General features: G+C 44.9%; 4 protein-coding genes and 1 long non-coding RNA gene across 9 annotated transcripts in view; 3 read left to right on the top strand and 2 right to left on the bottom strand.

The window, feature by feature from the left end:
* Positions 1-5,374: 5,374 nt before the first annotated feature.
* On the top strand, positions 5,375-7,608 carry CAMP (cathelicidin antimicrobial peptide). Its single transcript, XM_034996847.1, has 4 exons — positions 5,375-5,629; positions 6,276-6,383; positions 6,521-6,592; positions 7,410-7,608. The coding sequence occupies exons 1-4, from the start codon at positions 5,432-5,434 to the stop codon at positions 7,545-7,547; spliced, it is 516 nt and encodes a 171-aa protein (XP_034852738.1). The 5' UTR covers positions 5,375-5,431; the 3' UTR covers positions 7,548-7,608.
* A 25,230-nt stretch (positions 7,609-32,838) lies between these two features.
* On the bottom strand, positions 32,839-39,182 carry NME6 (NME/NM23 nucleoside diphosphate kinase 6). 5 transcript variants are annotated; one of them, XM_034998633.1, is made up of 6 exons: positions 39,101-39,182; positions 37,208-37,304; positions 35,155-35,257; positions 34,172-34,211; positions 33,595-33,755; positions 32,839-33,318 (listed from the first exon to the last, which is right to left on the bottom strand). In XM_034998633.1, exons 2-6 carry the CDS (start codon positions 37,295-37,297, stop codon positions 33,152-33,154), a joined length of 561 nt encoding a protein of 186 aa, XP_034854524.1. In that variant the 5' UTR covers positions 37,298-37,304; positions 39,101-39,182; the 3' UTR covers positions 32,839-33,151. The 5 variants fall into 5 exon arrangements, with proteins under 5 accessions (XP_034854524.1, XP_034854521.1, XP_034854522.1 ...); XM_034998630.1 differs by lacking the exon at positions 39,101-39,182 and adding an exon at positions 38,766-39,046; XM_034998631.1 differs by lacking the exon at positions 39,101-39,182 and adding an exon at positions 38,822-39,046.
* On the top strand, positions 39,134-60,903 carry LOC118006048. The gene is made up of 2 exons (XR_004677926.1): positions 39,134-39,431; positions 60,710-60,903. It is a non-coding gene; the product is annotated as an uncharacterized LOC118006048 (long non-coding RNA).
* A 3,137-nt stretch (positions 60,904-64,040) lies between these two features.
* On the bottom strand, positions 64,041-67,080 carry SPINK8 (serine peptidase inhibitor Kazal type 8 (putative)). Its single transcript, XM_034997533.1, has 3 exons — positions 66,963-67,080; positions 64,949-64,995; positions 64,041-64,166 (listed from the first exon to the last, which is right to left on the bottom strand). The coding sequence occupies exons 1-3, from the start codon at positions 67,027-67,029 to the stop codon at positions 64,041-64,043; spliced, it is 240 nt and encodes a 79-aa protein (XP_034853424.1). The 5' UTR covers positions 67,030-67,080.
* A 21,821-nt stretch (positions 67,081-88,901) lies between these two features.
* The window catches only part of FBXW12 (F-box and WD repeat domain containing 12), a 20,923-nt gene continuing 8,036 nt past the window's right edge, over positions 88,902-101,788 (top strand). Inside the window, exons 1-7 of the mRNA XM_034997532.1 lie at positions 88,902-90,998; positions 91,648-91,766; positions 97,047-97,256; positions 97,838-97,996; positions 99,193-99,403; positions 99,864-100,042; positions 100,115-100,248. Coding sequence (XP_034853423.1) covers positions 90,944-90,998; positions 91,648-91,766; positions 97,047-97,256; positions 97,838-97,996; positions 99,193-99,403; positions 99,864-100,042; positions 100,115-100,248 — 1,067 coding nt within the window. The 5' untranslated portion in view covers positions 88,902-90,943. The remainder of the gene's footprint in view (positions 90,999-91,647; positions 91,767-97,046; positions 97,257-97,837; positions 97,997-99,192; positions 99,404-99,863; positions 100,043-100,114; positions 100,249-101,788) is intronic.

Below are 101,788 nucleotides of genomic sequence, written 5' to 3'. Positions count from 1 at the left end.
ACCTGAGGTAGGAAAAAGGGTTGGAATCTTAGGCTGGGATACCTGACATACCAGTATGTATACTTTGGGCCCCAGTATGTATACTTTGGGCCATTGGCAATTAGGGAGGGCATCTGGGGGAGGTGTGATTTGGGTTGAACTTGAGAGATGGGTATGCCTTGGGGTGAACCTGGGACACCCAGGAGGGGCAGAGGAGACGCCGTAGCAACGTTTACAGGCAGAAGCCAGTGTGGTGTTCCAAAGTTTAAGACCTCTGTACGCAGGTGGGAGGAACAGGAAATGAGGAAGGTGGACAGGTTGGCAGATGATGGACAACCTTGAATGCCCGGCTAGAGGGCTAAACCTGGCCCCGGTGGTCCATAAGGAGTCAATTAGAGGGCTCCTGGGTGGCTCAGTCAGTTAAGCATCTGACTCTTGATTTCGGCTCAGGTCATGATTTTGGGGTCTTTTTTTTTTTTTTTAAGATTATTTATTTATTTATTTGACAGAGAGAGACAGTGAGAGAGGGAACACAAGCAGGCGGAGTGGCAGAGGGAGAAGCAGGCTTCCCGCTGATCAGGGAGCCTGATGCGGGGCTTGATCCCAGGACTCCGGGATCATGACCTGAGCCGAAGGCAGACACTTAACGACTGAGCCACCCAGGCGCCCCAAAGATTTTATTTATTTATTTGACAGAGAGAGACATAGCGAGAGCAGGAACACAAGCAGGGGGAGTGGGAGAGGGAGAAGCAGGCTTCCCGCAGAGCAGGGAGCCCGATGTGGGACTCGATCCCAGGACCCTGGGATCATGACCTGAGCCAAAGGCAGACGCTTAACGACTGAGCCACCCAGGCGCCCATGATCTTGGGGTCTTGGGATTGGGGCCCTCAACGGCCCCTGGTACTGAGTCTACTCCCAAATCTCTTTCTCCCTCTCCTTCTGCCCCTCCCCCAACTTGCGTGTTTTCTCTCTCTCTCTCTCTCAAAATAAATAAAATCTTAAGAAAAAAGAGTCAATTAGAACTACTTGTAATAACCAGGGGTGCCTGGGTGGCTCAGGTCGTTAAGCATCTGCCTTCGGCTCAGGTCATGATCCCAGGGTCCTGGGATCGAGCCCCGCATCGGGCTCCCGGCTCCGCGGGAAGCCTGCTTCTCCCACTCCCACTCCCCCTGCTTGTGTTCCCTCTTTCACTGTGTCTCTCTCCGTCAAATAAATAAATAAAACCTTAAAAAAAAAAAGAATTACTTGTAATAACCAAAAAGTAGAAACACCTCAAATGTCCATCCATTGATATGTGGGTAAACAAAATGGAATGGAATACAATGGAATATGATTTGGCTCTAGAAATGAAGTACCAATACATGCCGCATCATGGATAAACCTTGAAAACATTATGTTAAATGAAAGAAGCCAAACTGTTTATATGAAATGTTCAGAATAGGAAAATTCATAGAGACAGAAAGTAAATTAGTGGTTGCCTAGGGCTGGGGGTGCAGCTTGGTGGGGGGAATGGGGAGTGGCTGCTAACAGGGTTTTCTTTTCTTTTTCTTAAGATTTATTTATTTATTTTAGGGAGGGAGACAGAGAGAGCATGCAAGCGAGCAGGGGGAGGGGCAGAGGGAGAGGGAGAGAGAATCTCAAGCAGACTCGCTGCTGAGTGCAGAGCCTGAGATAGGGCTCAATCTCAGGACCCTGAGACCATGACCTGAGCAGAAATCAAGAGTCGGATGCTTAACCGACTGAACCACCCAGGTGCCCCTCCAAGCGGGTTCTTTTGGGGATGATGAAAATGTTCTAAAATTGACTGTGGTGCTGGTTGCACAACTCTGTGAATATACTAAAAATCATCAACTTTACACTTTAAATGGGTGAACTGTGTGGCATGTCAGTCATATCTCAGTAAAACTATTACAACAAAAAAGAGTTGATTTGGGAGCAGGCACCTGCTTCCCAATCCCTACAGCCACAGGTGCATGCTGCCCGGCCCGCATGAGAGAGGGGAAGACGGTGGTCACGGACCAGTCCTGACTTCAGTCACATCACTCTGGGGGCTCCCTGGTTGCAGGGGGGCTGGAAGGGAAGGCTGAAAGAGGGAGGTTCATCAGGCGGCTGGCTTCTCTTCTGCTGCACCGGCCCCAGCCACCTGGAGGCACAGAAATGTTGGAGCTGCACAGGGTTTATGGATCACTGACAAGGGGAGAGTCTGGGAATGGGGAATGGAGCTGGGCAAGGTCACCAGGCAAGCAGGAGGGGCTGCCCAGGTCAGGAAGCTGAAGGTCTCATCGTCCTCATTGGCGGCAAATGTGGAGATGGGAAATCTGATTTTGCAATGGGCCCCTGGCCCAGGGTGGGTATTCTTGCACAGTACAGGGTGTGATTGCCCACAGCTGCCTTGGCCTTTCTCAGGAAGAATATGCTTTGGTTTGACACTTCCTGCGCCCGCTCTCCACCTTGCAACCACCACCAGGGGAAGACAGATGGGCCCTAGAAGCTGAAATCCGGGCAATATCTGGGTTTCCCCCTTCTGGCTGAACAGAGCTTCCTGGGACACCATGTCCCAGGCCCCTCTTGGGAATCACTCCAGGAAACAAAGGCGTATTTGCTAGAAATTACCCATCACCACCCCCATGATGTGCAACTTTTCTTTTGACAGATGTTTTCTAAACCTGGCTCTGGACCCGCTAGCTGCTGGATCCCTCTGAAGGCAGAGCCCAGTGCTGGGTCCTGAGAGGTGTCCAAAGATGAAATGGGTTCTGTCCCCTAGGGAACCTGTGGGATGAAGGGAATGCAGAGTCTTGCCCTCGGGAGCCTCTGTCTGTGGGACAAACTTGTCACATTTGGGAAGCCCTGGGGGGAAGCTAGACAGAAGGGGTGGCTTGGGGAGTCCAGGTCTGAGGGGGCAGCTCAGGCCTTCATGACTCTTGCCTAAGGAGATAGGTAGCCCTACCCCGGGGACCAGCCTGAGACTAAAGGTAAGGTTGGAGAGCTGCCTCCCATCCTGGTGCTGGGTGTGGGGTGCATTGTAGAGGATGCCAACTGGGGGTGACACTGGGCCAGACCTCCTGGAGAGGCTGACTCCAAGGAGAAATGTAACAGGGGCCTGGGGCAGTGGGTGGCGGTGTTGGCAAGGAGGGCACAGCTCCCAAACCTGCGTGTGGGCATGCATCTGTTGAGGAACAGTTGAGCTCGAGTAATTGCAGAGCAAGGAGACTTGACCCTGGCCTCACTCACAAAAATGCCCTGGGAGTGCAAGACTTGACAGGACACATGCACTTTCGCACTCATGGTCACATGTGTCCCTGTGCAGACACTGCAGGCCATGTAATCCCCATCCTAAAGATGAGGAGAACCCAATTGAGGCCCAGGAAAACAAAGCAACTTGCTCCAAGTCACACAGCTAGGAAAGGATGGTGCTCAGGACCCCCCATTCTGGCAGTACAGTCCTGCAGGGGAGACAAAGGTGCTAAGTGGGAATTGCGGAGTCTGGGCAGAACTGCTATAAAAGGCCCCAATGTGAAGCCCTGCTTGACCAAGAGGCCACTGGGGCAACAGCTGGCCTGCGAAACTAGGTTGCACAGCAGCCCATTCCTCCTTCCTTTTCCCAAGGCTGAATGCGCAACCAGTGGCATGCATCCAGTCTGCCACCTTCCGAGGTTCCCCACCCGAGCCCCCAAGAGCCCTATGGGCCACTGGAGTCAGGAGCTACCCCAGGCCTCGCGGCCTCATGGCCATGCAACAGAAGAGTTGGGACTGGCATTTGCCTCATGGCCTCTGAACGTCTCTGTCACGTTGGCTGATCATTTCTCCCAGTGGTGCTCTCTTCACCCCCAAGAAACAGCCACCCCAGCTTGGTGTCTCAACCAGAGCATTGGACAGAGAGTCATTTGGGGTCAATTCAGAGGAGACTTTCTGGAGGAAGTAAAGAGGAGCAAAGAGGAGGAGGTTGCTGTGTCTGGTTGGAGGTCGGGGACGTCTTCACAAGGTGGAAGGGCATGCCAAGCAGAGGGATCAGGTGCAGAGGTCGAGAAAGAGAAGGCGTCTCAGAGGAGTCTGAGCAGTTGGAGTATATGGGGCATCCTGGTGCCTGGGGTGTGCAGGACTGCGGGTGAGGGCAATGGGGAGCAACAAGACTCCAGGTTCTGATACCAGCCCAGGAGGCGTGTGGGCTCCTAAAGGCAGGGGTTTGAAAGAGTCCCTGGAATATTGCTGTGGATGGTAGATTGTGGTCTGGGGAGAGCCTGGAACCTAGAGAAAGTGGAGTCTGGAGATTATGGTCACACTTCAGAGGAGAGAAGATGATGGTAGAAACCAGGACAGGGGCCATGGGGGAGGTCAGAAGGGAGTGTCCCCAGGAAGAAGGAGCAGGTAGGGCACTCCCCAAGGTTTCATCTCAGGGTTCATGCAATGGCACTGAGCAAAACAGCAGGCCAGGTGACCTGGCAGGGACAAGCAGGGGTATTCATGGGAGTCTTAAACTTAGAGATACAGACCAGGTCTGTCTCTGATAACTGGTGTCCCGAGAGGGGGTGTCCCCAGGGGCCTGCGAGGACTGGGAAGAGAAGCAGCCCCCCACATTAAGAGAAGGGTCCCTGGAGGAGACTGAGAAGGAGTACCAGGGAGGTGAGTGGAAAACCAGGAGACTGGCGTCAGGGGACAATGGAGTAGCAGTCTTCGGTGCGTACGCAGGTAAAGCCAAGCCTTGGGAGAGACCACTGCCTCCAGCGAGGGCTGGCCAGCCTGCAGTGGCCTTGAGTGTGAGAGAGAGTCAAGAAGGGGGTCAATGAAGGTAGATGACCCTTCCTCAGGCTCAAGTGGGGAGGAGCCAAGGCAATGGGCCACATCTGGTGGTAGCTGGGGCCATTTTTAGACTGAGAAAGGCAGTGGAGAAGAACCCAGGAAAGGGGGACAGCCAGAGCTGAGCCCCTGAACTGGCTGAGGGCTGGGTCCAGAGAACAATATGGTGTGGCCTTGAAGGTCTCCCTTAGGACTGACTGGGTGGGTCAGGCTCTAGATGAGCGGTGGTTACTGTTATTCATTCATCAAACATTAGCTGCGTGCCTACTGGGTGCAAGGCAGTGCCTAGGCTGGAGATGGAGTGGTGAATACACTATGTTACCGTGATTCCTGAGGAGGTCATCTGGGGAGAAGGGTGTTGGACGGTTGCCTGTCTCCCTTTTTCTCCAGGAGGACTCAACTCTCTTGAGAAACGCCGGCAATGACACTCCCCTGTGGGGCCCAGCAGAGGCCAACACATTGTCAGGGAGATGGAGAAACTATTTCTTTAGTTGCACATGAGGAGGACTTGCCCACTGCCCAGGGAGCCCCGTGAGGCAACAACAACAGGGGCTGAGGCAAGCCTCAGCCCACATCCTGGCAGGCAGGATGAAGACATGAGGCCCAGGCTGGCATAAAGGAGGGACCTGCAGGTTGGGAGGAGGCCGACTTGGGGACCATGGAGACCCAGAGGGACAGCCCCTCCCTGGGGCGGTGGTCACTGTTGCTACTGCTGCTGGGCCTGGTGATCACTCCGGCCACCTCCCGGACCCTTAGCTACAGGGAGGCTGTGCTCCATGCTGTGGATAGCTTAAACCAGCGGTCCTCGGAGGAGAATCTCTACCGTCTCCTGCAGCTGGACTCACAGCTTCAGGGAGTGAGTGGAAGAGGGGGGCAGTGGGGAGGGAGGCTCTGCTCCAGCCAGCCAGTCTTGGCCGTACTGTCCCTCCCTTTGTTCATGCTTTGCTCACGTCAGGAAGGCTTTTCTCCCTTTAAGTGCGGTCCCACCTCTTCCAGGAAACCTTCCCACAGCTGTGTGCCCCCCCCCCCCCCCAGCATGAATGCTTCTTGCCTTGGAATCTCTACTGGGTGAAGAAGTGCCACTCCCTTTCAGCCTTCTGGAAGTTCCAGGGATAAGAGTGGGATTACTGGCTCTGGGATGTGACTTCCCTGCCCAGGGAAGGGCTCTGCTCAGCCTTGAGATTCCAGTGGCAATTTCTTTGCCTCCAGGAGGCCCCTGCTTTCCTGTGGCCCCCTAAGGGGGAGGTGCTACTCATTAGAGCTTGTCTGAGGTCCGCTCATGCTCTCTCAGCTTGGTGAGGGCAGGAATGGGCTCTGTCCTCACCTCTGTGCCTTAGCTCAGAGCCAGTGCCAGGCACATAGCAGGGGCTGTTGAAAGGCTGCTCTCTTAGTTGGGAGGTTGGTGGGGGGCGCAGGGGTTGGGGGAGGGGTGGGCAGGAATACAGATTAGAGAAGGCAAGCATGAGCCTGAGTCTGGTCTTCCCACTTCCTCTCTTGACCAGGACGAGAACCCGAGCATCCCAAAGCCTGTGAGCTTCACCGTGAAGGAGACTGTGTGTCCCAAGACGACACAGCAGCCCCTGGAGCAGTGTGATTTCAAGGACAATGGGGTGAGGCTGGGGGTGCTGGCAGATGCCCCCCTGGGAGCTAAACAAGTGGCCTCCTGGGAATATTTCCAGCCACTGGGGTGAGGCTGGGAGGTTATGGCACAAGGATTCCAATTTGACCTGGAGCCTCCTCTTCTCAGCTGGTGAAACACTGTGATGGGACAGTCATCCTGGACTCAGACAGGGACTACTTTGACATCAGCTGTGATGAGGTGAGTGGCCCCTTCCGGGTTGCAGGGGTTGATGGGGTGGTGGTGCATAGAACATCCTATGGGCCAATTTTTTTTTTTAAAGATTTTATTTATTTATTTGACACATAGAGAGAGATAGCGCGCGCGTGCGCGCGAGAGAAAGAGCACAATCGGGGAGCAGCAGGCAGAGGGAGAAGCAGGCTTCCTGCATGAGCAGGGAGCCCGATGTGGGGCTCGATCCCAGGACTCTGGAATCATGACCTGAGCTGAAGGCAGCGGTTTAACCAACTGAGCCACCCAAGCACCCCATCCTATGGGCCAATTAATCACTGTGGCATCCAGGCAGAGAAAGCCCCTCCTACCCTGGGCTTCTCCCTCAACCTGAGCCTCAGGTCTCCAGGACTGTCTCTGCAATCCCTTAGAACAGCGGTTCTCAAAGTGTGGTCCTGAGAATCTGGGAATTTGTTAGAAATGCAAATTCTCAGGCCCCACTCAGACCTACAGAATCAGATTCTGCGGTGGGGCCCAGCAATTTGTACTTTAACAAACCCTCCAGGGGATTCTGACTCCTGTTGATACTTGAGAGCCCCTTTGAGTAATGAGCTTTCATCTGTGAGACCCTGGGAAGCCCCCTGCCATCTCTGGGCCAGTTTCTTCATCTGTTTGTGGGTGTAGGGATTCAATCAACCACACACTCTGAAGGTTATAGCCAGAGGATGAACTGGAGCCTCAAGGCTCTTGGGGTGGCCCAAGAAGAGGGGTGTCTGGGGGGGGGTCTGGTCTTGACCCTGGGTCCAGCCCAGCCCCCATAAAGAAACTGCTTCCTTCTGATGCACAGATCATGGGAGTCAAGAGATTTGGCCGGCTGCGTGGTCTCATCAGGAGAGGGCGGCGGAAGATTGGCAGAGGGATTGAGAGAATTGGCAGGCGAATCAAGGACATTTTAAAGAATCTTCGGCCCAGGGAAGTGTCCTAAGGGTCTGCTTTGCCCTGGCTCAGGCTTCTGGACCCTGAAAAATAAATTTTTGTGAAAGCAACTTCCTCCAAGCTTCAATTTTACTTATCTTGCCTCCTCCCACTTACCACAACCAAATCCTCAATTCTGGGAGGACTTGTGCGTGTGTGCATGAACACGCATCCATGTAAAACACAAAAGTGGGGACAGCTAGGCCATCCAGAAGGGCTTGGGGTGAGGCTGTAGGGCCAGGAGGGCCAGGATAGTGCCTCCATTCTCCGGGTTCTTCCCCATGCCCTTCAAATGCCTCCCACCATCCTCGTTGAACATCCAGTAGTGATTCAGGAGATCTACCCTGAGTGTAGTGGGAGTGGAGAGACTGCAGAGCTGTTCCTGCTCCTATGGAGGTGACAGCTGAGGGAGGGGCCAGGCATTTTGTGAAACACAGAGGCACAGTTCAGTCTCCTGGCTGGCTGGGTTCTAAGGTCAGTCTGCTGGTACAATTCCTATAAATTTCCAATTCCCCTTGAAAATCTTAATGAAAATCTTAACTCTGGGGGCACCTAGGTTGCTCAGTCGTTAAGCGTCTGCCTTCAGCTCCAGTCATGATCCCAGTGTCCTGGGATCGAGTCCCCTGTCCCGGCTCCCTGCTCAGCAGGAAGCCTGCTTCTCCCTCTGCCTGCCACTCCCCCTGCTTGTGTTCCCTCTCTCACTGTCTCTCTCTCTCTCTGTGTCAAATAAATAAATAAAAAATCTTAAAAGAAAAAAAAAAGAAAGAAAATCTTAACTTTGGAAAAGACTATCGCTCCTGGCATCTCCTCTGGCATTGGCAAACACTTTCTTTAGCTGGGTAGCAGATTTAAGTTGGGGGCTTGTGTTTAGGGATCAAATGGTACCAACATTCGGCACCATTAAAAGCAAGAATCTTGCTTGGCAGGCTGAAGAGCTCTGGCTAGGAGAGACATGGGTGTTTCAGACACTGTCAATGTCTTGCCCACTTGCCATTCAGTAGCTGACTAGAAGTACCTGTGGCTCTTTGCTAGGGGAGTTGGGCACTAGGGCACTCCAGGGAGCAGCCTCAACCAAAGACTGGTGGGAGTTGGTGGAAAAATATTTTCTCTTCCTTGCTCCTTGGATGTGTCCACTCCAAGATGGGTTACACATCACCCAGGTCCCCAGCTGGTTGTGCCCCTGTCGCCCACAGCGATGACCTGTTTATTAACACACCCTGTTCTGGCTTCTGTTCCTTCTCTGTCTCACTTCCTTGTGCTCCCACTGCTGCTTTCTCTCTTTGCCTGCCAAATAAACTCCTTCCCCTTGCGTCCTTGTCTTAGATCTGCTTCTGGGCCAACCGAAAATAAGACATAGTCATCCTGCTCTGAGAGCAACAGGAAGCAGGATATCACATAGCATTGCCTTTGTTATCTGTCATACTTGCTTCTTCCTGGTGAGCAGGTCACGCTAAGGTTTTCTGCTTCCAATGGCTCCCACCTTCCCAAGCGGGCCCATGTTGAGTGGGCTCCACTCGACCCTCCCTTCTGTGACAGCCACTGTTCATCAGTTACTGAGTTCCCATGCCCTGTTGTGGGCCATCGTTGTGATCACCCTGGAAATCAGAGTTAATTGTCTTAGTGAAGGGACATGGTCCTCTCTGATTACAGGGATCTGAAAAGGCTCTTGCTTTAGGAAATAGGTTTTCTCTCTTCCATCAAAGGTGTTCATCTTTGTGTGATTTATTTAGTTTTTAAATTTTTCTCAATATTTTATTTAAAAAGTAGCTAAGCAGGGGCACCTGGCTGGCTCAGTCGGTAGAGCATGTGACTCTTGATCTCGGGGTGGTTTGAGTTTGAGCACCACATTGGGCATTGAGCTCACTGAAAAAACAATAAAATAAAAAATTAAAAAGTAGTTAAGCATGCAGAACCATTGAAAGAATTGTACATGTACCCACCTATTAGAATCTATAATCAATATTTTACTTAGATTATTTTTGTAGTTGCTTTAGAGTCAATCATTTAACTGCTCCTTGGATGGTCTTTGCTCCTTGTGGCTGGTGGGGCAAAAGCATGGATTCGGGACCCATGCTTTTAGCCTGGTCCTTTTAGGGGAAGATGGCCCCCACAGATGTTTGGGATCAGAGGAACCGCCCCAAACAGACAAGATCAGAGCAGCTGGTGACATTGACCTGTATCAGTCACCGAGGCTGTGGGCTGCCGCCTCCAGAACGCGTAATAGGCACCCGAGAAATGGCAGTCCCTCTCTTCCCTTTAGGGCAGAGGTTTGGCTGATGGGGAACCTGTATTTTCTGGTGATTCCAAGGATGACTTTGGTGAGCCAAGACTGGAATGTCTTAAACACGAGGCAGAGGAAGCATATTGCCTAGCTGTGGTCTCGTGGTGAAAATCACTGGTAGGAACTCAGAGTTTGGGGCCACATTCACTGGAGCAGCCCCACGACACACAGCAGGTCAGGGCATTAACGGTGCCTCGTAACCAGCCAGATGCCGCCGGTGAGCAGAGATGAGTGGAGTTTGGCCTTGTCCGCATCTGCTCACCTAGTGCGGAATGTCACTGTGTCACTCCAAAGATGAACAGTATTTTCTACTTGTGAGCTCAGTGCCAGTTTTGGGATTTTTGTTTGTTTCTGTTTTTAAAGCTCTTGATTGCGGGCACCTGGGTGGCTCAGTCAGTTGAGCGTCTGACTCTTGATTTCAGCTCAGGTCATGATCTCAGGGTCATGAGATTGAGCCCTGTATCAGGCTCTGTGTTCAGCATGGAGCCTGCTTGAGTTTCTCTCCCTCTGCACCGCCCCCCCTGCACACTCACACACACACTCTCTCTCTCCAATAAATAAATAGTTCCTTAAAGCTTTTGATCGGTATAAGTATCTCTAAACAACTAAATAAATCAGTAGGGTGTCTCCATGGGTCTGTCTTTAGCCTTTTGTTGTTTTTAGACATACTGTTTGTCACCAGACTGACCCATAATATGAGCTTCGGCCTCAGAGCACATGGGTTCATGGCTTTTATGAGATGAGGATGGTTGAGTGTGCTCAGTGGGGCAGGAGGTGTTTTCCCCTCTTTCAATGTTGGAGCCAGTCAGCCTGATGGTTTTTCTGACCACCAATGGTCCTCCCTGTTCACAAAGGCCTTTGTGGCATTTGAAAGATACCAAGTGCCTGTTTCTAGTCTGGCCAGATCCTGTTTGTAAGGATGGGGATGTGTACATCAGCGTGGTTCTGAGGGGACTCTGTGCTCTGGTTCTGGGGCCCTGGTTCCTGCAGCTGGTTCTGGGGCCCTGGGGCTGGTCTGGCTGACCACCTCAGGAGCCTGGGGTACTGCATCTTTGGCCTGGGGCAAAAAACCGAGTTAGGGGAGCCTGTGGAATCCAGAAGAAAAACCTGAGGTGAAGAAGCAATCCAAACAAGCCATTAGTATGCAGGGAGTTGGGCCAAGAGGAGCATTCTGTGGGAGGTCCAGGGTGGGCTGGACAGCTGAACCAGAGGTGGTGGTTTCACAAGGAGCCAGAAGGAATTTCCTCAAGCTGAATCTGTAGCCCCGTGGGCTGCTTCCAGGGCTCCTGGAGCCTTGGTCAAGAGCAGGGAGGGGGCACTTAGAAGCCTCCAGCGAAGTTTAGCCACTGGGAATGTCTGCTCCTCTCCTTCCCTGCCTCTTCCTTAAGGAAGATAAAGGGTAACCTCCCCACGTCCCACATGGGGAAAAAACCAAACCAAAACAAAACAAAACAGGGAAAAAAGAAACCTCACACAAGGTAGGAAAAAGTCAAATAACTTCTCCAGGATAGACAGATTTTCTTAAATTGCCTGAAAAGAGTTTGGTGAGCTAAATATAGCACAGTCTCACCCAATCATGGCACGATCTTTATTGCATTACCCATTGCATGCTAGGGAATAGAAATTTCACATGACTTGTTGGATTCCCAAATCCGAATAAGGTGCAAATTGGCAAGCCTCAGCTACAATTGGTAGGACAGTTTTCTTGCCCATTGCCAAACTCCAGCTTCAGAGCCATCCTGGCTCTTGCTCGCCCTTCCTGTCTGCAAGTTTAGCCCCACCCCCTGCCCTGTCTGCACCCGGATGCTGCTCTTGTCACCCAAGGAGCACAGCGGAGCTCAGACCCATCAATACCTCCCCGACCCTGGGAGTGTTCCTGGTTGATGTTCCAGATCCAAAGTCCCAGGGATGCAGACAGGGAAGGGCTTTGGGAGGGTTGGGTGAGTGGCGGAGGTGGCTGGAGCGGCCGTGGTTATCCTTGTCCGCATAGGGTGAAGGAGGCTCCTGGGTAAGGCTGTCTCAGGCTGGAGCTGTGGGCACACTTTCTCCCGTAGACACGCTTAATCCATCCAGTCCCTAAGTTACATTATTCCATTACTTCTTGGGATAATAATTCTGTAGTATTTCCACAATAATGACGGCATAATGTCTGTAATTACAACCTGATTTTGAATCTGATCTCTTTACCTAATATATAGTCACATCAGAACACAAGAATATGCTGAGTTTTTTTGTTTGAACCAGGCTAGTTTGAAATACTCAGCTTTATCTACAAAGGAAATCCCAATTAAACTGCCTGAGGAGATATGATTTTTTAAGCCTCCTTCCCTGTATCCAAGAGGCAGTGTGTTGAGTGGACAGAGGACACCTCATTTACATTTCGATGATGGGGAAACTAAGACTCCAAAGTGAGCAATTGGTGGGGTTTGGATTTTCCCTCAGTTCTTTTGGATTGCAAATTCATTGTCTTCAACGGCCATATTATATTGCTTAATATGAGATAATCTGAGAGAATCAAAGGTCACTAAAAAACATGGAGAGCGTAAGGGAAAAATAAGTCCTTCACACTCCCTCCCCAACTTGTCTGGCTGCTCCGGGATCCAAGACCTGCAGGACCCTCTCCATCCCGCAGCAGGGTGCAGGTGCCTGCAGCCTCCCTCCTGAGGGCAGGTCAGAGCCTCCTCACAGCCGGGAGAAGGGGGGTCACGGCCCTGAGCATGTGGAGGTCATGGTCCTGATGAGGTGGGTCAGGGCTCTGGTCACCTGTGGTCATGGCACTGAGAAAGTGGCATTAAAATCTCTCCCATCCTATTGACTGATTGATTGAGATAGAAGTTTATTGAATACGCTGCAAGGGAGTGGTGGGCAGGACAGCAGAGGAGAGACTGCTAAAATCTCTCCCATCCCTAATATATCACAAAACTGATCCGACTGTGGTCAGAGCCATGATTTCCCTTTGCCCTCTCCTTCCCCCTTTCCCTTTTCCTTCCATAGTTTTTTAACAGGAAGAATGGAAATCACTTAGCCACCCCCTCAAATTATTCCATCCATCTAACTCACTGACTTATCTACACCTAATTTATAAAAGATGGCTAATGACATGCCACCTTGTCATACCCTGCATGAGGGGTAACAACCGCACGTATGTGGGGTCAATACCACCTGAAGCTGGGTTTCCACATGACATGGGGTCCCGGCCACAAAGACCTACGGTCCAGACCCCAGTGAAGTTGGGTCCTGGTTTGGAGAATAGGCCCTGAGCACTATAGGGGTGACTGCTCTGAGCAAGGCGGTGGTCACAGCGCCCGAGGACATGGGGTCAAGGCTCTGATCAAGTCGGGTCAGGAGCCTTAGCACAGGGGCTGCACGCCCTGATTTCGTGCATCACGGCCCCAGCATGTGGGGGTCACAGTCACTGTTAGTGGGGTCACAGTTCCCATCACTTGGGGCCAATGGCTCTGATCATGTGACGTCATGGTCCTGATTACATGAGGTCATGGCACTGTTCACACGCGGTGACGGCTCCCAGCACGTGGGATCACATCTAAGACCTGGAGGGGGTTACTGCCAGAGGAGCGTTCTGCTTCTGAACTACGCTTCCCGGCAGGCTGCTCGCCGCACAGTGACGCACTTCCTTTAGAATCCCCTCCTCCTTCTGACGCCGCAGGCGGCCCCGGGGATCTCTGCGCGGTTCTCCTTCGACTTGCCGCTGCCACTGTCACCGCTGCCGCCCCCGCCTCGCCCCCGCCTCGCCCCCGCCTCGCCCCCGCCTCGCCTTCCTGTCAGCCCAGGCGTGGGCTCTGCCCCGGGCTCGGCGGCTCACGGTGAGTCGGCCGGCCAGGTGGCCTTCGGTCTGGCGAAGGGACAGGGAGAGAGGAGGTGACCGCCTGCTTTCTGCCGCACTCGGACCTCGGGCGCCGAGCTGGTGTCCGCGGTATCCGAGGCCTCCGCCGGCCGTCAGGGTGTGCGGCGGTTGCGGCTGGGCGCTCCTGTGCACTGTCCATGGTGCTAACAGCCGCCGCCCGGAATCTCCGGCCCGCCTCCCTCCGGGGCACCGTCAGCGCTCTCTGCTCTCACAGCCACCGGCCGCAAGTGACTGTGGACCACCTGTTGTGGCGAGTGCTACTGAGGAACTACATTTTAAAATTTACCTTTTTTTTTTTTTTTTAAGATTTTTATTTATTTATTTGAGAGAGAGAGAGCATGAGAGGGGGAGGGTCAGAGGGAGAAGCAGACTCCCTGCCAAGCAGAGAGCCCGACGCGGGACTCGATCCCGGGACTCCAGGATCATGACCTGAGCCGAAGGCAGTCGCTTAGCCAACTGAGCCACCCAGGCGCCCTTAAAATTTACTTTTAATTAATTTGTAACTAAATACTGAAGAAGTCTAAAATATTTCCCCATCAAACACAAGTTTATGTATGTATGTATTTATTTATTTTTTAAAAGATTTTATTTATTTATTTGAGAGAGAATGAGAGAGAGAGCACATGAAAGGGGGGAGGGTCAGAGGGAGGAGCAGACTCCCCGCCGAGCAGGGAGCCCGATGCGGGACTCGATCCCGGGGACTCCAGGATCATGACCTGAGCCGAAGGCAGTCGCTCAACCAACTGAGCCACCCAGGCGCCCCAAGTTTATGTATTTAATTAAAAAATTTTAATTCCAGTATAGTTAACAGACAATATATTAGTTTCAGGTGTACAACACTTCCATACATCACCCAGTCCTCATCATGACGACTGCACTCCTTAATCCCCATCACCTATTTCACCCACCCCCCTACCCACCTCCCCTCTGGTAACCATCAGTTTATTCTCTATAGTTGAGTCTGTTTCTTGGTTTGTCTCTTTTTTCTCCCCTTTGATTGTTTTGTTTCTTAAATTTCACATATGAATGAAACCATATGTTATTTGTCTTTCTCTGACTGACATATTTTGCTTAGCATTATACTCTCTAGCTCTGTCCATGTCAGTGCAAATGGCAAGATTTCATTCTTTTTTATGGCTGAGTAATATTCCATTATATGTAAATACCACATCTTCTTTATCCATTCATCTATTGATGGACACCTGGGCTGCTTCCATAATTTGGCTATTGTAAATAATGCTGCTCTAAACATGGAGTGCATGTATCCCTTTGAATTAGTGTTTTTGTATTTTGGGGGTTAATATCTGGTAGCGTGATTACTGGATCATAGAGTAGTCCTATTTTTAACTTTTTGAAGAACCTCCATACTGTTTTCCACACTGCCTGCACCAGTCTGCATTCCCACCAAGAGTCCACAAGGGTTCCTATTTTTCTGTCACCTCGCCAACACTTGTTGTTTTTTGTGTTTTTTATTTTAGCCATTCTGACAGGTATGAGGTAGTTTTTCATTGTAGTTTTGATTTACATTTCCCTGATGATGAGTGATGTTGAGCATCTTTTCATGTGTCTGTTGGCCATCTGGTGTCTTCTTTGGAGAAATGTCTGTTTGTGTCTTCTGCCTCACAAGTTTATTTACTTATTTTTTTTGGTGAGATTACATTTTCCTTTAACCTTTGAAAATTTAAGGTCATTATTGAGATATGCTCTGTCAAGTATGCACCTGATTTAGAAGAGATGTTTGGAAAAAAAGAATATAAACTACTGATAACCTTTCAATATTGCTTATGTGTTGAAATGATAGTACTTTATTTTTAAAAGAGTTTTTTTTTTAATTTTAAAAAGATTTTATTTATTTGAGAGAGAGAGAGAGAGAGAGCACAAGCAGGGGGAAGGGCAGAGGGAGATGGAGAAGTAGACTCCCCACTGAGCAGGGAGCCCGATGTGGGGCTCGATCCCAGGACCCTGAGATCATGACCTGAGCTGAAGGCAGATGCTTAGCCAACTGAGCCACCCAGGTGCCCCTAAAGATTTTTTTTAATTTATTTTTTTTTGAGAGAGAGAGGGTGCACACACAAGTGAGCAGGGGGGAGGGGCAGAGAGAGGGAGAGAGAGTTTCTTCTTTTTAAAAGATTTTATTTATTTATTTGAAAGAGAGAGAGCAGGAGAGGGAGAGAGAGAGAGAGAGAGCATGAGCAGGGGGGAGGGGTAGATGGAGAGGGAGAAGCAGACTCCCTGCTCAGCAGGGAGTCCTACATGGGACTTGATCCCAGGACCCTGGGATCATACCTGAGCCAAAAAGGCAGACACTTAACCAACTGAGCCACCCAGGCATCCCTGAATTTGCTTTCAACTGGCCGATCTAATTTGGTCTTGTTTTTATCTTGTTTCATCTGATCTTATTCACTATGCTTACACATTTTGTTGATTCTGAGGACTGTGTTAAAATTGCCTTAAAATAACCTGATTCAGGGGACGCCTGGGTGGCTCAGTTGGTTAAGCGACTGCCTTCGGCTTAGGTCATGATCCTGGAGTCCCGGGATCGAGTCCCACATCGGGCTCCCTGCTCAGCAGGGGGTCTGCTTCTCCCTCTGCCCTCTTCCCTCTTGTGCTCTCAGTCTCTCAAATAAATAAATAAATAAATAAATAAATAAATCTAAAAAAAAAAAAACCTGATTCAAATTAATCTTTACACTGAAACTTTGGATCCTATTGGATCCATTTTAGGCTTTGAAATGTTTTGCTACTCTTGATTCATCCTTTCCTTCCTCTCCATATTTTTTTTTCTCTTATCACTGAATTTTTTAAAACAAATCCCATATAAAGTGACATACCACTCCTAAGTATATCACAGTGCAACTCTACTAAATAAGGACAGTTTGCTTTACATAACCACAGTATCATTATCATATCTCACAAAATTATCAGTAGTGCTTCCATATCATCTAACACTTAGTCCATGTTCATATTTACCTGAACATCTCAAAAAAGTCTTTTTGCAAACTTGAATCAGGATCCGGACAAGATCCACGCATTCCATTTTTTAAATGTCTCTTAAATCTGTATCAATTCTTCCCTCTCCTGATTTTTCCCCATGGGCCATGAATCTGTTTGTAATGCTCTGAATCTAGAATATAAATCTGCTTTAGATAACATTGTAAGGTAATTTTTGCACAGATTGTAAATCGAGGGAAAATACTTTCAAACTTTACCAAGAGGTGTTCACCAATAAGAAAAAAAAAATCACATCTCCAGTGGCAATGCTGGGTAGTGTTTGAGTCATGACCTCTACAGCACACGTGTGTCTATCACCAATAAAACAGACACATGTCTGTCATCAAAAGGTACATCCACATCTGTCTGCATTTGTAACTTCATGTCCACGATGATCTGCCTATAGCTGTGAGCATCTGATTGCTTTGTTATGTCTCTTAATGTAGTCCTGTCAAGAAATTCATATTGAAATGCATAATGTTTTATTATAAATTCCTTTTTAAAAATTCCTTTTGATATTTTGGATAGGGTATTACCTTATCTTAAAAATATTCTTTGTATGGGCACAACTTATTAAATATAAATTTCATTTCAGGACAGTAAATGAGATGTTAGAAAACAGATGATAAAAGGAAGCTTTGGCAGTGCCTGGCTGGCTCAGTTGGAGGAGCATGTGACTCTTGATCTCAGGGTTGTGAGTTCAAGCCCCACGTTGGGTGTAGAGATTACTTAAAAATAAAATCTTTTTAAAAAGGAGGGTTTGGTTGTGACGGTGTTGACAATCTCTTACCTGTCTTCTACTTCACCTTTTAGTTCTTTCTTAATTAACTCTGCTCCTACCACTCATTCATTCAAAAATATCTATTAACTCTTCAATGTTAGGCCCAGCTTCGGGTTCTTGGAATATACCAGTGATATGTCTGGGAGAAAGGTGTTCCAGACCTAGGAACCAGCCAGTGCAAGGCTTCAGGAGGGGTGATCAGCATGGGTCTGGTGGAGCAATGAAGGGTGGAGACTAGATGGAGTCAGAGAGGCAGCAGATCACCAGAGAATGTGGAACCTAGCAGGCCTTCTGAGGAGCTTGGCTTTTACTCAGAACATTATGGACTTTTAAAAAAAATGTTTTAAGTGAAGAATCCTATTTATTAGAAATGTAGAATAAAGGGCGCCTGGGTGGCTCAGACGGTTAAGCGTCTGCCTTCGGCTCAGGTCATGATCCCAGGGTCCTGGGATCCAGTCCCGCATCGGGCTCCCTGCTCCTGGGGAGCCTGCTTCTCCCTCTGCTTCTCTCTCTCTCTCTCTCTGTCTCTCATGAATAAATAAATAAAAAATCTTAAAAAAAAAAAAAGAAATGTAGAATAAAGATGGAAGAGGGGCACCTTGGTGGCTCAGTTGGTTGAGCATCTGACTCTTGATTTTGGCTCAGGTCATGATCTCAGAGTCACGAGACTGACCCCCTGCCTCAGGCTGTGTGCTCAGCTTGGAGTCAGCCTGAGATTTTTCTCTCCCTCCTTCTCCCCCCATCTCTCTCTAAGAGAAAAAAAAAAAAAAAGAAGAAGAAGGAAGAGAAAGCATCGGCTTTATTCACCACTCCCACCCCTTTCCTCTATTCCTGATCTCAGGGCAGAGCTCTCCAGGCTCCAGGAAATACTACCTTTTGAATGGGTGAAGGACCTGGTAGGATTGGGTTCAGTAGGTCCTCTGGAGCAGCATGACTTAGCTACCTCCATTTTGTCCTGAGTCAGGGCAGTTGGGCTGGGCGTTTGGAAATCTCTTGATCAGGATGTCTTGGTGGCAGCTTTGCAGCCCTAGACTGCCTCCAGATTTAGTTTATATGCCAAATTTGGTTAGCTTTTCCCCCAGAAGACTGCATCTGTGTCCAGGGCTTAATTCTCATTGGCTTCTTTTCTACAAAAACCTAGTCAAGGCAGCAAGAGTGTCATTTTTTGCTTAGAAGCTTTTTTTTCTCCCTTTAAGGACAGATTTAGTAGGATATAAGCCTTTGTATGCTAAGTAGTCAGTTATCTGTGGTTTGTTTAAGAGCACATCCTGAGACCTGTCTTGTCTTTTCTTAGTTTGTAACTGTGGATAAGTACTTAGCCCCTCTAAACCTCAGTTTCCCCATCTATGAAATGATAATAGCAGAATTAAATTTGATTTTCACGAAAAACATTGTATAGCAAAATGCTGGGCCATAGCAAATGCTATTTATTATGGCAAATACTAATGGTAAAAACAACTCTTACAATCCAAATGTCAGGTCATAAAGCAAAGACCACCAAAACTTACTAAAAAAAAAATTCTGAGTTTATTTAATTGTCAGATAAAGATATAAATTCCAGTAGAAAACCTTTTACTGAATAGTTCACAGAGAAATGTCAGGGATGTTTAAGGACTAGAAAGGCAGTTTTATGGCATTTGTGCTAATAAAAGATTAAAAAATTAGCATTCTGCCTGGGATGGAATGAATCTGGAAAGAGTCTTCAGTTAGGGCCAATAAAGGGTCTGGTCTCCCATGATTTCAAAAAGTTCATGGTTTGGGGCATCTGGGTGGCTCAGTTGTTGGGCGTCTGCCTTCAGCTCGGTTCATGGTCCCAGGGTCCTGGGATCGAGCCCCACATCGGGCTCCTTGCTCGGTGGAAGGCCTGCTTCTCCGTCTCCCACTCCCCCTGCTTGTGTTCCTGCTCTCACCATCTCTCTCTCTGTCAAATAAATAAATAAAATCTTAAACAAAAAAAGTTCATGGTTTATCATCTTTAGATGGTTAGAAACAATTGCGATCCGGTTTTGATTATTTCTTAGGTAAGTGCAGCCAAATGGTAAAATTTGTGTATGTGTTGATTTTTGGAAACAGAAGAGCATATCTTGGACTAATTCAGGAGGCCAAGAGCCAAGGTCACTTAAGTCAGTTGTGCCTGCCTGTCTTTTCTGCTGCTGAATCTCCACTGCCCGGTAGCATGGTGCATACTAGTCCTCTAACTAATATCTGTGAATGGATGGGGAAACTCAAACGTAGATTTCACATATGCTCTTTAACCACTGTTCCATACTACCTTCTACGTTGGAGGACATCCAGACTGAGTGACTCTTATGTCAACTATTCTTTCTTTCCGTAGGAAAAGTCACGAAGGACATTTCCATATAGGTCATAAAGATGGTTCTCTCTTGTTGGAAACAAATGGTTGTAGCTATTTGTGTCAGTGTAACTGACAGTGTAACAAATTAGAAGATAATTTTAGTATAATTACAGACACTTACAGAGCTGAAGATGCCCCTAATGCTTACTTGGAGGATTCCTTGTTAGGATAATATGTACAATATTAGGTAAATAATAGGTTTTGCTGTGGGTTTTTGGGTTCAAGTAAAAGATGTAATATGTAAAAATTGAGTACAGTGCATAATCTGAATCTAATCATGGAAAACATCAGGAATGCTCTCTATATATTCTGTATATATTCTAGACCATGATGAATGTTCTCTAAAAATAGGGGAAGGAAACTAAAGAAACATGATAACTAATTATAATACCTAATCCTAGACCGGATCCTGTACTGCAGGGAAAATGCTATAAAAGGATATTATTGGCTCAACTGACAAGATTGGAATATATATGGAAGTTAGATACGGGTATGATGTAAATGTCAAATCTACTGAAGTTAATAACTGTATTGTAGTTATGAACGAGAATACCCCACTTTTATGAGATATACATCAAAGTATTTAGGATTAAAGGACCATGATGTATGCAGTATACTCTCAAATGGTTCAGAGAAAAAATATACATACACATACCTGTACGCACACACACAAATATAACATACACATGTTAACAATAGGTAATTTGGGTAGAGGGTGCCCAGATGTTCTTTGTATTGTTCTTAATCTTGCAACTATTCTGTACATTTGAAACTATTTCCATATAAAAAGTTTAAAGACGTTGAATGGAAATGTAGGTCCTGTGAAGTTCATCTTGGGGAGACAGACATGAGTCATTGTGAATGATTAATGGATTAGATCTTAACCGTAAGACAAGGAAGAAGAGCCCTGTGAGCCTTTCCTATGACTACTCTGATTCAGAACTTCATTTCTTCCTTTCTTCGGCAGAATCAAAACTGGAAGTTCATCCCTGGCCCTCCTGCCTTCTGGCCTTTGGCAAGCAGCAATTTTTCAAAGTTAACTACTCAGTCATCCTCTATTCCAGATTTACATTCAGTAAATCCACTCCAACCAGGAGATTCTTGCCGAGAGGACCAGCAGCAGCAAGGCAACGGCAACTGCGTTCTGATAAAAACCACCAGGGGGCCAAAGCAGAAGATCAAGGAAGAGGAGGTTCTAAACCCTTGTCTGGGAGTACAAATGAGAGGGGGACTTCCAGGGTTTTCCCTAACTCACCCCAGGGACCATCAGTAAGCTCCCAGGCAGGCAACTGAGTATTGAAGGTCAAATTCAGTCCAGCCCATAGGACGAGCTCTGGGGTGTGCACACGGTTCCCGAGAGGGTAGAAACCTCAGGATTTGGAGCAGTTGAGTTTGGAGAGCGTGGACTAGATTTTAGCCAGAAGACAAACCTATTCAGACAAGTCAGTCACAGGGGAAACGTGTGTGTGGGGAGTGTGGGCGAGGCTTCGGCAGGAAGTCACATCTCATCAGACATGAGAGGACACACACAGGGGAAAAGCCTCAAAGCCTCATGTGTGTGGGGAGTGTGGGCAAGCTTTTAGCCACAAGATGGTCCTCAGCACACACCAGAGGACACACATGGGAGAGAAGCCTTACAAGTGCATGGCGTGTGCGTGAGACTTTAGCCCCAAGTCTACTCTCAGCACACATCAGAGGACACTTTCAGGGGAAAAGCCTTATGTGTGCAGGGAATATGGGTGAGGCTTTAGCGATAAGTCAGCCCTCATGAGACACTGGAGGACACACTCAGGAAAAAGGCTTAGGTGTGTGGAGAGCGAGGGTATGTGTTTAGCAACAAGTCAACCGTCAGCCACACCAGAGGACACACTCAGGGAGAAGCCTTGAATTGTAAGGTAATGTGGACAAGGCTTTAGCTGGACATCACTCCTCATCACAGAGCAGAGGACATACTCAGGGAGAAGCCTGTGTACAGGGAGTGCAAAGTGTTAGCTGGAGGTGACCTCTTAAGAAACACCGAGAGTCACATCTGTCCTCCATACATGACCAACCCCATGCCAGCTCGGCTCGGAGAGGGCTTCAGGGACAGTCTTCTGACCCCTGACCCCTTCTGTGAGTGTGAAGGTGGCAGAGGTCTAGCTTCTGAGAACAGAGAGACCAGGTGATGCTCCCCTTGGAGAAGTGGTCTTCACACCTCATCGACGACTTTTTACTTCCTTCTGCAAGTCCATTAACTTCCATTGACTTCTATGACACTCTCCTGTTTCCCTTTTTTCTATGTCCCAAACCTTTGCTGCATCCTCTTCAACCCCTACCTTTAGGGATTGCTCAGGGTTCAGTTTCTAGCCCGTAATCTGAGGGACTCCTCAGCCATGTCTTCCTGCTACCCCTCCAATCCCAAACCCAGGTCCCTTTAACCACACCCCAAAGTTCTTCGGTCTCGGGACTTAGATCTCGTAACCATGCTGCTTTGGTCCTCCCTGGCAGGTGTAAGATCACTAGCAATGCCCACCATCAGCCTGACAATACCAGGTTTTGGGGCTTTTAAGCACGGCCCTTCTAAAGCGCCCCCAATGTCTGTGTCCAGTCTTTTAGCCACACGCTCATATCTGTCCTCACTATCTATGCTGCTAAAGCTCTTTGAACTGGCGCCACTCTTGCCTGTCTTACCTCCCCAGGGCCCAAATGACCCTTCCTGGCCCACATGATGGAAAGAAAAATGTTTGTTTTCTATTAAAATGCACACAGACATTGTAGAGACACCGCACATGCCTGTGAGACCACTGTCAGATTCAGGAATCATAGGAAGAGATGCAGAGGGGGCCAATGTCCAGGCCAGGGCAGATAGCTTTGGGTTCCTTTCGGTCAGGAATCAGTCCCTCCTGTGTCTTCCTCTTTTTTTTTTTTTCTTTTAAGATTATTTATTTGAGAGAGAGAGAGACAGAGAAAGAGAGCAGGGGAGGAGCAGATGGAGAAGGACAAGCAGACTCCATGCTGAGCACAGAGCCCAGTGCAGGGCCGCATCCCAGGACCCTGACACCTGAGCCGAAATCAAGAGCCAGATGCTCAACCGACCCAGCCACCCAGGTGCTCCTAGCTGAAGTTTTGCTGTAGGGGCAAATGGCTCATTTCTGAAGGATGATAAGAGACTTAAAAGGCTGCAGGGCCGATAAGTGAAACTGAGACCAGGACAGCTCCTGTGTTCCTACTGGCATCATCCTTCAACCTCACCCCAAAGTTCTCTGGCTCTGCCCCTTTTGAAGCAATTTTCTTTAGCCCTACAAAGCCTTCACCCCCTTTTTTTCTCAGCTTTGTCCCTCAGTATAGACTTCTTCCTTCCTTCCTCAAATTTTCTTTTCTTTTCTTCTCTTAAGATTTTATTTATTCATTTGAGAGAGAGAGAGAGCACAAGCTGGGGGAAGGAGCAGAGGGAGAGGGACAAGCAGACTCCACGCTGAGTGCAGAACCCAACACAGGACTCAATCCCAGGACCCTGAGATCATGACCTGAGCCGAAACCAAGAGTCAGACGCTTAACTGACTGAGCCACCCAGGCGTCCTAAATTTTCTTTTAATGTTGAAGTACCTCCAGGCTGGGACTGTGGGGAAGAGTGCTTTGTGGTGGTGGGGGTGGGGCAGAGAGGGCGCTGGAGGGGCTACTCACTGTGTCTGCCCCTATCCCAACTTCTGCAGGGATGAGATAGAACCTTCGGTCATCTCTAGTTACTGTAACTGATTCCCTACCCTCTGCCTCCCCGAGTAATGGAGGTACCCCCATTACCCCACCCCACTATTGCACAGTTTTAACATCTTAAGAGGTCTGTGTTTAGAGGCCACTTTCCCATGAGGCTTTGTGGGAGTGCTCTATTGACTCAATCCAGGGGTCCTGGTTTTCTGCAGCTGTTTCCATCATCATTCCCACATCCCCTGCCTCTGCTCCTACTTTCCACACTTGAGAGGGCCCTGCATACCCTGTCTCTTTCTAGGTCTTGGGGTGAGAGATGGGAATTAAAGTCCCCATATGTGGCTCCTATAGTTCAGATGCTGGGCCCTAGGGTGAGCCTCTCTCCGGGAAGACAGAGAGAAGGGTGGAATGAGGCTCAGGCATATATGAGTCTTAAAGGGATCATGGGCTCTCAGAACCTTAGAATCCAGGACAGGTGAATCCTTGGAGATGCTCTTGGAGAACTGGGATAAATGTGGACCCAGTTTAGGCATCCAGGCTGCTCATCTGGAGAAGTGAATCTCACTCTTCACCCCGCCCTTGGATGGTTCAAGGGCCCAGGCTCCCTAGGCCCATATGTGACCAAGAAGAATAAGCCTGAGGGAGAATTTGTTGGATAATGAATGCATGGGAGGGAATTCTTGGGTAGATGAACGTTTGAACTTAGAGATTCCAATTCCATGGGAGAGGATTGTGTGCAGTGGGAGGAAGCTGACAGGTGAAAAAATTTTCGAATGTTCTATAGCTACTGTGAAGAGGAAATTGTCTTTTGAAATGTCCAAATTTTGCTGGATTTCTATGTTACCACCTTTTTTCTTTTTTTCATTTTTTTAAAGATTTTATTTATTTATTTGAGAGAGAGAGAATGAGAGAGAGCAAGCACATAAGAGGGGGGAGGGTCAGAGGGAGAAGCAGACCCCCCGCAGAGCAGGGAGCCTGATGCGGGACTCGATCCAGGGACTCCAGGATCATGACCTGAGCCGAAGGCAGCCGCTTAACCAACTGAGCCACCCAGGTGCCCGTTACCACCTGTTTTCAAGCTGAATCTGTGCTGAAGGTATTTTTTATTAATCTGGAATATTTTTATTAATCTAGTATATTTTTATTAATCTGGTATGTTTTAGTCATAAGTGTTTCATTTGATTTTAAATAAAATTGCAGAAATAGAAAATGAATTTACTTGATTTCAGGTTAAAACAAATACATGTAACCATCTTCTGTAAATAATCATTTTTAAACCTTGGACATTATTTTCTTACAGGAAATAATGGTCATATGGAGCCAGATCTTATCTATTATGATTTCTTTTCACTATCAAACTTCTCTTTGGAAGATGAACCAGTTCTTGGGGTGCCTGGGTGGCTCAATCAGTTAAACATCTGCATTCAGCTCAGGTCACGATCCCAGGGTCCTCGGATCGAACCCTGCATCAGGCTCCCTGCTCAGCGGAGAGCCTGCTTCTCCCTCTCTCTCTGCCCCATCCCTCATGCGCTCTCTCTCTCTCTCTCCCTCAAATAAACACATAAAATCTTAAAAAAAAAAAAAAAAAGATGAACCAGTTCTTGAAGCCCAACTCTCAATCCAGTGCTCTTTCCTTTCTGTCCCATGGATTATCAATAGTCTGTTCTTTTTTATTGCGGAGTAATATTCCATTGTATGAATAAGTCATAATTTATCCATTTACCTGTTGATGGACATTTGGATTGTTTCCAATTTGGGCTATATTATGAACATTCATGTACCATTCTTTGTATGGGCAAATGCTTTCAGATACCTTGGGTAAAAACATAGGAGTGGAATGACTGTGTCATATCATGGGCGTATGCTTGACTTTTTATTATAAAACTACCAAACTTTTCCAAAGTGGTTGTCCCATTTTTTATACTCACCAGCAGTGTATGAGAGTTTCAGTTCCTCCACATTCTTACCAACATTTAGTATGGATAATATTTTTAATTTTAGACATTCTAGTAAGTGTATAGTCGTATCTCATCTTGGTCTTATTTTACATTTCACTAATGGGTAATAATGTTTAACATCTTTTCATTTTGCCCATATTCTTTATTGGGTGTTTGCTTTCCTATTATTGAGCCTTGAGAGTTCTTTATGTTTTTGATACAAGCCTTTTTATCAGATACGTAATTTGCGCTCAAAATTAATGGAAGACATAAAGGTAAGAGCTAAAATTATAAAACTCAGAGGAAAACATAGGCACAAACCTTTGAGATCTTGGGTTAGGCAGTGAAATCTTAGATCGCCAAAAGCACAACAAATGAGAGGAAAAAATGATAAAATGGATTTAATTAAAATTTAAAACTATTGTGCTTCAAAAGACACTATTAAGAAAGTGAAAGTAAAAGATGACTTTTTGGTATGTATTTATTCACTTTAAAAAAATATTTTATTTATTTATTTGTCAGAGAGAGAGAGAGCACAAGCAGGGGGAGCGGCAGGCAGAGGGAGAAATAGGCTCCCCGCTGAGCAAGGAGCCCAATGCAGGACTCGATCCCAGGACCCTGGGATCATGACCTGAGCTGAAGGCAAACACTTAACCAACTGAGCCACCCAGGCATCCCAGTATCTTGATTGTATTTATTCACTTTTACCTTGGAACTGTACCTTGGATCTGGACCTTTAACTTCATATGTTAGACGTGACCTTAGTCATAGATATTGGATTAGGACCTTAGGTCTACACATGTACGTTAGGCATGCACCTTGGACCTGGATTTGTCTAGTTCCTTGGGAATGCTTATAAGCTAGATATTATAAGTGGATGTGAACCTTTTACTTAGACCTTGGAATTTGTCCTGGACTTAGACCCCGGGACCTTAGACAATATTTAGATCTTGGGCTCCAACCTGTATTTTTCCAGAATCTTGGACCTGAGCTTGTATCTGGTCATGGGCCTGAACTTGGATCTCAACCTGGAGCATGAGTGTTATATGGTAGGGCTGCTGTAACAAAATACCACAGACTGGATCACTTAACCAACAGAAAGTTAGTGTCTCAACAGTTCTGCCAGCTAAAAGCTCAAGATAAGCTGTTGGCAGGGTTGATATCTTCTGAGAGCTGTGAAGAAGAAATCAATTTTGTACCTCTTTCCTGGATTCTAGTGTTTTTCTGGCAATCTTCAGCATTCTTTGGTTTGTAGATGAACTGCCCCAATCTCTGTCTTTATGTTCACATGGTAGTTCTCCCTGTATGTGTGTCTGTGCCAAATTTCTTCTTTTTATAAGGACACCAGTCATATTGAATTAGGGGTCCGCCTACTCCTGTATGACTTCATCTTAACTAATTCATCTGCAGCAACCTTATTTCCAAAAAAGGTTACATTCTGTAGTACTGGGAGTTAGGACTTCAACATATGAATTTTTGAGGACCAAAACTCAACCCATAATCCTGTGAAGTGGTATCTTCGGGACATTGACTTGGACTCTGTATATGAACTTGGAATTTGGACTTGGAACTGGATGTTGACCTGACCAGAACATTGAACCTGACCTTAGACCTAGACCTTGACCTTTGGAAGAGTGCCTGAAACTTTGATTGGAAGATCAGACCTGGATTTTGGATATGGACTTGGACCTTGGACCCAGTACCTGGATTTGGACATGGACCTAAATTATTTTTAAAAAGATTTTATTGATTTATTTTGAGAGAGAGAGAGAATGAACGAGGGGGAAAGGCAGAGGGAGAGGGAGAAGCAGGCTAGCAGGATCCCCGCTGAGTAGGGAGCCTGATGAGGGACTCAATCCCAGGACCCTGGGATCATGACCTGAGCCACCCAGGCACCCCTGGTTGTTGAATCTGAACTTCTAACAAAGGACTTTATACTTGGACCATGGATCTGACCCCATGCCTAGACTTCAGATCTGGATGTGGACATGACCTTGGGCCAAGAATTTAGACCTGGATGTCCATCCTGAACTTTGACCTTCTCCTGGACATTGAACCTGAAACTTAGACATACCTAGGACCTGGAATTTTTACCTGACATTAGACTTGTACATTGGACCTGGACCTCAGATATGAACTTCAGATATGCACATGCACATTGGACCTGAACTTTGGACCTAGATTTTCCCAGTTTCCTGCATATAACCTTTACCTAGAATTTGGAACTGAAATTGGATTTTTGACTTGGACATTGAGCTGGACCTTGTATGTGGACATGGACTTTGAAACTGAACCTTGGAATTCAACCTCAGACCTGGATTTGTTCAGCATTTAGGAACTGACATTAGACCTGGACCTTGGTCAAGGATCTGACCTATGCTTCAGCCTTGGACCTGGGACTCAGATTTCAACCTTCATCTTGGACTTAGGACCATGATCTAGATGATGTAAATGGACTTCAACTTTGGACTTGGACCTTGGACCAGAATTTGTACATGACTTTGTACCTAATCTTTGGATCTAAATCTAGACCTGGTTTTGGGTGTTGGACTTAGACTTAAGGCTTTGATTTTACCTGACATTTGAACATATATTTGAACATATACTTGACATTAGACTTGGTCATTAGACAAATACCAGGACTTGAGAGAGAGATGTGGGGGGAGCAGAGGGAGAGGGATGAGCAGACTCCACGCTGATCATGGAGCCTGACACAGGGCTCAGTCCCATGACCCTGAGATCATGACCTGAGCCAAAATCAAGAGTCAGACGCTCAACTGACTGAGCCACCCAGGAGACCCTGAATCTCAAATCTTGCTTTTTCTTTGACAATAGACCTTACCTTAAAAATAGAAATTGTGCCTACATTTGGATCTTTGACCTGAACCTGCATGTATGAACAAGATTTTGGATCTCACCAGTGAGTTTTAGCAATGAAATTGACTTTGGTCCTGGACCTCAGACGTAGATGTAGTTCTTAGACTTACGCTTCAGTCCTGGATTTGGATCTCAAATGTGAAATCAGATCTTAAAGCTGAACCTCATTTCTGGACCCTAACCCTGTAATTCAGAATGGATTATACATGACCTTGGAACTAGAACTTGGATTTGGATCTTGGAGCAACCTGGTACTAGATAGTCAACCTGGACTTTAGACATGGATTTAATCTGGATCTTGGACTCATTTTAGACCTGGGAAGTGGACCTAGAATTGGACCTTGGACCTAGTCCTTGAACCTCAGGTTTGGATCTGATTTTGGATCCAGACTTTGGGTCTTGACCTAAACCTGAACCTTGGAGTTGGTTGAGTGTACCTCAGCCTTGAACATTGGGCCTTGAATCTAGACTGTGAACCTGGACCTAGATTTGACATTAAACACTAACATTGGAACTGAGACTCAAATATGAACATAGATGTTGGACCTAGACCATGGACCTGGACTTGGATCTAGATCTTAGATAAAATCTTTGGAACTGAACACTGACCGGCTCCTGAACCTTGTAGATTTTGGGTGTGGAATTGGCCTGTAAGTTAGTCCTGATATTAAACCTGGCCCTTGGACATGGACTTGGACTTTGATATTAGAACTTTATCTTGGACCTCAGACTTGACACTGAATATCTTAAACTTTGATCTGCTCTTTGGACCTGAATGTAGGGTGTGAATCTGCATTTGATCTTGGATACTTATGTTGGACCTGGGCTTTGGAAATGGACATGGATCTTGGACCTGGACCTTGACCTGTTATGTTGTAGACTGAATGACCTTGCTCTCAAACTCTGGACCTGGACCTTGAACCTGGAACCTCAGACTTGGGCCTGGATCTTGGACTTGGCCTTTAGATCTCAAACTGGTTCTTGGACATAGACTTGGACCTTGGACTTGAACATCAAATCTCAACTGTGGAACTCTGTTCGTCTGTGATGTTGGACCTGTCCTCAGACTTGGTTTTTTGGAACTGTTACTTGAACTTCAACCTCTAACCTGAGACTTTGACGTCATGTCAAGTCCTCAGACCTAAACCAGAACATGACCTTGGACCTGGAATGTTGATCTGAACCAGAATCCTAGACCTAGACTGGGGGACCTGGGTCTTAGACTGGAACCTTACTTTGGAACTCAACTTGTCCTAGACATTGAACTCAGACATGGGATTGACTTGGATCTTGGAGCTTACCTTTGACTTTGACTTAGATATCTAACTTTGGTCACAGAACTTGGACTTAGGGCACTTGTTTCGGTCTCTCTTGTGGGTGTTAACCCACCACCTTAGTATTTTTCCATGGGTGATGGTAGCCTCAGACCTGGCTAGGAAGTAGAGTACTTCCCCTGGCTGCTTACTGATAGCTGGCACTCCTGATCAATTCTCCTTTGTCAGTTTGCCTGGTGTTTTGAGCTGGACTTTCTATTTAGTCCATTTAGTCATGGGAAAGAATAGGCCAGATGGGTTGTCATCTGTTTCCAGGTTAGGGTTTGGGAAATTCCTAGTCTGGATCACCTTGTTCTGTTGTGTAGGGAGACCTAAGAAGCCCTGCTGCTGTGTTGTTCCTCTAGTTTGGAAGTCTCCTTCGGAGAACCTTTCAGAGTTCTCCTTGATTGTTTCTTGCATTATTTTCAGGTTAATAGTTGTACTCAGCAGGGAAGAGCAGAGATAAATGGGTCTACATCATTTTGTCTAGACTGAAAGTCACTGGTCATTGCTGTTCTAGGTTACTCTGTTGAGAGTTTTGCTATAAAGGTGAGCAGAGATATGGGACAGTGGCATGAAGGAGATGTGATGTTAAGAAAGGTTTGCTTTTATTTATTTTTATTTTTTAAAATATTAAGTAGGCTCCATGCCTAACGTGGGGCTTGAGCTCACGACCCTGAGATTACGAGTTGCATGCTGTACAGACTGAGCCAGCCAGGAGCCCTTATTTATTTTTTTAATGAGAGAAACTACAGCATGTTTGTAAGATCTATCTCCTGTAATGCAGGAAGCATAGGAAATAGTTACTGAAGCAATGCCTTGAATAGGTAGCAGACAATAAGCTTTCCTGCACGAAATGGGGAAGGCTTTAAATAGGAGGTTGGAAGGTTTGTCCATTGTTCATCCAAACAGGAGGGAAGCAGAGTACATGAGCACAAATGCAGGTGGGTGCTCAGTAAGGTCTTGGAAATCTAAGGAGTTTCTTTCCTAGCTGTTTCTGTTACCTTCCTGAAAGAGGAAGCAGGGTCAACAGCTGGACAGTGAGGAAGAAGGAAGAGGTTGTTGGAGGTTCGGAGAGAGAATATATGAAAGTTACCTAGGAGAGTGGATGAGCAGATGGTCTACGTTTAGAAGATGTGAGAGAGCAATATAGAAGACTATGATTTAAAAGTAGGATTTAAAGACTTTAGAGATGGAGGGATCCTAAATGATGTCAAAGACCAGGATATGGATGGCCTAGTGCTATTTACAAAGCAACAATACCTATGTCTGGCACTGTACTGGGCAAGAGTGATAACGGCATGAGGAAACCAGTCTCCTCTGGAGTGGTTAATGTGCAAGCCACACTGGAGTGGGCTGCTGGGAAAATGGGGATGAGCCTGTTAGAGCAGACAACCGGTGTGGGTTTGTTTGTACAGAAATGAAGAAACAGAGGTAGCTGAAGGGGAAAGTGGGACTAAAAAGATTTTGAAAGATGGGAGACACCAAAACATGTTTGAATTCAAAGGGAAGGGACTCAGCAGGGAAAGGTGAAAGTGCAGTAGAGACCAGGAAACCAAAACAGCAAGGTGGGATTCAGAGCACATGGAGGGACTGCCTTAATGGGAAGCAGGGCCCTTCCTATGTTGTAATAGGAAGAGAAGAGGGAAGCATATGCAGATACATTTATAGATTCAGTTGTGAAAAGCTTCTCTGACTCCCAGACATCTCACTCTAACCCCAGGGTACCATGACATTATAAATGCTTTGGCCCATTATCTTCCATGCAAGGTAACCCCTCTATTGGCACAGAGGTGCTGCTCTTGCCAAGGTCACAGTAACCTCCATGCTGCCACATTTACAGGGTATTTTAAAGGCTTCATCATTTTGGACTTTTCAACAATATTCAACATTGCTTCGTTCTCCAGAAACACTCTCTTCTCTTGACTTTCCTGATGCACACATCCTTGGTTTTTTTCTTTCCTTCTTGGGCTATTTCTTCATCTCCTTTGTTAGCTTGTACAAATACTTGTTTTCAAAATTCTATATAAATTCAAGGTTCCTCACTACTCCCTGTATGGTAGATTATCGTAGTAATGGTCCCCCAATGATTCACACCTGCCAGGATCCATGCCCTTATGCAATCTCTTCCCACATGGACTCTGGGCTTGGCCACGTGACTTGCCTTGGCCAATGGGATATTAGCAAACATGATATAGGCAGAAGCTTGATAAGCTTGTGAATGGGGGGCCTACCCCCTTGGAACTCTGAAACAATCATGCTATGAAGCAGCTAAGGATAAAAAACCACATTTGATCCACCTGCTGAATGCAGCCACATGAGTGAGTCCAAGTGAGACCAGCAGAATCACCCAGCCAATTCAGAGACACATAAAAATTAATCATTGTTTTAAACCACTAGATTTTGAGGTGATTTGTAATGCAGCAATAGGTAACTGTCATCCTCATCTACAACAGAGACATGGCCAACTTGAGTGGCTTTATGCAAATCAGAAAAAAAGTGAGTCATAAAAACATGCCTTTACTGGGCAGACACACCTTTGTTCAAATAAAAAGTGTCCCTCTAGGATGCAGCCGTATGCCAGGTGCACAGTGTGGATTCAGACCCATACTCAGCTCTGTCACTGGGTGCCTTTATGCACTAGACAAGCTTGCACACTGTGTGTGAACCTTCTCGGAGATTTCTACACAATTCTCTCCATTTAGCATAGAAACTTGGCTTCAGCACAGTTGTTTTTTTAATTTATTATTTTTTATTTTATTTTATTTATTTATTCGATAGAAAGAGACACAGTGAGAGACGGAACACAAGCAGGGGGAGTGGGAGAGGGAGAAGCAGGCTTCCCGCGGAGCAGGGAGCCCGATGCGGGGCTCGATCCCAGGACCCTGGGATCCTGACCTGAGCCGAAGGCAGATGCTTAACGACTGAGCCACCCAGGTGCCCCTTTTAATTTATTTTAGAGAAAGAGAGAGAGAGCAGGGGGAGGGGCAAAGCGAGAAAGAGAGAATCTAAGCAGACTCTGCACTGAGCATGGAGCTTGACGGCACGACCTAATCATGACCTGAGCCGAAATCAAGAGTCGATGCTTAACCAACTGAGCCACCCAGGCACCCCTGGGACAGGTTTAATTACTTCACTTAAGGAGAGAGAGAAAGCACCTAGAGTAGTGCTGCTAGCCTTGAGGATTTAGTAGAACACTGACTTTTATTGAGGAAGACAGGCCACATGGTGCTTCTTAGAGAGTCACTGCATTTTTCAGGCAAGTCAATTAGGCAAATTCCTTGAAAAAGATGAATAGTTCTCAGAGAAAAGAGGAGCCATTATTCCTCTGAATCACCCATGAACATTCTGGAAAAGAGGTAGATAGAGAACTAGATTCTAGAGCAGCTGGCAGTGAGGAGCTAGATCCTCAGGTGGGTGTGGTGCCCAGCAGAGATGGCGCCATGATCCCCAGGCATCCCTGGTCCCAGGAGGTGTCTGAGAAAAGGCTGGGCAATGCCACCAGTCTTCACAGACCAACAGGCTTGCATCAGGCTGGTTCTAGGCCTCCTGGTCCGGCTGCACAGTGGATGCCTCCCTCTGGACTGTAGCGCACAGGGCCACAGCGCAACAGGGGCTCCTCTTCCTCATACCAGCGCTGTTCACTGAAGTCAGGGAAGAAGGCTGCAATCTCTCTACTGGCTGAAACCACAGAGTCTGTAAGGGGAGGTAAGAAAGAAGGGGTTCTCATAGGGAGTGCAGGATGGAGGCAAGGGGCAGTTATAATCAGATTTAGAAACCTGAGCTTCTGGTTCTACCCGATCCTCAGTCCTGGGGCCACATCTGCTGAGATGGCCATAAAGGACCAGAAATGCAATTGGGAGGAAAGTTCACGGCAGGGTTACCTGGCTCTCAACTCCATGATATGGCCTAACCACCAACCACCAACTATCCTCCCTTATTTGTGGCTGAGGACAGGGGAGGCAGACTCACCAGAGCCATGGGTTGTGTTGCGGGTATCAGTGAGGCCAAAGCTTCCACGAATTGAATCTGGGGCCACATGACGTGCTTGAAACACTCTGGTGGGTCCCATCAGTGTCCTCCAGAGCTGGATGGCATCCTTGTGGGCGAGGATGTAGGCTCGGATTGGCCCGCTGTGTACAAAAGGAACACATGTGAGGAACCTGGCTGTGTGGTCGAGGAAGGCACACTGTAAGCAGGGCGCGAATAAAAGCACACTACATCCTGAGAGTTACCCTGCTAAATACCAATGTTGCTTCAAGTTGCAGGTGATGGAAGGCCACTATGGGTGTACAGAAAAGGCCATGGAGGTCAGCAGAGTTGCTAAGTGGCATTCAGTGATACTCTTCTATAGCCACTGGACCAATAACCATCATGGGACAGGTGCTACCAGGTCGGTGTTGGCTTAGCCATGGTCCTAAGCCATGTTTCTTCAGACACTTAACACTGATTACAACTCTAAAGAGTGTCAAATGAAATCAACAAGTTTAGGGAGCAGGGGGAGGTAAATCCTGGTGGATAAAGATGCCGAAATGAAAATTAGAAGTACCTGGCCATGAACTCCACCAGCCGCTGATAGAAAAAACGCCCTGCAAAGAGAGAGTAACCATCAAGACATGGTGCCCAAGAGAATTTTTTGTACTTCTGCCTCCTTACTTGGAATAATAAACTCTGTTTTATTTAATTTTATATTTTAAAAAGATGTATTCATTCACTTTCCAGAGAGTGTGCAGGTGGGAGGGGCAGAGGGAGCTCCATGCTAAATGTGGAGCGTGACGTGGGGATTGATCCCACAACCCTGAAATCATGACCTGAGCTCAACCAACTGCACCACCCAGCACCCCAATAAAAACTGTTTTAGAGAAGGATCTTGGAGTCTGACATATCTGGGTCTGAATCCAGGCTCTGCCACTTACAACCTGTGCAGTTTCCGGTAGGTCATTAACTTCCCTAACTCAGGTTCCTAATCTGTGTACTGGGGATCTAACAATACCTATGTCATAGGGCACTAGAGAAAATTCAATGAAACCACGAGCATTAGGACAATGTCTGAAAGAGTAAACATTCACTAATAACTACTGATATCATCAGGACATAAAACTAAATTTCTGGTCAGGACTACGAAGTGGAACCCTCCCAGAAAATATATATATTTTAATAGATTTAATTAATTTGAATGAGAGAGAGAAAGAGAGAGCACAAGCGGGGGGAGGAGCAGTGGGAGAGGGACAAGCAGACTCTGAACTGAGCAGGGAGCTGGTGCAGGGCCCGATCCCATGACCCTGAGATCATGATCTGAACCGAAATCAACAGTCAGACACTCAACTGAGCTACCCAGGCGCCCCCTAGAAAATATTTTTAAAAGATTGATAATCATGAAAAGTTTGTGTATAAAGCAAGGCTTTAGAAGAATGTCTGCAATTTGACAGTTGGTAGGTCAGAGACAGCCTGCCATTGTGCACCCAGCTAAAATCTCTCTTGCACACGTCTTGGGATGGAGAAGCCTCCCATTCAGAGGATTGTTGATCCTACCTTCATGCTCTTGGTAAAACTTCTGGCATTCTTCTTTTCTCCACAGAAGTTCTCTCATTCGTACAATAAGGAACTTGTTGCTCAGAATCTGCTGATGAACAGCCTGGATAACATCAGAGATAAAAATCGGTCAAAGGGACCATATGAGTGAATAGGAGACCCAGGATGACCAAAAGAACCATGAGGACCCATCAGAGCCCAGGACTTGAGAGCCTGTCCCATTGTTGGGTCAGAAGAGCAGGAAGGTGGGGTGAGGTAAAGACCTTTCGTCACGCAGCCAGAGCATGAGCCTCGGGTGCTATCTCTGCCCTTCCGTTCCTCCAGCCCCTTGAGCTGAAGCCCACATGACCCACCCTCAGACCATCGAAAAATCTTGATAGTGGTCCTGCCTTGAGTTTGTCCCACTCTCTCCAAACCATCACACTTGACAGATTAAAAACATCGTAACTTACATGTCACACTCTGGTCAGAACCTTATTCATGGAATGAGGTACAACTATTTTAGTCCAGTGCTCGAGGGTGTACTTTCCTTGACCTCCACCTCTTCCAATTCTCTAGTCCCATCATCCTAGCCTGCCTGTGGCCCCCAGATCCACCACACACATTCCTGCCTCAGGATCTCCCTTTGTAGAACTTCTGCCCTCCTGTGCACCAACCGAAGTCCACCCTTCCTTCGAGCCTGGCCAGGTCCCAACATCTGCGGGCCACCATGCCTGAATGCTCTGGTCTTCCTCTGCACCACAGTGAGCTTACCTAGCAGAGCTGCTCAGTTAGTACTTATTGACCCTCCCCCAGTTCCAACAAGATTCTGTACCCTTCTCTCCAGGACTGTGAATATGAAGCAATATGATTGTTACATTACATGGCAAAAGGGATTCTGCAGGTGTAATTAAGGTTGCTATCAGTGGGCTTTGCTTTATTTTTTAAGGTTTATTTATTTTAGAGAGTGAGAGCATGTGTAGGGGAGGGGCAGAGGGAGAGAGAGAGAGAGAGAGAATCTTTTTTTTTTTTTTAAAGATTTTATTTATTTATTTGACAGAGAGATAGACAGAATGGCACAAGCAGAGGGAGTGGCAGAGGGAGAGGGAGAAGCAGGCTCTGCACTGAGCAGGGAACCCGATGCGGGACTCGATCCCAGGACCCTGAGATCATGACCTGAGCCGAAGGCAGACGCTTAACCATCTGAGCCACCCAGGCGCCTGAGAGAGAGAATCTCAAAGACTTCCTGCTGAGCGTGGAGCCCAACACACAGCTTGATCACATGACCCTGAGATCATGACCTAAGCTGAAATCAAGAGTCAGATGCTCAACTGACTGAGCCAGCCAGGCGCCCCATCAGTTGACTTTGCTTTAATCAAAAGGGAGATTATCCAGAGAAGCCCAATTAATCACATGAGCTCTTTAAAAGCAGAGTTTTATCTGGCCAGGGGCTAAAGGAGAAGTCAGATTTAAAGCATGAGAAGCACTAAACACACTGTTGCTATCTTGAAGATGAAGTGAGCCATGTGGTGAGGAACGTGTGGTCTCTAAAAACTGACAGCAGTTCTCGCCTGAAGGCCAGCAAGGACCTCAGTCTTATAACCATAGGAATCAAATTCTGCCAACAACCTGAATGATTTTGGAAGTGGATTCTTCCCCCAGACCCTCCAGCTAAGGACTTGGTCAGCTGATACCTTGACTTTGGCCTTGTGAGACCCTGAGGAAAAACCTACCTGAGCCTACTGGACCTCTAAATTCTAGAATTGTGAGATCATAAACATTGTTTTAAGCTGCTAAGTTTGTGGTAATTTTTTGCACAGCAATAGAAAACTAATATACATACACTGTCTTGAGGTTTGGTTCTTCTTATTATACCGGATCCTTATATTTTTAATCTGCCCCAACTCTCCAGTAGATTTTTAGTCTTTTTAGGGTCAGAGCCCATGGGTCCTAGCTTTGCCTCCACAGCATCTTGCACAGGACTGTGCTGTCAGTCTTCACAAGTGGCCCTGTGGCACCAGAAAGAGAAGCAGTGCCCAGGGCTTACAGTAAGAGGCTTAGGATTCCTTCTTACCTCCAGAATCAGGGGGTGAGCAACAGCATCAGGCTTGATCAGGGCCAGAGTAAGCTGGAGAGCCTGAGGGCTCCGCAAGATTGAGGTCATCTCACTCCTGCCATCAGAAAGCTGGATTAGGGACCTATCAGTGCTGTGCTCCCCACCCTCCCTACTCCAGAGCCATGCAGCCTTGCAAACCCACAGCAATCTCCCTCCCAAAGCCTGTGGCAGTTACATACAAAGGAGTTACCTATCCAGAAGAAATTCAAGTTTAAACACTACCTGTCTCTGCCAATATTCCCTTTACTTCCTAACTTTTGTGTTTTAGAGGATTTATAATTTACACTGCTAAACAGCCTGGCCACAAAGGTACAATAACTGTTTCCTTTCATAAGGCCAAAGTGTGCTCCCATCAGTTCTAGAATTGGAAGACTGGATGGACAAGAATTGGGATGTTGCCAGGATACCCCAAAGAAGTCTGCTGGATACGTACCATCTCTTATCTAATCTTACAGATAGGTCAGGATCTCCCAAATCAAATCCTTTAATACACTCGGCTATCCTCAATGACAAGGCTTGTGGACATGTAACTCCAAGGCCAAGGACCAGTTGTAACCATTTTGGCAGCTGAAACAGTGCCTAGGACAAAGGTCCAATTTAATTGACTAACTGAACCTATACAGTCTTATTCTGTCCATCTTTGTATTTCTAGTGTCTAGCATGGTGTAAGAGCTCAATAAATAATTGTGGAAATGATACAAGGAACATAAAGGTATTTTTTAAACTGGACTAAGAGAATTTGAGGTCTCTCCCAACTGTGAAATTCTTTTTTTTTTTTTAAGATTTTATTTATTTATTCATGAGAGACAGAGAGAGAGAGGCAGAGGGAGAAGCAGGCTCCCAAGGAGCAGAGAGCCCGATGCGGGACTCGATCCCAGGACCCTGGTATCATGACCTGAGCTGAAGGCAGACGCTTAACCATCTGAGCCACCCAGGTGCCCCCCCCCCCTTTTTTAAGATTTTATTTATTTATTTGACAGAGAGAGACACAGTGAGAGAGGGAACACAAGCAAGGGGAGGGGGAGAGGGAGAAGCAGGCTTCCCGCAGAGCAGGGAGCCCGATGCGGGACTCGATCCCAGGACCCTGGGATCATGACCTGAGCCGAAGGCAGACGCTTAACCATCTGAGCCACCCAGGCGCCCCGGCCCTTGGTTTAAAACAAATGCTGACAGGTCAAGAAACTCGCTCAACTTTAAAGTTACTCCATCAGAGAACCCCAAATTTCAGAAGTTGCCTGGGTACTGGCCTCCACACCTGAGGTGCCCATTCCTCTGCTTCCGGGAGGACTGTGACCAAGCCCCCCCGCCCCCCCCGGCTCCGCGGGGACCTGGAACCCCCCGACTCTGTCTCGGCTCCCCATCCCCTACCCTCCACCCCGACACCTGAGGCCCAGCTCCCCAACCCCCCAGGCTCTCAGCCCCATTTCTTGACACCAACCCCTCTCCTCGCTGCCCCTCATTTCTCCGGGCCCGCAGCCGCGCGACTCCTGGCCCTCGTACCAGGACCTAAGCGCACCCCAGAATCAGGGCTGGTCGGGCCCTCGCCCGGCCGGAGTTCTGCTCTGGATTCACCTGGTCCTCCACCGCGGAGGCCGGCCAGCAGGCACCGCGACAGCTACCCTGCGCGGCCCCAGCGGGGTCCTTCGGGCGTTCGGCCGGGCAGCCCTGCTGGGGGTCCTTGCCGCGAGGCCGCGGACCTGGGAGGCCGCGGAGGCTGGGTGTGTGAGGCGCGCGGGGAGACGGCGCAGTGGGAGCGGCCCGGCCGAGGCGAGGCGAGGCGAGGCGAGGCGAGGCGGCCTGCAGCCCGAGGGCCGGCCCTGCCGGCGGCCCTCGTCTCGCCGCAGCGCTTACCCCGGGCCGCACGGGAGGACAGAGCCGTCTGGGCGGGAGCAGCCGCTCCGAGCCGGGGCTCGGGCGCCCTCAGGCGGGAGGGAGGCCGGCGTTCCCGGGCGGCCCGGCGCGGGGGGCGGTGGCCGCCCGGCGGTGGGACGGACCTTGCCTGACTGTCCTCTCTTCCTTTTCTGTCTGGGCTAGTGCCTGGTACGTGGTTGGCGGCCAGTGCTTGTCGGAGGTACGTGGAGGCCGAAGGACGTGTGCGCTCGATCGCGAGGGCCGAGGCCGCCCTTGAAAGTCTCGAGCTGCGAGCGACGCGGAGACACGAGGGAGCACAGCTCGTGTGGGGGTGATGACCCAGGGTTCTCGGCTGGGGTCCAGGTGTCCGTAGGCCGCGAGGGGAGCTAGTCGTAAGGGCCTTGAACGTGTCGCTAAGAAATTTGGGGTGCGGTGGGTTACCCAGGAGTCTGTTGAAGCAGTGCAGGGTGAGATGAGAACTGCGGGTATTCTTGGTGTGTAGTCTGAGTATGGAGCGGGGACAGCGTGGCAGGTTGAAGAAGGGTGGTAAATCTCTTTCTTGGGAAGCGTCACTGACTGCGAACAGTGAAAATAAGCCATAACTGTCATCAGTGTAAGTAGATACGTATTTTTAACTGACTCTGGTGCCAGATACACAGGTGTTGCACTCCTGGAATGTTGGAAGGCAGGTCGGTGTTTCTGGGAGCTTGTTTCCACCAGGTGTCTTTGGGAAAGTCCAGTCCTGCCCGGCTGGTGAAGGCACAGGTCCATTTCTGCCTTCACAGGATGAGAGTAAACTTAACCATGTGATCCTGCCCAGACATCAGGTTTTAGTTTTATTTTCCAAGTACACCAGGTCCAATTTTGTTTTCTACCTTTTTTTTTAAAAGACTTAATTAATTAATTTATTTATTTGAGAGAGAGAGAGAGAGAGAGAAACAGCATGAGAGGGGAGAGGGTCAGAGGGAGAAGCAGGCTCCCCGCTCAGCCGGGAGCCCGGTGTGGGACTCGATCCCAGGACTCTGGATCATGACCTGAGCCGAAGGCAGTCTCTTAACCAACTGAGCCACCCAGGCGCCCTCTACCTTTTTTTTTTTTTTAAGATTTTATTTTTAAGTAATCTCTATACCCAGCAGGGGGCTCCAACTTAACAACCGTGAGATGAAGAGTGGCATGCTCCACTGGCTGAGCCAGCCAGGCACCCCGTTTTCTACTTTTCTCTTCACTAATATACCTTTGAACTAAAGGGACTTTGCCAATTTTTAGACCATGGTCATTAGTTCACCTTACACACACACACACACACACACTGGAGAAGGCTTTAGTTCCATATTTTATAGTTGCTTTGACTATCCTCAGCAACAAGCCTACATAATGAAAGTAAGGGCAGATGTGGTTTTAGGAGGAGACTCAATAAATAACAGCCTTTTTCTGAACTTGGGCTCAGAACCAACAGAAATAGAGGAGTGGCAGGCAGGTGGAGACCAAATATCCGCTTACCTAATACTGATAGAGTTGAAGGAGAACATAATTTAGAGTGAGAACCAAATTCGCCTGCCTTCTAATTCTGTGCTGCCAGAGTTCAATGCCAGGTCTCTTAAAAGCTTTAAAGCAACAGCAACAACAAAAAGAATCTAAATCGTTAACGGCATACAAAATGATCGCAGTATTGCCCCATATTCACTGAATTTAAAAAGCGGACCACCCCTCGCTGGTAGCAGATTTTGTCCCTAGAAACTGTCAAAAGACTCTGATACTCGGTGGTATGTGAGGGAAGGTGAATAGACTGAAAAGTCTTGATTCAATGTCACTGGGACTCAAGTAGTTTTTTTTTTTTTTTAAAGATTTTATTTATTTATTTGAGAAGAGAGTGAGAGAGAGAGAGAGCACAAGAGGGAGGAGCGGGAGAGGGAGAAGCAGACTCCCTGCCGAGCAGGGAGCCTGATGCGGGACTCGATCCCAGGACTCCAGGATCATGACCTGAGCCGAAGGCAGTCGCTTAACCAACTGAGCCACCCAGGCGCCCCGGACTCAAGTAGTTCTATACCAGTTATTCAGAGTGTCCTAATTTGTGAGTCTAAACTCAGTTAGGAGAATCACCCATTATGAGGTTAATTATGACCTGTGTTCATTACATCCTGAGGGGCATCTACCTGTGTCTAGTCTTGTCTTTAGCCAGTGGTATTTAAGATGATGCCACCTTCTTACAGTGTTAATTTACAGTAGTGGCAACCCCAAACCAGGTCTTTGAGATGCCTTTCTTTTTTATCCAGCATATTCAAATTTCTTAATACCATTTCTCTTTTGGGTCCTTTGTTTCTGGCATCCCCAGGCTGCATTGAGAGTGGGCTCTTAGGGCCTAGCTTACCCAGCCCCACTGTGAGCAGCCCTCAGTTGGCCACTGCCATCTGCTGTTGAGTTGGCCAGGCCCAGGACACTTGGCTCCTGTGTGTGGAGGGCAGGAGGGTGGTCCTTTACCCCATGAGTTTCAGTTGAGAATCACTCTGGCAGGTTTTTTTTTTTTTTTAACCTGAAGCTGATGTTCTTGCTTCTAAAGTTTGTTGCTTCAGGGACCCAGTGAGAATTGAGACCTCTGCCATTCCTCAAGATACTGTCTTCAGGTTCTGGATGGGTCACATGGGGAGTAGCATTTCTTTTAGACACTTCTCTTTTGGCATTTTTTTCCCCCTGTGTTCCCCTACTCCTTTCCAGAAGGCTCATTGAATTTCTGGCATTTTTATTGTTGGAGAAAAGGAAGACCTTGGAGCCAGCTCTTTGCTAGGCTACAGAAAGTGGGGAAGGAACCAGGGCCATGCCCTGGAGATTTGTCTCTCAGTTGTTTTCCAAGATGTCAATTTTCTTTTAAGAAAATCTCTCTTTAGGGCACCTGGGTGGCTCAGACGGTTAAGCGTCTGCCTTCGGCTCAGGTCATGATCCCAGGGTCCTGGGATCGAGTCCCGCATCGGGTTCCCTGCTCAGTGCAGAGCCTGCTTCTCCCTCTCCCTCTGCCACTCCCTCTGCTTGTGCTCTTCTGTCTATCTCTCTGTCAAATAAATAAATAAAATCTTTAAAAAAAAAAAAAATCTCTTTTCCTTTGTTTTCATTCTTGTACGGCTTCTAATCTGATGGAGTAGGTTTCTAAAGCTATGCATTTCTTCCTGGACTTCCTGAACACACGTGATTCCTTAAGACTGTGTTCCAGGCACAGGCTTTTCTCATCTTGTCAACCTCTGTGTTGCATTGAGTGGTTATTGCATTGAGTGGTTTTCTTTTTTTTTTTTTTTTAAAGATTTTATTTATTTATTTGACAGAGAGACACAGTGAGAGCAGGATCACAAGCAGGGGGGAGAGGGAGAAACAGGCTTCCCGCGGAGCAGGGAGCCCGATGCGGGGCTCGATCCCAGGACCCTGGGATCATGACCTGAGCCGAAGGCAGACGCTTAACGACTGAGCCACCCAGGCGCCCCGCATTGAGTGGTTTTTCTACTTCAGTCTGAGAAGATGACATATTTTATTTGTAATAAGGGCATTGTTTTTGTTTTTATAAATAAAACCTACCATCTCTTTAAGATTGAAGCTGCACTGTAAATCTCAGAACTATAAAACCCTAGCCAGAGTTATGACAGACAGACTTGCAAGTGGGGAGTGACCCTTAAACCATGGAGAAAAGAAAACAACAACACATGAATTCTTCTGGTTTTAGCCTTTGGCTTTGAGTCTAGCTCAGAACATAAGGGATGGAATTTGGGACAGCCTTTTCATGCTTTCTGCTGGACTGGGACTAACAAAGTTTGGAGCTTACACACTTGTGTTCCTTAGCATGTGTGGAATTTAATTGCATTTTAAAGCCCCTGGCCTGTCGAACTAGCTAAAAATCATAGTAAAGGACCAAATACTTGTTTTACCCCAATATCTAAAAGGCGTGTATAGGGAAAGACTTCCCTGTAGTCCAGTCTGTGCCTCAGCAGGGCCTGCTCACCAAGGTCTTCTCTGCTGCTTGGGCTTTGCAGATGCCCCACAAGGGAAGGCAGTGGGTCTGTGCTAAGGCCAAGGTCAGTGCTCACACCTTAACCCTGACATGCTTAAGCCGTAGTGCTTGTGTAAGGACAGTGCCTTTGCTGAGCCACGTGACTGGCATTTCGCTAAGGTACTCATTCATCCCTGCCTGTACATAAAATTGGAGTTACAAAAACTCTTGCCAGTGAACAAAGTGGCCAGCATTTCCGCATGGCCAACTTGAAAAGTGTTTGAAATGCCTCAAGTGCTGGTCCCATCATAGCCTCAACTTGTATGTGATATTTCACTCCCAAATTCCTCACCAGGTCTCTCTTTTATGTTCTCTACCAAAACAAGAGATCCTAACATTCCTTTGAAAAGGAATGTTTTCATTCATTCATCCCTCCACATCTGCCAAAAGGCAGAGCCTATTCCTGTGAAACTTCCAACACAGAGCAGCAGAACCTGTGGGCAGCTGGCTTCCAAAATAAGGAACGGGAAAAAGGGCAAAGCTACACTTAACCTGGCTCTCTGTCCCTGAAGCTTCAGCCGGGGGAGGAGAGTTATGCTAAGAGTTCAGGAGTGTATAGAGGAAATCCTCGTGGATGCAAGGAATCAGTCCAGGAAGCATTCCCTTTCTAATAGAGTTGAAAATAACTCTTTGGTTTCAGCCTGTGTGTTTGGGAATTGGTTAAGAGGTTGGCTTAAAGATGAAAATGAATTCATTTGGGATGTGAGTTTGGAGTGATGGTGGGACATTCAAGCAGAACTAGCTTGGTGGTGGTTGGATAGTTAGGTTTGGGAGTTATCAGAGTGGTGATAGTCGGAAATACGTCCGTGAAGAACCGACCATGGGAAAGAATGCAGACAGAAGACAAGGTCAAAGACCAATCTTTCCCCTGTCAATAATTTAAAAACTTAACTTATAAAGGGGCGCTTGGCTGGCTCAGTCGAAAAAGCAGCAACTCTTGATCTCAGGGTCGTGAGTTCAAGCCCCATATTGAGTGTAGAGATTACTTAAATAAATACATAAACTTAAGAAAAACTACTTGTATATAAGAGAAAACAATAATTGATTTAATCTAGCAGCAAAAACGATTTATGTATAAGAAAGAGCAGAGAGGGAAGAAGGAAAAACCACAGATTGAAAATTGTAGCTTTTGTTTCCTGTGGGTAGACTGCTCATCAGCTAGCAGCCAACAAAGAGCCAGTATTCTTCCCTGGGGCAAGTGAATGGATTATAAAATATCAACTTCACCTGCTTATGGGTTCTCCAGAAGACCTCCAGAGTTCCAGCGAGGTGTATGTGTCAGGCTGTTTCTGGATGAGTAATGCCTTATCAGTATCCTTTGTAAGCCCCATCATCAGTTAGGCCAGGTCTGCTATTTCCTTTCTCAGAATCTCTGACCTCCCTTTTAATCAGACTCAGCTCTGGTCCACGTTAGCCCTGAGGGTTTCAGTTTCCTTCCGAGGTGACAACATGAGTTGAATGTTTTGGGGGCACTGGCTGTATAACAGTATTTAAACCCCTGAATATTAGCAGACAATGCCAAAAAGAGCAAGGGAATCCTAGACAAATATTTGGAACCCATTTCATATCCAGTTTAGTCACTGGCCTGTTTAATCAGGAGATTAAGTCCCAAGGATTAGTTTAGTCAAGTTTAGCTAATGAATATTCACAAACCAAGTGGATCATAACAGAGAGCATTTACTTTTTTTTTTTTTTCTAAAGATTTTATTTGACAGAGAGAAACACAGCGAGAGAGGGAACACAAGCAGGGGGAGTGGGAGAGGGAGAAGCAGGCTTCCCGCCGAGCAGGGAGCCCGATGCGGGGCTCGATCCCAGGACCCCGGGATCATGACCTGAGCCGAAGGCAGACGATTAACGACTGAGCCACCCAGGCGCCCCAGAGAGCATTTACTTTTAAGAATAAAAATCCTGATAGAAGTTTCTAACTTTGAATCACCATCTCTGCTCACAACTGCTGAAACATCTTTTCCATTAAAAAAATTTAAACACCCTCACACTTGCTTTTTAGATGAAGTGTGTATTTTTTCTTTTGCCATAAATATTAGAAAACAGAACTTTCAATCCCCTGAGCTGCACTCCTGCCGTTAGCCATCCAGTTTTCCAAAAACTCAGGCATGGTTCTTGGTTTCATTTTTTGCCAGACTCCCCTCAACAATCCTTCAGCAAACATGTCCACTTAACCTTCAGCTGTACATTAAATCAGATCACCTCTGGCCATCTCCTAGCCCAAGCCAGCCTCATCCCTTCATGTACTGTCTGTCCCTTCTGTGGCTTGTTTTTCATACAGCCATCAGATTGATCTTTTAATTTTTATTTTTTAAAATAAATAGATATTTTTAGGTAATCTACACCCATTGTGGGGCTCAAACTCACAACCCAGAAATCAAGAGTCGCACGCTCCACTGACAGCCAGCCAGGCACCCCCATATTGATTTTTTTAATGCATAAAGCAGGTCACATCACTCTCCTGCCTAAAGCACTTCCGTGTTTTGCTGCTCTACTAAGAACAAAAGCCAAACTCCTCACCATGGCCCTTAATGCACGACCTGACTTGGCCTTTGCTGACTTCTGTTCCTTCCTCACAAACCACTCTCCCTTTCACTCCTACCATTCCACCACCTTGTTCCCACTTCAGGGCCTCCACAGGAGCTGCTCACTCTGCCTGAAAGCTCTTCTACCCAGTATTGTTCCATTCACTCAGCACTGAGTCACCTCCTCAGAGAGCCTGGCCAGATTTCATGATCTAAAGTCACACCCACTCCCTGCATTCTCTTTCCCATTACCCTTCTCTGTTTTTCCTCAGTACCTGTACCTATCTTTGTTACTCTAGCCCACCCTTTCTTCTGGCTTTATTAATGAGAGGAAAATCTGGCTAGCTGCCCTCCAGGTCCACTTGCTTCTTCCCTGTGTGTGTGTGTAGGTTGCTTTGGAGGAGGAAAGGTGATTCCCCTGAGCCAAGTGAAGAGGACTTCAGAGTCCGACTTTCAGATACGGGGAAGTGCCTGCAGGAGAGGGAGATTGGCCTCGCTCTACTACTGATCCTTTGAACCTTAGGGCCCAGTGTTGCCATGGTCAAATCGGGTGTGCAGTGGAGTAGTTAGTGTGAAACCTTGACGTGTATCCTCTGGGAGTTGGGGCTTATGGAACCATAGAACCTGAAGCCTTCTATCTTCCTGGACAATCTGCCCACAGCAAGGAAAAAAGAGAAGTTACCCTCACTCTGCTTCCCTAGCCCTAGCAAATTCCAACCCTAGTACGTAACCTTTTACTCTAAATTCTATATCCTGACCCCTAACTGCACCACTGGCAGTGATCTAACTCTTAACTTGTAACCTAAACCTAGATCTTCTGACCCTGACTCATTCTCTTCTGACACTGACCTTGTAACTCTGACCCTTTATCCTTAAACTGAAGCCCTAAACCTCAGGCCTTTGCCGCAGCCCTAACATCTAATCCACCACAGTCCCTGACCACCACTCTAACCTTAACTCCTCTGACACTACTTTTTAACCCTAACCCAAGCCCTAGTCCCTAAACTTATAACCCTTTAACCTTAGACCTGGTTTCTAGATCCTGAGGCCCTGATATTTATCTTCTAACCTTGTAATCCTGCCCTTAATCCCTAACTCCTGACCTATGGATTCTAACCTTTGAACCCTCACCCATAAACTGCTAACCTCCAGAATCCTGGAACCCCAGACCCCCAACCCTGACTCTACAAATGACAAGGCAGTACTTCACCCTACCATGAGCTACAGACAAAGGGAATCACAGCAACTCAAACTGCATAGCCAGAGGACATAGTGAATGAATGCCAGCAAATTAATCCACCAGGCACAGAACATGAAACAATAGGACTCCTGGAAAACCAGGGGGGGGGGGAAAAAAAACAAAACAGAAAAACTCCCCTAAATACAGGATGTGGTAGACTAGCAGCAAGCCTGAACAAGCCTTCAAATCTCAGAAGATGGGCAATGAAAGTCCCAGTCACTGTGACCATACTTCTATGTCCCAACACAGTAGCCTCAGTCAGCAGGTCATCCTAGACCCATGATGGAAGAGAACTGTCCTTAGTAAGTGGTAAAGCTCTCAGACACAGATGGATGGCTCGATAAAGCCCTAGTCCTAAGACACAGCAAAAGAAACCTCGGCAATACAATGACCACCATAACCCAGGAGATAGAAGCCATAGCCAGCATTACCATTCCCCAGTTTCCCTAGCACAATCATCGGGATTCCAGGAGAAGCCCAGAAACAAGCTAACAACCCAGCTGAACAAAAGACAGGAACCTATATGAAACCAGCTCTTTCCCCAAATTCCAGACCCTGACCTAGATGGGATCCCAGAATTCAGTCTTCCAACATGAACCAAACTTGAAGAAACAGGCACAAATCTTCTCCCATGGAGAGGACAGAAGTCCATGCTCTAATAAAGATGGAATCCCAGAATCCTCCCCTTTGTCCCATTCCCAACCCCTTCCCCACCACCAGGGTCCCTATGCATACAAAAGAGGCAAAGGACAACTAACAGTAGTAATAGAAAACATTTACTAACAGTGCTGAGGAGGGCGCCTGGGTGGCTCAGTTGGTTAAGCAACTGCCTTCAGCTCAGGTCATGATCCCAGAGTCCTGGGATCGAGTCCCACATTGGGCTCCTGGCTCGGCGGGGAGCCTGCTTCTCCCTCTGGCCCTATCCCCTCTCATGCTGTTTCTCTCTCTCTCTCTCTCTCTCAAATAAATAAATAAAATCTTAAAAAAAAAAAAAAGTACTGAGGAGGTGCTTCATCCTGCTTAAGCTTACATGACTTCTGTATGTACCTTGTCCTTAGGTATAATTTGCTTTAAATTGAAGAATACTGCTGAAACCTAAAATACATGTATTAGAAAAGAAGGTTGAAGAATCCATCATCTAAGCTCCATCCATCTCTACAAGTTAGAAAAAATAAGCTAAAAAAGGCAGAGTTAAAATTAAGAGCAGAGATTTCTCAAAATGAAAAAAAAGTATCAAAATACAAGTTTAGGGCGCCTGGGTGGCTCAGTTGGTTAAGCGACTGCCTTCGGCTCAGGTCATGATCCTGGAGTCCCTGGATCGAGTCCCGCATTGGGCTCCCTGCTCGGCGGGGAGTCTGCTTCTCCCTCTGACCCTCCCCCCTCTCATGTGCTCTCTCTCATTCTCTCTCTCAAATAAATAAATAAAATCTTAAAAAAAAAAATACAAGTTTATTTTAAAATTTTTATGCGGTTACACGTACAGCAAAGTGAACAAATCTTAAGTATGCGACATCTAAATATATCTACACCTGAGTAACCACCCAGATCATGATACAGAACATTTCAAGCATCATGCTGGCAGTTAAAATCAGTATTACAAATGAGATCGGGGAATATTTAAGAAAATATTTTTAAAGATGACAGAAAAAAGCAGGCAAGAAAACCTTAAGAAATCGGAGTGATGAGATAGTGCTTAGATATTAAATGTAAACTACAATAATTAAAATTATGGCATTGGAATAGGATTATGTCAGTCACAGACAAAACTTTCAGAATGAGGGTCTTGTGTATAGAAGAATAAATGTTTGAAAAACAGTCAAAATTATTTTTAAAAAGAAAAATGATTGGGTATAGACTTATCTTACAAAATATATTTCTTATAAATCCACTTTCATCAAATAGTGAAGTATATGTATATATAAAAGTCAATGGTATTCCATGGGAAAGAGTAATGTTCATAAGGTTGAGAATTCATCCGGAAGGAAACCTACACTTTAACTTCAACCACATACATGATAAATTCTGCCTGGCTTTAAATGGGTAAAAGTGAAATATAACGATGAAAATGTTGGAATGAAATTTAGGAAAAAAAATTTTTTTTAAAGATTTTATTTATTTATTTGAGACAGAGAGAATGAGAGAGAGAGAGCACATGAGAGGGGGGAGGGTCAGAGGCAGAAGTGGGCTCCCTGCCAAGCAGGGAGCCCGATGCGGGACTCAATCCAGGGACTCCAGGATCATGACCTGAGCGGAAGGCAGTTGCTTAACCAACTGAGCCACCCAGGCGCCCTAGGAAAATATTTTTATATCCTTTGTGGTGAGGAGACTTTCCCAAGCAAGATATGGTCTAGAGGCCATAAAGGAAAGGCTAGGCCACTTAAATAAGTAAATAAATGCCATAAAAGACCAAGAATGAACTGTAGACTGTATTGTAAACCATTATAGCTTCTTGGCAACTACAGTAAATAAATGTCCCTTACCTAATGGCTAATAAATACGACTCTACAAATTGATAAGTGAAAACATGTCCAGGCAAGTTACAAAAGAAGGAATGAGTTGTCTTCTACTGCTCTTTGGATTAGAGTTCTAACTGTCTTGAATGGAGCGTCCGGAGGAGTCATTTCTTAATGCAGAAGTAAAGACTTGTGATCTATTAGGCGAGGGTGGATGGCTCTCCCTAACGTTCTTTGGAGCTCCAGTCACTCCCAGTTGCCTGCAGCACATCTGCCCTTAAAATGTAATCCTCATATCAAATCTGTTATGTCCCCCACAAAATCCAGCATCTTCTCCCTCAACAATTACCAACTGGATTATAGCATTTACGTAGAGTTCTTGTCTTTAGCCTTACAGTAGCCAGTCAAGATACTGTTCCATAAAGTTACTTAGTTGGTTATTTTCTTCCCTACCCCCTTCAGTGTGGTTATGCAATTTAAAACACAGCTAGTGCAATCCTTAATGTTTGTACTCCATTTCGAGTCCCCCCACATCCTGGATGGTTTTAATTGTTTATGTTTGTGTATGTGAAACATAACTGGTTTCAAGGGAGCTGTACCAAAAGATATGCTCAGAGAAGTGCTGCTCCCCCCTCATTCCTGCTATCTTGTTCCCCTTCCCCATTTCTTTCCATCATTTCCCCACCTACTCCCTATAGGGAACCATTCTTTTTTGTTTCTGGTTTACCCTGTCTATATTCCCTTTGCACAAATGAGCAGATACAGGCGTAGTTTATCTTATCCTCTTCTTTCTTACACAAATGTAGCATACTGTAGATACTCTTTGGCATTTTGCTTTCTCTGCTTCCAGAATGCCCTGGAAAACACTCCATATCAGCTCACAGAGACCTTCTACTTTTCTTTTACAGCTGCATTGTTCTTTATTGTGTGACATACCATAGTGTATTTAACCACTCCCCTATGCGTAGACATTTAGGTTTGTTTTTTTTTAAAGATTTTATTTATTTATTTGACAGAGAGAGACACAGCGAGAGAGGGAACACAAGCAGGGGGAGTGGGAGAGGGAGAAGCAGGCTTCCCAAGGAGCAGGGAGCCTGATGTGGGGCTCAATCCCAGGACCCTGGGATCCTGACCTGAGCCAAAGGCAGACACTTGACGACTGAGCCACCCAGGCGCCCCGTTTGGGTTGTTTTCAATTATTTGCAATAACAACGCTGCAGTGAATAACCTTGCACATATATATTTTTGTATAGAGGTGTGTCTTCAGAGTAGTAGATTCCTAGGAGTGAGAGTACTGGCTTGGAAGGAAAGTATGTACCTAGGTTTGTTAGGTATTTGCCAATAGTTTTGTTAGGTATTTCTTAGGTATTTCCTTCTGCTATTGATTTCTAATTTTAGTCCATTGTGATTAGAGGATATATTTAGTATGATTTCAATCCTTTCAAATTTATTGAACATTTTTAATGGTCCAGGATATGGTTTATCCTGGAGAATATTTCATGTGCACTTGAGAAATATGTGTAATTCTGCTGTTGTTGGATGGAGTGTTCTATAGATGTCTAGTTAGGTCTGTGATGTCTGTATTATAGGTATAGTTACTCTCTTTTACTTTGGATCTTCTGCTTAGTTCCTCTATCCAGGATTGAAAATGGAATGTTGAAACCTCCAGCTGTTATTGTGGAATTGTCTATTTATCTCTTTAATTTGCCTCATGTATTTTGGGGCTCTATTTTTAGTTGCAAAAATGTTTATATGTCTTCTTGCTGGATTGACTCTTTGATCATTATAAAACATCCTCTGTCTCTGGTAACAATTTTTGGATAAATTCTACTTTGTTTGATATTAGTATAACCACGTCAGGTTTCTTTTTGTTACTGTTTTGCATGAGTCTTTTTTCATCCTTTTATTTTCAACCTATTTGTGTCTTAGAATCCAAAATGTGTCTCTTGTAGCTGGCATCTAATTGGATCATGTTTTTGTTCATTCTGTCAATCTCTGCTTTTGGTTTTAATGTTTAATCCATTTATGTAGTTGTGGATGGGTGGAATTGTCTGTAATTTTGTAATTTGTTTTCTATTTGTCTTTTTTGTTCCTCTATTTCTCTGTTGTTGCCTTTTCTTGTGTGTTAAATATTTTTCAGAGTACTGTTTTAATTGCCCTGTCATTTCTCTTTTTTTTATATAAAGATTTTATTTATTTATTTGAGAGAGAATGAGAGAGAGAGCACATGAGAGGGGGGAGGGTCAGAGGGAGAAGCAGACTGCCCGCCGACCAGGGAGCCCGATGCGGGACTCGATCCCGGGACTCCAGGATAATGACCTGAGCCGAAGGCAGTCGCTCAACCAACTGAGCCACCCAGGCGCCCGCCTGTCATGTCTTTTACTTTTTTATTTGGGGAGAGAGAGAGTGTGTGTGCATGTGCGAGTGGGAGGGGCAGAGGGAGAGAATCTCAAGCAGGATCCACACTCAGCATGGAGCCCAACATGGGGCTTAATCCCATGACCCTGAGATCATGACCTGAGCTGAAATCAAGAGTTGGATGCTCAACTGACTGAGCCACCAAGGCGCCCCTCTTTTATTATATTTCTTTTTTTTTTTTTTAAAGATTTTTATTTATTTGACAGAGAGAGACACAGTGAGAGAGGGAACACAAGCAGAGGGAGAGGGAGAAGCAGGCTTCCCGCCGAGCAGGGAGCCCGATGTGGGACTCGATCCCAGGACCCTGGGATCATGACCTGAGCCGAAGGCAGACGCTTAACGACTGAGCCACCCAGGCGCCCCTATTATATTTCTTAGTTATTTCCTTAATGATTGCCTTGGGGATTACAATTAACATCTTAACATATAACAATTTAGTTCATGTTAATTCCAACTTAATTTTAATACTGTATAAAACTTTGCTTCTATGTAACTCCATCCGCCTGCTCCTTTGTGGTGTTATTATCATACAGATGTCATTTTATGCATGTGTGCGGGACATGTTGGAACAGATTCAAGCCCACTAACATGAATTCAGGGGAGGTTTCTACTTTGTCCCTTAATCTCATCTCCTCTTTGCCTCTTTTTTTAAAAAAAAAATATTTTATTTATTTATTTGAGAGAGAGGGAGAGAGAATCTGAAGCAGACTCCACATTGAGCACAGAGCGTGTTGCGGGGCTTGGTCCCACAACCCTGAGATCATGACCTGAGCTGAAACCAAGAGTTTGATGCTTAACTGACTGAGCCACTCAGGCGCCCCTCCTCTTTGCGTCTTTTTTTTTTTTTTTTAAGATTTTATTTATTTATTTGACAGAGACACAGCGAGAGAGGGAACACAGCAGGAGGAGTGGGAGAGGGAGAAGCAGGCTTCCCGCTGAGCAGGGAGCCCGATGTGGGGCTCGATCCTAGGACCCTGGGGTCATGACCTGAGCCGAAAGCAGACACTTAACGACTGAGCCACCCAGGCGCCCCCTCTTTGCATCTTAAACAATTTCATCCTCATATTAAATCTCTGTCCACTTCTTTTATTTCTATAGACATTGTCTGGTCTCTCATATCTGAGGAAAAGACATGTTTACACTAACCACCCAGTGCCATCAGATATAAGCAATTTTCTCTTTAGAATTGTAGGACTCTTGTTGCATGACCTCAAGAAGATAATTGAGTCAAATGGTTCCTAATTCTAGTTTTGCATCAGAATTTCTGAGTTTGGGAGGCTTTTCATTCTTACTGCATGTTGCCTGGGGTTCACTTCAGAACTTCTGATAAGAATCTCATTCTGTTCTTTTCATTCTTTTTATGCTGTGTCCTAAGAAGTGACAAGAAATTGGAACAAATGACTATAACTTCTAGATTGTGTCGAGTAAATGTCCTTAGTCCTAAGTAATACCATTAGTCTGCAACTTATAATTTTGGGAAAGCGGAAAAGCATTAAACCATGTTAAGAAATAAACATACATTAACACAAGCATGTATTTCCTCATCTTTCTCAGTTTAATGTGTACATGTGTATATATGTGTTTCCCTAGGACCATTACTGTATGTTTTATATAAGGATCTATGCAGTTTGTTCTAGTAGAATCCTCAGTGTGGAATTGTGTGCAACTCTCTAAAGCTTCCATTCCTTTGTCTATAAAATGAGGATGTACTTCTTAAGTTTGTAGTGAGGCTTAAGTAAGTTAGTGCTTGTATAGTATTTAGAAACCATACTGTGGCCAGGCAGTATTGTGCTCAATACATTTTCTTTGGATAAAAGTCTCTCTTTTATGGTATGGTTGAAATTGCCCAAACCAGATCCTGGTATATTGAAATCCGTGTCACTCACATGACACATATTCAGCTCCATAATGACCAGAACCCTCGAATTGTATCTATAGCTGCTCTTGAGGCACCTATCCCATCGTTTAGACTTCTGGGGTCATTTGCTCACAATCTGTATGAGAACAGAGGGAATCTATGGCATAAGTCCTGTAGTTTTGGGATGTGAACACAGAATAGTTGATATTTTTAACAGATTCTGATTAACCAAGAGAAATGTTTGCCAGCCAGAATTTCTACTGAGAATCATTTATTGATGAAGCAAACATCAAGGAGTTTGATCCTCTAACCATTGGTTTCCTCCAGCATCAGCATTCTCCTCCACAGGGGATGATACTGGAAGTGACAACCATTATGTTTCCCTTGATCGTCGGGGATTCAGCAAGTTCTATAATTCTTCATGGTAAGTTCAGGAGTTTTCCTGCAAGGGAAGTATTGGCTTAGAGAAATCAAATTTGGGAAAGTTAAGAGAAAAACTACCACATTGATAACTACACCCACAGTCCTGCAGGAGGAATGGCTAAACCATTATTCTGTGAATTAAGGCAGACTGGAGACATTCTAATGTCAATGAAGAATAGGAGCACAGAGTGGAAATGGGAAGAGAAGAGGAGAGCTAAGGATGCAGATGACTATGTGAGTCTTTGAACCCCAGGAGAGCCAGGGGGCAGAAAGGTGGAGAATAGAGGCAGTGACATTGGTGAAGCAGAGTCTGGTCAGAGGCCTATGGGGTGCCATGGGCAGCATAGAAAGTGCTATTAACAGGGTCTGGAGGCTGACCAGCTGGGTTCAAGACTCAGCCCTGCCTGTTCCTAGCTGTGTGGCCTTGGGCAAGTCACATCCCTCTGTAGACCTCTCCATCTTTCAATATGAAATGTAGCTAATAGCAACACCTGCCTCATGGTGAGGGCTGTAGAAACATGGGGGAGGAGATATAGGCAAAGCATGGGACACAGGGCAAGGTACACAGCTAGCAGTCGATAAGTGATAACTGTTAGTCCTCCCACCAAGGATATTGTTATTTTCTTTTCGATCTTGTCAAAAACAGTTTCCACTGTGCTTTGGTAAAGGGCTATGGGGAGGGGCCACCATTCATTCATTCATTCATTCATTCATTTATTCATTTATTCCCTTTCTCCTCACATTACAGCTAAACATTTTAATGAGTTCAGTATGTCTCTTTTTGTTTATGTGTTTGCATAAAATATGTACTGTTTGTGGTTATTTTTAGTTTACGTAATGGTATTGAGGTACTTGAATTATTCTCTTTTTTGCTCAGTGCAATATTGTGAGATCTACTCACACTGCCAAAATGTACATCTGTTTTATTCTGAAAGCTGCATGGACCTCTATGAAGACGCCTTCCACAGTTTACTAGTTGATTTCTGGACTAGTCTCACCCAGGTTGCCCTCAACATGGCCACCTGCCACCATGAATAACACTGCAATAAACATGTATATCACTTTACAAAGCTATGAGAGAATTGCTTTGTGATTTCCTAGGTTTGGAAATGCTGGCCCGCTAGATATGCGTGTATTTAATTTCTTATTTTGCCTAGGAAGTGGTTGATTGCTCCTCAAGAGTAGCTGTAACAGGGGCGCCTGGGTGGCTCAGTCGGTTAAGCAGCTGCCTTCGGCTCAGGTCATGATCCTGGGGTCCTGGGATTGAGCCCCGTGTCAGGCTCCCTGCTCAGCAGGGAATTTGCTTCTCCCTCTCCCTCTGCTCCTGCTGTCTCTCTAATAAATAAGTAAAATCTTTTTTTAAAAAGAAAAGAGTGGCTGGGACAGTCTTCACTCTTACCACATGTCATGAAGAGTACAGCATTAGACATGACCCAGCTTTCTGATTTTTACTCGTATAACATGTGCAAATTGGTATCTTGTTGTTTCAATTTGAACCTGTCTGGTTATTCACGAGCTTTTGAACATCTTTCTTATGCTAATTAGTCTTTATCTTTCTTGTATAAAACCGTAGCCTCTGCCTATTTTCCTGTTGGTTTGCTGTATGTTTTCTTGCTGCTTATTTAGACACACATTCTCAATATTAGCTTATTGTTGTTTTTGGAAATGGCAAATATCCTCCAGTTCTGTCAGCTGTCTACTAACTTACCATAGTGTCCTTTACTTATCAGAGATCTTCAACCCAACTGAAATATTGATTGGGAATGAAATGAATTTTTAGAATAGTTTAGAAAAAACTAACAATCATATTACTTAAGTTATAATCTAGGAGCATGGACGGTCTCTCCGTTATTCATATGATTTTAAATACCTTTTGAGTTTTAAAGTTTTTTCTTTGGAAGTCCTGAGCATTTTTATTCTTTTATAGTTAATTTCCAGATACTTCGTAGTTTTTGTTTCTATTTTGAGTGATGTATTATTTTTTATTTTATTTTTTAATTGGGTGTTACTGCTATAAAGAACTCTTATTGATTTTGTGGACTGATCTTGCCTCCAGCACAATTTCAGAATCCCCTTAATAGTGTTAATAGTTTGTGGCTAAGCCCACCCTGGGATTTATGATTATAGTATCTTCATTTTTGTCTTAGGCAGACTCAAGTGCCATTTAGTAAATAGACAAACATGAAAAGACTTGAATAAAATAAAAAGTTCATTGCCTGCACATGTAGTGGTCCCTGGGGCAGGTAGGTGCTTTGCACTGGAGGCCAGCTGTCTTCCAACCAGTGTTTCTCAGACAGGCTTTGTGATGACTGATTTTATGTGTCAACTTGGCTGGGCCATGCTGCCCAGATATTTGATCAAACATTATTCTGAATATTTCTATGAAAGTGTTTTGCATGGGATTAACATTCAGCATTTAATCGCATGGCCAACAGACACATGGAAAGATGCTCAACATCACTCATTATCAGGGAAATGCAAATCAAAACTACAAGGAGATATCAACTCACACCTGTCGGAATGGCTAAAATAAAAAACTCAAGAAACAAGTGTTGGTGAGGATGCAGAGAAATAGGAACCCTTGTTCCCTGTTGGTGGGAATGCAAACTGGTGCGACCACTATGGAAAACAGTATGGAGGTTCCTCAAAGAGTTAAAAAATAGAATTACCATGTGATCCAGTACTTGCACTACTGGTATTTATCCCCAAAATACAAAATCACTAATTCAGAGGGATTCACAGGCCTCTTTGTTTAGAGCAGCATTATTTACAATAGCCAAATTATGGAAGCAGCCTGAGTGTCCATTGATAGATGAATGGATAAAGAAGATGTGATATAAATATACAATGGAATATTACTCAGCCATAAAAAAAAAAAAAGAAATCTTGGAGCGCCTAGATGGCTCAGTCGTTAAGCATCTGCCTTTGGCTCAGGTCTTGATCCCAGGGTCCTGGGATGGAGCCCCACAATGGGCTCCCTGCTTGGCCAGGAGCCTGCTTCTCCCTCTCCCGCTCCCCCTGTTTGTGTTCCCTCTCCCACTGTCTCTCTCTCTCTCTGTCAAATAAATAAAATCTTAAAAAAAAAAATGAATGAAATCTTGCCATTTGCAATGACATGGAACTAGAGGGTATTATGTTAAGCAAAATAAGTCAGTCAGAGAAAGACACATACCATATGATTTCACTCATCTGTGGAATTTAAGAAACGAAACAAATGAGCAAAGGAAAAAAAGAGAGAGACAAACCAAGAAACAGACTCCTTAAAAAAATTTTTTTTATTTATTTATTTGAGAGAGAGAGAGAGCATGAGAGGGGGGAGGGCCAGAGGGAAAAGCAAACTCCCTGCTGAGTGGGGAGCCTGATGCGGGGCTTGATCCTGGGACTCTGGGATCATGACCTAAGCCAAAGGAAGATGCTTAACTGACTGAGCCACCCAGGCACCCCCAAGAAACAGACTCTTAACTATAGAGAACAAACTGATGGTTACCACAGGGAAGGTGAGTGAGGGGGATGGGTGAAATAGCTAATGGGAATTAAGGAGTATGCTTATGATGATCACTGAGTAATGTATAGAATTGTTGAATCACTATATTGTACACCTGAAACTAATATAATACTGTGTATAAACTATATTAGAATTAAAATAAACTCAATTAAAAAAACATTTAATCCAGGATTACCTGCCACAGTGTGGGTGGACCTCATCCAATCAGCTGAAGGTCTTATTGGAACAAAAGACCAACCTCTCTGAGCAAAAAGAAATTCTGCCAGCAGAAAGCTTTCAGACACCATCTTATTGATATCCTTAAGATTAAAAGCATCTCTTTGAAGTTACAAATTTGAAAAAGATGTAAGACCAGAAGTTTATTTTGGAAAGGGCTATGGTCCAGATATAAGAGAAGAGGATTCAGCAGGATTTTTTATGAATTAGCCCAGGTCAAAGGCATCTGACAGAGGTAGAGGAAATGTAAGGTCTCTTTAGAGTTACCCCAAATCATGGAAATGCCTAAAAGTCTTTATGTTTCTCTCTAGTAGAACTAGAGAACTTTCAGGTTATAGACCTTCCCCAAGTGAGTAATATGTATGCTGGTCTATACATCAGTTGAGTATTGTCAACTTGTTGAGATTGTGTCAGAAGATATTGTCATAAAATTATTACAAAAGTATATAATTGTATTTTTTACCTGCTTTACCTTCCACCTTTTTATATTTTGTTCCAAGATGACTTTCCCCAGTCTTGTTTCTGTGCTTCATAACTCTACAATGATCTTTATGGCATCAGCTGAGTTCTTGCTTTCGCCCTATGACCCTGAAGTCAAAGACACAATATCTAGGCCAGAGCTAAGCAAGACCTGGTCCATTCACTCTCTGAATAACCTTTCATGTTCCAGTTAGTGTCTTTTGTCAATATCCCAGAAATTGGGGGGGGCCCTGGGTGGCTCCGTTAAGTGTCTGCCTTTGGCTTAGGTCACGATCCCAGGGTCCTGGGATCGAGTGTCCCCTGCTCCGCAGGGAGTCTACTTTTCCCTCTGCTCCTCCCCTCTGCTCGTGCATGCTCTCTCTCTCTCTCTCTCAAATAAATAAAATCTTTTAAAAAAAAATCCCAGAAATTGGGTATGGCAGGGAACAGAAAGGTGGACTGGATGTTCTTAACTACTGAATTATTAGGCTGAAATACTTTTATTTCCCCAGAAGATATTATTTTTGAGATGGCTGGGAAAATTTGAACATGAAGTACATATTAGAAGATGACAGGGTACTAATTAGGTGTGATTACAGTATTGTGGGCATGTAAGGAAATGTCCACACTTCCTAGTAAAATGACATGATGTCTAAGACGTGCGTTAATATATTTAGGCAAAAAAAAAAAAAAAAAAGGAATAATGAAGGAAATGTGGCAAACACTTTATACTTTGTTGGACTGATATGACAGGCATATGATATTATATTGTATCTAGTTTTATGTTATGTTTGAAATTTTTTATAACAAACCATTTAAAGCTCTCTACAGCATATCAGTATATCTGGTTTACTCCTACAAATGAAAAATGAGAGTGACTTTACTTACACATGGTCCATCGTACAGTTTAGTTATGTTAAGCCCTTTGTATCTGAAAGAAATTATATTTTGAAATGATTATTTTTGTTTTATGGCATATTATAAATTATAACTAAATTTCACTTGATAATCTTAAGCTAAGTTTGAGAAGGAAAAACACTGCTTATAGTGAATTCTTATGTAGCAAATATTTAAAAATCCCTATTGTTATAGATCTTTATTTGTCAAAGATATTTGATATGTGAAACATACTCAGCCTTAAATCAAATATAGAAAATTAAAAATAATCTTGAATATTTAAGTAGAAATCCAGAGTATCACAAAAAGAATATGCAATAAAATTAAAGTATGAATTTGATGAAAGGTGAGACATTGCTACTGACCTTACAGAAATAAAAATGATTATAAAGGAATACTATGAACTATTGTTATGTCAACAGTTAGATAATCTAGATGAAATGGACAAATCCCTAGAAAAACACAAATTAGAAGAAATATGGACAAAGTACTGAAACACACTGACTCAAGAAGAAATAGGAAATCTCAACAGACCTGTACCAAGTAAAAAGATTGAATCAGTAATAAAAAACCTCTTAATAAAGAAAAGTTCAGGACCAGGTATCTTCTTCATTAGTGAATACTACCAAACATTTAAGAGCAAATACCAATCCTTTTCAAACTCTTTCAAGTAATAGAAGAGGAAAAATTCAGCAGTTTCAGGGTACAGATCAACACATGAAAATCAGTTGTGTTTCTATATAGCAACAGTGAACAAGCTGAAAATAAAATTAATAAAACAATTACAGGGGTGGAGCGCCTGGGTGGCTCAGTCGGTTAAGCTGCTGCCTTCGGCTCAGGTCATGATCCCGGGGTCCTGGGATCGAGCCCCGCATCGGGCTCCCTGCTCAGCGGGAAGCCTGCTTCTCCCTCTCCCTCTGCCTGCCTCTCTGCTTACTTGTTCTCTCTCTCTCTGTCAAATAAATGAATAAAATCTTTAAAAAAACAAAACAAAACAAAACAATTACAGGGGCGCCTGGCTGGCTCAAGTCAGTTAAGCATCTGCCTTCTGCTCAGGTCATTATCCCAGTGTCCTGGGATTGAGCCCTGCGTCAGGCTCCCTGTTCAGTGAGGAGTCTGCTTCTCCCTCTGCCCCTCTGCCCCCCACCCCCGCTCATGCTCTCACTCTCTCTCTGTCTGAAATAAATAAAATCCCCCCCCCCCCAAAAAATTCCATTTACAGGGGAGTCTGGTTGGCTCAGTTGGTAGAGCATGCAACTCTGCCGAGGTCGTGAGTTCAAGCCCCATGCTGGGCATGGAGCCTACTTAAAAAACAAAGAAACAACAACAACAATCCCATTTACAATAGCACCCAAAAAAATAAAATACTTCTGAATAAATTTAGCTCAGGAGGTGAAAGACTTGTACATTGAAAACTAAAAGCAGTTCTGAAAGAAATTAATGAAGTCCTGATAAATGGAAACTCTCCCATGCTCATGGACTGGAAGACTTAATGTTGTTGAAATGTCCATACTACTCAAAGCAAACTACAAAGTCCATGTAATCCCTATCCAAATACCAATGGCATTTTTTTTTTTTTCAGAAATGGAAAAGCCTACTTTCAAATTCATATGGAGTTGCAAGAGGTCCTGCGTGGCCAGAACCATTGAAAAAAAGAAAAGCTGGAGAACCCCCAAATCCCAATTTCAAAAACTTACTACCAAGATATAGAAACTGTGCCCTGGCATTAGGATAGACCTATAGAACAATGGAATGAAATTGAGAGTGCAGGATAAATTCAAACATCTATGACAAATTTATTTTTGACAAGGGTGCCAAGGCCTTTCAGTGATAGAAGGAATAGTCTTTTCAACAAATGGTGCTGGGACAACTAGATAATCACATGCAAAAGAATGAAGCTGGACCTCTGTCTCACACCATAATAAAAATTAACTCAAAAATAGATCTACAACCTAAATTTTTTTAAAGATTTTATTTATTTATTTGACAGAGAGAGAGATAAAGCACAAGCAGGGGGAACAGCAGAGGGAGAGGGAGAAGCAGGCTCCCCGCTGAGCAGGGAGGCCAATGTGGGACTGGATCCCAGGACCCTGGGACCATGACCTGAGCTGAAGGCAGACGCTTAACTGACTGAGCCACCCAGGCGTCCCTACAACCTAAATTTAATAGCCAAGACTATAAAACTCTTAGAAGAAAACATAGGGGTAAGTCTTCATGCCCTTGGATTTTACAGGGGCTCCTTAGGTATGACACTGAAAGCAGGAGAAGCAGCAGGAAAAAATACATATATATACATTGGACTTGATCAAAATTCAAAACTTTGTGCATCAAAATACATTATCAGGAAAGTGGAAGACAATCTACAGAATGGGAGAATATATTTACAAATTATAATATCTAGTATTAAGAATATATAGAGAACTCTTACAGTTCAAAAATAAAAAGACAAAGAATGAAGTAAAAAAAAAATGGGCACCTGGGTGGCTCAGTCGTTAACCGTCTGCCTTTGGCTCAGGTCATGATCTTGGAGTCCTGGGATCGAGTCCCGCATCGGGCTCCTGGCTCAGTGGGGAGCCTGCTTCTCCCTCTGACCCTCTCCCCTCTCATGCTGTTTCTCTCTCTCTCTCTCTCAAATAAATAAAATAAAATCTTTTTAAAAAATGGGGCAAAAGACTCAAATAGACATGTCTCCAGAGAAGGTATACAGATGGCCAACAAGTACATGAAGATGCTTAACATCATTAGTCATTAGGGAAATGTAGATTAAAACCATAATGAGAGATCATTTCACATCCACAGGATGGATATTAAAAAATGTCGGGGAGAATGTGAGGAAATTGGAACCCTCAGTGTTGCTGGCAGGAATGTAAAATGGTCGAGTCCCTGTGGGAAACATTTGGTGGTTTCTCAGTAAGTTACACATATAATTACTATAGGACCCAGCAAATTCCACTCCTAAGTTTATACCCCAAACATTGAAAACAGGTGCTCAAGTGCATACCTTTACATAAATGTTCATAGCAGCACTATTCACAACAGCTAAAATGAGGAAACAACCCAAATGAGAGCATTTGTTGCTTCAAAATACTAAAGACAGTCCTTCAGGCTGAAGAGAAAAGACACTAGACAGAACCTCAAATCCACATGAAGAAACAGAGAGAACCAGTACAGGTAACTATATAGGGAAATAGAAAAGACAGTATAAATGTATGTTTTGTCTATAATTTTTTTCTCCTCTCTGATTGAAAAGGCAACTACATAAAGCAATAATTACCAGTCTATATTGATGGGCATCCATGTATGAAGGTATAATTTGCGTGATAATATACAAAGAAGAGGGGGTAGAATGGAGCTATCAGGAGCAAAGTTTTTAAAAATACTTTGGTAATTAATGTGGTATCAGTCCAAACTAGATTATTATACAGTAAAATCCTTTCATTCCCCTATTAACTACTAAGAATATATTTCAGAGGGGCGCCTGGGTGGCTCAATTGGTTAAGCGACTGCCTTCGGCTCAGGTCATGATCCTGGAGTCCCGGGATCGAGTCCCGCATCGGGCTCCCTGCTCAGCGAGGAGTCTGCTTCTCCCTCTGACCCTCCTCCCTCTCATGCTCTCTGTCTCTCATTCTCTCTCTCGCAAATAAATAAATAAAATCTTTAAAAAAAAAAAAGAATATATTTTAGAAAATACTAGTCAGTGTGAGTTCTTTGAAAGTCATCTATCTCTCAAGTATCTCCTGGTTTTAGCCTTCTCTGGGTCTGTGATGTCCTAAACCCCCCAGACTGTGCATTCTTTTTTTTTTTTTTTTTTTTAGATTTTATTTATTTATTTGAGAGAGAGAGCACATGAGAGGGGGGAGGGGCAGAGGGAGAAGCAGACTCCCCGCCGAGCAGGGAGCCCGATGCGGGACTCGATCCCGGGACTCCAGGATCATGACCTGAGCCGAAGGCAGTCGCTTAACCATGAGCCACCCAGGCGCCCCAGACTGTGCATTCTGATTGTCAGCTTCTATGCCAGTGCTGGAGGCTGACACTAAAGTTGTTCACCTCACAAGTCTTTTATGGATTCTAGTGTAAATTTTGGTATTTATGCAGGAAGGCATGCAAGAAAGTCCAATCCTGCCCAGCTTGACATCTCTTATTGTGACCAGGATTATTATTTCTTCTTTTAAGGAGAAGCCAAGAGGAAGGAGAGAAAGAAAATTTTATCTACTCTCCTGTCTTTGCTTTTTCTCTCTCTTAAAATACTGGACTTAATCTCTAAATCTTAGTCATCCAAAGGTGTTGCTTTTTCCTTAAAGGAGAAAGCAGATGTCAGGGAATCCTCCTCCAAACTCTGTAAGGCAGCCTCCTTGATGAAAACCTCTGTGCCTTGCTGTTCCTCTTAGACCAAAGCATTGGCCACTTCATGCCTAACATATGATGGGCCCAAAGACTAAGCCATGAAAGCTAAAGCATGAAAGCTAAAAGAAAGTTGGAAGCTAAAGAAAGTTGTTTGAGAGGATAATACCCATTTAAGGATCAATAAAGCAACAGCTGGAAAGATTCTGCACCTGGCCCCCTCTTCCTCTTCTTCATCAGGCTTTTGTTCTTTGGCCTGAGGGGGCTTGAGGGTAACCCTCATCTGCGGTCACATGATCTGATTGCTGTGGCTCGTTGCTGCTGAGAACTTTCCACTTGATACTTGTCCAGGCCAGACAGAACACTCTCGACTCAGTGGGTTTCTGTTTCTGCAATTGTGTGAATGGGATCACTTCTGAGAGCATAAGGGAAGATCGAAGAAATGGAGGAACAAATCATGGAGGAGTCACTGAAGGGAAGATCTAACCAGTAGGAAGCGTTCTGAAGAGGTTACTCCTATCTTGGCTACCTTTAGCCTCCTGACTGGGAGAAGGGAAAATAAAAATCAAGACTTACAGGATTTGGGAGCAGAGATGGCATTCACCACTGTAAGTAACCTGGTCACTGCCACATATGGGTTCACTTGGTTTGATGTAAGAGAAAATCCAGCACTTATCTATATTCCCAGTGCACTGCGCCTGAAGATGAGACACAGATTACTGCTTCAGATGCCTTCCTCCAGGACCTCTGACCATTGTCACTGGTAGTGGGGTAGGGGGCTTGAAGAAGGAATGCGAGACCAAGCATCCAGGGAACAGTCTTTAGCAGCTTTGGGGTTTGACCCCTGGCACATACTCAACAATATGACTATAATATAATATATACTATAATGTAACATATAATCTGTGAACTCCCCAGTCTAAGATGTAAGTTCCTCATTAGGATGAAAATCCCGCCCTACCAACCACAAAATGTGATTGTTAGATTACAGAAAGGAACATGTCTTGAAGGTTAGACTTTTCTTATGAACATTACTGAGTGACTTGTGTGTGGTGCTTCAGACAGCAGTGATGTCAAACTTATCACAGCAGAGGTAGGGTATAGAAGGAAGGTATAGAATATTTGTGGGGCCTTAGTGTGGGGGAGGCAGGATGTACATTTTGGCCTATCTCGGCTGAAAGAATGTCCACTGCAGCATAGGACGGACCTGAACTTGAGCCATGACTTCATCATCCATTTAATTCAAAATACTTGGCTTCTATCCCACAAGAGAGTATGAACTGCTTGGAATAATGCATGGGAAGAGGGCCCAGGAACATATGAAATGTGCTACACACAGTTGATGACCCAGCTTTTACTGTGGTGTTATTCCCACACAAGTCCCCTCCCCCCGCACCTCTCAGAAGAAAGCTCTGGGGACTATCCAGGAAACTGGTTTACTCCCCATTTTGTTCTTGGGAACCAAGGAAGTAGAGCTCACCTTTGTCTCTTGTAGGCGAGCCCCTGTGCCTGTAGGAAGAGGGAAATCTGGAAGACAAAAACACATTCGGAAGAGTTGCTGCTCTGTCTTCTGACCTTAGGGGAAAAAAGCTAGGATGAGGGAGACCCTGCTTGGCACACAGGAAGCAACATATCCCATCAGAAGGTGGAGATTAAATTAATGGCCAGTGACCAATGATTTAATCAAGCGTGCCTTTGTGGAATTGTATAAAATATTTAGACAGGAGAGATTCCATTTTGAAGCTCTATTTTCCTTTCTAACTAATGAACTCTTGAACTGGGCCAGAAGGGGCCATTGTATTACAAACAGTTGCTTGTAAAATCCAACAGAACAACAGGTCCTCAGACCATAAAACTGTCGACATGATCTTTATGAAGACAGAAACATTGACTAATGCATTCCAGGAGGAGTTTTGTTTGATCGCACCTATAAAATAATTGACTAGGTAGTCACCAAAAGCAGCTCAACCGGTTAGCACTGAATTAAGTTCTTTTCTCTTCTTTATATCCTGTAGTTACCCTCTTTCTTTCTCATAAAACCCCTCTCACTTTCCCATGTGAGCAGGACACTTCTCTGGTTACTCTGGAAACCGTGCTTGCCAAATTGCAATTCCGAGACCTCAGATGGAAGCCTTTGTTCTTTTTCAGTTTTGCCTCTTTTTCTCAGTTGACACTGTCATAATGGAACCTCCATAAAAATCCTAAACCAAAAGGTTTGGAGAGCTTCCAGGTTGAACACACTGAAGTGCTGGGAGGGTGGTATGCTCAGAGAGGGCATGGAAGCTCTCTGCCCCTTCCCACATACCTTGTCCTATGCATCTCTTCTATTTGGCTGTTCCCGAGTTGTGTCCTTTATAATAAACTGGTAACAGTAAGTAAAGCACTATCCTGAGCTCTGTGAGCCGTTCTAGCAAGTTACTGAACCTGAGGAGGGGGTCAGGGGAACTCCTGACTTATAACTCTTTGGTTAGAAGTACTGGTGGCCCAGTCTTGTGACTGCTGTCCCAAGTAGGGGCAGTCTTGTGGGACTGAATCCTTAACTGTGGTGTTTGGATGGATGCCAGATAGTAGTGCCATAATTATATTAAATTGTGGGATACCCAGTTGATGTCCACAGAAAATGGGAGGATTGCTTGGTGTGGAAAACCCACACATTTGGTGTCAGAAGTCTTGGAGTAGAAGGAAATAGTTTTTTCTTCAGTAGAAGAAGAGGGGTTTTCCCCATAAGATATTAGAGGCAGGAAGAACAGTTTTCAATTTGTTACAGAGCCTCTTAAGATGTGAGAGTCTTGAAAAAAATGTTTTAAGTGAGAGAAAGCACCAATAGAAAGTAAAACATTGAAGATAAATGAGAATTTCAGAGTCCAGTTGGAAACAGGACCTGTTGAGTGTAGAGGCTGCTTTTAGGCAACAGGCTTGTGCAGTAGAAATCTGAAGAAGGCAAGAGGGCCCACAGTGACCACCGACAACCAAGCTAACACCAACAGGCTCATGAAGCAATCCACATGAAATAGCCATAGGCCCTAACTGACCAGTTACAGCCACGCACAGTTCCTCAGATTACCAAAAAAGGGAAAATTCCATAAGTCCCCATACTTCCTCATTCCGCCCTGTAACTATAGCCCCTCACCACCGCCTCCTGGCAGTCTCTGCTTCGCTGTCCTCCCTGATACTCCCTTTGGGGTTTGAGAAATGTAAATATACAGATTCTGGAAATGAATGTTTTTAAGGTTTGAATGCCTCGATAGTAATCAGGTATTTTGGAAAGTTCAGTAGTCCTGGGTTTGGAAGGTCTGGATTTGACTCCCAGCTTTGATACCAATGACATTGAGGGAATGAATCCTCTCTTCCTCTGGGTTTCAGTTTCTACATCTGTAACATAAAGGAATTAGTATTAAACAAAACTGAACAGCACTTCCACTCCTGCCTCTGATTTTCCTGTAATACTGGATATCCCCCAGAAAACGTGGGCAGAGCAAGGATACATAACTCACCAACTGCAAGGGCAGCCCACACGGAGATGGCCAGGACAAGGACGGCATTCGAGAAAACCTCCTTCATGGTGGCAGAAGAGCTATGAAAATATGCAGCCTTTGATGTTGGAGAGAGCAAGTTCCACGTGAAGTACGCATTCTCACAGAGATCCCGCATTGACCAGGAAGTGAAGTCTAAATCCTTCAAGTATGTTCTTTCCTCAGGCCATTTGGAATGAATTTTGTCTGATGCAATTAAGTGGCTTCATTTATTTCTCTAGAACAATTGGACATTAGAAGAAAATGATCTCAAAAATGGAATTTTAGAAGATGCCAGAAAAAGAGCTTATAAAGACTATCTGCAGGGGATCATTTGATAAAGAATAGGCACCAAGAACTTTGCGATTAAATGTTTAAAAGTTGATCTTTATCTCTGAGGTAAGAAGGGCAGTCACTAGGAAGTTCAGTGACTCGTGTTAAATCAACAGAAGGAACAAAACAACATTTCTTAATCCTTTCTTAATCTTCCATATTATTACTTTGGTGTTAATATTTAGTAATCAATATCAGTACTGAAGGGAAAACTATAGAGTATTTACCAACAGCTTACTTGCATTATTGAAAATATTATAGTACAAGGCAGTTGACATTATTTATATGGTTTTGATACATTTTCCAGGCAAATTATATATCTAGGTAATTTCTGCCCAAGACCCTCCCTGAGTAAAAACAAATAATAAATAATATAACCCTTTCCTACTCAAAAGTTTGCAGATTAGTATGTCCACTTTACCTGCTGGGACTCCCATAGTTGCTGTGAAAAACAGGCTGGACGAGATATTTTTTATTTCCAGTTTGTTGATAATGAAATTACGACGTGTGTGGGAGTGGGTGGGTGAGGGAGGAAATGTCTTTTCAAGGCTGAGATGGCTGGCAGCAGAAGAGAGTGAACTTTGTTTTTAAAGATTTTTTTTATTATTTTTGAGTGAACTCTACACACAATGGGAGGCTCGAACCCACAACTTGGAGATCAAGAGTCACACACGCCACTGACTGAGCCAGCCAGGCGCCCTGAAGGAAGGGAACTCTGAAGTTAGGAATGTGGTCACAACTCATACCTATTTCTTCCAACTCCAAATTCTGTCATGCCTAAATCTTGTGAGTTTCTATTTCAGTTTTTTAAGGGTGGTATGTACTGTCCATTACCACTCCAGAATTTAGTCGTTCTTGCCAAACCTGGACCTAGCAATGTAGAGATGTATCCTACCCAAATATTGAATTCTTGTATTTTTATCTGTATAGCAATCATTGTATCTAGGACAGCTTTGGGTATGTAGACAGTACTATAAATTGCCACAGCTTCATATGCAGTTACTTATTTCATCAGTAGTCAAAACTCTGTATTCAGTTTATCGAAACCTTTAATTTAGAAGGTTTCTAATACTAACTCACAGAATCTTAAAGTGGAAAGTTATCTTATATGGAATCTGCCAGGTTCAGCCTTGTTGAGTGGAGTTGAGTAATCCTGGGATGGAGTGCTCTTTCCATGAGCACTAAACGATAGCTCTTTCTACCACTTGGAACAAAAGTCCCTCAAAATACCAATTTTGGGGGCGCCTGGGTGGCTCAGTCATTAAGTGTCTGCCTTTGGCTCAGGTCATGATCCCAGGGTCCTGGGATCGAGCCCCACATCCGGCTCCCTGCTTGGCGGGAAGCCTGCTTCTCCCTCTCCCACTCCCCCTGCTTGTGTTCCTGCTCTCGCTACCTCTCTCTTTGTCAAATAAATAAATAAAATCTTAAAACAAAACAAAACAAAACACACACCAACTTTAAAGGAAAAGTTCAGAGGTTATTGGGTATCATAAATTCTGTAGGTCCCAGTGCTTGATGAATGGCCTTAAATAGGGACATGCCGCATAGTTCTGGGAGGTGGAGTATACTTTCTCAGTACTGTTTTTAGTTAGTTAGTTTGTTTATTTTTTAAGTAGGCTCCACACTTAGCATGGAGCCCAATGTGGAGCCCAACCTGGGACTTGAATTCAAGACCCTGAGATCAAGATCTGAGCTGATATCAAGAGTTAGAGGCTTAACCAACTGAGCCACCCAGGTGCCTCTGCTTTCTCAGTACTGTTCTGATTGACCACAGCGTGTACCATAATAGTCTCCAAAATTTTTGCTTTCAATCCCTCTAAATTTGATGCCCACTTAGATTTTTTTAAAAAGATTTTATTTATTTATTTCATTTGAGAGAGAGAGCGGGAGGAGCAGAGGGGGAGGGAGAAGGAGAGGGCAAGAACCCCAAACAGACTCCGCACTGAACACGGAGCCCGACGTGGGGCTTGATCCCACAACCTTGAGACAATAACCTGAGCTCAAACCAAGAGTCGGACACCCAACCTACTGAGCTACCCAGGCACCCACACCCGACTTAGATATTTTTTTAAAACTCTCTCTCTCTTTTTTAAAGATTTTATTTATTTATTTGACAGAGAGAGAAACCGAGAGAGAGAAAGACAGAGCACAAGCAGGGGGAACGGCAGGCAGAGGGAGAAGTAGACTCCCCGCTGAGCAGGGAGCCCGATGCAGGACTTGATCCCAGGACCCCAGGATCATGACCTGAGCTGAAAGCAGACGCTTAACCAACTGAGCCACCCAGGCGCCCCCACTTAGATATTTTTTAAGTGGCATGTAAAATGTTTCACCCTAAGTTTAAATGGTTACAAATGACTAAATGCACACGTTTTAAAATAAAAATGTTGAAAGTGAAAGTCATTCTTTAAGATGTATCCAGTGGAATCTACATTCTATGGTGATTTGACGCAACCAAACATATGGATGAGCTCGCAGTTTGAAATTTTACATACTTCCTTGAATGAGTAGAATTTTCATTCTACTTTCCCTACAATTTTATACACAATGTTATGTTACAAATTTTTACTGGTCAGGCTTTTCTAATTTTCTTCAACAGAAATATGCAATGAATTGATGTTTTCAATTTCCTGTGACCATAGGATATAAAGTGTTAATAAAATTCTTTTGGGTTGAGTTATCACAAACAGTAGTACATATTGATCAAAACAGCATATATTATAAATTTTGATAGTTATTTAACATAGAAGTAAATTTTTATTAAATCTCTCTCTCTCTTTTTTTAAGTTTATTTATTTAAGTAATCTCTATACCCAATGTGGGCCTCTAACTCACGACTCCAAGATCAAAAGTCGTAACGCTCCTCCAACTGAGCCAGCCAGGTGCTCCTAAGTATACATCTTTTAATGAGACGCATGGTGCTGATGTTTTTCAGTTATTTGTGTATATACCTCGAATATTACTTGTTGCTGGAATTACTCGGGATCCAGCATCAGTTCTATATTTACCCTTTGTTTTCACAGATACACACTGAAAAATCATGTTCACATCAAATAAGTAGATGGGGGTGGGGTACCTGGGTGCCTCAGTGGGTTAAGATCTATTTTAATTATCAAAACAAACTCATGAGTTAGATACAGTGTTATCCTCATGTCACTGATCTGGAAAATGCAACACCGTCAGATTAAATAACTTGCCAATATTCACATATCTGATGAGTAGCACAGCTGAGATTTGAATTGGCTCTGGGGTCTTTCACTTTTACACTCCACAATCTCCAATATTAGTAGCCTCATTATATTTTTTACTGAGTATATAAGAACGTAGATGTTTGCTGATTGCAGCTTTGTAGCAAGCTTATTCTTGTTTCTTTATTCTTATGGCAGATTCAGACTCACAGGAGTGGGATGCTGCTTTAGAGAAAGGAAAGAGGGAGAGAAGGAAGACTGGGAGAAATGGAGAAGGGGGAGGGAGACGGGGGAAGAGGACGAGGATCATGGATTTCCAGGTAGGTTGAAACAAATCAGAGTTCTACCAGCAAAGTAGGAGTGTGCATTAGTAATTTCAGTGTTTCCCTCAGTTTGGCGAGTAGAAAGTGATATGGCATTGTTATTTTATTCTTATTTTTAAAGATTTTCTTTATTTGAAAGAGACAGAGAGCACGGGGGTTGGGGAAGAGGCAGAGGGAGAGGGAGAAACAGGCTTCTGGCTGAACACAGAGCCCAACATGGGGCTGCACTGCACGCAGGGCTGGATCCTTGGGCCCCAAGATCATGACCTGAGCCAAATTCAGATGCTTAACTGACTGAGCCACCCAGGTGCCCTGCCATTGTTACTTTAATTTGCATTTCTTCACCCAAATGTATGTGAATATTTTTCTAGGAGGTTGTGTCTTTTTGGGTTGGTCTTTGTGAACTAAAAATTCATACCTTTTCTGTTTTACCTTAGTCTTTCCTCAGAAATTCGTAAGAGTTATTACTTCTGTGTAACTAATCAAATTTTATAATCTGCAAAGTACATTTTTACTAGATCGATTATTTATGTGCTAATTGTGTATTAATTGTGTTTATAGAACATATTATCACACAAATATTTTTACATGGTATTTAATCAAGTAATTCCATTTTATTATTACATAGTTTCTGCTTTCTTATCTTCTTTGATATGGTTGTCCCTGCCCCTAAATTTTAGATGTAGTCATGTAGATTTTTTTGCAAAATTTTATTGCTTTATATTTTTAATTTAAATATTTAAGTTGTCTGGATATTTTAAATTTAAATATTTAAGCTCAGATTTAAATATGGAGTAAAATAGGACTTATGAAAAATATTTTACACATACAGAGCTATGATGATGAAGCTCTTGTCACCAGCTGTCTCAGTCAGTGGAGCATGTGACTCTTGATCTGGCGTTGTGAGTTCGAGCCCCACGTTGGGTAGGGATTACTTAAAAATAAAATCTTAAAAAAAGAAAGAAAAGAAGTAAATAGATCTTTATAAGCCAACAAATAGCTTTAATAGTTTTGAGAATGAATTAGGAAATAGGAAAACAGATCAATAAAACGAAGGTGAGAGTCCAATATTGGGAGTTTTATTTTCTAAGACAAGGAAGCAAGTACATGGCTTAGTCTCCTCCTGGGATGGTGTGTCAGATGGTGCGTATAGAAGTCTGCTGTAGGCTAACTGAACATTAAAAAAGAAAATGTTGGGGCGCCTGGGTGGCTCAGATGGTTAAGCGTCTGCCTTCGGCTCAGGTCATGATCCCAGGATCCTGGGATCGAGTCCCGCATTGGGCTCCCTGCTCGTTCGGAGCCTGCTTCTCCCTCTGCCTCTCTCTTTCTGTCTCTCATGAATAAATAAATAAAATCTTAAAAAAAAAAAAAAGAAAATGTTATAAAGAAAAAAAAAAAAGAAGTCCGCTGTAGGGAGCCATGCAGGAGGCTGTTTGACCAGGCAAGGTGGCAGAAGAGGGAGCTCCAGACCAAAGCCAAGAGGATGGAAAAGCTGAATCACAGCACTTCCACGAAGTAGGGGGACATGGGTGACGCCCAAGCAAAGCACAGAAACACGTGTTATGTATCCAGAAAGTGAAAGATAACATAAGCAACCATATATGGGTTATTTTAGTAAACCAAGCAATAGAAAGAGACCAATTCTCAGCTCAGTCACAAAATAGCCTCTCCATTCAGGCTTCCTTCCAGGATAAGTGATTGTCACCATTAAATACTTCCCTGGATCACCCACCCACCCGCTACCCAAGTCAACTCTTTACTTCCATTTAACAATCAACTTGTTCATACCACCTGAAGGAGTTGATGAAAAAAACAGAATAAAAAACAAGAATAAAAAAATAATAGCAGGGGTAGGAAAATATGTTTAGGGGCAGAAATAACAATTAAAAATTATCCAAAAGGATCATTTGAATCTCTGAAACCTCCAGACTTACATTGTTACGTGTCCAATTATATACTGAAGTAAAGAACGTGGGCAGCTTCTCAATGATCACAAGCACTTTGGATGAGAGAGACGCTTATTGTCTCCTTGATTGTACTGGGCTCTGAGATAGAAACAAATGAGAATCTCCCAGCATATGCCATCAGAGTATGGGAACTCAAAGATTTTATTCCTTTTATATAAGCTGAAAAATTATAATGTTCCTAATATTTGTGTATAAAACCAGACATTTTTATAAAAGATGACACAGGAAAATGTAGAATTCTAAAATACTTTTAAAACAGGTATCCTGGGCACCTGGGTGGCTCAGTCGGTTAAGCATCTGCCTTTGACTCAGGTCATGATCCTGGAGTCCCGGGATCAAGACCCACATCAGGCTCCCTGCTCAGCGGGGAGTCTGCTTCTCCCTCTCCCTCTGACCCTCCCTGCTGCTCGTGCTCTCGCTCACGCATGCTCTCTCTCTCAAAAGTAAATAAAAATCTTTAATTAAGAAAAAATAAAATAAAACAGGTATCCTTAGAAGATTACCCTAAATGAAATCAAAGTAGTTAGGAACAGAAGGGTCCAGCGTATCTGAATTCCTTTCCGAGTATAACCCATCCTGCAGAATATCTCATTCTCTCTGGGTTCTCAGAAAGTGATAGTGATGTAGGAAAGACGTTATTAGGGTTCAAAGCCAACAGCCAAGAAAGAATTCTTGAGACGTCTTTGGTGCAAAAAGGTGGTTTTATTAAAGCACAGGGACAGGACCCGTGGGCAGAAAGAGCTGCACCAGGGTCATGAGGGGTGGCCCGTTATATACTTTCAGGTTGGGAGGGGGTTAGGGAGAGCGTAAGTCTCTAAGGAATTCTGGAAGCAAGGTTTTCAAGACCTTGAGGGGGCTAGCTCTTGTTGGGGAAAGGTCATTTATTACCATCTAATAAAACCTTAGTCATGAGACCCTTCAGGTGTATATCAGTAGGCCATATGCTTGGAGGATGATTACCAACATGTATCTTAGGGGGTTTAGAGATAAAGGAAGTTTCCAAAGGAATTTTTATATGTTAAAGTAGACTTACAGGATCCTGGGGTGGGGGGCGGGTGGGGGAGTTGGGCTAGGATTATCTTTGCCCTTTACAAAGTATTAACATCGAGGCAGCTGAGTCCCTAGAGGAATGTCACTCTGCCTGTTTCAAGGACTTGTCAGTGGTCTCTAGGTAGTAAGGAAATTCAATAATTTTTCTTTTCTTTTTTTTTTTTTTTTAAGATTTTATTTATTTGACAGAGAGAGATACACAGCGAGAGAGGGAACACAAGCAGGGGGAGTGGGAGAGGCAGAAGCAGGCTTCCCGCAGAGCAGGGAGCCCGATGCGGGGCTCGATCCCAGGACCCTGGAATCATGACCCGAGCCGAAGGCAGACGCTTAACGACTGAGCCACCCAGGCGCCACCAGGAAATTCAATAATTTTTCTTCTGCCTTTGTTTCCCACATCAATAGGACACGGAATGCCCAAATGTGTGTGTGTGCTTATTGAAAGGAATTTATCCCAGTCCCAAACCACACATTTAATGGAATATTTAACATGATGAGAGATTCTGGGTCAGAAAATCGTTGAAGTTTGGGACAGAGGCACAGAGCTAAGAAGCCAGTAGTTTAAGATATTTGAAGACCCAAATATTTAAGCTATTCAAAGAAGTGGGTGAGAGGTTGGGGAGAAGACAGAGAGGAAATGAGCAAATGGATAGTTGGAACGGGACAGGCTACTAATAATAGAATCAGAATATGAAGAAGTCCTGGTTTTCTGTCAAAGAGAGATACTTGTTATATGTGTCTGAAAGAGGACTTCAAGCACCTCCATTTTGACCTCAGTCCTCCTTTCTAATTGATTCAGTTCTTTCTAGCATTATCTCTTAACTCAGGCCAAAGACCCTGTGGGCAAAGCATCCCCCATGAGAACTGAAACTACCCCCTCAAGCAATAAGAACCACCCTGAGCCAGCAAGACAATGATGGTGACTGACCCCAAGACGAGATCGACCTGACCTTCACTATCCACCTGCACGTACCCACCGAACTTATATAAACCTGAAGTATTTTCGGCACTTTGGAGACCGTCTTTGAGATGCTAGTCTGCTGTCTTCTAGGTGTCGGGTTCCCTGAAATAAATTCCTTTCTTGTTTCACCACCGCTGGTCTCTCTGCCTTTGGATTTTGTCAGCAGCGAGTGGCCACACTTGGTCTGTTTGGGAGCCCGGAGCCAGGTGCTCATGCACCCCTGTGGCCCGGTTACACTTCTGTTGAAGGATGCTTTTTCCAGTGAATCAATGCTTCACTAACGCTACATGAAAGACTAAGTAATAAATAATGATAGGGACGCCTGGGTGGCTCAGTCGGTTAAGCGTCTGCCTTCAGCTCATGTCATGATCCCAGGGTCCTGGGATCGAGTCCCGCATCGGGCTCCCCGCTCCGCGGGGAGCCTGCTTCTCCCTCTGCCTCTGCCTCTCTCTATCTCTCATGAATAAATAAATGAAATCTTTAAAAAAAATTTTTTTTAATTAAAATAAATAAATAAATAATGATAAATAGCGAAATAGTGATAAGACTATCTAAAAAGTATAAGAGAAACCTATAGAAATATCTATATTGAAGAAAGAGAGAGAACAAACTGAGGGCTGCTGGAGGGGAGGTGGGTGGGCAATGGGCTAAATGGGTGATGGGTATTAAGGAGGGCACTTGTGATGATGAGCCCTGGGTATTATATGTAAGTGATGAATCACTGAACTCTACTCCTGAAATCAATATTACATGACATGTTAACTAACTAGAATTTAAATAAAAATTTAGAAGGAAGAAAGAAAGCAGGGTAGCAGCCCTTGAATAAGAGGAAAGGAGCTGAAGAAAAATCAACAAGCAAGGAATGTATAGACAGGAATCCGAAACCAAAAAAGTGAAATATAACAAAATATCAAATTATCATTAAATGAAAGATAATGGCTCACCATGTAAGTTTAACTTCCAAAGGAATTGGTTTGGTTAAAGTGCTCCCAGGGAAATGACGTGTGTGTGTTTATTACAGAAAACATGTATTTGTCTAAGGCAGTGAGTCATCGAACGCATGTTGAGAGCCGAGGCGATGGCAGATTGCTCGAGAAAGCACAATACAGCATAAACACACCAGCCCACGTGAAGCCTGCGTGAACACGGTGCCGTCCATATGGCCTCTGGACTTAATTAAAAATTGAGGAGACAGACTCCCTGAAATCTATATACACTGTCATTCTCCAAAACTTGACAAATTTCTTGTGCAAACAACACAGCTCCAGCCACTGTGATTGGCATGACTCTGACTGGGCATGGCTTTTTTTTTTTTTTTTTTTAGCTTCTGAAGCTTTAATGTAGATATGATTTCCGATAGGCTTTTACAAATACTGAAAGTAGCTTCCAGGCCCTTTTCTTTTAAGGATCTTTGGAGATTCATAAGAACTACAGATTTGAAGATTGCAGTTGCCATCCAAGGAGGACGAAAATTCAGTGACTTCCCCAAAATAATTAACATGAAATTACAAGTACTGATTATCCTTATTTACTTTTTCACAAAATTCTCCCTAGAGTTACCCTGGTAATCGGGTAAGCTACTTATCTATATCCAACAGCCCTCAATAGATCTGGGTATCCTTCTTTTTCCAGTGTGGAGGGACTTGGGCCCATGGCCATAGGTCCCGTTGGTAAAAGGCTCCATGAATATATGTTTATTTATACGTACAGAGGCTCCGTTGGTTCCATTCTCAAGGACACCAGGTCCCCAGGTCCCCATCCAAGCAATGGGCTCTGTGAACTGGTTTAGATGTCAAAGTTGCATAAGTGCTCACAGTTAATCTGCTAGGCTGCTGACATAAGTCTTCTGCAATCCCATTCTTTCTCACTTCATCTGTAGAAGGTAAGCAGTGCCATCCGGGGCTGCCCATCCAATCTCATACCTAGGAACAAGGCTGATTTGCCAGTGACACAAATCCCGGTGGATAGAGGCCCCCAGGTTGCAAAGCCAGACTTTTTTCTCGTCATAGCAGTCACACCCATCTTGCTTCTGACAGTGAGCTCTTACCATCTCGCTCGTATTATATGGAATCCTATTGTCCCCACTCACACTAGGGAGCCCACTTTCTTAGTCACATTCCTGTCCTCACCAGGACCTTCAGAGGACAAAAGCTCACCACTGAGCTTCTCAGTGATGCTGGTGCCTATCTGACTAAAGCATCCTGTATTGCTTTTGTGAAAGGAGTAATCTCTAGGTCCTCTCCAGGACCATACTCAGCTGGGTTATAGTAATCATAATCAGCTGCAGGACCATTCTAGTGGCTTCTCTGGAATCACATAATAATTCAATTATTCTTTTTTAAGTTTTATTTATTTAAGTAATCTCTACACCCAATATGGGGCTCAAACTCATGACCCCAAGATCAAGACTCGCATGCTTTTCTGACTGAGTCAGCTAGGCGCCCCTAGTAATTCAATTCTTTTTTTTTTTTTTTTAAGATTTTTTTGTTTATTCCTTTGAGCGAGAGAGAGCAAGCAAGAGCATGAGCAGTGGGGAGGGGCCGAGGGAGAGGGAGAAGTAGACTCCCTACTGAGCAGGGAGCCTGACGTGGGGCTCGATCCCAGGACCCCGACGTGGGGCTCGATCCCAGGACCCCGAGATCATGACCCGAGCCGAAGGCAGATGCTTAACCGACTGAACCAACCAGGCGCCCCTAATAATTCAATTCTTGTCTGTCCTTTTGCTAGAACTCTGACCCTCACAATTTGCCACAGCAGTTCCAGCATTTCTGCCTCATTTACTGTGGCGTCATCATGTCACATTTTCAAAGAGCTGTCCCAGCAGGGTCAAGGGCCAGGGTCATGTGTCTTTACAAGATGTCAAGTCCTGAGTCAATGTGAGTGCCCTCATATCAACAAACACTTCCGTGCCCGGCCTTTTCCACAGCAAGTGAAAACCCGCACAATGCCCTTCTGCTCCTATCCCCCGGTGCCCATCAATACAAATGAGACACAGCATACCACTCATTTGGTAAATCAGCTACTTCCTCACCAAGGCCCTGCTGAGATCTGAACTTAGTTACAGGCCTGGGGGTGATGAAGGGGGCAGAAATGGAATTTGAGGTGGGCAGACAGCATCTTGGGAGGAAGCCACTTCAGGAGGCCTTTGTATGACCAAAGGATAATGGGACCCTGCTCTCCCCTTGCAAAGGTAAGGTGATTGCTTCCATAGACCTAGAGATTTTTTAGGGGGAATTTAGGGGTTCATTGGTCTCCAGAAGATCCAAATATATGTTCCTGTCCTTGGTATCAGGGTCTTACTCCTTCAGCTTTAGTGTCCTAATTTAGCAGAGAAGACCTGCAAGGTCTGCTCATTGACATTCTTTTAATTCCACTATGCTTATAATGAAATCCTGGCCTTAATTTTGCCTTCTTGCTACAAGAAATGAAGGTCCATGGGGCGTCTGGGTGGCTCAGTTGGTTAAGTGTCTGCCTTCGGCTCAGGTCATGATCTCAGGGTCCTGGGATCGAGCCAGGTGTCAGGCTCCCTGCTCAGTGGGTAGTCTGCTTCTCCCTCTCCCTCTGCCTCTTCTCCCCACCCCCCACTCATGCTCTTTCTCTCTCTCAAATAAATAAGTAAAATCTAAAAAGAAAAAAGAAAAGAAACAAGGGTGTATTTAAATGCTGCCATGGCGGGATTCTGGCTCTCAGAACATGTCCATAGGTTATGATTGACCACACACCCAACTCTAGGACCTTCCAATCACTTTCCCCACATATAGTTCAAATTCTAGGACTAATGCGTAAGTTAGTGCTTCACTTTCCATCTGTACCTCATCCCAATCCACCACAGGTCTTTCCAACATTCCCCATGTGGCACTTAACACTAGCAAAACAGTCCTCACTGTCATCTGACCAACAGTTGACTTGTCACTATACCAATGGTCTTAGAATTGGTTCCCCCAAAGAAGATCCTGAGACAAGGACTTAAATGGAATGCTTTATTTTGAAGATAGTCCCCAGAAAAAAAAAAATGAGGAAGTGGGGAAATGAGAAAAGGAAGGTAGAAAAGCCATCCACTGTGGCATTAATGAGCAGGTCTATGCTCACTGCCACTGAGGGACTCTGAGATGCTGTGTAGAACAAACTCAGAATCACCCTGGTTCAGTATGGGAGGCTGCAGCATTTCCCCACCAACTCCCATGCCCCACTGTTTGAGGGGGACGCTCAGAAACCTTATTCCCCTATCTCTGGTGCCTGTCTATGCAGCCAAGCAAGTTCATGTGGTACCCACATATGGTACCCATGTGGTTCATGTCAGGTGCAGAAAGCCTCAGGCAGAGACAAGACACCCAAACCTGGGATGTAAAGATGACAGCACACTGGGGAAGCCCTCTTGCTTTACAGTTGCAGGTGAACTTGGGTGGGCCAAGGGGGTATGGAGGGGGTGACAACAGTGTATGTATGATACACATCTCAGTGCGATCAGTGGACAAATCAGAGGTTTCCATCTCCAAAGGACCATCAATGGAACTGCTCTATTCCTCTTACTGGGGACCTGAGAAACTTGCCATATTGCTTAGAGCAAGTTCAGAAAATCACATTTTCTCCAAATCCTTATTGATTTTAGGAAAAGATATTTTCTCATTGGGAAGTGTCCAACAGGATTCTTTCCAAGATCATGAGATCATATACGTTAGCCACGGGCATTTCCACCCACTTGGTGTAAGAGTTGCTGATTTGCTTTCACCAGGAAGGTGAAACTGACCAAACTGAGATGAGAGAAACAGCTAATTATGACGAGAAAAGTATGGGTTCTCCTAAATTAGTTTTTTGTATGAAAGAAAGTATATCAACCATAAAGTACAATTATAAATTTTTTAAAGGCTGATATTAAGAAAAAAGACCTTGGAAAATCGTAAGTAGCCAAAAGACAGTTTAAATACCAGTTTGCTATGGGTGGGCAGAATTTTCCACCAGAAAAACAGTGAAATTAAATTTCAATGGCGGAGTAGATGCCACATGGAGAAATATGGCAAAACCATCTTCCTCTTCCATAGCATAGAGGCATCACTTCCCTTTGCACCCAGATGGGCTCACCTGAGTGCCCATGGGCTGCCACACACACCATGTCCTGGGTGTGACCCTGGGCCAAAGAAAGTCACGAAGCCCAGGGGCACCCAGGTGGCTCAGTCATTAAGCGTCTGCCTTCAGCTCAGGTCATGATCCCAGGGTCCTGGGATCGAGCGCTGCATCGGGCTCCCTGCTCCGCGGGAAGCCTGCTCTCCCTCTCCCACTCCCCCTGCTTGTGTTCCCTCTCTCGCTGTATCTCTCTCTGTCAAATAAATAAAATCTTAAAAAAAAAAAAATGTCACGAAGCCCAGTGAAACGGGCCCATCTTGATGGGCGGAGCTAGCGAGTCTCACTGTATAGGAGTCATACATAATTGTCCCTGTTTCGCCAAACTTAGACTTTTCTCTTTCTCTCCCCAGAAACAACTACTGATGAGCACTCATATTTTTACGGGTCGTCTATAATTAAGCACTTTCCTAATTTGCCCAGAACAGAAAAAGGCCATTTTCTTTTCTAAGGCTGTTCAGTAATGGGTGGTAGTCACTTGGGAAAGCCCCATGGAGGCGTCATCTTGAACTCCATGTGATCATCAGATATTTTTCTGGAAACTGTAGATCTGTTCAGAAAAAGACAGGAAATAGGTGGGGATTGCACAGCAATAAATACTATACATTCTTCGATATTTTGTCTATCGAGAAAAAAAATATCTAGTTCTACTGTATTTTTTCTCATGAAAAGATGGGAAAATATGAAGCACAACTAAACCTCTTCCAATTTATAGATCTCGACCTCCAACTGTTACTTCATTCTTCGTTTATGTTGGATGCGACTCATGTTTATCTGGCCCTTTGGCTTATTGCTTCTGAGACAAATGAGCGTGTTTGGAATATGTCTAAAATTCACGTACCCTCAAGAGAAGTAATTTTTCTCTACCTTTGTCAGCATCAGAGAAATGTAATTAAAAACAAAATCTCCCAGGGGCATCTGGCTGGCTCAGTCGGAAGAGCATGTGACTCTTGATTTCAGGGTCGTGGGTTTGAGCTCCACATTCGTTGTAGAGATTACTTAAAAATAAAAATCTTAAAAAAAAAAAAAAAATCTCCCAATCCGGGAAATCTCTCCACTAAGGTAGAAGAAAAAGAAATTTCATTATTGAATAAGCATCAAGCCAGAATGTGATGTGGATCATAAGCAGTCACGAGGAGATTACAAAGACAGAAAGGAATCTCACCCTTTTATATGGTCAAGTGGATACAACCCATTACGTACATGTTCCTAAGATAGACAATAAATGACTAGCCATCCAGAAAGAAGACTTGACAGCACCATTTATTACATAGTTCATCCTAACTTCACCTGGTAATGGGGTGACCATCTGTGTTAGTTCACTGATTTTATACAAAGGAAAAATAAACTCTTATCTTCATGACAGGAGATAGTTTTTCAACTGGGAACAAGGTATCCACTGAAGGTAGGCTCCTGCCCTCCCACAGAAACTTCGAGAGAGGGGTGCTATCTCCCTAGTTTACATTTTATTTATTTATTTTTTTAAAGAGTTTTTATTTATTTATGTGACAGAGAGACACAGCAAGAGAGGGAACACAAGCAGGGGGAGTGGGAGAGGGAAAAGCAAGCTTCCCGCTGAGCAGGGAGCCCGATGTGGGGCTTGATCCCAGGACCGTGGGATCATGACCTGAGTGGAAGGCAGATGCTTAACGACTGAGCCACCCAGGTGCCCCTAAAAAAGTTTTTTTGAAACGTTAAATTTCTCTCAACATTTTCTTCTTTCCTTCCTTTCTCTCTCTCCCTGTATCGTTTCCTTCTCTTCTTTTTTTTTTTTGTAGTGAAGTGAGTTTCTGTTAACAATTATTTACAAGATAGCAAAAAACATATAGCACTTAAATAGAACAAATAATGAGGACTCTGAAGAATCTCTCTCCATTAAAAAATTCAAGCTTAAGATATTGACTTATATGATAGGCAAAAAAATCATAATTTTAATAAATTCTGGCAAAAATAAAATCCAGTATTTTATTTTATTATTATTACTTTTAAAGATTTTATTTATTTATTTATTTGACAGAGAACACAAGCAGGGGGAGTGGGAGAGGGAGAAGCAGGCTTCCTGCAGAGCTGGGAGCCCGATGCAGGGCTCGATGCAGGGCTCAATCCCAGGACCCTGGGATTATGACCTGAGCCGAAGGCAGATGCTTAACGACTGAGCCACCCAGGCGCCCCCCCTAGTTTACATTTTAAAGGGATGGCTCCCAGGTGTTTGAGAAAGACATTCCTGGGTCATAGAGCTGACAAGAGTCTTATTTATTTGTTTGTTTTCCAGTATAGTTAACATACAGTGTTCTATTAGTCTCAGGTGTACAATAGAGTGATTCAACAATTCTACACATTATTCAGTGCTCATCACAGTAAGTATACTCTGGCAAGAGTCTTATTTAGCTTCTAAGAAGATTTTATACACTTCGAAGAGACAGAGAAAGAACTTAAAATTGCAGAATTTCTCAACTGAATGCTCTAAAAAAAGGGAAGGGAAGGAAATCTCTTTATTTTCAACAGGGAAAATTAAGCCTCATTTCTCATTCGTATTTGTCCTTACATCAGGCAGGAGCCCTTCTGTGTAAGCCCGTGATTGTTAGCAACCGTGGTGTTCTGGGTACTTGCTGTTCTCATCAGCTTAAAATGGATTCATCCATTCCTTCGTTCATCTGATTATAATTAAATCTTATGTTTCCAGAAACAAGCCTGGACTTTGTTGGCTCAGAAGTGAGTTAGACAGATTCATCAAAGAAATTATATTCCTTTGAGGGGGAGAGACAATAAATACATAAACAAATAAATTTACTTAATTTATTTACAAGTGAATTACAGGGGCTGTTAAGGGTATGAAGACAAAATAACGAAAAGGACCACACTTGTTGGAAAGTGTTATTTTAGGAAAAGGTTTTTTTTTTTTTATTTTAGGAAAAACTTTATGTGGAGGTAGTATTTGAGCTAAATGTGAAGGAAGAGATGGGGTTCTATAAGAGAAGAAGAGGGTCACAAGCAAAGAGAAATCGAGAAAAACTTTGAGATTTTGGGCCTGAGCAAGAGAATGAATGTAAGTGACAGTTACTATGGATGGGGACACAGGGAAAATGTACATTGGAAGCTTGAGATGCCTTTTAAACATCAAAGTATAAATGTTAAGAAGACAACAGGCTACATAGTTTTAAACTAGCATTAGATGCCTGGGAAGGATATATAATTGTGGGAGTCATCAGGATATAGACATCATTTAAACCAGGAATCCAGATATCCTTTTCTGCCTATGATAGAGTGGATGGGGAAAGCCTCATGCTCCCACAAAAACCAGATTAAAAGGGAAATAAGATTTTAAGAAATGAATCTGTATGACATCATCAGAGAGCCGCCTAGGGAACTAGGATTTGAGTGGACAGATGGCAAAAGGAAGTGAACCAGAACGAGAGGCAAAATTCTTTATCTGATTTTTGCCTATTGGCACTGGGCTGTTAATAGCAGGAGGGAGCCTGAAAACCCAGGCCCACGAAGGTCTGGGCAGCATGGTTGCTAAAGGTCAGGGATGTAAGCAAAACAAAGTGGCAAGATTGAACTTTGTGGATGGCAAGGAAGCCAGGATTCGGGTGGCCAATATTCCAGGGGGGCAGGGTTAACCATGTGAACTCACTAGCTCTTGGGCAGAGAAACGCTGGCTGTGCTAGGGGAGGAAAGGGATTGTACCCCAAAGAAGCCCCAGATCCTAGTTGGCTTGTACCATCAGGATCAGGAGGTTGAATATTCAACACACCTCAGCTCTCTGAGCCTCAGTGTTTCCTTCTTCTAGGAAGGAAATAGAATAGAAATGTCTTCATTGGTCATTGGGAGGATTTAATGCTTAGAACAGTGGCAGGCAGGTGGGAAGTTTCCAAAAACTGTGGAAGCTCCTGGAACATCTGATGGATGAATGAAGTGACAGACCATGAGCTCTCTTTGTGCGGTCCTGGGCTCTTCCGAGCAGGAGAGTCCCAGCCCCACCACGGGGCCCACAGTTCTCCTGGTAGACTACCATAGCTCTGCCTCGGCTGTCCCTCTCCCTGCCTGGGTCCGCACTGGGCGCCCAGGTGTACATAGCAGATGCCACGGAACCACCTGCCTTCCACGTGCCCAGCACCTCACCCGAGACGGTGGCTCTGACATGTGAGGACCTCGAGGTCTGTGGGCCACGCGCCTTCTCCTGAACCCACCCAAGGGCACCAAACACATGATTATTTAATGAACACAAGAAGTTTCCGTTTCTGCAGCCCTCCATGCAGCTCCTAAACTCAATGCATGCAGAACCAATGTCTTATTGCCCAGACCCATGTCTCTTGCAGAACACCTGATCTCATCACCTCGCCTTCTACCTGCCCAGCCTCAGCACCTGTGTGTGGACCTCTGTGTGTGGACCCAGTGCTCTACACAAAAGTGTTGGAACCTGTAGATCTGTCTCCCCCTCTGCTATGACTCTTGGTCCCGAACCTTGCTCCCCATTCCCAGTATTCCTGCCTCGGTCCATTGCAGCCCTGTCGTGCCCCCAGGATCATTGCGGGGCCCACCCCAATCCTCTGGCCATTCTTTTTTTTTTTTTTTTTAAAGATTTTATTCACTTATTTGACAGATGAGAGCACAAGTAGGCAGAGAGGCAGGCAGAGGGAGAGGGAGAAGCAGACTCTCCACTGAGCAGGGAGCCCGACATGGGGCTCGATCCCAGCACCCTGGGATCATGACCTGAGCCAAAGGCAGCCGCTTAACCGACTGAGCCACCCAGGCGCCCCTCCTCTGGCCCTTCTACATACTGCTCAGCATGCACATGATCACCCTGTGCAGGGCCGCCTTTGAGATCCCCTGCCCAGACTTCACTCCCATCCCGTGTTTCCAGGTGCTCCTATTGCTGCCCCCTGTGTCTGCCCCACTGGCTCCTGTGTGGCCTTAGGAGATCCATGACCATCCTGTAAAATGAGTTTCAGTATAGGAGGTTCTTTCCATGCTTGGGTAGAGTGCAAGGTGGCAAAGGAGCCTGGGGTGGCTCAGGGCTTGGTAAGACAGAGTGCAAGGACGAAGACATGTTCATAGGGTGTTGGGGAAGGGAGGGAGTAGCGGTCCTCATGCCCTAGATTTGCTGACTCTGCACCTGCTAAGGCCCATTCTGCCATGAAACAGCCCTAGATTCCTCACATGGATGAAGAGGAGACTCTCATGTTGCATGACCTCCCCAGGACATAACTGGGTTGGGCAGGGCTCCTTGCTGAACCGAGGCTTCCAAACTTTCTTGATCCTCGCAGATGGCCCCACAGGCTGCCAGGCAGGCAGCCTGCCACTGCCCACCCATGCTAATGTCTCCTCCACTATCTTTGTCCCCCTTTGGGGGCTTTCCCTGAGCACCATCTGTGGCACCGCCCAAGCAAGGACACGTGTGGTGCTTCTTCCTGATATTCAGGATGGATGGGTTCTCTTCTGGGACAAAGATAGGCAAAACCAACCAATGGCCATTGGGGGAATAAACTTTTCCTTTTATTCCACTCAAATCCCTATAATGCAGAACAATGAGCAGGGGATCTGGTCAGGCTCCTGAGTTGCTTTGCCTCCAAGTTTCTGCTTCTCTTTCTCTCTCTCTCTCGGACTTTCTTTTTGTCTCTCATATTCTTTCTGTAGGCATCTCTCTCTCTCTGAATTTGTCCTCTTCTTATCTTTACAATCTTTCTCATATACATATTCATTCATTCACGCAAGCAGTAAAACAAATACTTACTAAATACCTCCTAGGCGCCGGGCACTGTGCCAGGTCTCTGGACTGATCAGACAAAACTTCAAGAGAGCAAGAGTCTCTGCCCTTGCCTCCCTGGAGCATGCCAACCTAACCTTACTTCTACTTTCTGTCTCGCTCTCTCTTCTAGGCGAGTCAGGGAGATCAGGGAAAGTGAAGCCTGAGTCCTCCGCCTGGTGAGCCCCAGTGCTCAGAAAAGGGACTACAAAGAGTAAGCACACATTCTGTATTTGCTGAGTAAATGATGCATTACGGACCTGAACCTGTGACCAGAGGGATGCAGTTGAAAGACACAGGAGACTGTGACTTTAGAGATTTGGGGAAGCATGGGTCTCAGGGGCATAAAACATGAATTGCAAATCTTGGGTGCCATCTGTTCTCTCCCTCTGCCCCACCCCAGATCCGTGGTGTCTCTGAGAAAAGAGATTTTGTACATGCCTGGTACGCTGGCTTTTGTGCCTGCTGCCCAGAGGACACATCTCTCTCTCTCTCTTTCTTTTTTTAAGATTTTATTTATTCATTTGAGAGAGAGAGATCACAAGCAGAGGGAGGGGCAGAGGGAGAGAGAATCTCAAGCAGACTTTGCGCTGAGAGCTGAGCCCAACGTGGGGCTTGATCTCATGACCCTGAGATCACAACCGGAGCCCAACTGCACCAGGCAGGCGCCCCTATTTGTACATGTTTAAAAGCTCCTGCCTAAGGGTCAGAAACTTCCAATCAGCCTGAATCTAGTGCTGACTGAGATCCTCCCCTCTGGGACACTGACACGTCTTCGCACACCCTCCAACTACTAGGAACCACTAAAAAGAAAGTAGGCTACTTGGACAATCACCAGAGTTTGAGAGACAACCAAGAGATAGGGCAGGGTCAACTGATAAGCTTTATCTCCCACACTAGGCCACTCGCCAAGACTGGGAGAGGTGGCTGTTTTATCTAATGCAGAAAAACCAACACAGAGTCAAGGAACATGAAGAAACAGAAGGATGTGTTCCAAATGAAAGAACAAGACAAAACCTCAGAAAAAGACCTTAATGAAATAAAGATAAGTGATTTCCCTGATTCGGAGAAGAAAGGATGAACAGAGTGAGAATGCCTTGCTTACTTTCAATGTCAATTTAATGCACATTTGTTGTATAAACACAGGGACCCATAGGCTGGAGGCAGGTAGAATGAAGAACCCTGAAGTAATTCTAGGAATACTTAATCAGAGAGAAAATAAGAAACCGAGAGAGAGAGAGAGAGAGATCTCGAGACACAGTCAGTTTGAAATCACCATTCTCACCCTAAAGAGGGTTAAGAGCAGGCAACAGCCTGAAAATCAGTTCTAACATTCAATGTCCTGGACCATGAGAGCGGGAAGAAGCTTATCACCGAATTCCAGTCCCGTGTGTTGTTTTGTTTTGTGGATATTTTGTCCTTTTATTGATTCCACATTGGACAGGTTTTTAAAATTTTAGAGAGGGTAAGACAAAGGCTGTATTAGAATTGAGTACCTTTGGGCACATCTAATTGACATAAATATATTCAAATCATTTGTGCATAGAGTTATGTATACTATATATATATGTATATACACTATATATGTAACTGTAACTCATCCTGGGACACTTAAGGTTTTTCCCACAAGTGCTGTAGATATTTACTTAGTTTTTGTTTTTCTTTAGGAATTTTCTGAATTTGAGGTTTTTAAAAAAATACTCCAGTATAATTAACAGTGTTAGATTAGTTTCAGGTGTACATTATAATCATTCAACAATTCTAAACATTACTCAGTGCCCATCATGATAAGTGTCCTCTTGATCCCCATCACCTGTTTCACCCATCCCCCCACCCATCTCCCCTCTGGTAATCATCAGTTTGTTCTCTCTGCTTTTTGGTATCTTTTTTTCTTTTTTCTTTTTTTTTTTAAGATTTTATTTATTTATTTTAGAGAGAGAGAGTGAGAAAGAGCATGAGAGGGGAGACAGTCAGAGGGTGAAGCAGACTCCCCATTGAGCAGGGAGCCCGATGCGGGACTCGATCCTGGGACTCCAGGATCATGACCTGAGCCGAAGGCGGTCGCTTAACCAACTGAGCCACCTAGGCGCCCGGTATCTTTTTTTCCTTTGTTCATTTGTTTTGTTTCTTAAATTCCACATATGAGTGAAATCATATGGTATTTGTCTTTCTCTGACTTATTTCACTTAGCATGATACCCTCTAGATCCATTCATGTTGTTGCAAATGACAAGATTTCATTCTTTTTTTTTTATAGCCAAGTAATATTCCATTGTGTGCATAAATATTCTCTCTCTATATGTATATATACATATCTTCTTTATCCATTTGTCTGTTGATGGACATTTGGTCTGCTTCCATATCTTGGCTACTGTAAATAATGCTGCAATAAACATAGGGATGCACATATCTTTTTGAATTAGTAGAATTACTGGATCATAGGGTAGTCTATTTTTAATTTTTTGAGGAACCTTCATGCTGTTCTCCATTCCCACCAGCAGGGCACGAGGGTTCCCCTTTCTCCACGTCCTTGCCCACACTTGTTGTTTCTTGTGTTTTTTATTTTATTTTATTTTATTTTTTAAAGATTTTTTTATTTATTTGAGAGAGAATGAGAGAGAGAGCACATGAGAGGGGGGAGGGTCAAAGAGAGAAGCAGACGCCCTGCTGAGCAGGGAGCCTGATGCGGGACTCGATCCAGGGACTCCAGGATCATGACCTGAGCTGAAGGCATTGCTTAACCAACTGAGCCACCCAGGCACCCTTGTGTTTTTTATTTTAGGTGTTCTGACAGGTGTGCAGTCCCATGTGTTATTTGCCCATACATGAATATATTTGAAGAAAAGTTTAGGATGTATATCAAGGTCTAATAAATTTGAACATACATTTTTGTTGGTATTAAAGGTCAGTCAAGAGCTTGCTCATTCATTTGAATTAGGTAAACCAAAAAACAGGTTTTAATTTTATAATTAGTAAAATGGCATACATAGTTCAGGGAAACTGACTTAGAAAGGACTAGAATTACTGATATGAAAGATACTGGAAGACTCCCTTTATCTCTCTTGAAACCAGAATTTTTTTCCTTTATGGCAATTTCTTTCTCTTTAAAGCACATTCTCTTCAAACCAGTTTCCTATGAACCTAATTCAACAGAATGAAAAATGTGTCCTCCCATAGTTGTCAGGCTTGTACTTGATGGGCCTGTCAATGTGAAAGGTTTTCCACTGCAAATTCTGAGGAAGAGGACATTTACCCCTGAAAAGCCCAACTGGTTTTGGATAATGGAGTAGATAACGTTGTAGGGAAAACGGGGCTTCCAAGAACCACTACTGTGGGTCAGGCTGGAGGCAGCAGTTCAAGGAAGGGGTTGTCCCCACTGAGCCTCACAGAGGAACTCATAGAAAATAGTGGAATCAGTTGTCAAGTTCTTGGAAGAAAAGAATTGGGTCACAAAAGAAAGGCACCTCCTGTGGGAGCCAGGTCCCACGGGCCCTGTGCCCTTAGCAGGGCCTCTGTGGGGAAATCTGTGTGGCCCATGCTTCCTCCTTCCGCCGGAAGTGAAATGCACAAGGTGGAAACCCAGGAGCTGCGTTGGTGCTAAGAGATAGGCCGTGCCCGCGGATTCCACGTCCCAAAGTAGACATATAAACATGCCAAGCAGGGCGCCTGGGTGGCTCAGTGGGTTCAGCCTCTGCCTTCAGCTCAGGTCCTGATCCTCAGGTCCTGGGATCGAGCCCTGCATCAGGCTCCCTGCTCAGTGGGAAACCTGCTTCTCCCTCTGCCTGCCGCTCCCCCTGCTTGTGCTCTCTCACTCTCTCTAATAAATAAATAAAATCTTAAAAAAAAAAGTGCCAAGCTGATTCCCTACACCGGTGATTTGGAACTTAAAGGATGTCCCACAGAGCCTTGAATTTGATGACTGTGAGTGTGTGAGTCGAAATTTCCTAGAGTTTTGACAAGTTCATCAGCTCCTAGAACGGCCCCAGATCCTGCACTTTCAGTTCCCAGCACCAAAGAAGGTCTTGTGGAACACGTTTAAGCAATGAACACTAACGTGCAAGCACTGGGAGGGATGCCCTCAGCTGCGGGGATCTGGCCCCGGGGAGGAGGCTGAAGCGTGCACACCTGCGGCCTGTTTCTATCGGAGCCGGATGAGCAATGGGTGGAAATCGCCCCGAGTGCTGCAGACGTGGGCCAAGCCTTTAAATTCAGAGCAACGGGAGAGGAGCCTGGATGGAGGTGCAGCCCGTGCAAGATGGAGTTCCTCGTGCCTGATGTGCCGCTGTTGAAAATCTTCTCCTTCCTGGACGCATTCAGCTTGCTCCAGGCTTCCCAAGTGAACAGGGTAAATGCTCTCCACAGGCCGTTCTCGGTCGGACCCGCCCCACTCCCCTCCACAAGTCCTCGCACAGACCCCCTTCACTGCAGCGCCTCCGCGTTGGGATCTTGGCGACCCCAGCCTTAGACCCACACAGCCTCCCTCACTGCTTACATTTACCCTGCTCAGGCCCATTCCTTCAGCTCCCATAGGCCCAGGTCCCTGGATTGCAGCTGCCTCTCTTGACCAGGTTGAGCACCGATTCGCGGACTAGCCGAGTGCTGCCCTGGGTATTGGGGAGTTAACATCCCTCGCTCTGAGGCCCTCACGTTTTGTTAAGCAAAAAGGACTCTGTGCTGACTACATGGTCCTTGTGACTCCCGTTTCAAGCCCCGGGAAACCCACGTTTCTCCCGCAAGAATTCCTGAGTGCCTGTCCTAGTGGCGATGGGTCTCTGAGGTTACTGTGTCAGGGTCTCCCTAGACTGGGAGGGCTTTGAGAGCCCAGATGGTGGCTGCTTAACCCATGAGGGCCTTGCTCCCAGAACAAAGGAGAGCCGAGGAGGAGCCAACGTCTGGGTACTGACTGCCTGCTTACCTCTTCCTTTCTCCCCCTCAGTACTGGAATAGGGTTGCAGAGAATGATCAGCTGTGGAGGTGAGCAAGGGAAGGGTAAGGTGGGAAGGCAGGTGTTTCTCATGGGAGGAAGAGGACATCCGAGTGTGTACCAAGGCGGCCTGTGTGGGGCTGCGTTGGGAGAGGCACAAGTGAGGCTTACGGTGAGGAAAGGGTTCATGAGCCCAGTCCTACTGAGGAGGAGAACTGACCAGGGGCAGCCTGGGGGGCTGATGACTCTGTTTCCAGAAACCTGTGTCTGAGGAAATGGAGCTTCTGCAACTTCTCCCTGTGCCTGGGCTCACAGAGCTGGAAGCAGTTCTTCCTCAAACAAACAAGGCTGGAATACCGGATGGCATCGGTGAAGCCAGAGGACTTTATCTTCAAAGAAGCAAGTGGGAACCTTGGTATGGGGATAGGGGTCCCCTAGAGGAACATGACAAATGAGATTTAGGAAACTTTTCTTTTTCCCCCCTGTGTCTTCATTCAGTGAAGAGAAAGAAAATGAAAGCTTCGTGGGACTGGGTTACTGTGGTAGCAGTCATAGTCTCCCTGCGTCTTCTCTTGTCCCCACGCTCTGTGGTGCATGGAGAGACCAGAGTGATCTTATCATGAGCTAAAATCAGGCCCTGTGACTCCCTTTCTCCAAAGGCTTCCTGTCCCTCCTAGAATAAAAATGTTAGACAAAAGGGAAACTTAACAGTGCTTCTACCGTTCACTCTATTCCTAGTACCTCTTTTAAAACTCAGAACAGTTCTCTGATGGAGACCTCTTTATCCCCATTTTATGGATGGGGATTATGTATGTATGTATTTATGTATGGAAACTGAAACAAAGGCGGGAAAAACAAGTCGGCCAGTGTCTCCCAAATGGCCAATCTGCAATGGGAACCCATGTTTGGATGACTCTGGAGCCAGCTTCTTCTCTTCTCCATAATTGTTTCCCAAACCCTCCTGAGAGGTGCAGCAAAACTTAGTTATCTTTCCAGAGTCCTCTTTATTTGATTGGATCATCCCTCAATTATCTGGTGGCCCAGTATTGTCTGTTTCCTTCTAGGAATCTTAGGACCTATGGCTTATCTGTCAGGACATGGCCATCCAACGGGTGGACAGGAGAAGTCTGTCGTTTGTACGGTGTCATCAAAGCACATGCTTTATGCCTGGGACGTGCAGGAGGTGAGTCTGGCCAGTGAGGAGCACAAATAAAGCCTCGCTCTGTCCATCCTGTTCCACACAGGCAAGTGCTGGGGGGAAATGCTACTTGGAAGTGATGACAGAAATGGAGTTTCGAATCGAGTCTTCTAATTGGTAATCTGTGACCTTTCCATTTAGACTGTAGACACACAGAAAATTCACTTTTTAATGAGTGTGTGTTTTTTTTTTTAAGATTTTATTTGTCAGAGAGTGTGTGCAGACACAAGCAGAGGGAGAGGCACGCAGGCAGGGGGAGAAGCAGCCTCCCCACTGAGCAGGGTGCCCGATGCAGGACTCCAGGATCATGACCTGGGCTGAAGGCAGTCACTTAACCAACTGAGCCACCCAGGCATCCCTAACGTGTATTTCTATATATAAATTTGTACAAGGACTTATTTTCTATTGGTAACGTGGAATGGCTGTGAAATAAACTTTGGGTGTTGTGGATCTTCATGACTTATTCTACCGCCTCTCCATCAACAATGGCATTTGTTACATTGACTTTTTCAGGAAGTGGTCTCTAACTCTGATCACTTCCAAGGCGGACAAAAGTCGTCTACATCAGGACCAGTATATGTAGTGCAAGAATCACTAGATAGGAAATTGGAAGACCCCAAAGTGGGTCCCAAGTTACTGTATTTCTCCCTGTGAAAAGTATATGATGACACTTTTTCACACAGGGTCTTCTGAAGAAAACCCTTTATGAATATATGAGTTGGCAGGAGAATGATAAAAGTCTAGAAGGGACTCCTAAAGTTATACGATGCTTTTTTAAAAAGATTTTATTTATTTGACAGAAGAGAGCGCAAGCAGGGGGAAGAACAGAGGGAGAGGGAGAAGCAGGCTCCCCGCTGAGCAAGGAGCCCAATGCAGGGCTCAATCCCAGGATCCTGGGATCATGACATGAGCTGAAGGCAGACACTTAACCCACTGAGCCACCCAGGCGCCCCTAAAGTTATACAGTGTTATATGTCAATTACATTTCACTAAAGCTGAGAAAATCAGAAAGATACTCTCTTGGATAATTTGCTCTAGGGGAAACCAGTCACCATGTCCCCGAGGACATCCAAGCAGCTCAGTGGATGATCTACTTGGCAAAGATCTCAGGCCTTCTGCCAACAGCCAACACCATCTTTGCAGTCATGTGAGTGAGCCACCTTGGAAGCTAACCTTCGGTCCTTCAGATTATTGTGTCCCCAGTCAACATGCTGCAACCTAGTGAGGAACCCAAAACCAGAGCCACTCAAGGAATCGCCTCCTGAATTTTGGACCAGCAGAAGCTGTGTGGGATAAGTGTTTATGGCTTTGAGTTGCTATGGCATTTGTTAGGCAGCAACAGATAACAGTTTTTAGTACAACTTTTCTTAAAATTTAAGATGTGGAAGCAGCTTTGGAACCAGGCAGTGGGAAGAAGCTAGAAAAACTCAGGAGAGTTTGGGACTTTGAGGAGACCTAGGAAAAACCTAGTGGCCTGCCATGAGGCTGCCAGTGAAAACTTAAAGGGAAATGTAAACAAAGATATTGGACACTGGAGGAAACAGTGTTCTTGTTACAGAGCTCCAGAAATTTTTAACAACATTGTCACCCCGGGTAATGTGAAAACTAGCGAACATGTTCCAAGGAATGGAGTGTTCTTGCTAAGGAGAATTCTAGGCAGAATGCTGAGTGCTGACTGCTGCTTGCTGTTTGTGGTAAAACAAGGGAAGAGGGGAGGATACAATGAGTGTCAGAGAAAAGAGAGCCAAGGATTGCTGGTTCTGAAAATTTGCAGCCTTTCAGAGGGCAAATGATGCTAAAATTTAAGACGTAGACTCCAAGCAAGATCAATCCAGGGCAGTGTCAATAAACCATATTATAAAGGTGAAGCCAAAGAGTGACTGCAAAATTCTTTATTAGACCACAGAAAGATCTAAGGGGATGCCTCAGAACTGAGGTCAAGCCATGGACCTCAAAGTTTAAAGCCTTGTCCTCACCAGCCCCAGCAGCAGCCCAGGGTGTCAGGGGATTTATCTCAAACACTTGTGGGTGCGACTCTTGTCTAATGACATCAACTCCAATAAGTTTCTTGGGAGACCCACAAAGTTTTTTCAGGGAATCATGTTGGCAGAAATGCTGCCAGCTTGAATGTCAAGGGGTTGAAATATCACAACAGGAAAAGAGGACTTTGAATCCTGAACTTTTACAGGGAAGAAGCAGCCTGTGAAACTACTCAGCTATGGAATTGGGCCACCATATATGGACAGGGCAGGATAACTCAGAAGGCAGAACCCAGAGCCAGTGAGTGGAGCCATGAGTCCTGAAGAATCTTCCCCAGGCCTTAAATCCTGATCAACATACTACCAGCATGTTCTCTGTTGGAGCTCAAATTTTCTGTGTAGCACTGACTCCCACTCTTCTACCGCCATTTTCCTTTTTTTTTTTTTTTTTTTGGATGAGAGTGTCTATAATGTTATCCTTATCTGTGCTATAATCTAGCCTTCTATTTTGGGGATGGGGGTCAGACAACTTGTATATTTAGTTCTGAGGTTTTCACATCAAGATGAGCTGAATCTAAAGAGCCTCATCTCATTAAACGATGAGATCCTAGATTTTGAGATGATGCTGTAATGGTGAGACATTTGGGAGCATGGGAGATGGTGAGCGTATTTTGCATGTGGGAGGGAGGTGAATTATTAGGGACTGCAGGGTGGAGTGTGTCAGCCAGTCTGGAAGATGGCCTCAGTATTCCTTGTCCCATATTCATGATCCTAAGTAGTCCACTAGACATTGTCACCAACTGGACATTGTGGAAATGATGGTGTGTAACTTATGAAGATATGTCATAAAAGACACTTCCTCTCTCTTGAGTCATTGGCTCCTAGAAAGCCAGCCACAGTGTTATGAGGACCCTTGAGAAGCCCTACAGGGAAGGTCTGTGTGGTGAAGTACTGAGGGCTGCCGGTAGCTAGCACCAACTTGCCAGCCTTATGAGTCAGCCATCTTGGCCTCATCCTCATGAAGCCAACTTCAACCTCATAAGAGACCCTGAGCCACAAACCACCTAGCCAAGCTGTACCTGAATTTCTAACAGAAACTGAGATAACAAAAACTTCTGCTTTAACCACCCAGTTTTTATGGAGAGGGTTTATTTTTATTTTTAATTTTTTTTGAAGATTTTATTTATTTGACAGAGAAATAGAGCAGGAACACAAGCGGGGGAGTGGGAGAGGGAGAAGCAGGCTTCCCGCCGAGCAGGGAGCCCGATGCGGGGCTCGATCCCAGGACCCTGGGATCATGACCTGAGCTGAAGGCAGACGCCTGACAATCTGAGCCAGCCAGGTGCCCCTGGAGAGGGTTTATTTTTATTTATTTTGCTTATTTAAAGAAAGTCCAGTGTAGTTAACATACAACATTATATTAGCTTCAGGTGTACAATATAGTGATTCAGCAATTCTGTACATCACCTGGTGCTCATAATGACATGTGCACTCCTTAATCCCCATCACCTGTTTCCCCCATCACCTGTTTCCCCCATCACCCACCCCCACCTTCTGGTAACTGTTCTCTATAGTTAAGAGTTTGTTTTTTGGTTTGTCTCTTTTCTGTTTGTTTTGTTTCTTAAATTCCACATATGAGTGAAATCATATGGTATTTGTCTTTCTCTGACTATTTCACTTAGCATTATACCCTCTAGATCCATCCATGTTGTTGCAAATGGCAAGATTTCATTCTTTTTCATGGCCAAGTAGTATTCCATTGTGTGGGTGTGGATGTGTGTGTGGGTGAGGACACCCACACACACACCAGTCTTCTTTATCCATTCATGTATCGATGGACCCTTGGGTTGCTTCCGTATCTTGGCTATTGTAAATAATGCTGCAATGAACATAAGGATGCATATATCTTTTCAAATTAGTGTTTTCCTTTTTTTCAGCTAAATACCCAGTAGAGGACTTGCTGGCCCATGTGGTAGTTCTGTTTTTAATTTTTTAATTTTTTAATTTTTTCATACTGCTTTCCACAGCAGCTGCCCCAGTTTGCATTCCCACCAACAGGGCACAAGTGTTGCTTTTACTCTGCACCCTTTCAGACACTTGTTGGTCATTGCCTTTTTTATTTTAGCCATTCTGACCGGTGTGAGGTGATGTCTCATTGTGGTTTTGATTTTAAGCCACCCAATTTGGGGATGATTTATTGCACAGCAATAGATAACACTGCACAGGCAATCTGAGTGTTACAATCAACATGGTGATTACATCTGGGGAGTGTGCAGAAGTTAAGAGAGCAAGTGCTACAAGTGGGCTTAGAAGTAGTTATTATGATCAATTTATAATAACTAAAATTCTACATTTATTTTGTGTTCTTTTCTCTTTGTATGATATACTTCACAATTTTTTAAAGGCTAAAGAAAATCTAGAAGGGAAACGTTCTTCTGTCTTATTTGCAATGTACAAAATTGATGATGGAATAACAATTATGAGAGTTGATATTCTTTGAATTCCTACTGTGGACAAGGCAGAATTCTTTTTTTTTTCTCTTTTTAAGATTTATTTATTTATTTATTCTTTAAAGATTTTATTTATTTATTTGAGAGAGAGAGAGCACATGAGAGGGTGGAGGGTCAGAGGGAGAAGCAGACTCCCCGCTGAGCAGGGAGCCCGATGCGGGACTCGATCCCGGGACTCCAGGATCATGAACTGAGCCGAAGGCAGTCGCTCAACCAACTGAGCCACCCAGGCGCCCCTCAGATTTAGTTATTTATTTTGGAGGGAAGGGAGAAGGAGACAGAAATCCAAGCAGACTCTGTACTGAGCATGGAGCCCAACGTGGGACTCAATTGCACAATCCTGAGCTCATGACCTGAGCCAAAACCCAGTTAGATGCCTAACTGGCTACACCACCCAGGTGTCCCTAGGCAGAATTCTAAGAATGTTTCATGTGCTGTGAAATGTATTATGACAGCCCTGTAAGAAGCCACAATGGTAAGTAACTTGCTGAATGTAACACTGTTAGTTAGAGGCAGAACTGGCTTGAGCCCAGAAGCGTGATCATTCTTTATGCTCATCACATAGTGAGATCTTGTCTTTGAATATACTGCGTTGTTTCTTTTCTGTGTCCACTACCCCTCCAATAATCGAGATGTTTAGAATTTTCTTATTCTTTTCCCAGAAGCGAGAAACGGATCTGATTTGGAGGAGGCTTCCAAAAAAACACTGGCCGGAAGAAAGCCCAGTAGGTGTGAAGAGTTCCTTGCACACCGACAGTGTTCCTCTCATTTCCTAGGGCACTATGATCTGGTCCAGCCCAGTCCAGCAGTCTAGTATCATGCGTCTGGCAACCCTCCCTCAGATGCATCTTGCATTCACTGCGGATTTGGAGGGAACTGTCAAAGTGTGGAATTGTCAGGATGAGGATGCCCTGGCTACCCTCACCATGCCTCGGGCCTGTTTTTCCTTGGAAATCTGTCTCACAAATGATGGCCCATTCCTGATGGTAAGTGAGCCCTGCACCTAGAGAGGGCCCACAAAACAAAATGCCTGCTGCCTTGACAGGCGTTGTGGCCCCATGACTGTCACATCACGGTCTGTCTTCTTAGAGTCATCCCTACCACATACCCTGAGAGTCCAAACATATCCACGAATGTTGGCCAAACAAACCTCACTAACATCTTGGCCCTTGATCTACCACAAGTACGTTTCCCTAGTCATTCTTCCAGAAAAGAAGAAGAAAAAAAAAAAGCCTCCGTGAATGAGTTCCTATGTCTCTTCTTTCAAGTGTGTATTGTATAGTACTTGACCTCGGACAGGGATTAGGGAGAGCGAGCTGTGGGTTTGGGAAGACATTGAGAAAAGAACAGTGTTGATGTGCTATGAGTAACTATTCTGGAGAAGAGTGCTTTGGGGCTTAGAAAGTTTTATTCCTTGGGATCATTCTCACAACGCGGAAGCAGCTTTTCATCTCCGTTATGGGATCGAAGAAACCACGGTATGTTTTGCAGCTGACAATCCTGCTTTCTGTGTGCTCTAGGACTTCCTGTCTCCTTCCAATGACGTGGTGGTGGTGTTTGGTTTCAGGTAGGCAACTCTGAAGGTGACATCTACACGCTGACAGTGCCTGAGCTAAGGGGTGTCTCTAAAGTCAGTGCATTTAAATATAGTGTTGACCTCCTCCACTGCTCTCCCGACAAGAAATGGATCTTTGCATCTGGGACACATCAGAATGTCTTGCCAGTGGTACGTGTCTCTCTGTGCTTTAACTTTGGGAGCAGAGGGTCAAGCATTAGGAAGGTGGGGTTTAGGAAGTGTTGGAGAACCTGCAGAACTCAGGGAGGACCACACATAGTGCTCCCTCCTCTCAAAGGCCATATTGCATGTAGAATCCATTTTTGTAGCCAAGAAAAAAATGTTCTGGGATTCCTGGGTGGCTCAGTCAGTTGAGCATCTGCCTTCAGCTCAGGTCATGATCCTGGGGTCCTGGGATTGAGAGTCCTGCATCGGGCACCCTGCTCAGCAGGGAGCCTGCTTCCCCCTCTGCCGGCCACTTCCCCGTGCTTGTGCTCGCATGTCCCCCCTCTCTCTGACAAATAAATAATATCTTAAAAAAAAAGAAAGAAAAAGAAAAAAGAAACAATGTTCTTTGAAGTGATAATGTCAAGTTGCAAGAAAAAAAAAAAGTTTGTTAATGAAAATTTGCTCATGAAGCCTGAACAGCCAAAGAGCTAGAGGAAGGTGAGAGAGGTCTCAAGAAAGGAGGATCTTTGGTAACCTTGTTCGTTTTAACTTTCCTTGCTTTACTTTTATCCACCTTGGCTGGAAGGGACAAAGAAGTCCAGAAGTAACTAAGAACGTATCAGCCTCCGAATGTCCCTCTGAGAAAGTCTGTGGCCGTTGAGTCTGCCATTTTTACTATGTGGCTCGTGTGGACCGCGCACCAGAGAGCAAGGAGCTGAGAGGAGGCAGCGAAAACCGAACCGCCCTAGACGAGTTCCCCAAGCAGGGAAAAATTTATCCAACCAATGGCAGCTTGATCTGGGCTCCAATGTGGCCACATGGTTTTGTAACTCCTGGGCGTGCCAGAAGAGCAGCTTCAGGGACTTTGCTCTCTGCATGACCGTGACAGACAGGAGAGGAAGATGGTCCTTGGATGTCAGATGACAAGCAGGGACTACTTAATGCTCCCTAAGATTCAGAATAAAGCTTTGGCCACAGAACAAGGCTTTTTTTTTTTTTTTTTTTAAAGCAGGCTCCATGCCCAATGTAGGGCTTGAACTCACGACCCTGAGATCAAGAGTCACATGCTCTACCGACTGAGCCAGGCAGGCGCCCCCACAAAACAAGGACTTTTAGGAGGCTTTTCTGGAGTCGCTCCTGTCCTGACGTGCTGTAACTTCTCCCTTCACCTGACTACATGTGCACTGATCTCTCCCCAGGTGTTCCTCACAGAGAGCTTACTGAAACCATCAGAAGGCAAAAGCCCTCTGTCGCTCTCCATCCCATTTTCATCCTGCTGCAGAGCCTGCTGGGCCCCAAGGAGGACAAGCAGGATAACAGTGATGTACCGAAGAGGCTCTTTCAAAAAGACAGGATTTACCACCTTTGAGCTAATGGCTGAGAGGACGGGGGACAGAACAGACATCCAAGGTAGGCTGTGCCCCATCAGAGACACGGTTTCTAGTCCCTTCCGTGCGTGCATTCTTTGGGAGCCATAACTCTGTGGAAAGGGGGCAGGGGGCTGCTTTAGCTGGAGGGGATTTCTTTACCCCGGGCCTGCCTGCCTCTCATGCCCGTGCTCTGACCTCTACTGTGCTCCACCCCGCTCTCGGGCAGGTCTGTTTAGATTCCCATCCTGCTTTAGGGCCTGGATCCCAATGCCTCCTCCATGCCTGAGCTGTTACCGTCCACCGCCCCCTGTTCCTGGGTCCGGGCACCTGTCACCGTGGTCTGTGACATGTGTTTGTCACCGGCCTGCCCTTCGTTTTCCTCACCAGACCGAGGTCCCCTGAAAAGAGCGAGTGGGTTTTTTCATTCCGCGTAAAGCTAGCGTGCGGACTGAAGGAGCCCAGCTTGCCTGCCCGTGTGTGTATGTTTCGCATGAAAACAGCCCGTCAGATTGCAACTTTCTTGTTGCCGCTTCATATGGAGAGTCCTATTTGGATGGGAGTCGGAGACGGAAATATGATTGTCTTTGAGAGTGGGCCGTCCCTATTCCTCTTCACCATCAGTGGCCACCTGCTGCAACGATTTGAGGACCACCAGAGGACCATCGGCAACTTATGGGTGGTAGGTATGAGCCTCCTCCGCCCGCCGCTCGCGGCTCTGACTCTGGGCCGCTCATCCCGGTATCCTTTGAAGGATTCTGTGCACGTCCTCACCACATCCATGGATGACTCTCTGCACCTGTACACGTGGGAAGAGGAAGGCCGTTATCCGTACCTCAGGAGCTGCTGTCACCTGGAGCACCTAGGGAGCGACCCAGCACCGAGCTGGTAAGCCCCGCCTTGTGACTTACCTTGCCTTAAAGATTGCAACTTCTGATCTAAAAAAATGAAGGGATAATAAGAGAGGTTTTTTTTTTTTAAGATTTTATTTATTTATTTATTTATTTGAGAGAGAGAATGAGAGAGAGAGCATGAGAGGGAGGAGGGTCAGAGGGAGAAGCAGACTCCCCGCCGAGCAGGGAGCCCGATGCGGGACTCGATCCCGGGACTCCAGGATTATGACCTGAGCCGAAGGCAGTCGCTCAACCAACTGAGCCACCCAGGCGCCCAAGAGAGGTTTTTTAAAAGAGTGTTTGAGGATGTATTTAAATAAACTTATGTCCACAAAGAGAATTGCTAGTTCTTGGAATGTGTTCACAGCCCTTGTAGTACATTTCAAAAGGCTTTCCAAAAGGGCTCCCATTTGTTTGCCCACAGCAGAACATGCAACATTTATGTCCTCAATATCCTGTCTTTACTTGCAAGGTGTATACTTTTTTGAGTTCGTGAGTCGTTTGGGTTGTTTTTTTTTTTTTTTTAAGATTTTATTTATTTATCTGAGAGAGAGAGAAAGAGCGAGCACGAGCAGGGGGCAGAGGCAGAGGGAGACGCAGGCTTCCCGCCGAGCAGGGAGCCTGATGTGGGATCCTAGGACCCTGAGATCATGACCTGAGCCGAAACCAAGAGTTGAAGGCTTAACCGACCGAGCCACCCAGGCGCCCCTGGGGTGCTTCTTTAGCCAGCTGTTTTTATCTCCATTTTAGTTTTCTTGTAGATTGCCTTCATCTAAATTGTTTTTCTTGAGATTTTACATACCATACATAGAGGTCTTATCTTTTATATACGTTGTTGCTTGTCCTTATGTTTATTTTTGGCAATATCTAACAAAGCACAGATACATGTATTCTTTTTTTTTTTTTTTAAAGATTTTATTTATTTATTTGAGAGAGAATGAGAGAGAGCACATGAGAGGGGGGAGGGTCAGAGGGAGAAGCAGACTCCCCGCCGAGCAGGGAGCCCGATGCGGGACTCGATCCCGGGACTCGAGGATCATGACCTGAGCTGAAGGCAGTCGCTTACCCGACTGAGCCACCCAGGTGCCCGATACATGTATTCTTCCAACTGCCAGTACCACTAGCAGGAGTTTACTTTGACAGTAAACCTCCATGGACTAGAAATCCATTGGTTGTTTATTGCAACATGAGTTGTGATTGCCAAATGCTGGAAACTAACTGCCCAAACATAAGAGATTGTTTAACTTACTATGGCATATCCACATCATGGAGTATTGTGCAGCCGTAATTTAAATCTCTATGTTCAGATAAATTTTTCCAGTGTTTTTGAGGCAAAAAAAAATTTAATCATATATAATTGATATATAATTATGCTTAACAGATTTTATTTTTTTCTCTTTATCATAGCTAATTAATCTTAGGCTACTCTGACTCAGAAATGCTTTTCTCCTTTCAATAATTTAAAAAAAATTTAAAAATTTATTTTAGAGAGAGAGAGAACGAGTGGGGGGGCAGAAGAGAGAGAGAGAGAGAGA

Source organism: Mirounga leonina, unplaced genomic scaffold (genome assembly GCF_011800145.1).
Source record: "Mirounga leonina isolate KUSES-001 unplaced genomic scaffold, KU_Mleo_1.0 Mir_94, whole genome shotgun sequence".
In the NCBI taxonomy this organism is placed as follows: Eukaryota; Metazoa; Chordata; class Mammalia; order Carnivora; family Phocidae; genus Mirounga; species Mirounga leonina.
Note: the sequence above shows the minus strand (reverse complement) of the source record. Positions and strands in the feature narration are given on the sequence as shown.

What these genes read in the sequence shown, in the direction of transcription:
- CAMP (XM_034996847.1), top strand. Translation starts at nt 5,432, where the DNA reads ATGGAGACCCAGAGGGACAGCCCCTCCCTGGGGCGGTGGTCACTGTTG. An exon ending in TGGACTCACAGCTTCAGGGA is followed by an intron (nt 5,630 to 6,275) that starts GTGAGTGGAAGA and finishes TCTCTTGACCAG; the next exon opens with GACGAGAACCCGAGCATCCC. An exon ending in TTGACATCAGCTGTGATGAG is followed by an intron (nt 6,593 to 7,409) that starts GTGAGTGGCCCC and finishes TCTGATGCACAG; the next exon opens with ATCATGGGAGTCAAGAGATT.
- NME6 (XM_034998633.1), bottom strand. Translation starts at nt 37,297, where the DNA reads ATGACCTCAATCTTGCGGAGCCCTCAGGCTCTCCAGCTTACTCTGGCC. An exon ending in CTCACCCCCTGATTCTGGAG is followed by an intron (nt 35,258 to 37,207) that starts GTAAGAAGGAAT and finishes GATGTTATCCAG; the next exon opens with GCTGTTCATCAGCAGATTCT. An exon ending in CTGGTGGAGTTCATGGCCAG is followed by an intron (nt 33,756 to 34,171) that starts GTACTTCTAATT and finishes TTTTGTACACAG; the next exon opens with CGGGCCAATCCGAGCCTACA.
- SPINK8 (XM_034997533.1), bottom strand. Translation starts at nt 67,029, where the DNA reads ATGAAGGAGGTTTTCTCGAATGCCGTCCTTGTCCTGGCCATCTCCGTG. An exon ending in GTGGGCTGCCCTTGCAGTTG is followed by an intron (nt 64,996 to 66,962) that starts GTGAGTTATGTA and finishes TTTGTCTTCCAG; the next exon opens with ATTTCCCTCTTCCTACAGGC. An exon ending in CTCGCCTACAAGAGACAAAG is followed by an intron (nt 64,167 to 64,948) that starts GTGAGCTCTACT and finishes TCTCATCTTCAG; the next exon opens with GCGCAGTGCACTGGGAATAT.